Source organism: Pan paniscus, chromosome 19, assembly GCF_029289425.2.
Source record: "Pan paniscus chromosome 19, NHGRI_mPanPan1-v2.0_pri, whole genome shotgun sequence".
NCBI classification, from domain to species: domain Eukaryota; kingdom Metazoa; phylum Chordata; class Mammalia; order Primates; family Hominidae; genus Pan; species Pan paniscus.
The window spans coordinates 87,438,167-87,582,345 of NC_073268.2; positions in this window are offsets into that span (position 1 = coordinate 87,438,167).

A 144,179-nucleotide genomic window follows, 5' to 3' on the forward strand; every position below is an offset into this window, starting at 1 on the left:
ATTTGCATTAGAAAGATGCCTTAGTTGTTCTGAGGCTGCCATATTCTCCCTCAGACTATTGGATTTAAGATGAAGAGGTTTTGGGAAGGAAGCATCAAAGAATACACCCTGGTGAATAAAATAAGTCATCCCAGGACATTTAGAAAGCACTTAGCTTTTATACCAAGACTGATGGCAGGCTGTTACACTGCCTGGCTTGACGTCTCCTCCTAACTTATTGGGCTTATTTTATGTCCTTCTTGAAGGATCTCTTATTAGCATTATTTTATGTTATTGTATGGATGCATTATCAAGAACAAATTATGCTTATACATTCTCATTATCTCAAGATTAGAAAACATGTAATTTATAAGAATAAGATAAAACATGAAAATGACTTTATTTTGCATTTTTATATATTTAAAAAATTATGATGTAGACACATTTTGTGACTTAAAAATAATAATATATACGCAAAATGTCTCACTCATGCCCTAGCCACCTTTCTAAAATCTTCAACATTCTCACCCCATAGGAAGCCACATTTATTAGTTTCTAGTGTATCCTTATACTTCTTTTTAGACAAGGAGAAGGTAATACAAAGATATGCTTTTATTTCCTGGCTCTCTTATACAAATGATAACATACATTCCACACTGCATGCTTCTGTTTCCATCTAACAATATATCCTGGATATATACAGCAGAATGTACATCCTGTTTCTTTATTCCTTCTTATAGCCCCGGAGAATGTGTGGTACAATCTTTTATTCAGCCTGTTCCCAATAGATGCATCTTTGGGTGGGTTCTGGTTATTTGTAATTAAAATATGCATATATTTGGGTAAACATATAAGATAAATTCTCATAAGTAGTATTGCTGGGTCAGAGAAGCACATGAATTTTTAACTTAAATAAATAATACTGATCAGCCCCACTGGATAGACAGCTTTAAGTATTTGGGATACAAGTATAATTCATATCCCAAAATCTTCTGTGTTAGGGATTTTGGCAAAAAAAATTCATATGATCCATATGATATAACTTACACAGGGCTTATCATCAGAATCGTTTTGGAGGGATTTTAAAACACAGATTTCTGGCTCATCCCTGGAGGAGCTAAATCTTTCGGTGTGGAGTGGGGCTCAGGAATCTGTGTTTCTAACTCTTCCAGGTGATTTTGCTCAGGGTGGTTTGAAGATTTGCTTAAGTTTTAGGCATTCAGACTTTTGAGATAACAGTCTATATAGTACAAAACAAAATAAAATGAGCAACTTTCTGCAATGTTATGATACGTGATAGATTTAGATAAGTTAGCTTTTGAAATTATTAACTTTGATTTTATAATTTTCATATTTTGGAAAAAATATTTTTCCTACTATTGAATACTGTAACAATGTCTTCAGTAAAAAGTAAAATAGATTGTATAGACCTATCTTTTGGGGTTCATGTAGATACTAACTTTAAGTAGTTAACAATGTAGAACTGCAAAAGTCATAAAAGAAATGTGATCATAATAATCACAAATTATTGGTTTCTTGTTAAATGAATCTCAAAGTCCATGCGATATTTATGACTTAAAGTTACTATGACAAATACTAGCTTAGCCTTTGGATTATTTACATTTTAACCAAGAAAGAAAGGGTTCTTTTTTTTTTTTGAGAAATTTTCTAAGTATTTATTTTAATAAAACAAATAACTGGCTCAAAGCTTACAATAAGGGCACCTGAACATGTGGTGAGTTCCCATCCCACTCTTATAAAGTATTCTGGAATAGAAGAGCAATTGTCCCTCTATCAGGATTCTTATTTCTGGAAAGCTTAGGAACTTTCTGTCATTTTTCATTGAGAGTTGCTGACACTTTAAATATCAACAAATGGCAGACCTTGTCAGAGAGCCTACTATGTGTAAGATACTCAGACAATGAGATCTGACTTTGAGAAAGAATCAAATTATTATATTTCCTTCATCATGTTTTCATTCAAGTATAGCACTGCATAATAGCAACACTTGGTCTGAATGCAGAAAGCCAGGTAATCTTTCCAAGCAGGCATGTGGGGATACATTGGATGGAAACTTTTAAAATTCCATACCATTTGTTCAGGCAGAACCAATGATTTTAAAATGAACAGTGACAGATCAATTTTTAATGGTAACTCTATTATTTTTCTCTATTATGAACACTACTTTTTACCAGACCATGAAAATTATGTTGACATTTGAAAAGCATATGATTAATTGTAGCAGAACAAACATTTTGAGTGCTGCCTCCATTTAGGGAGGTGATAGCGGGCATGGGCCCTGATTATAACATATTGGCACAGTGTAACACTTGCCATTTTCTTTAATCCACTAAATGTTAAAGATCCTAGGTGTGCCACTGATGAATTGATATACATTTGAGGCACAATGGGTTGTGGAGATGCTATTCTGAAAACACAACCATTCATTAAACTAAAATCTAAATACATTTCAGAATTAAAACCATGCAGCCAAACAACTCTTGATTGCAACACAGGGCAAAATGGCCAAATGATATTTACAGCTTGTAACTTCCAGTATGTTCCTGATTTTACTGAAAGATGTGTGTTCAGCCATTACAAAGCAGTTGCTGTGTAGGAAAACTCATGTGAGAAATTTTAGTTTTAATTCAGCACAACCTTGCCATCTAAACTTTTTGTTTGTTTGTTTCATGGAGACAGAGAACTGTGGCCATAAAGAATGAGATATGTTTTCATAATATTAAATGGTCCAGATTAGACAGTTGAGAAGAGTCAGCTATGTAAAGATATCTCAGATTCGATACCTAATCCAAATGCCCCATTTTCTTTGATGTTATCATGATTTTTTAACTGGATGTTTTGGGGATACAATCTATAGCAGTGAGGCAGAGCACATTGAACCGACCCATGCAGGAATCAAACTTAAAATTATATTTTATTAGTGACATGCTCAAACCACCCAAATTAAATAATCTTGGATACACTAAGTTTGTAAAGTCCACATTCTACTCTGTTATTTCAGAAGAGAAAAAGGAAGTCTGGGATGATTATTTGACGGAAAGGGAAAGCTCTAAAGGAAAAAAAATCAAGTTAGAACCTGGATCAAGCTCAACCACCAAATTATCTGGCTAGATTAGGAACACTGTAGCTTCTCTGAGGCTGTCTTTTCACCAGAATCTAATGCATTTACAATGATATCCCACCCCCCACCCCCAACGTAGGCTGTATAATTGCACTGAGTATAAAAGAAGAGAGAATGATTGAGATAGTTCTTCAACATGGAAGGGAAGCCAAGCATAGTGGTACAGTTTTATGAGAGAAAAAAATACAGTTATGGATAAAATATATCTTTTCATCTATAGGCCCCAGATGAATGTATGTACATCTTTAGGAGTAAAAATTTTCTATAGGATAATGAACCACGTATACAAGGATAAGTCACCTAGTGCATGTAAGTTTTGGCCTTGTGCAATGACATCAATATGTGCTAATTCTAAAAGGACATTTAAAAAATTATTTCCATTGGTCATTGATGATTCACCTTTACCTTTCTGGTTTTCAGATCCTCCATAGATCAACAGGGGACAGAAAGGAAGCCTAGTGTGAAATAGGCTGGTTTTTCTAGGAAGTGAACTGCTAGGTTAATATAATCTGCCCAACAATAGGATTTCCAGGGAAAACAAAGAAAAATTATTTCTACTTTTATGTCTTATTACAAAAATCATACTTTATGGCCATGAATCATTATTTATATATTGTTGGCACTACTTTTGGTATAAACTGCTTCATTGTTACTCAAGTGGGGATTTACATATTCCTACTTATCTTTTTGTAGGGAATGAGATTTAAAATGGTGAGAACTATTGCAGCACAGTGACTAAACATGAAAAAATAAATGGAATTTAGGAAGTCAAGTTATTATTAAGATTTTATGTATTACATATATGTATATATTATTAAAGTTTTACATTTCTTGTGAACAACTGGAAAGCAATGTAATGTGTTTCTGTAAGAGGCAGCTGAAATCTGGAGAGATTAAATGAATCTGTACTTTTGACATCTGCCCTTGGGTTGTGTGGCTTTTGATAGTTCATGCCTACATAGTTTTCTTTCATTCCCTTTGCTTTGAAAACTTATATTTGTCTTTTATGTTTTGCATTCACTACAATGTGTCTGAATGTGTATTAGTTTTCAGTTACATTTTTGAAGTTGTGGTTTTTGAATCTGAGGAACACATCCAATTCTGGAAAATTCTGAGGCTTTTTTTTTTTTTAACATGGCTTATGGAGGACTTTTTTTTTCCCAATGTGTTTCATCATATATTAGAGTTCTTTAGTGGGACTTAGATTTTTCCCTTCCTCTTTTTTTTTTTTTTTTGAGACGGAGTCTCGCTCTGTCGCCCAGGCTGGAGTGCAGTGGCGCGATCTCGGCTCACTGCAAGCTCCGCCTCCCGGGTTCACGCCATTCTCCTGCCTCAGCCTCCCGAGTAGCTGGGACTACAGGCGCCCGCCACCACGCCCGGCTAATTTTTTGTATTTTTAGTAGAGACGGGGTTTCACCGTGTTAGCCAGGATGGTCTCGATCTCCTGACCTCGTGATCCACCTGCCTCGGCCTCCCAAAGTGCTGGGATTACAGGCGTGAGCCACCGCGCCCGGCCTTTTTTTTTTTAATTGTACTTTAAGTTCTAGGGTACATGTGCACAACATGCAGGTTTGTTACATATGTATACACGTGCCATGTTGGTTTGCTGCACCCATTAACTTGTCCCGCAAATCAAAACCCTCTTTTTTTTTCTTCCTGTCTTTTTTTCTTTCTCTTTATACTGAGACTTCCATGTGGGGTTGCTTTGTAGGAAAATTGTTCTAGAACAATTTGGGGCTCACTTCTGGGACACACCACAGTGATACCATCCCAGTGGCCACTGGCCCTGATAGTTTTACTGTAAATTTTCTGGATTTGGAGTTCGTGAAATATGAAAATAGTATTAATGTTAACTTTGAATTTGTAAAATCCTTTACATTTCTGATGGTGGTTCCATCAGAAGATTTTTTTTTCAGCCAGAGGTCTGGCAAATATATACAAGATTCTTCGTGTTGTAAATTGTTCCCCTACCACCACCTTCTTCTGAGGTTGCTGCCCTCCAAGGGTCCCAATATTATGTAGGGATTTCAATTTTAATCCACTGCATTATGCGGTCCCTGAATAGGTATCCTAACCCAAGTTCTGTGTTGTCAGGTGTGGTAATTGCCTCCTCAGGCTTCTGAAGCATCACATGCTTATCACACTGGTTTTCAGTTTCCTTTCAATCTCTATTTTACAAGTTTAGCCAAAGGAAAAAACTAAAAGCAATTTTGTCACATTTATCTGGAATTCTGGATGTTTATTAGATAGAATGAATAAGTACAGTAGGGGATATTTTAGATCATTGCAGTTTGCCGCTTTGTGCATACCATGTGTGATTTTTATAGCCCAACATCCCTGCCTTTAACTCAGACAATAAATAATGGTCCTCCTGGATCAAAACCTCTCTGAACCCATCGTGAGGAGGAATACATACCCTCAAGATCATTTGACAGCATACCTGAAGCAAACTCTTATAATCTGATTCGTTGAGTGTCAGCAACCTTTGGTTGGTTTAGCTACTCCCATGACTAGAGATAAAGAGTTGGACCAACGCAATGTTGTCTGTTCTCTTCCCAGTTTGAACCTTCAGAATGTTGTTATTTTTCTCTTCCTATAAGGTCAGGCTGCATGCTCTGCTCTTTTCCCCCATGCTTTTCACACATCCTCTCCCTGGAGAAATGTGAGAGGCAGTCTGGAAAAACATCAATGTTATGTATGTCAGGGCCTGCTTACACAGGATGCCAACAGATGGCAATATTTTATCATTATTACACAATCCAGAGACCCTTCATCTGTGGCCTCAGGGAACAAGACGAGTCGGCTCTTTGGTGTGACACATGTCACTGAAGCTTCACCCCCCATTAACTGTGCTGTTGTTTGTGATTGTTAAGCTGCGTGTCTCGCCATGTGTCACATTCTTGACTTGTACAAGGGCCCATTAGTAAGTAGCATCTGAGTACCATGAGTCATAGAAGGCCCCATTCTTGGAAAAATAAACACTGCACATTCAGCTGAGATTACAGCCACTGGCTGGTAGTGCTCTGGATGGTGTTTCATGTAAAAGGCTATTTCTGTGATTCACCAAGGCCTTTTCCCCTCTATCAATACACCAGAAATGCCCATTGCTGTTGTATAGCGCTTCCTGTTGACAAACACAAGCTGAGAGCTCACGAAGTGTCTGGGCTAGGTAGGATCTGGTTCATGACAATGGAAGAAGAGGGAACTAGGAGTAAACGCAAGCCAGATATTTCAAAACTATTAGAAAGCTTTATGAAATCAACTTCATAATTTCAAATAAAAGATGTGTTTTGTTTTTAGATATATTTTCCAGAGACTTGCTCCTTATTTTGCTGTCATTTCCTTCTGCCCCTCATTCTATTTTGCAAACAACTGTCTGTTCCTTGTTCTTATATCTTTCATGACTCCTCTCTTTTCTCTCCTCTCTTCACCACTCTTTTAGTCTTTCCACATCATCCCCTCTTCAGGCTCCCTTTGTCTTCCCAGTTTGCATCTCCAGACCGTGATTCGTAGAACTCCAGCTCAGGAATGGCATTCTGGTACTTCGGAGTTGGCACCAAAAGACAAGACAGTCTTGCCAACACCACCTACCCAAGCAACTGAATATAGAAAGAGAATTCCCTGCAGCCACCTCTAACCTAAGCATTGCCAACATTATAATTGTAAGTCGTCTAATGGTTAAAAACTGGCCTGAGACTAAAGAAAGTCAGGAAGATAAATGTTCCAGGTTGGGTTTTGGGAAAGTTTTGGGGTTTCTGAGTCTATGCAGCTTTTGAGTCTGTATTTCATTCCTTGATCCCCCTCAGCAATCTGGCTCATTCTCTGTTTGAGTTTCTCTTTTATAAGTTTTTTTTTTTTTTTTTTTTTTTTTTTTTTTTAAGAAGTGAAATTCTGGCATTTCTTCCAGGAAGGAAGGAGCAGGAGGGCTTTAGGCACTGCTGGGAGGCATGAAGATGAAGCTGCACGAACATCTTCACAGACCATCTACCCCACTCAACGTAGGGTCATGACCATGTAGTCAAACAACCAAGGGTCAGAGGGGAGAAAACAGATGGAGACCACAGGCTTGCAGAATCCACACCTTCTTTCAAAACCTGTCTCAGAAAACGGTTTTCTGTGAACGTAGATTTCTGAGGGTAGTGCTTCTATAAACACTCCACTCATTTCTCTGGCCTAGGAGAAGTGTTTTGTATGGGAGCCTTTGCCATCAAACAAGGTTTTATTAAATATCCCCCTTGTTGTTGTTATAATAATCCATGCTGATATAAACCATGCTTCATAAAATGCCACAATACACATTCACTGGGCAGCACCCCAGGGCAGCCTCCAAGCGAGGCTCCTCGGGCCATAAAACCGAGACCGCCAGAAACAGGGCTGCCATTTATTTCCCCGTAATGTTCTTTCTCTCTCTCTCTCTCTCTCTCTAGGCAGATTTTCCTCGTGTTGAAAGGGAACCTCTGGTCAAAAGTCAGCAAGCAAAGTTGTAGAAAGCTTTGATAGTCAGTGAAGTGAATCATGGCTACACATGGCAGTGGCATGCACCAATGGAGCCTCTTGCTGGGCAGACCTCCCTCTAAGAGCAACTTCTGGTCATCAGTCAAAGGGGCCCCCAACGCGCAGTGCACAGCCAATGGTTTCACCAGCTCCACGGTGCCGGGGTCCCAAGTTGCCCTTTTCCATAGGTATTGCTAAAGCAAATAGCAGACGCTATTTACTGGGTGTGATGCTTTCAATCACATTAATCTAGCCAGTAAAAAAATTTATGACCAATAAAAATTCCACCATGACATGGCTGATTGGAAGGGAGGCAGCGGGATGAAAATCCAAGCCACGCCTCTGCCTCTAGCTAGACTGTCACAAACCCTGGAAGGAAGTAGGAGTCGGGGAAGAGAAAGACAGAAAAATCTCTGGGGTTGTTAAAACTAACTCAAGGGTAGGTGGATAAAACTCTTAAATCGTTTTACTAAGTCCAAACACCGGAGGTGATTGACCGAACACCTACTTTGAAAAGCTACCTGGGAGCTGATAGATGTAGCTTTTGCTTCCACTAGAAAATCGCCCTGGGTTTCTTCTAGTCCTAGGATCACATAGGTGTTTGCTCATAAGAAAATAAATATTTTTAAATCCCATTAATTTATACAAGCACTAGAACGATGCCTGGGTGGGGACTCCTGTCTCGGATTTGAAGCCAGCAAAGAATGTAGCTTCACGTAGCTGTCTCTCTCCTGGTTGGCTTGTACGTGGTTTATACAGATCCACAAGGGCAGTGACTAAGCTCTGTTAAGACTTGTGAGTCATTCCTTCTTTTCCCCATCCATGGCGACCGTCCTCAGACTGCATGACTCTCAAGCACACACTCTCCTTACCTTCCATGGCTTCTCCCTTGAGTGGGCAGCTGATCCAATTATTTGTTAATGATCCCAGACCACACACAGCAATGAGGATGTTATTTTAATGAATTTATATTGGAAGTCCTGCCACTGGGAGTGAGTACCTGATTAGCTAATTGTGGTTAATACTTCAAGTAGCTTATCCAATATCCATTATCCCATTCTTTCTAAGTAATAGAACCCCAAATTTAATCCACGTGGCAATGTGCCCAGCCAGAAGACTTTATTTGCAAACTTTCTTATTGCTAAGAGTGGCTGGTAAGATGTAATTTGAAATTTGTATGTGGGATTTTTGAGAAAGACTCCTAAAAGAGGGAAAGATAGTCACCTTCTCAAACTTTCTTCTATTACCTGCCTAGAGGGATGACCCAATGGCTAGAACTCCTACAATCCCCTTGGAGTGTGAGGTGTGAAATGAGCATAAGGATGGAAGCCTCACTCTATAAAGATGAAAGAGCAGAAAGATCAAATGGGAGAAGCCATGCTTCTGATGCTTCTCTCATACAATGTGATCTCTAGTCTACCTACTGCTAGACTGCTTTTTTTTAAGAAGGAAAAAGAAGCTTCTGTTGTTTAAGCCACTACGATGTCAAGTCTCAGCACTAGATTCCTCATCAGAATCAAAACCATGGAGATCTAAAAGTTCTCTCCAGAAGCCATTTTTTACACCCCCCAAACTCAACAAATGAGTACTCAAATCTTCCAAACAGAATGACAATCTCACTTTAAATTTTTTTTTCTGGTGATAGGCAATTTCCTCCAAAAAGCAGCACTTTACACACATGTAAAGATATGCTTCAGATGTAAGATATGCTTTAAAATGTTTGCTGAAACATAACTGGAGTGCTAAACTGATCACTGGTTTTACAACCGGGAAGATCAAGCTTTTGAATCTGAAATATCTCTCGCTTACTAGCAACGCAACATTAGACAACTTACATAAACTTGATCCTCAATGACTGTGACTATAAAATGAGTTAACAATATCAGCCTGGTAAAGGTATTGACAAGAAGACAAAGCATATATTTAAAGTAGACATAACATACAAGATGCTTAAATTCCATTCTTTTCTGCCTTCCACTTCTTAGTTAGAAATTCTATACTTTGAATTTATTGGTTTTTGTTCTCTTAATTCCTCCATAAAAAGAAGTATAAAAATTCTGTCATAAGCATTTTGCCCACCATTTTATTGACTCATTCCTGTGTCCCCAGTTGTATATGACCACTTTTTCTCCAGTGTTTTCCTTTCTGTCTCACAAGTAAATGGAGACATCAGCATATAAAAAATAAAAAGCAGGCCAGGCATGGTGGCTCACACCTGTAATCTCAGCCCTCTGGGAGGCCAAGATGGGTGATCACCTGAGGTCAGGAGTTCAAGACCAGCATGGCAAACATGGTGAAACCCTGTCTCTGCTAAAAATACAAAAATTAGCCAGGTGTGGTGGTGGGCACCTGTAATCCTGGCTACTTGGGAGGCTGAGGCAGGAGAATCGCTTGAACCCGGGAGACAGAGGTTGCAGTGAGCCAAGATCACACCATTGCACTCCAGCCTGGGTGACAAGAGTGAAACTCTGTCCAAAAAAAAAAAAAAAAATTAAAAAGCAAAACAAATTAAACATATGCCCGCCTGCACTACCTATATATTTATTATTATATTTATTATATGTTATTTAATAAGAGGACAGGCCAAAGTTTAAGCCGGAATGATTAATTTCATCCTAAGGCCAACCACAGATTTTCCTTCCACAACTATTTTCTGAGTTAAGGCCTGGCATCCATTAAGGCCAAGGTACATGATAGTCTCTGCTGATTTTGATGGTAGTGTCACACTACCCAGAAATGATCAAGTGTTCATAGGGATGTCTCTGAAATCACAAGCCATTGCTAAATTAAGCAACACTATATTATTACTCACATGTAAAGAGCACAATTCAGCACTTAGTGGCAAAGGGTGAAAATGTGGTTTCAGATAGACACATATGCACATGTTCCCATGGACAAATGAATTGACTTCTCTTAACTGATTAATCAAGAATAGATACCTCATGGGGTTGTTGTGAAAATTAAATGAGTCAAGGTATGTAGAGAACATAGGATGATGGCTGACATATAGTAATCATTCCAAAATTGGTCTTTATCACCTTCATCTTCATCCTCAGTTAGGGCTTATCACTAATATGAGCTTTAGAACTTTTATCTATTCCTATCCCTGCTCCCCCAACACCCAATAGGAGTTTATTTTCAGGACTTAAAAACTTCATGAAAGTCCTTTGCTTCTTGCCTCTCTGGCAACTTCAAAATTATTTCTTTTAGAAAAAGGTAGGATAATGAGGCAATGAATTAGGGGTCACGAAAAATTTGTGTTAAATCTCTTTAAATGAGAATTTGTGAAACACCGTTTTAATACAGTTCGGTATTATTTTGTAAAGGGGTAAATTATTTTAGTAAACACAGTCGAATTTGAAACCCAATGCCACCAGCCACGATGTGATCTTGATTTGAGCCAGTTAATTAACTTTTCTGAATGCCTGCCTCTCATGTTTTTGGAAAATTGCATGAACTTATATATGTAAATTACCTAGGGAAGAGGCCATAACATTGCAGCCACACAAGAGGCATTTGCTCTTTCTCTAGGAATGTATTTATTTTCCTCTTCACTAGTAAGGTTTTTGTCCCTATCAGGAAAAGTTAAAGGGTCTTCCTGGTGAGTCAATCAGGAATCTGGTGTATTATGAAGGAAGGGACGGCGAGAAGCAAAGCAGCCAAGAGGCATTGAAGACATAAACAGTGAAGTATTCTACTTTGTTTATACTACCTTGCCAGTCCTCATGTTAGTTCCAGCCTGGCACCTTGCTGCTGTCTGGAGGTACTACTTGAAAAACCACACCCAGGCCTGGGATCCCATCACAAACCACCACCTCTTACAATAACAGTCCCCTTAGTCTTTGTATTTCTCAAACCTCTGACATAGAAAATAATCTGGGACAACGCCCCAAATTAACCTAAGTAGTCTATAATAAAGATTTTCTAACCACACCCAGGCCTGGGATCCCATCACAAACAACCGCCTCTTACAATAACAGTCCCCTTAGTCTTTGTATTTCTCAAACCTCTGACATAGAAAATAATCTGGGACAATGCTCCAAATTAACCTAAGTAGTCTATAATAAAGATTTTCAACCCTGCAATTTGGGACATTTGGAATCAAGATCCCCAACCTCCATGACATTACACCCCAGGTAATTTTGCAAATACTTAAATGTTATTTTTCAGAGCAATAAACTACATATTTAGGAAATTTCCTTTTTTTTTTTTTAAGTAGAATATAAAAGGATGTCAACCCAGTCTTCATGGAACGAAATTTCTAACTAAGAAAAAGAAATGGTACACAAATTTACAGCGGCCTGTTCACAACCTTCACACTCAGACATCATGAAGAAAGGAGGGGCCCTGATTGGTGCACGTGCTTTCAACTCTTCATCTGACCTAGAAACCCAAAAGGCATTTATGAGCTTGATATTAAGTCTTTTCTTTGGAGCCTTGACATCACTTAATGGGTGTTGCATAGAATTGACTGGCCATTAAGCAACTGAGAAAATTCCCTAAACTCATTTCTAGATGAGGTCTTTAGATTCAAATGCTCATTAGTACTTAAGACAATTGCCTTATTCTCACTGTTCAAGAATGTTGAATCAACTCTGATTATTGAGTGATGATAGAGGTGGTCTATCTAATTCTCAGAAAAGGAACACTGGCTTTTTTGTTTCTGTTTCTTGTTTTGTTTTGTTTTGTTTTCTCCAGCATAGCTTTGGCCAATTCTTTTTCCTCCACATTTTCAATGTAGCTAGAAACATCATGCAAAAAAAACCTTTCGTATTGTAAGTCAGCATGAGAGTCTCTTGGAAGTTGCCATTCCTCAAAGCCAATTCTGTGCTATTCAAGAGACAAAAAGTGAAAAATTCCGGGAGATGATGATCTCTCCTATGGTGAAAAATCTAAAAGACAGATGGCCATGCTATTAGAAAGCAGATAACAAAAATTATTTTGACTAGAAAGGCTTGGTAATCCCCAAATGGGGATTGCAACTTACCTGAGGTTCCCCATCACCACCGCACTTGCAGTTCATTCTCTATGAACCTCTCCAAATCCAACGGAAAGCAAAACGTCAACCATGTTGCCAGGCTTTACATGGTTTGGGGGTACAAATGACCACACATTACATGATTTCCATCTGAAATCATAGCTTGGTCTGCATGCACTGAAAGCTTTGCAAACCTCAGTGAAACTCTAGACTGCCCTGGCTTTGATATTGGGTTGGCTGCAGGGGTTTCCCACAGCTGTGGTAGTGATACCCAAGTGAATATTTTTATCCTCTAAGCAGGTCCTAGCTGGCCAGTACTTTCAGAAGTAGAAATGGAGGACACACGGGCACACACAAACACACAAAGGTGCAGGAGAGAAAGAGATGAAAGTTGTGAGATAATAGAAATTGTATTTTGATTCCTAAAAATATGATTTTCATTTACAGAAGTACAAAAATCTGAAAATTTGGATGAACACTAACTCATTGCTCTAAAATACCAATATTATAAGTGCTCTGGGATTTTCTGTAAAAATAAAAAAATAGCAGTTGCCTTTGCCATAGTCTGGATTTGTAACCATACATGGGCCTGAGTGCCAGTGAGTTGAGCTGAGGGTTATTTGCCATGAAAAATTAGACACAGGGGAAAAGACCCTGGCACTTCCCTTACTATTGGATAACAATTAATCTTCCAAAATGCTGACTTCTGTGTAGGCAACATGGTGGTATGTGCCAGGGAATGGATTTGGTTTGGAGAAGCTTCACTGCTCCCCAAAAGGCTATGCCAGGACTGTGCCTACAATCTCTCTTTATTCTCATTAGTATTAAAGCAAAGATCTCTGTTAATATAAAGAAACAAGGCCAAAGGGAAGAATAAAATGGAGGGTAAGAGAGCAAGTGTTCCCCATGCTTTTGACCTGTACCATTAAAAGTATTGAAGAAGCTCCTGCTTTAGCTCTGAGTCTGTATCGTGTTTATAATAACAAGCAGACATTATCTTTACTCTTAAAAGGTATCAGGGTATTTTCTCATATTTTTATAGCAGTCTTTTCTAAAGCAGAAGGCTATGGAAAGTGTTGATCACAAAAAAATACACGGATGGTTTAGTTGCCAGATAAATACAGGTGTCCTGTATTTGTGTTTGCTGAATCTGGCAACCCAAGGTAAGAAGTCATTTTTGAGTTAGGAGATATTTGGGGAAGCAATTGGAAAGAGAAGCATTGACTGAATTGGGACTCAGTCAATTGGACTAAGTCCCAAAGTTTTTTGTTTGTTTTAACATGTATATAATCCTTGCTTCTTCCATATTCTTCATCACCCTCTTGGGCCCATAGTAGACTCCCTGAAAATGCTAATTGATTGACTCATTTCTAGATAAAAGGGAAAGACCAAGACTAAGCCAAAGTAAATAAGGTTTCTAGTTTGAATGTTTTATTTCATGGACCAGATCTGGGCATACATTTACCATTTGGAACACATGCTTTTGAAATCGCAAAATATAATGCATTTTAAAACTCATATACCTTTTAAAGTCCCACCCTGCCAACTCTCAGGTTATTATTCATAATTATATCTTAATGGATTCCACAAATCAATTTTTTTCTTTTTCTTGGTTAATATTGCTGATACTTACAAATGAGTATCATTTACCTCCTTCCCCTCATCCCCCCGACACCTCCACAGCCTCTTATGGAGCCAAAGCCCAAAGCTGTAAATATAGAACACTACTGTTAGGAGTTCCCCTTCCCTCTCTTTTTCACCCCCCAGCATGTAATGGACTTCTCTTTTCAGTGTTAAAAGGATCAGTAAATCATTGGGTCACCTACTGATATGAAGGTCTTTCATTTGAAATCATTAGTTTTAGCAAATTGCAAAAGAAAAATACAAAAGAGCAAATAAATCAAGGAAAAATTACAACAGGTTTTTACTAAGTATGGGTGGAGTGGAAAAAGTGATCTTGGCTTAATTACCCACTCTTAGTCATAAGACGCAGGAAGCAGAGGTTTTAAAAAGTCCAATTGGGGCTGTGTGTTTTATATATACACACACACACACACACACACACACACACACACACGCACGCATATATTTTAAGGTGTTAATTTCCATCACATCACTCTGTGCTGGGTTACCATGTAAAAAACTGCCGAATCTTGACCTTCACGTGAAATGTTAAAATCACACTCTCTCTTGGAAGACTAAACTGTCATGAAATATTCTTTTCTGCAAAGTCATGGAGGAGTATCTCTGTACAGGTAACAGACACTTGAGATCTGGGTGTATATTGCCTGAAGAAAGAAAGGGCGTGTTTATCTGATAAGTGTGGATTTTCTTTATATCAGTATCATCTCCTTTTTGCTTCTATTTGTTGACTCACACCATTACCTAAGCTTTAAATGCCCTAATCCCTACAATCCCCATTCCTTTTATGGCTCAAGTCAATCTTTCTACCTATTATACCACTAAATTTCTCTTTCCCTAATTAAACAGGTACAGCACTTATAGTCAATACTATACACTTGGTTATACACTTTAACACTTGATTATTTAATCCCTTGCATTATTTTACCTTTTCTTATGCATGCATCTTTTCCTCAAAATTACTGAATATACCCTAAGGACTTAGACTTCTGTGGGTTTTTTGCTATCAGTAATCAACCATGCAGAATATAACATACTTGCAGAACAATGCCAACATATATTTCTTAGCAAACAGTGTTATTATATCAATCAACTTATTTTAAGGAAAGCAATTCACACATTAGAATGGAGAAAGAAAAAGTCTAAGAGGTTAAAGAGGGATGAGCAATGTGTCAATCAGGCTTCTCTAGAGAAACAGAACTAATATGTATACAGTATATGTTTGCATGTGTGTCTCTCTGTGTGTGTATCTGTATATATAAAGAGATTTATTTCTAAAGAAATGGCTTGCACCATTGTAGGGGCTGAAAAGTCAAAAATCTGTAGCGCAGGTTGGCAGGCTAGAAACTAAGATCAGCTTTGATGTTGCAGCCTTGAGTCTGAAATCAATAGAGCAGCTCAGCAGGCTGGAAAGTCAGGCAAGATTTCTGGTATTGTCTGGAAGCAAAACTCTTTCTCCAGGATTTCTCAGTTTTGTTCTGAAACCTTCAAATGATTAGATGAGACCCAGCCACATTATCAAGGGTCATTTTCTTTACTGAGTCAACTGATTGCAAATGTTAATCACATCTACATAACACTTTCACAGAAACATCTGAACTAATGTCTGAGTAAACAACTAGGCACCACAGTCTAGCCAAATTGACACAGGAAATTAACGATCACAGGCACTTTATCATTTGCTCAGATACAGCTACTGGTGCACTGTATCCATAACCCCAAAGCCAAGTCTCTGTTTCCTTGCAGGAGGCTGTTAATTAATAATATCTGTTGATGCATGTGATCACCATGACAACTTTTTTTAAATATTCTTGTTAGGTTAATTGTGAATAATTTTCAAGTCATATATCCTTGTTTAGAGAGAATGTTGGCATCTAATTGGGCCAGGAAGGAGAGCAATAGAACCCAGAAAGCACTCTTTAAAAATGGAGAGAATAGATCATCATTACGGAACAAGCATATGCTAAATATTCAGGCTACAATGCCACTGAATTGATGTTTTTTTGTTTGTTTGTTTTTCCCTGTGTGGTTCCTTCTCCATTTGAGGAGACATGCAGGAAAAACAACAACAACAACAAAATACAAAACAACAAAAGGCCGTCATTCCAGATCGACAGACAGAATTTCGCTGGAATTACTTTGGTATACACACAAAGCCTCATGGTTTAAGCACCTGATGGCCATGATGATGTGTTGTCATCCTTGGATCTCTAAACACTAGCACATTGCCATTGGCTGCAGGGTAAACTAAAGACACATGTGGTGAGGTGGGGAGACTTAAAATAAATTTGTGGGGAAATGGGGTTAGTTCAGCTGCTCCACAGTGTCCACACCTTCTGGGAGCTTGTTAGAAATGCAGATGCTCAGGTACCACTCCAGACCTACTGTAGCCAAATCCGCATTTTAATAAGTCCTCAGGTGATTGACATGCCCATTAAAAATTAAGAATGAATTAAATCATCCACGGTACCATCTGAGACAAGAAGAATTTATGGCACCATTTCTCCCTTTCAGTCGTCTGGGGCATTTTCTGTCTCCAAAATCAAAACTGAGTTGGACTAGCTCAGCTGTACTCTATTTGATCATCAATAGTGGATATAAAAGACTAATAGTGTTTAAACAGTGTCTAAACAGTGTTCCACCCTATTGATATCCTCCCGCCTCTTCTTTTATTCCCCTTTCCACGGGCAAATGGAGAGGACCCAAAGGGAATTCAAGTTTCTTAAGATTCAGACCAGTTTCCTGACCAGGGTGTGTGTGTGCGTGTGCGAGTGCATGTGTGTGTATGTGTGTACTTAAATCAGAGTCACTGTTAAATCAGCTAAGTCTCGGGGAAGACTCAGCTAGAATGAAGATTTGTGAATACAATACATTTGCACCCTATTATTTTAAGCACTGAAGAAAATTCCTGGAATGAGAATGAGATGTGGCTAATGCAGAGTGAATTTGGTGAATCTGCTAGCCATAAGCATCCATAATAAGCTCAGCAAGACTTATGGTTGCCACTTCAGGCAGTTGGCAACTGTAAGCCACAGGCAAAGAGGAAGGAAACAGAGAATGAGGAACAAAAGAATAAGATATGAGTAAAGTAGAAAAATAAAGGTAAAATAAAAGAATAAAATCAGAGGCAGTCTCATTTTGCATAATATTTGTCTAATATATAAAGAGAAAATTATATATATGTGTTTATATGTGTACGTGTGTGTATGTATATATATTAGTATATATATTATATGTATATGATATATAAAATATAAATATAAAGATTATATATTATTATATATATTATATATTCATTATATTTTTATATAATATATTTATATTACATATAAAATATAAATATTGAGCATTGACTTTGGATGATTTAGTTGACATGATAAATAAACATAAATAAGTTTAACTTTTATAGTCTGACATGGTATCTTTTCTCCCAGGGGTTTCTGGGCATATCTCAGCAAGAACAAAATACTGAGAGTTGTTTCTCTGTCTTTGCATTGAAAATAGTCACTTTAAAATTTTTCCTTGTAGATTCTGGATATTAGACCTTTGTCAGATGGGTAGATTGCAAAAATGTTCTCCCATTCTGTAGGTTGCCTGTTCACTTTGATGATAGTTTATTTTGCTGTGCAGAATGCCCATCAATAATAGACTGGATTAAAAAAATGTGGTACATATACACCATGGAATATTATGCAGCCATAAAAAATGAGATCATGTCCTTTGCAGGGACATGGATGAAGCTGGAAGCCATCATTCTCAGCAGATTAACACAGGAACAGAAAACCAAACACCGCATGTTCTCCCACATAAGTGGGAGTTGAACAATAAGAACACATGGACACAAGGAGGGGAACATCACACACCAGGGCCTGTCAGGAGGTGGGGGGCAAGGGAAGGGAGAGCATTAGGACAAATAGTTAATGCATACAGGGCTTAAAACCTGGATGACGGGTTGATAGGTGCAGCAAACCACCATGGCACATGTATACCTATGTAACAAACCTGCACATTCTGCACATGTATCCCGGGACTTAAAGTAAAATTTAAAAAATTTAAAAATAAATTTTCTATGTAAAAAAATGTATCTCTAGTTCAAATACTTAAGGACCTTATTTATAAATATGTTCTGTCACCTTCTTATATGATGTGTAAGACTCTCAACAAAGGTCAGACCAGTAGAAAAATTGTGAAAATCCACTGCATTAACTTATAACAATTTAAATCAAAATCTGCTATTGAAAATAAAACCAAAGAATCAGACAAAGCAAAGTTAATACTTGAGAGGATTTATAATGCTCATAGTTACATGAAAAAAATAATGTAGTCTACTGATTACAAATACCTTCCTATTCAAATCCTACAAAACTGAGGGTCGCAGATATAGTCACAGTAACAAGGATGTTACTTTTTCTGTTTCCAAATTTTTTTTAAAAAATATGACTTTAATCACACATTTCAAGTTTTTTAAAAATGTTCAACTGATTTTACAACTACGGTCTATGAAATACAGGTTCTGAACAATCTATACTATAATTACATACTATGGAGACAGTTTGGATGATTGTATTTTGTGTTTCAAATACAAATGTGTTATATACTGCATACAATTCCACTGTTAAAAAATAAAATGTGAAGAGTTTTGAAGATGAGAACAACTGGAAGAAAAGTACAATTTTAGGTAAATAAGACAATAGGAATTGACCACCTGGATTTGTTAAAGAAAATTGTATTTCGAAAGAACAGATGAAAGATAAAAAAGGCTAAGACAAAACCCCCAAATCTGAGTATTTAAAAAATTATAATATCAGAAAAGATTGAACTGAAAAAATTCAACTAGAAGTAGAAAATGAAATCAATCAATAGTCTTTTTGATGTTAATGGTGTGTTGTTATTTTTAGTTAACCATTTATTTAATGTAATTTATTTCAAACAGAGTAACTATATAAGGGTGCTACTTTTTCAAAAAATGAGGAATAACCTGTCAAAGTGTTATAGTCCCTTTATAGTGGAAAAAGACAAACAGGCAATTCAAATATGTAGAGAAATTCAATTTTATGAAAAATGAGTATCATATATAAGGTTGTGAAAGGTAAGGGCAGTTAGAGCCAAAAGAAAAACAACTTGTCAATTAAAAATTAAATATCCACTTCAGTGGAAAATACAGGATTCCTTCTATTGTGTATTCAGTATCTCGGAAAGATGGCCTCGACATTTTTTTTTTCTTTCCATACCCATAGAAATAATCTATTAAGCCCAAGTGAGTTATTCCATTTTCCTTTCTTTCAATGTATTTCAATATAATTTTTTCAAGATTTAATGAAAGAGCTGTACCCAGCCCTTCTCAAGAACGTCTGGCCAAACACAGCAGTAAATTATAAAATAATGCCCAGCATTCATAAAACAGTTCGCAAATTACTATTACAAAAATCCACTGATCAAATGAGCCTCCCAGATATGTTGTTTAAATCACCAAATATATATAGATATATCCTTAAGAAGCATATTCCAGCTTCTCAAAACTGTTTAGGATTTTCCTTAAAAATATCTCCTTTAAGTCAGATGGTAGCAGTATCCATATTCTGAAAAATTATTGCCAAATTAAAGAACAAATTATTAAATGCAGGCACTCCAAACCCAAACCAGAGAATGTTTTTATTTAGTATTTTTGGGCCTTTCTTTCAGAGGATCTTACATTCTGGTTTCCCCGGAATAGTCCCCATTTGTGCCTGATGTAACTGTTAATAGTACTGCCTTTCACTCTCCAAGAGTCTTAGTTTGGATAATAAAATATATGGTTACCCACCTTTAAGCAACGTATGAGGTATAGGTTAAGAATTCATGAAGTTTAGTCTTTTATTTTTATAAACCAATAACGTACTGAGTGAACTATTAAATATTATTAAATTTGGTATAGGGTATTCATTCATGTGTGTGTGTGTGTGTGTGTGCACGTGTGTATACAGACACACATAGGTATCAAATCCATAGCTTGTGAAATAAATATGCTTAAATAAGAAGTAATGAAGTTTATTCTGCCACAATCCTGCTGCTACTCACAGATAGATTTCTTCAAAGAAGTTATTTTGAGAGACTATACACGTACTCCAAAAATGCCATTTCTAGCACAACTCTAAGTGTGCTAGAGTTAGACTTGTGAACCACGTTATAAGACTTTCAAAAAAAAGTTTCATTGCTTGATAGCCACAATTATTTTCAATCGGAATTACCAGACTCAACATCAATTTTAAATTCAAATGGCCTTTATTTGGTTTAAGAAAACATAGCCTTGAGGCACATACGTCTTTATTTATTATGTTGAAACATAATTATTTGTTTACTGTTTGTTCCTTCTTTGAGCTCCGTGAGTACTTACGGGCAACTTTTCCTTATTCATCAGTATGTCTCTAAATATCTAGTATAGTACTTAGGACTTTTTAGACACATAGTAAATATTTGTTGAATCATAATATAAGCAAATGAATCAGTGAGTACTGATCTTTGAGTCTTTGCAGACAATTCCGAAAGTAGAGTTTTCACACTGGAATAAATAGTCGGTAATTGTTTTGAAGGGAACAATACTAATATGTAAATCCTGGTGTAATAAATTTTAAGTCATATTGACACTCAAGCTTAATAAATCCACATCTTATCCCGAACAACTACACCTTTTTTTCAGAAATGATTTCAGTTTTGTGCTAGAAATGGGCTAAAAGTGGGGAGCCCAGGGTTGGGCTGCCTGTTCGCTACTCAAAAGTTGATCCACAGAATGAGCCACATCAATGTGACCTGCGAGCTTGTTAGAAACAGGCCCCACTGCAGAACTATGGAATCCAAATCCACATATTACTAAGATCCCCTGGTAATTTATGCGCACAGAACGTTTGAGAAGCACTACTTACACTGTTTATGGTTTGAGTGTTTATAATATTCATGTCAAGAGACTACGAAGGACACAGAATGAAGTTAGGAAGGGGTATATTAAGAGATATAAATACCACAAAATGACTTTTTTGTCCCCTGGGGATTGTATGTTCTAGTGAGATAAACAGATAAGTTTTGTCTGTTTTAATCTGTCTGCTAAGGTTTGATTTAAACCATTAAACCTTAGCAGGCAGAATAAAATAGAGTAAAATTATAACTCTATACAAAATAAAGTTAGGGTTAGGAGAAGATAAAACCAACAACTCTCTACCTTGAACAAAGACAAAGAGATTAAAGTGAAGTATCAATCGTTGCTTTTGTGTTCACTAATACCTACGCATTTGTGTGTACCTTCTCTCTCACACACACATACACCCATACACTTCTGTCTCCTGCCTTCCTACAAGAGTTGATATGACTAAAATATGTATCATGGCTATCCTCCCAGTAGTTATGTTTTTCCTTATAATGTAGTGAAGCTTTAACTTCAATGCCCTCATTAGTAACCTGAACATCTTAAGACTATCCATAGGGAAATAAATCTTAAATGAAAATAACTGCTTTTGACATGCATTGACCTTGTTAACATTGCAGGTAAAACCTCACCAAAAAAATAAACGTCATGTTGCCAATGCAAGATTCGACACACAAAACACAGACTATGATGAGGTTCAGCTGTGGCTCTTTCTTGTGGAGATGTAATAACTAAGAGTGTTGCTGCACAACCGATGCACAGAAAAACAAGCTTATCAGGATGCCTCTTGGATACCAAAATGAGAATACATAATCCCCCAGGCCTAGAGTTTTCAAATTAATCAACAGATAATATTTCATTGACAAAATAGTCATACTTTCTCTGGTTGTACTTAGAAAACACTGTCTAAAATTTATTTTAGTCTACCAGACTGGTTACCCCAAAGTCTATACAATTTTAACAATAACATCTGATTGTAGCCTTATTTAAAATCACGTATGCTGAGAAAACTCCATTGAACCATTTGCAAAGATATTGATCCTAAAATATGCTTATTTCACATTCCATGCCTGTATCAAAACATCTCATGTACCCCAAAAATATATACACCTACTATGTACCCATTAAAAATTCTAAAAGATAATTTAATTTTTTTAAAAAATTTTTGAACCAGACAAATCTTGCATATAGACTTGGTTATAACATGTAACATATATTTCATATGACTGCAGAAAAAAAAATTCAATAAACACTTAGTCTCCGTTACCATGCTACATGAAAGGTTCTGCATTGTGTATTTGAAATCAACTGTGACATCTCTCCTGGAAGATTTTCCTGGACTCCCCTTCCCAGGAAGAGTCAATAATCCTATCTTGCGTGTTACCACCTTGTTTCTGTATGAGTAAGACAACTAGGCTAAGCCTACATTGTAAAAATAATTTCCATATATACTTCTGACAACCACTATACTATGAATTTGGCTTATTAAAAAACAAGCATTTGGCTTATTTTTGTTCTTTAGATTTTAGTACACTTTTCTGCATCAAAAGTGCTCAGAAATTTCAACTGAATTATTAATGATTTGTTGGACATATTTTAACACAAGGCAATTGGCTATTATGATATTTCATTTAAAAATTCTGGGCTAGTCTTCACTACGCTTCTCAGAAATGAAAAAGGTAGAGTCAAAATTAGCAGTAGAAGTTCACACGTAGGAAAATACTAGATTTGTGTTTCTCATCTTGACAAGTCTGTGTAATAATAAGTGTCATTTATGACCCATGCAGGTATGTTTTCCTTTTTTTTTTTTTTTTTTTTTTTTTACTTTACAAAGTTTAGTCTTCCTCTTAAAATAAACCTGACTCTTCTGATGGTAGCTAAATAGCAGTTTCTTCCAACTTCCGTGTTGGAATGTCAAATGTTTCATAAGCATTCGAAACCATTCTCTGTAAGAATAGTACAGTAGAGTTATATACCGAGCATCTTGCCATGATACTAAACTCCCAGAACAAGATGTGCACGATACTAAAGTACTTGCAAATGAAATCACAAGTTGACTGGAATTAGCTTCAACATGCTTCAGCAAAAATAAATTTGAAATATCATCGAAACACCCTTTTTATTCAAAACACTTTCACATTATTTTTCTGAAGTCTTTCTTAGAAATTTCAAGATAAATACAGAAGATAGTGCCCAATTTACGATAGTTCAACTTTTGATTTTTCGACTTTTCAATAGTTCTATTTTTCACTTTCATTATCGTATTCAATAGATTACATGAGATATTCAACACTTAACTATAAAATAGACTTTATGTTAGTTATTTTGCCCAACTGCAGGCTAATTCTGAGAAGGTTTAAGGTAGGCTAGGCTGAGCTATGGTGTTTGGTAGGTTAGGTGTATTAGATGCATTTTTGGCTTATGATATTTTCAACTTACGATGGGTTTATTGGAACAGAACCCCATCTTAAGTCAAGGACCATCTGGGCAAGACTCCTCAGGCCTATCTTCATGGCAGTAAATATTTAGATGAGTCTGTGCATTGGACACTGTTTGATGATGTGTTATCTTTTCAGTTATTATTGACATCAACTTTTAGTCCAATGACCCAATATGAGTATTCACACCTTAACCAATAATGTCAAACATATATAAACACATATAAGAAGATGTAAGAGTCTCTTCTGCAATGCAGAATAAAGGTGATGGAGGTTTCTACCTTTGTTTTCTTGTCCCCGTTCCTTCACTACGTAAGTCCCTGTGTAAATAATGCTATAAATATACTTTATGAAGAAATTAATCCATGTGCTTTGAACATTTGTGTCAGATTTGGCAAGGAGGAAATGCTCTTCAGAAGAGTCAATTATTCCTACCTGAACCACACCTTGAATTTGCCATGGAAGGCTGGCTTTCACTGTCTGGCTGCACATTTCTAATTACAAGAAATTAGAAATTTATTGCTTTTCCTCCTACTACTTATGAAGTTGATTTTAATTTTGCTTGTTTTTAAATAGTATATACTTCTTCCTTATAAATACTAATAGGTAGTCTAGGCATAGACTAGACAAACTTATACATGGATTAACCAGCAATGAAACAGCAAACCTGTGGTTATATGTCCACATGACCATTTCTCAAATGAAGTCTCCCTTTTTCTCTAAATGCCTTTAAAGATTTGAGTGTGCATAATTCATACCCAATTTATTTAATAATGGGAGATGCAGAGTTTTAATACATACATAAATACATTAGTCTAAAAATAAAGCCAGCAAACTTGTTTAAACATTATTTTAAAATATTGGCTTCCTCTCAATGAATGCCAATTCCAAAATGGCTTTATTATCCAGAAACTATGTGTTATTGCTAAATCTTACTCCAAACCAAATTATTTTATGAATGGATGAAAAAGTTATAAAACACAGACCTTTACCAATATTTGCTAAAGGATACACAATACCTTCTACCGTAAGAACACCAAAGGGAGCACCAGTAAGTTGTTTGAGAAAATCTGTTCCCTGGAAGAGTGGATGTTTCTTTGGATCAAGTGGACAAATAGACACAATGTACTCACAGCCTATCCCAATAAGAAGCATTAGAATATTTTCGTGACAACAAGCAAAAGTTATTACTAACACTGATTTTACTTTTGGCATCAAGACCTGGTCTCTACATGATACAGTTCTGTGCTTTAAAAAACTTACATGACTTATTATCCTTTTTTTGTTTTTTTGTAGAACTAACAGACTCAGATTATCCAACAGCAAATCATTTTCCAAATGTTAATTGCATTCTTTCAAGAAAGTGGAATGTTCCTGAATGTAATGTAATTGTATTTTTTCAGCCACTCCAACTAAAGCAATGGCTTACTTAGGTTGGCACCTGCGAGACCAAATTTTTTTTTTTTTTTTTACTTAAGTGAATTAGCAATTACGGATCAGGAAAGAACTATTAGGACCAACTGAGACCTGATGCCTAGGTGATGTTTTCCCAGGTTAGGTCTTATGTGGGCCAATGGAAAGAAACTAAATTATATCTACCTTTAGCCACCCCCATCCCTCAGCCCTCACTTATTTTATGAAGGTAATTAGTACTTTCAGTAATTGGACCTCACACGCTCTATAGATGTGATGAAGTCACAAGTTATGGGTATTGCTGCAGAATAGCTTAGAGCCTTAATGGTGAAATATTCCCCTGACAAGAATTATCAAATTCAATTGAATACTTGAGTTTCTGACCTAAAATATTTTTCCAGAGGACAAGGGAGCCCAGTGGTTGAAGTTTTTTAAAGGCTGTCTTCCAGGGCATGAAGTAGGGAGGAGAAGAATGACCAGTTAATAGGGAAAGAGAAACAGAAAATAGCCACCATACGCCATGACGCTCTTATCTACTATGAACCGGATTGAGTGTTCAAACTTTCCCGAGTTACAGTCAGTCCTAAACTCTTCTACAGGGATCACTGTAGACTTGCCCTGGCTTGTCTTACAGAAAAATATTCCCACAGACAGAATGACTGGGAGGGTTCAACGGCAGGTTACAGACTTTTAGTCAGCCGGAAACTGACAGTTGTCATATTAGATGGGTAAACATGGCTGATCTGATTTTAGGTTTTTTTTAAAAAATAATAACTATACTGATGCAAATCTTCTTTGGTTGCTTTTTCTCTGTTTTCTCTCATTTGTTTATTTATTTCTACTTATGGTAATATTTTAATCATCTAGAAAATAATGCAATAATCATATTTTACTCACTACCAAGATTTTATAAACATTAACCTTTCTGCCGTATTTGTTTCAGCTATCTCAAAAACATTTTTAAATGCTGTGGAGCACCAGAATTCTTCTTAGAATCATCTCTTCTCAATAGAGTAGACCCTCATTTCTAGGCAATTGTGCTTATTTAGGTTGTGCATATATATATATATATATATATATATATATATATACACACACACTTTTATATAGAGATTCTATATATATACACACAGAACACACACACACACACACACACACACACACAGAGTATACAAGTCTTCCAGGTTGGTTTTGTGCCAATTTTGTTTCCATTGCAATTATAGCATTTACCAGATACTATAAATACCTATTTACTTTTTTACATGTCTGCCTTCCTCATTAGACTTTGAACACATTTACAACAATTAGCACAGCACTTGGCATATAAATGCTCGTGGAATGGGTGAGAGAAGAAAGCATTTGGATTTTCAGCCTGGGATTCTGCATAGACAAGTCAGTGATCTTTTTTTTTTTTTTTTTAGACGGAGCCTCACTTTGTCACCTGGGCTGGGGTGCAGTTGCATGATCTCGACTCACTGCAACCTCTGCCTCCCAGGTTCAAGTGATTCTCCTGCCTCAGCCTTCTGAGTAGCTGGGACTACAGGCACGTGCCACCACGCCCAGCTATCTTTTTGTATTTTTTTTTAGTAGAGACAGGGTTGCACCATATTAGCCAGGATTGTCTTGATCTCCTGACCTTGTGATCTGCCCGCCTCAGCCTCCCAAAGTGCTGACATTATAGGCGTGAGCCACCAAGCCCAGCCCCAAGTCAGTGTTCTTAGATGTTTTGATTGGATGTGACACTTTCCTTCATTCATTCACATATCCAAATGTTGACTACAAGAGAAGATGTATTAAGTGCAGCCTTTGCCCTCAAGGAAAGTAAAGTCTGAAAGCTAGGCTCCAAATTCACTACTTTTTAGTTATGGCATGACCCAAAGTAAGTGACACTGAGTTTGGTTTGGAAGTACAATTAAGAGAGAGTACAGACACAGGAATTAAGGGAGAGGAGGAGATACCAAACCTATTGCTCTAAAATATAATAATCTCAGGTAAAGAAAAAACAAAACAAAACAAAACAAAAAGAGTAGTAGCAGAAGATGCAGAAAAGAAAGGGATGATTAGCATGAGGGTGAGGAACCCTCTGGGCGTTTCTCCCTCTGAGTGGCGGGAAGCTAAGCTGAACGTACTCCAAGGCAATGCTTCTCAAACTGGAAGGTGCATAAGAAAGAGCTGGAGCCTCAGTAAAACATCGGTTTTTCACTCATTAAATTTGGGGTGGGGCCTTGAGATCCCGAACTTTTTTAAAATTGATTAAAGTTTTATTTTAAGTTCACATACATGTGCAGTTTTGTTACATAGTTTTTGCTACATAGGTTAGTTTGTGTCATGGGGTTTGTTGTGCAGATTATTTCATCACCCAGGTATTAAGCCTAGTACCCATTGGTTATTTTTCTTGATCCTCTCCCTCCTCCCACCCTCCTCCACCCTCCAGTAGCCCTCCGTATGTGTTGTTTCCCTCTGTGTGTTCACGTGTCCTCATCATTTAGCTCCCACTTATAAGTGAGAACATGCGGTATTTTGTTTTCTGTTCCTGCAATAGTTTGCCAAGAAAAATGGCCTCCAGCACCATCTGTGTCCCTGGGACATGGAGATTCTAAATTTTTAACAAACTCCAGGTAATGTTGATGTTGCTGGGATCAGGCATTCAGCAGTCACCTGCTGAAGTTTAGCGCGCGCGCACACACACACACACACACACACACACACACACACACAAAACCTCATAAGCTTTCATTCTTTCAAGGACTGTGGTTTACTCTGTATCTTTTTGCTCTTTTTCCTGACTTCCTTTATTTTTAGCCTGACTTTTCTGAGGTTCAAACAGTCACTGATGTGTTCTGTGATATTAAAAACTTATGTCAATTCCTTTGATTAGTTGACAAATACTGGTTCTTATCATTTAATCAGTGGATCCTCCAAGCATTTATTGAGCTCCCGGGGAGTTACTGGTGTGGGTACAAGGCATTGTTGGGGACACAATAGAATTCTAAGGTATGAGCTCTACCTTCAAGGAACTAACTATGAACTTAAAGAGAAAGGACAGACATGCATAGCATATAGGTTATAACAAAATGTTTAAAATGAGGGGTTCAACCAGTTGCATTGAAGATCTTCAGAAGAAGAGGAAGCGAATAAATCTGAGACATCCAGGAAAAAGAATATCCTTCGATGGTGCCCTCTGGCTGTAGCTCTGCTAAAATATTACAGAAAACTCTGCTAGCTTGACCAACTAACTTTCTTTGAGAAGCTTGGATGGATTTTTTCCCCCTAATTGTTCTGAGAACATAAAAAAAAAAAGGATTTTAAAAGAATCATCAAAATAAAGCCATTGGATATCTTACTGGGCAACCGGAGAGAGAGGATGAAGTATAGCCACCAGACTTTCCCCCATTTGTGCACGTCTCTCAGCCACTGCAAGTGTGAACAAAAGGAAATTCTATTAAGCAGCTCCCTAGGATTGAGCTCCAGACACATAAGTAGCTCCTTGGTGTGTTCCTTTGGCCTGTCATACAATTAATTAGGCCACAGTTGTTTATTTTGAGACATTTAACTAGAGACCTTCTTGAGAGAGGCCTACCCTTGTGGTTTGTCCTGATCTTTCTCTAAGTGTGGGAACCTTTGTCTAATTGGATTGACTGTAAGTGTAATGATCATGGCGTGAGTTCTGTAAGCAGCACATAAACCATGGACATTCACATGGAAATGAGGTTAATTACACAGCATAGATGCATCTAATGATTGCACCTGCAGTGCCACAACAACCTCCCTTTAACTCAGTTTCACAAACAATTACAAAGAGCAGCTGCATTCGTTTCCACAGTTAGAGTTTAAAAATCTGTAATGATCCCCAACAGAATAGAGGTGCAGGGGGTGAGAGTGAGGAAGGAGAGGATTCTTCCGGTTCAGATGTCCGTCCCCAGCCACCTGCTGATTGTGCTAATCCCGGGAGCCTTGGGCACAGACATGGAGCCACAATAAGCTATTGCCAGTCCTGGTGTTTGGCTTCCCCCTCACCCCCCTTCTGGCTTAGAGTTTCTCATCTGTCAAGATTCATTAACATGGTGATGAAGATTTATGAAGGGCAAGGTCAGCAAAACTGCAGACTACAAGATCACTGTGAGTACCCAAATTGTATTAGTCAGGGCTCTCCAGAGAAACAGAGCCAGAAGGAAGTTTGTGTGTGTGTATGTATTATATATATGTATATATACAGATATATACATATATATATACACACACAGATATATATATATATATAAATATATGTATGTATACAGAAAGATTCATTATAAGGAATTTGCTCATGTGATTACAGAGGCTGACAAGTCCTAAGATCTGCAGGCAGCAGACTGGAGACTCGGGAGAACTGATGGTGTAGTTCCAGATCAAAGGCCAGCAGGCTCGAGACTGAGGAAGAGCCATTATTTCAACTGGAATCCCAAGGCAGGAAAAAACTAATGACCCAGCTTGAAGGCAGTCAGGTAGGAGGAATTCTCTCTTCTTTAGGGAAAGGTCCACTTTTTTGTTCTATTCAGGTCTTCCACTGATTGGATGAGACCCACCTACCTTAGGGAGGACAATCGGCCTTACTCAGTCTATCAATTTAATTGTTACACTTGTCCAAAAACAACTTCACAGAAAGACTCAGAAAAATGTTTGATCAGTTACCTGGGCTCCTCATAGACCAGTCAAGTTGACACATAAAATTAACCATCACAGAAACCAGTCCGCAAATCTCAGAAGGATTTCTTGGGAGCAGTGCTACTGAGGGAAGCTCAAAGGATTGTTTCTGATCCTTTCATCTACCATTCTCCATCACCAAATTGACGAAACTCTCTGTCTTATTTTTCTCCAATTTCTTTTTGTTCTCATCTTTATTTCTATTTTCCTTTCCACATGCCTGTCATTATCCCCATAGACACTGATAGGATTTAGCTGTGTCCCCATCCCAATCTCATCTTGAATTGTAGCTCCCATAATTCCCACGTGTTATGAGAGGGACCTGGTGGGAGATCATTGAATCATGGGGGCAGTTTCCCCAATACTGTTCTCGCGGTAGTGGGCACATCTCACGAGATCCGATGATTTTACAAGGGGTTTCCCCTTTCACTTGGCTCTCATTCTTTCTTGTGTGCTACCATGTAAGATATGCCTTTCCTTGTGAGGCCTCCCCAGCCACGTGGAACTGTGAGTCCATTAAACCTCTTTTTCTTTATAAATGACCCATTCTCAGGTATGTCTTTATCTAAAGCGTGAAAACGGACTACACAGACACATTTTAAAAATAGCAGGAGGATACTACACCACAACGGGTGCTGACTCCCACCCTTAAACATAACTAAGGCTTTGCATAGACAAACATAGCTAGCATGTCCCTTTCTGATGCGTATTTGGCTCTCAGAGTCAGGAAGCTCGGTGTTATGTCAGTGATGTTGGTTGTATAAACCATGGACACTCATGTCTACCTTCAAAACTGTTGGGCTTTTAGAAACATTGTATCACCCACGTAAAAATATTAGTCTCATTACTTTATAGTTGCAACTCGTTTTGGGATCCAAATGGTATTCCCCAACTGTAAAAGGTAATTGACTGCCGCCAAAGTCAAATCTGCCCTCAAATATTTAAACATTTAAGGAATGTGCTTCAGGCTCTAAGAGCAATTCTGAAAAAAAGGAGGTCCAAATGCTTATGAAAAATTGTATAAACTTTGAAAGGGACCAAGTCGAAGGTGAGAACAACCATGAGGGAGTGTACCTTTTTATATTTATTAAAATAACAAGATTTATTTACCTTTTAGTCCCATCTCATATTTCTTTTCATATCCTACTCTCCCTGAAAGACAAAAGGGACTCACGAACTAAGCACAACCATTAGTAGTCATCTACAAGACAGCCACAAATTATGTTTCTCTCTGCTCTGATCACTCCGGTCAACATTAAACTAGCTGCCGATGGATGAGAGACAGGAGGCGTGGAACTAAGTTTATCTCAGAGAAAAGACATCTAACCTCCACTGGTCATCTCTGTAGGTCTCCACACATCAAGCTCTGCTTAAGGAAGCTACACAAGACCTTTGCCCTTGTATGGGCGAGGAAGATGGGGTACAAGGGTCGGGGGCATTGTTCACGAAGGAAGGTAAGTGATAGTTTCCTGCTCACCCCTTCATTTTAGGGGTCAATCTCATACGTAGACGGCAAATGAAGTTTTTTCCAAGTCTGAAGTAAACAAACAGAGATGAGAGGTACCAGTGAACTTTTGTAAACAGACTAACTCCCTACTGCTTTGACTGTACGCATAACCTGATTTGATAAAATGCTGAAAAGAACACACTCTATCTTCCTTTTGCCTCTATCCAGAATAGACAAATTGGGTTGTTTTGAAAATGTTCATGCCTGGCCTTGTTACTCATAGCTTTACCTTCTCAGAGGTTAATGACAAAGTGATGTTCAGGCCAGTGAATCTGACCTCAAAATATGTTGCCATCATTAATAATGATTTGCAAAGAGTAGAACATCACAATTCGTGATGGAAGGCGTGATACAGGCACTTAGGTAAAGTGTACTCAGGGTGGAAAAACATAGACTTGACTAATTACTGGCAAACAGATGCTAGGAACTTGTCCATCTTTACTCACACAGTGGCACCCAACTGATTTCTGCCAAGCTGTGTGTTGTCCAAATTTGATCCCTGGTGATGCTAAAACACATAACACCTAAATACCTTCTGTTATCACTGGTGTCTCTAGAATCATGTTCCCTGAATGTATAAAAATCATTTCTACTCGAGACAACTTAAAAACCACATCGTAACTGGGACGTTTGGAATACAATACTTGCAGGAATGTAATATAGTTTTAGCACTTAAGGGAAACACGCACGTACTTTAAAAGGCCACCATTGGTTTAATCTGGATTTTCAAAAAACAGTTCATCCAAATAAGAGTTCTGTTTATACTTGGGGAGGCTCATTTGGCTTGTTCTGTTTTGCAAAGCACAGTGTTTCTGTAATATGTTTTGGTGGCATCATTTCAAATCAAAACAAGGAAAGGGGTTCTCAAAAATAAAACCAGAGGCCAGCCAAATACGGATTTGCTAAGTCAATTGGTTGTTTGCTTATTTATATTACACTTCTTTTTTCTCCCTCCTTTGGGAATCTGTATTAAAACACACAACACACACACATACACACACACACCAATCTAGGCAGAGATTAGAACAGAAAGGAGCACCATGTCCTCTGGTTCTGGCTTCTCTCTAAATTTGAAAAAAGAGGTTTTAATCTATCTATCTATCTATCTATCTATCTATCTATCTATCTATCTATATCTATGCATGATTTTTATAGTTCCAAATGAAAGTGGATAGATAGATGCTGGGTGAACATTTTAAGATGTAAAACAAAGATACTTTCACCAAGTCCCACCTGTTCAAACATGCGATCATTTTTTTTCCTTAGGGGAAAACCTCTGAAGCTGGTTTGCAATTGTTAAGCTAATCTGTAGCCTAAGGGAGAATAAAGTCACCAAAACCTTATAGAAATGAAGGAAATTACACAGAAATGCCCACTCCCAGATTTAACGTTCCACTTCCATGTGGTTTTGGAACACATGAGAAGTTTTAGTTGTACTTGGAAAGAAAAAAAAAACACACACACCAACAACATTTGGAAGAAACATTGCTGTAAATATAGAGATCCTCTCAGTAGTGGGGGATGCCACTTATTCAGGTTGGCAGTAGCTGTGTTTTATTTAAAATATTTTTTCACTTTACCAGACACTGGAAAAAAAAAAAAAAACCACACACACACAAAAGTGTATATCTCAGGCTGAGGATACCTGTAAGATGAGGATGTTCATGAAACATGTTCAAGTTCATTCATTTATCTATTTGACAATGATCTGTGGACCACCTACTATGTACCAAGTCTTGGATAACAGAAGTGGTCAAGGTAGATGATGCCCATCTGCTCTTAGAACTCACATTCTAGAAGGCGCTTGCGGAAAATAAATATATTAACATATAGGCAAGACAATCCCAGATAGTAATATATTTTATTAATAGAATGAAACAGAGCAATGTAATACAGGAGAGAGACTAACTGAGGAGTGTAAGTGGCTGTTTTAGATCAAGTGGCCAGAGAAGGTCTCCCTGAGGAGATAGCATTTGACCTGAGACCTAAGTGCAAGCAAGATGAAGCCACCCAAGCTAATAACCTGCCAAGTGTCTGCTTGACGTAGGTTTAATTTCTCATTGCCTAACCCAATTTAAATCTCTGTCTTGTCATTCCACCTCTTAATGGTCCAACAATCACATATCCTTCAACCTTATCCCCCACTCTGCTTCTTTAAAATTTCTCAGCTCCAATCCTAACTAGGGTTATTTGTTCATGGCCTTATGGTTTGCTTATAGAGATCTAACTCAATGAAAGCTCAATGGACTGTTTACTCCACCTCATTTTTTTTTTTTTTGAAATGGAGTGTTGCTCTGTTGCCAGGCTGGAATGCACTGGCGCAATCTCGGCTCACTACAACCTCCACCTCCCGAGTTCAAGCGATTCTCCTGCCTCAGCTTCCCGAGTACCTGGGACTACAGGCATGCACCACCATGCCCGGCTAATTTTTTGCATTTTAGTAGAGACAGGGTTTCACCATGTTGGCCAGATGGTCTCGATCTCCTGATGTCATGATCTGCCCGCCTCGGCCTCCTGAAGTGCTGGGATTATAGGTGTGAGCTACCACACCTGGCCCTGCTCCACCCCATTTTTTAATGTCCAAATTCTCCCATCCTTCAAGAATCTTTGTAAATGGCACCTTCTCCATGGAGCTTTTTCCAAAACCACTTCAGTAATGTCCCTTTCCTTGAATTCCCATCCCAATATGAATATAACTTTTTCATCTCATTTTGTAATTTCTTCTTCTCCTGGTACCCTAGTTATTTATGCATGACACCTGTTTCCCCTACTTGAGTGTAAACCCTTTGAGAACAGCTCTTTTTGTCTTAACCATTAGTATTTCTTCCAGTTCCTTACTGAAAGTATTCCCCAATCCTCTATAAACACCTATGGCATAACCAAAGAATGAAAGCTAATCTATAAACACAAAACAAAAAAAAAGGTGAGGGTTTTGGGTGTGTGTGTGTGTGTGTGTGTGTGTGTGTGTGTGTGTGTTTAATTATCATTATTGTATAATCACAGTTTAAAAGGAATCATTTTCTGCTTCCTTTTTATTATATTTGCCTTCTTCACTTAATGTTTGGGTCAATCAATTGGCATTCAGTGTTAATGTGGCCAAGTTTTCTGTTTGGTGCTGAAAATAACAACTTTGCCTGTGAGAGAGGAAATGATTTCCAGCCATAACTCCAGCCAGGTACTTACCAGGTGGTCTATTTCTACTCATGGAGGAGGTTGAAACACATATCCTATTTACCAAAGTCAAAAGCAGCATCTTTACAGGGAAATAACAACAATATGTGTCTTGGTTTGCTTGACTTCTCATTGATAACCTTGCTGAAGAAGATTCTTAAGTTATGTTCCCATTCATTATCTACATTTCTTAACATGATGTAAAGTCATAGAAAATAAAAACAAAAGGTACCTGAGGGATCTTTTTGAAGATGAATTTGAAGCTTGGAGAGATAAGATGATTAGCTCAGGGTTTCATCAATAGATCCAAGACTAGCAACCAAGACTCCCAACTCTAAACACAGCATGTTTTGATACCACATTGCCTTGTTCTCCACCATATAATAATTTTAAATGGGAAGAGTTTTCATTTTTTCTGTCATACTATCATTTAAGAATTTTAGACAAATTGCTTCTGGGGGAAAAACAATCCCTTAATTACTATAATATGCAAATAGAAAAAATCCTTAAAAAAATAAAACAAAAACCCTATTGATGAAGTGTCATACCAGTTGCATCATTTCTGGCTCTGGGCCACCCAAAACAGAGCAGGTAGGTAGTGTTTATCTCCTTATGTTTCAAAATAACTGACTTTCAGGAAGAACTGAAACTGAAATTGTTCCCAACATCACTCAAAGGGAACTGGGTGCAACGAGGCGCTATGGGAAAGTGAAAAGAAAGAAAGAAAGGAAAAATCCACATTGATGCATAGTATAGCCAGGAGTAGAACATTGATCTGGAGGACTTGCCTGTTCCAGCAATAACAAGAGTTGACATTTGTTACATGTTGATTACACGGTATTGTCTTTTGGAGGTTAAATCAATCAGAAATTTCCTGTACAGCTAATAAAATTGGAACCCATCTGTGGTTTGCCAAGTCACGTTAGACATTGTCTCAGGACACAGTAAGAATACTTGGGCTTTAATATGTTCTGGGCAGAAGAAATAAGAAACCACTTCTTTAACTGAGTTAGAGTTGTTAGTGCTGTCTTCTAGTAAAGTGTTCGATGTAATAAAAAGTATTATTATAACTCCCATTTATTGAAAGTGTATTGTGTAGCAGGTACTTTTCTAAACACTTCACTATAGAATCTTAGTTTCTTGAAACTAAACCTGATGCAGTAAGTGTTATTATCTCCATTTTAAAGAAGCAGAAACTAGATTTCAGAGAGGTTAATCAAGTTTCTGAGGTCACACAGCTAGTAAACACTGTATTTGGAACTTGAACTCAAATATCAAAATCCCAGCTTGTATCCAATAAACTCCAGTGTATGTAGTAAGTGTCCGCCTAATATATGATGATTCAACTGAACACTAGTAAGACTTATTTGAAAGGCAAAATCTTGTAGTATCCACTAAAAATGTTTACTTAGTTGGACTATTTTTTTTTATAAAAAAGTTCTTTTAAGGAGTAAAATTGTTTCGAATATTTAAACCAAGTACCTCCTAAAACATTTGGCTGTTTTCTATTTTGAAATAATTCTCAGGCAATGGATACCATGTGACAGATTAGATGAGCCTCAAGGATTTTAACTACATTTAACTCAGTGCTAAGACTAGTTTGAATAAAATAACCAGCAAATGAATAACTCACTTTAAGTTGATTCCTATTTATATCGGCTTTCAAGGACTATCACATGAAAACCAATTCAGAGCTTCACAGATTCATATTTTTAACGATTTTAAAATGCAACTCTTTCAAGAAGTTTCTGCTGATTCCTTGTACCAAAGGCTATGCTTCTTCACTGTTAGGTTATCCAGCCTCAGTGTATTCAGTTTGAACCACATTTATATTCACATTTGAGTTACTACTTTGGGAATGCATTTTATACAGGTAGATTTTGTGGGGTTTTTTTTTTTTTTTTTTGGTGGGTGGATAAGATTTTTCCCTCAATTTGCTTAAAACCCATTTCTAAACTTCATTCAATCTCAGATGTCATTGATTTGTTAAAACATATCATTAATTAATTTAGGACTAAAACTTTTTTTAAAGGCCAACAACCAATTTATTGAACAATGTTTCATAACCACTTGAACTATTAGACTTATTCCATTTCTACAGATGTTAAAATGTAAAAATTAAGTACATTCTAGAACCCATGAAATATATTTACATATTTTTTTCTGACACTTTAGGTACTGAATTCATATTTGGATTAGCTAACTGGTTACAGTGGGACTAGAAAATGTTTAATGCCTCTGGATTAAAAAAATTCTATACCACTTTAATCAATAAGCTGATTATGAAGGTGGAAATATGTGGCATGTTTTCAGAACATACAATTGTTTTTATTTTCCAAAAGTGAGGCTACAAAGGTTCTTGTCAGCTCTGTTCATTCTGCTGACTACCTCAGTTAAATAGCAGGTCAAATTGCCCAATAAACTTACAGAATTTTTGTCTTTACTTCATTTTATTTACTTATGTTTATTTTATATTTTCAAGGCTTCTAATGCTAATCAGGCCTTAGAAATCAGTGGAAATGCTCTATGAAATAATTGTCTCATAGCTACAAAAGCTAACTGTCCCATTTTGGTAAGATCAGCCAAATTAGTTTGCTTCCTTTTCACACCCTGGTGTCCTCAAGAAATTCTTGTAGAGGAGACATATTGACATATTGCCAACTCCTTCTCATATTTTGTAGATCTGGTCCCCCTATGAATCAGCCACAACTCACTTTCTTAAATTTCCTTAAGGCCCATACTGGCTTGGCCCATTTTGCCTTCCGTGTGAGAATTAGCTTCTAGCTATCCTAGTGCTGTAGAGGCCCTTTAATTGGCTGCCTGATAAATGACACACTGTATTCTTTTTATTGGGATAATTCCCAGGCAACTGATTGGATACAGAGAAATGACAGTTACTGGAGGATTGCTGGCTGGGCTGCAGTCTTGCTTATTAACCAACACAGGTGGGACTGGTATTTGTCAGCCTGAATTTCCTTCTGCATTTGTCTTTGTTACTGTAAGGCAGACCTCTGGCTCACATCAAGATGTTGAAAGTGAATTCTTACATATGTACTCAGCCCGAAATTTGACTTTCCTCTGAGGCCATGTCAATATGGTCAATAAAAAGGAGAGAATTCAGCAACTTATCTAAAGGACTCAATGCCCCAAAACTGGGAGTGGAGGAAAATTAAGTTTAGAACAATGAAGACAGACGATTTAATTATATAAGTTTTCAGATATCTAGGCATATGTAAATTCCAAGGTCAAAGCAACTTCTCTGGAGAATTGTGTCCCTACCCTAGACAATGCTGCAGAATTAGCCCCATCTTTATGTTTCCTTTAATGTCACGTGGGTGGAAAGAATGGTTTCTTCTTCCTATAAGGAAAGTAGAAATTGCTTACCTAGAGTGAGGGGGTTTGCCTGTCTACTTACAGAGATATTAAACCAAGCCCATTTTCCCCCTATTTCTTTTTTTCTTTTTTTTTTTTTTGAGACGAAGTCTTGCTCTGTTGCTCAGGCTGGAGTGCAGTGGCGCGATCTTGGCTCACTGCAACCTCCACCTCCCGGGTTCAACCAGTTCTCCTGCCTCAGCCTCCTGAATAGCTGAGATTACAGGCGTGTGTGTCGCCTGGCTAATTTTGTATTTTTAGTGAGACAGGGTTTCACCATGTTGGTCAGGCTGGTCTCGAACTCCTGACCTCGTGATCTGCCCGCCTCTGCCTCCCAAAGTTCTGGAATTACAGGCATGTGCCACCGCACCCAGCCCCCTATTTCTAAGCATGAAATAATTTGAAAGATTATATTGCTGTACATGATGCACCATTCTTAGACTTTTTTTCCAAGCCTATCATATGCAGTTTGCCTCCAGCAACTGACAACATCAGTTTTACATGCAGGCATGGACAGCTACAATTTGGCAGGAAGGTTCAAGTGACCTTTTCTATTTTTTTCCCATTGGAAGGGGGTCAACTTTGAGCTACATCTATAGTTCCCTTTAAACCATGCACACGTGTGGGTTGGCCTTGACAGGATCTGAGCCAGCCCAATGTAACATCTTCCATTAATGCACCTAACTACTCTGGGGTCTTCCTCCTGTTCTGTGTGTCATAATAACACACCATGCCTCCAGCACCTTGTCAAATGTTCTTTCCTAATTTAGAAGTGTTTTATCATTCCAGGGAGGCAAAAAATTATTGTGAGAACGAATGTTAAATTATACATTCAAGAAAACATATTCCTAAGGAAAACCAGGGAATGGGCCAAATTTGACTGAAGCCCACTCAAAAATATTTTTGTGCTTCAGTTACTCTTTCTTCCAACACTTAATTTTTTCCATTTCTCCAGAATGCCACTGATTTTATTTAACTAGTCAGAATTTTTAAATTGTAGCACCTTGTCTGGGCTGCTGTCTTTCAATGTTACTTAAGCTGCAAAATTCTTTCCTTGTTGCTTCTTTGTCTCATCTGACTCTCCCTCTAATCAGATTTCAAATTACTTTACAGCATAGAGGTAGAACAGCAATCTGATTAATTAATCTATTATGTTACATTAAAATGATAATTCATGAGTTGGATCATGTTATTTCTTTCTTTTTCTTTTTTCTTTTTCTTTTTTTTTTTTAAAGACAGAGTCTCATTCTGTAGCTCAGAGCTGGAGTGCAGTGGCATGATCTCAGCTCACTGCAACATCTGCCTCCTGGGCTCAAGAGATTCTGGTGTCTCAGCCTCCTGAGACTGAGCTGGGATTACAGGTGTTCACCACCATGCCCAGCTAATTTTTGTAGTTTTAGTGGAGACAGAGTTTTGCAATACTGGCTGGGCTGGTCTCTAACTCTTGACCTCAGGTGATCCACCCACCTTGGCCTCCTAAAGTGCTGGGATTACAGTCGTGAGCCACCACGCCCGGACAGCTCATGTTATTTCATTTCCTCATCTTTCTGAAATCATTTTATTTCCTCTATTCTATTTAATTTTTCCAGCCATCATAAATGTTAATTCAAATTTTCTTTTCCCTGACCCTCCCACCCACCCCAGCACACTGTGAGCTCCCACTTCCTGCTCTATTTTATCCTGTCACAAATTTGTTGTACTTTAATTAAGTGGTGCTACCAACTTTATACTTAATGCTCTTCTCTTTTACACGATTTTGTTCTCTCCAACTATTACAAATTATGTTATACCTTCTTGGAAGACAGAGGTTATGGTAGTTAGTAAGAGCATAAGAAAAAGAGAAAGACCAATGATCTAATGTTTTCTCTACTATTTACTGACTGTGTGATTCTGAATATATTTGTCTTTTCAGAATTGCTTTCACATTCTCTAAAAAATGGGAATAATAAAACACCTCTTAGGTGGTATAGTGAGTAACTACATAAGGCACTAAATAGAATTTCCTTAGTCTACAGCCTGACATGTACCCTGTGCAGTAAGTATGAACTCCCTTATAGTAGGTGGGTGCAAAAGTAATTGTGGTTTTTGCCTAACTATATGTTTTTATTCTCAGTACTTGCCTCTATACTTCACTTTCAGCAACCCATAACTCTTTGTTGATTGGCGTTGATGCAATCATCAGTTTATCCTATCTTTTGTCTCTCCCTAAAAATTGGTTTATCTTCAAAAGATAGCCTGATGCTCAGTAAGTCAGTCAAGCTCTTTATAGGGAAGCATGTGATATTAACTTGAGGAGCTGCTACAGACATTGCGTAGTATACAGAAGCAGATCAGCAGAGGTCACTGTATAAATCCTGCCAACCAAGGTAGAAATTCAGCCACCATAAACAGCTATTTTGGAATGGAAAGGCTAGAGAAACAGCATGCAGTTAAAAATTAATAGTGTGCTATAAACTTTTCCTTTAAATTATAAATTGATTTTGGATTTGATAGAGTTAGAGTCCCTGTAAGACATCTGATGAAACAGTTCTAAGTGTGAGCCAGTGGAGGCACACATCAGAGGCAGGAGGACTCTGTGGCTTCTCTCAACGCTCATGCATTCCCTCCTTTCCTATCTGCGGGGCTAGGAATGAGCATTATTTTTTTGTTTGGGGTAGTTGCACTTCGGTAGGTTTTTCTACAAGCTACCCCTAGAGGGTGCAATAACCCTCTCCCTCTTACCTTCTCAGCTAGAGACCAGGGGCATGTGTACTGTTGGAAAGTTAATCTGTTCAAAGTAACAGCCAGACCCAAGTGGCTCAAAATTTAATTGCAAATAATTGAGACCCAATTTTCAGCCGATTAGCCTTATAACTTGACACTTATAAAGTGCCTACTACGTGTACATCTTCTTCTGTTTGCACAATTTTCCAATTAGACATAATAAACATTAAATTGAGCTCCATTCCTCAATTATTAAAAGTTGACCTCTACATTTCTAGGTCAACTAGAATAGTAATTTTAAAATCTGATATTTTATTTATAAGAAGAGTGCTTTGTCTCATTTCCTACAAAAAAGAATGTTAAAAAAATGAACCCCTATTTAGTAAGTATAACTTTTAAATTTGAATGTAGAGTGTCCTAATTTACTGAAATAAATTTTTATATTACCACTTTATATATAGATTAAAATTGCATCTTTAATTTTTTTTACTCAGACATCGATTAGAAATATAGATGTTTCTTGTTGAATACTTATACTTACTAAAACTGAGTTTGAGGAAATGTCCTCTCTAAGCCTTAGTTTTCTTATTTATAAAATAGGAGATAATATTTGCACATCTGGCACATGGCTGCTCTAAGGGTGAAATGAGACCATCCATATGAAACACTTAGAACAATGCCTATCATATAGTAAGCACTCAATAAATACCAGCTATTAAGAAGGATACATAATTTTGTGTTACAATATTCTATAATCTTTAATAAATCACAGCTTTGTTACAAAGAGGCATATCACATAATTCTATCTAGTCATATCTGATACTATTCTAATAATTTAGATGTCATTTATTGACTATAGACATATATATGTAATGCACATAAAGAATGATTTGAGACACAAGTAAGAGTGGTTGCTGGTAGGAAAACACACACACACAAACACACAAATTTCACTTAGTCAATTTGAATTGTGTCAGTCAATGACTTAGAACTGGGAAATTGTAGAGCTTCTTACATTTCAGTAACACCAGTGCCAATCTGTTTGTGCCATTTTAAAATGTTTTGAGCAAAATGTATTTTGTATCTTGGCAATTATGTTATTTGAATCCAGAGTACCCACTCATAAAAGCATGATCAAGTAGGGCAATAAAGATTGGAAGGATAAAAGAGATTCGATATCCTACAAGTGTCCTCTTGCAATCCACCTTCCTTTTACAGAACTAAATTTGTCTTAGAGACACTGCCAATTATCTTTAAAAAAACTGTACTCCGCACCTATTGTCACCTTCTTCACTCAATAGAAAACAAGGGGCATCTGAATTAACAAAAGGGAAAGTCTGAAAAACTTCCAAACGGCTTCCTCAAATGTAGCACCTTTACCCTCAGAATGTGAAATTGACGGGTTAGGCACTGACTTAGGAATTTGCTTTTAGGTGCTGGAGATCGCCGTGACCAAATAAATCTTGCCTCACCTACTAACTGATGCTTAAAACTCCACTTTAGCAAACTCTTTCCTTTTCTTGCAGGTTTTTATCTGTGTGAGGAATATAGCTTCATGATATCATCATAACTTTATGATTTCAATCATTTAAAATCTAACACAACTGAAGAACTCGATGACTTATTAGTAAAATGGTAAGATAGAGTATTCAAAGGCACCGGTTCTCTGATAAAAAGAAGAGAGTTAGGCCAGGTGCGGATCACACCTGTAATCCCAGCACTTTGGAAGGCCAAGGCGGGCAGATGACTTGAGGTCAGAAGTTCGAGACCAGCCCCGCCAACAGGGTGAAACCATGTCTCTACTGAAAATATAGAAAAATTAGCTGGGTGTGGTGGCACACACATGTAATCTCAGCTACTCAGGAGGCTGAGGGAGGAGAACTGCTTGGACCTGAGCAACAAAGGGTGCAGTGAGCCAAAATCATGCCACTGCACTCCAGCCTGGGTGAGAGTGAGACTCTGCCAAAAAAAAAAAAATTAATTAATTAAAAATATATATAGAGAGAGAGAGAGAGGAAGAGAGTAAACCAGTCTAGAAAAAAGACCTCCAACTCAAAGCCAACATTATGAGGACATAATACCAATTCCTTTCAAGTTTTGTTAACTGTTCCTAGGTGAATGGGTGAGACTGCATGTCTGGTTTCTAATTGTGTCTGTGCAATTTTGCTTCCCAGATGATGGCTATGTAGGGTCTTGTTTGCTGGCTTGGTCTCCTTCTATTTTCAATCTGTACCATTGTTTTAGCTTCTGCAGTATAAATACATATCCAAAGGCACATGTGTGTATGCTGCCCCGCTTTTCTGTGGGTGTTTGGTGCAAGGCATACGTGATTTGTGGCTTTGGCGGCCTGATTTGGGTTTTGCCCTTGAGAAAAAACTCTGGTTCTGATGTGTGTATATAGCAAATGAAGCATACTAATGGCATAATTGGTACACGGTGGATCATGCTGTAACCCCGGATTGCACGGATACCTCAACAGTGAGCTGACTTAGGAACAGCACGTTGCACTTTGCCTTCCATAACCTCCCCGAGTGTGCCCTTCCAGGTGAGTTGCATGGAGCTGGGGGTTGTCCAGGTTCTTGACAGTAGGTTTTGTTTCAAGCAAATGTAATATGCTTACATAATAAACATTGTATGTGACACCTGAAATAAAATTGATTATCCTGGGGATTATCTTTGCCAGTCTCTGCCCCTTCCCAAGAGTACTGCTATATCAAAGCAAGGAGAGGCTTTGAAAGGTGTGAGAATATCCACTTCATCCATTCCATTGCATCAAAAGCCCCTTTGTCAGTTGGAATCGCTAGATAACATAGAACATTGTTCCACTTAAGCGTAAGCCAGAAAGTGACGTATGAAGGGTACTTTCAGATGTCCCGGTTAAAACATTAACTTGAGCTGAGATGAGTAGAGAGTCTTTTGGACCAAGGTATGAATATCTGGAAGGCAAAGAAATTTTTCCTGGACTATATTACACCAAAATAACTAGTTCCATATAGGAGAGGAATTCTAGTATCTTACAAGTGATGAGTGCATTTTGCATATCTTAGTCAACAGAGACTCTGGGTGAGAAAAGCAGGTGTTCTTCTAAGATATTTTGCTCCCAGAAAAACTGTCTTCCTGGGCACACTGGGAGGGCTTGCTCACTCTACAGGGCCCTGACAGTCTGATCCGATCAAATAGGGCACTGGAAAGAATTTGGCAAAACGTTATTCTGATGGATTGGTGTCATAATCCCATCACCTGTTTAGCAGTTAATTTCACTGTTCCAATCTTCCTAGTAATATTGCCTAAGGAATATGTTATTCCATTTCCCAAAGTCCTTATATTTTTCATTGTCACCTGGAAATCCACACATTAAAAACTGCTTAAATCGGCTGGGCGCGGTGGCTCATGCCTGTAATCCCAGCACTTTGGGAGGCCGAGGCCGGCAGATTACGAGGTCAGGAGATGGAGACCATCCTGGCTAACACGGTGAAACCCTGTCTCTACTAAAAATACAAAAAATTAGCCAGGCGCGGCGGCAGGCGCCTGTAGTCCCAGCTACTCGGGAGGCTGAGGCAGGAGAATGGCGTGAACCCGGGAGGCGGAGCTTGCAGTGAGCCAAGATCGCGCCACTGCACTCCAGCTTGGGTGACAGAGCGAGCAAGACTCCGTCTCAAAACAAACAAACAAAAAAAAAACAAAAACTGCTTAAATCCCAAGGGAAAACTGGCATTGAACTGAATGGTTTTCATTTTTCCAATTTATTTTTTTGGTCACTGCCTACAGAAGTTTTGAGTTTAAGTGAACATTGCCAAAAAAAATGTGCAGATGCTCAAATCTTTGCAGGATTTATAATATTATATAGGGACTGTTTTATAGCCCATTACACTAAAATGAGTTGGATTTATTACATGCCAAACAACAACAACAAAAATCACAAGTTGGAGAATAATTAACTGGAATGGACATTTATTTTATCCTTCTACTAGCAAAAAAAAAAAAAAAAAGATTGTAATTTCATGCTCCAGAAAAACTCATTCTTAAATTTTATATCTGAGTTTGCTTTGCCAAACTCATATTTTTTTAAATAAATGATAAAATGTACTCTTGAGGCCTCCATCCTACAAAGGACTTGAGAAGTGCGGTTAATATGAGTCTGCTGTTCATGTTTGTTCTTGTGTATTTTTGTAAGCTACAGAACAAAATGGGCTGGCCATTTTTTTTTAATGCCAATTATTACCTCCAATCTTTCTTTTTGTCCACTCTTTATCAAAATTCTCCTTCTGAGACAGGTTTTATGGTACACATTCCAAAGTAGACAACAAATAAGTTGTTGCACTTTAAGAGCTAGCATTTGAAAGAGCAGTATATAACATCCAGCTTCCAGACCGTATCCTTGGCCCCAAGCAGGAGGCAGAAAATTTTCCTGTGGTCTGAGCACTCATCTGAAAGGCTTGTGACACTGTGTGCTCCTAGTAAAAAGTAGCGGCTCCAGGCCGGGCGTGGTAGCTCACGCCTGTAATCCCAGCACTTTGGGAGGTGGAGGAGGGCAGATCTAAAAGTCAAGAGATTGAGACCATCCTGGACAACGTGGTAAAACCCCTTCTCTACTAAAAATACAAAAATTAGCTGGGCATGGTGGCATGCACCTGTAGTCCCAGCTACTCTGGAGGCTGAGGCAGTAGAATCACTTGAACCCAGGAGGAGAAGTTGCAGTGAGCTGAGATCATGCCACTGCACTCCAGCCTGGCGACAGAGTGAGACTCCATCTCAAAAAAAAAAAAAAAAAAGTTGCTGCTCCATTCTTCTTTCTCCTATCACAGCTCAATGATACCATTATAACGTCATGCTTCCCTTTAGGGATCATGTATTCTAAGAGCACCGATGGCTTATTATTACTCTTTCCATAGACCACACAGTTCCTCCCTGAAGGTTCTATCCACAGTTGCAATGCCCACAAACCCCATCACTATTGGAAAACTCTGAATCATCAAACACTCCTTACTATTATGTATCGAGAGTGCCTTTTTCTTAAGCAATAGTAAAAAGAAAAAAAAAATGCAAGTATTTTACAACGTTATTTTGTTAATAAGCCCAATTATGGTTAAATTCAAGATATAAGTGTCACAGAAGGAGGTGGTTGAAGCATCCCCCAAATGCACAACACACACCCGCCCCCCAACACACACGCACACAATGATACAGGGTGAATTTCTTCCAGCACTTTCCTTTTTTCATACATCTGGAATTCTCCTTACCATGAGTGGTAAACTTTCAGGAAAATTCAGAAACAGTATTTTAGTATTACATAATGAATTTTCAATTTTCCAGTTACAGATATTTTAACCACCTCCATTACTAATGCGTGGTCTGCAGGTATGTGTCAGGAAGTCGGTATCTCAGAGTAGCTGTCTTGTCTCAGAGTGACCCCAGACATGAAAAGCATTGGGAAAGGGGACACAGGTCTGAACTCTGGGCTTGAGATGTCATATCAGATATTATTTTCTGCTTACATTTTTATAGTAGAAGATTGATTATCATTTGCCCAGATTTTCTCTCTATCTATAAATTGGCAATGGCTTTTTTAGTTATACAATTCTATTTTACTAAGGAAAGCACCTAATAATTCTACTGAAAATAATTTAACCAAGATGTCACCATTTGTGAGCAAGCAAACTCTCCCTTTCTTCTATTCATTTAGTCAGTTAGTTTATTTAATTTCTTCCTCTCCTTGGAATAGAATATAAAAATTCAACATTGCTTATTTCCTACTAGGTGCTTGACTGTATATGAGGTTCAAGGAAACAGTCAGTATTAAAGGGGATTAAAGAATTGGGGCTGAAGGAAGCGGGGAAGATGTCTCTTCTCCCAGAAACAGAGTGGAAATAAGCCATCATTCTCAGCAAACTAACACAGGAACAGAAAACCAAACACTGCATGTTCTCACTTATAAGTGTGAATTGAACAATGAGAACACATGGACACAGGGAGGGGAACATCACACACTGGGGCCTTTCAGGGGGTGGGGGGAAAGGGAAGGGATAGCATTAGGACAAATACCTAATGCATATCGGGCTTAAAACCTAGATGACGAGTTGATAGGTGCAGCAAACCACCATGGCACATGTATACCTATGTAACAAACCTGTACGTTCTGCACATATAGCCCAGAACTTAAAGTAAAATTAAAAATAAAATAGTTTCAAAAAGAATATGCACATATCATATGTGCAAAGAATATTTGACCAAGCACTGAGAGTTGCTAATCACCTTCAACACCCCTGCCTCCTGGGTACTTGGTAAAGCTTAGTGAAATAACGTATTTATGTTGAAATAACTTTTGGTATCAAAAGAATAAGACATTGATTTGAGATAACATTTTGCTGAAAATACGTATGTACCTCTTTGGATGAAAATTACTGAAATAAAAAAAAAACTCTAACAAAATTAATACGAAGATTTTTTTTTCTTTTTTTTTTTTCAGACAGACTCTCGCTCTGTTGCCCAGGCTGGAGTGCAGTGGCGAGATCTCAGCTCACTGCAACCCCCGCCTCCCAGGTTTAAGCGATTCTCCTGCCCCAGCCCACTGATTAGCTGGAAATATACCAAGACTTTTTAAAATTCTTTTTGGCATTAATTATTGAGGAAACAGGATCAAGCTATTGTTTCTGCTGGCAACATATACACATCTTATGACTAGAGGTGAACTTAATCAATTCAGGTAACCAATATGTTAAAGATTTGTTACACAAACCTATGTCCTATGTAGAGATTGACTGCACAGTAGAGTTCAAAGAGCTGATCATATAGCTTCATCACAGACATGAAACAGGCCTGACGGCATGAAATACAATGTCACATAGTCCAGTCCTGAAACAGTAGTTGCCTGCTTCCCACGTGCAGGTTCAAGTTTCTGAGATAGAGTATAGTCTCAATGTTAAAATAACAATTGTAATGATTAACAACCTCTAGGTAGTGGTGTGGACGTCTTTCTACATACACATACAGGATATTAACCTTCACACTTCAAACCAGTCCAGCAAGCACAAACAATACATTGAGGGAAGGAGAATTATTGGGAAAATAGATCCGCATAGGAGGTTGGCAGCAGCCTCAGGGAAAATGGCTTGTTGTAAATACTAAGTCATGAATGCCACCGTTTCTGTATCATTATGCTCTATTTCTGGTGACCTCGACATAGTCTGAGAAAATGCTGACCAGAATAGGTGCTCGTAGGATGTAAGTCATAATGTGCTACAAGGTAGAAATTATGAACAAAATCATGCTTTTTCTGGTCATTTCTCAAGATGTTTGCACCCTACCCAGGTACGGTGGCTCACGCCTGTAATCCCAGAACTTTGGGAGGCTGAGGCAGGTGAATCACTTGAGCTCAGGAGTTCGAGACCAACCTGGCCAACGTGGTGAAACCCCATCTCTACTAAAAATACAAAAAAAAAAAAAATAGCTGGGCATAGTGGCGGGCGCCTGTAATCCCAGCTACTTGGGAGGCTGAGGCAGGAGAATTGCTGGAACCCAGGAGGCAGAGGTTGCAGTGAGCTGAGATTGCTCCATTGCGGTCCAGCCTGGGTGAGAAGAGTGAGACTCTGTCTCAAAAAAAAACCAAAAAAATACAAAAAAACAAAAAAAACCCCACCCTGGTCAGAGGTCTCTTAGTCTCCTTGGTTATTGTTGGGCTACATATAAAGAAAAATTTTCCCTTTAAAGTAACCCAACCTTTCTGAAAAGCCAACCCTCAAACTCATTCATATAATAAACATTATGCTGTTTAATCCTTTCTGGTATTTAATGCCTGAAATTTATTTACTTACTGAAAAGAGCAAACATAAAACAATCTAATTAACAATACCTGGTAAAATACTTTAAGGCTGGTGACGCTTTCCTTACCCTCCTTTTTTTTCTCTCATGATAGCAATTACAAATGAGCTTGAGACAGACCAAAGTTGTAATCATTTCTTGTTAGTTTATTTGTTTGTTCTGTCTTCAAATGGCAAATAAAACTGGAAAAATGCTTAAACTTAGATACTGTAAAGTTTTGCAGTTCATCCTATAGATCTTGCTATTTTATTTGGTTCTTTATTCTCAGAGGTGCCTTTCTCATGCAAAATGATCGATGGAAATGTGGCAATCTTGTATACACAGTGAATATGAGAGTGTGATTAGTTTTCATTAGAAGATCAATAGCTTCTTTAAATCTTCGAAACGTGTTTAGACTAGCCTACTTTATTAACTTGGCAATGGATTTTTTTTAGCAGTCTTGAAGTAAACACATGATTTTTATAGTCTAGCAAAATTATATTGGAAATGCAACCAGGAATACTTGAAGTGACATAAGCACAAAAGAGTATTATATTTAAAATCTTTATCAAATGTTTAACAAATCACTTAATAAAACTTCAGTATTTCAGCACACTGACAAATATATATTCCATACTAAAGCCTGTAACTATTAATAAGTAAAAACCAAATTGGCTGTGAGATTCCTAGGCATGAGTTTAACACAGGGTTTCTCAACCCAGGCACTAATAACAGTCTGAGGCAAATAATTCTGTTGTAAAGGTTGTCCTTGCACTTTAAGAAGTTTAGCAGCCAGCCTGGTCTCTACTCACTCATTGCCAATGGTGTCTCTTACTCCCACCCCGAGCTGTGGTAACCAAAAATGTCTCTAGTTGCAAAATATTCCCTCTGGGGCAAAAATCACTTGAAGCTGAGAACCACTGGTTCAGTATAATACAAAATAGGAGTTTTCATTTGCTTGTTTTTCTTAGTCTTTCATGATAGGTTTATAATTGTACCTAAGAAAGTATATGGGCTCTATCATTTCAAAATTACGGCGGTAAATATAAATGGCATTGAGTTTTTTTAACATGGGCTATTAGAATCAAATTGATAGAGAAAGTGCTAGATAAGGGCAGATACACAGTGGAAAAACCTTAAAGTAAGCTCAACACATTTTTAAGAAGGCTGGTGTTGAAGATCTTATCACACTTAGTAACAAATGTGAACTACAAATTCTAAACATTGGTTTTGATGGTAGACCTCGTGGTACCCAAGGATGGGCTGCCAACCTCTTATCGAAGCAAATTTTAAGGGTACAGAGGCAGAATTCAGGTGATACTGAAACAACACAAACCAAACAAAAGTGCTAGTTTGGTAATTAATGGCTTCTGAGGGTTGGCTTGTAGGGAAATGGAGCTTGGTAGAGGATTATGGAAAAAAGCTAAGAAGATGCCTGGTCATTTTGTACCCACTTGCTCATTAATAGGTAAATGAATTGAAGGCTGAGGGAAGAGAATCTCATGTTCTTCTTGCATGCTTGACATTGCAACCACATTTTATAAATGTAATGCTATTGAGGATGAATGTGATCTCCTGTTCTTTTCTGGCCCAATGCCCAGCACGATGTTCTGCATAGAATCCAGTGCTCAATAAATGTTCAGTAATTATGGTAAACAGGAGAACCTAACTAACAACAGCATAATTTCCCACTTGAAGAATTCTAGATAGTAAATGCAATGTCCATGACAGTTAATAAAGCAATGTTTCATCAAATCCATGTGCTACTGATATTCAGAGATAGGATATGATCTCATTACCAAAAACAAAAATTGAAATAAAGAGGAAGAGGCAGAGACAGTGCTCTAACTCCCCTCCTCATGATTTACTCTAAGGAGAACATATCACTAACTTTGCAACAGCCAAATATTACTAGACTTCATCTTCAACTTTCTGAGATAAGAAATATTCACTAAACTTTTTTTTCATGCTAATGGAAATGGGAAACAAAAAGGTAGGCTCACAGTACCTGCTATGGCAAGCTTGTATGCTTGCTAAAAGTTTTGGCTACTTGAAATTGGTTTATGTAAAACTAAAAATGGAGCCTATGGATTGCAGGTTGGGATCCTAGACTTGCCCAGTGGCTTCCCAGAATGTAAGCTAGACACTGAGAACCAAGAAGAAACAGCATACCTAGCAGATGTATTACTAAGCTGGAGTTACTTCTGATTGTTAATTAGAAAAGATAATTTACAAGCAAAACATGGAAGACTGCATAGAAAGAAATTTCACAGGATTTCATATGTGCTTCAAGAACCAATGGTTCTTGCAATTACCAAAATATCCCAAATCCATACTATGATCTAGAAGGTCTGCATTCTTCCACCTCTTTTCCCAAAAGCTTTCCACTCTTTTCACTATTCTTCAGCCGTTTCATCTTTCTTGCTACTTATCTTCCAGCTTCAAGACCCTGTGTTCACCATCTTTCTTCCTAGAAAGCTTCTGTCTTCAAATTTTCTACATCTAGTGCCCACTCATCATCATTCAGTGCTCTCCCAGCTCAAGTATTACTGCTCAAGGGAAATTTCTTCACCTTCTCTTTCTAGCTAACATTTTCACTAACTCTGATCAAAATTCCTTGTTGCTTACTTTCAACTCTATTATCTTGTTTTATTTTCTCCTAAAACATGTTATTTGACATTATTTTAATATTTACTTGTTTACATATTTATTGCTAACCTCCTTTTGCTGGAATGTAAGGTCTACAGAGTAAGAATTTTTTTTTCAATCTCATTGACCACTCAGAATTGTTTTTGATGCTACATGTTCTTGATCCTTAAAAGCAACTTGAAACCATAACTTTTGACTAGTGTGAAGAGAAGGAAAGATCTCTTATCTGTATTACTATTATTCCTCATTAAACTATTATCTGGGGCAACAACGAACAAGTAATATATGAAGAGAAAACTGTTTCTGATCAAGTAATACTAGTCTTGACTCATATAGATATAGCTTGAGTATTGCCCTCTCATGTTATGGCCTCAGGCCCAGGTGAGCCTCCCCAAAAGGCAACAGAACTATTACCCAGAGTTTTGATGAACAATGAAACTATTTTCACTTTTCTACAAGGGAAAGGGGCAATAGGGGAACTGAGTTTCAGTAACCTCTAAGCCACCATCATGAGAATTTGTGTAACCTACAAGAGGTCTCCCCTCCCTTCGCCCCTAAAAAATATGATTTAAGAAGTAGCTTCCCTTCACTTTGAACAGGAAGGACAACTAGGCAAAACCTAGCACATTTGAATCATTTTAGATGGTGAAGGGGAATAAAACAGTTGTGATACAATTAAAATGCGTTTGAAATTTTGACATTAAATATTTAAAAGTCAGTTCTAGAGGTACTTAATTTCATAGAAATAATCTGCTGTGTTGCAAAATTTTCAGAAGTGCTGCTAGTAAGCAGATGGGAGTATGAATTGAATCTCTAGCTGGGCCTCTGCAATTCACAAAGACCAATAGCAAAGTTTGTTGCAATTGCAGGCAGATAGCTGAGGAATTAGAAGGCCACATTGGCTTGTGAAAACAGACCACAACAATAAGAACTGTGATAAAAACTCTGAAAGAATCTTTATACTTCAAACTATATACTCTGAAATCAAGCACATTGCCTTCATGCCCAGACAAACATATCTTCAACAAAAGGGATTCTGGGGCTTGTGGGAGAAGAAGATAGTCAGTGAAAGAGAAATATATCAGAATGATGGTGTGGAATTGAAAGGGAAAACAATGTGAACAGCTGTAGGATCTGGCTTTACACAAGCAGCTGGAAGGGAGTGTAAGGATGTCTGAGAAGCTCTAGTATCTTCTAATCAGCCATGGGAGAGAGGGAGGCAAGAACGTTATACATTCTCTGTGTGAATGAAGGCTTAAGTCTTGATGAAAGCTTTGCCTCCATAAGAGCTTTCAACAAAAGATGAAGGGAAGCTAAGCAAACTGTTTGAAGACTCCAAGTTGAAATTTCAGTTGAATAATTTATTTCTCAGCAACATTTCATATTCAATTACTCTGTGTACAGCTAAATGATTGGGTTTAGGCCATTATACGAGTAATCAAAACTCTTCTTAGAACATTTTTCCTGACAGCTGTACTTCTCTACCAAAGGCTTCATCCCTAGAATATAGCAAATTAGTCAAATCAAATTAACAAGCATTTATTGAGTGACTCTAGCCCCCAAATTCCTGGAGAACTGAAGCCATCTCTCATTTTGTTTGTTAGTTTATTCTCACAGTAGGTAAGATGCAGTAGGCATTTATTACACAACTGTTGATTGAATGAACAAATGGATTAATTAATTTTCATTGCCAATCCATGTGCTTTCCAGATTTACATCTCCTTTAATTAGATGAATTTCCCTTTGTGGCTCCGGAGCTGTGACCACAGATACACATTAAAATTGAGGCAAGTCCATTTGGCAATTTCTCACTCTTTTTCAGTGGCATGTTTTTGCAGCTAAAAAGAAATTTAAAGGCGTCTGTCAAGAGCAGCGGCAATTGTTAGAGAACTTAGATGCACGGCATACCAAAAAGAAAAAAAAAAAAAAAGCACTTCTAAGAAAGCTCTGACCTGAAAATATGGATGGATTCGCTGACCTGGTATTAAATTAACTAATGAGAAGTTCATCGGCATCTGGGCCCAAGCTATGGGTTAGGAGGAGGAGCACAATCACTCACTTAATTAATTACTTAATTAACCTTTAAGACCAGAACTTTTGGTGGGATTCTCCTGAAATTTAAAGAACTTTATTATTGTTATTATTATTTTTCAAAATGAAACTGGCTCTCGGTATGTGGTTACTCAAAAAGAAAGGGAAAATTTTTAGGATAGCCATGGGTATTTTTAAAAATGGTGCCCATTAAAGGTCATAATATTGATGCAATTTTCCAGGGCTGGTTTCAGTTTTCCCACTGAGTGGTAATTGGGTCACTGGGCCAGTCCTTCTCTTGACTGACCAGTATGGTTTCACCAGATCTGCTTATAAAAATAGTCTTTTGTAGGAATTGTTAGTCACTATCAGCTTTTCCCTGAGTTAATTTGCCTTTCCTTCAAGGTGCCAAAAGCACCTCCCTGGAAACTTAAGTTTTCCATGTGTTCATAGAAGAAGGATACACTAATCCACCCTACCACAGTCTGAATTTTCTACAGTCCTGACTGAGCTGAACTAGCAGTAGATCATTTATTTTGTGGCCCTTGGACTCCAGAAGCAGCCAAAGGCTTGGCAAGCATTGTTTTTATGTGAACAGCCATCTCCTGGGAATAAGGAGATCTGCCTCCTGGTTGGTTGTTTCACTCCTGTTTTCTTTGATGAGTTATACTTCTTCACTTAAAGTTTAAAGAGCTCCTTTCTCAGGAGAGTTGCCTGAGGTCACACAGGAAGGTGACTGGGCCAGCTTCCAGTAAACAAATGGTTATTCCTGAGAACACAGTCTGCGTAGACTGAATCCAATTGAATTGAAATCACCCCCACAAAGTTTTGTAGTGTAACAAGTCAAGGTAACTAATATCACTCCCTGCCATACAAATTGGTTGAGTTGTGGCAGAGTGCAGAGATTAGAGGGTTAGATGCTCCTCCTTCACATTGCTGTTGGTTCCCAATGTTCATCCAAATCTAGAAAAAATTAAATCTTTAATAGAAGGAACACAGGACCATACACCAGGGGACCTGGATTTTAGGTATGTCTAGTTTACTCCATTCATAGCACAAAGACTTTTAAGTTCCTAACATACACTAAGTGTTGAAATATCCCTTAGTGCTCCATCATCACATATAAAATGGCCAGATGTAAAGAACAAATAATGCAGCTTTGCGAAATGGCTTTGCAAATTAAAACAGCAGTTCTCAAATTGGGGTCCATAGTGCCTAAGCCACTTTGAGTTGTCTGAGACATCAAAACGATACTTTATGATAACACAAACAGCGTTTGCCTTTCCCCTCTGTGTTAACATTTGTATTGATGGCACAAAAACAATACTGGCATCTTAAGTGTGAATCAAGTCAGTGGCATTAAAGATAGCCAATTTCATTTAAATCTTTAAGGAAGTAATAACAATCATTAATTTTATTAAATCTGGATTTGGCATTAGATGTATTTTTAAATAATCTACATGATAAAATGGGAGGCACTTATGAAGTACTCTGACTACCTAAAGAGAGGGAAAAATACAGCTGTACAATTCTCTGAGTTGTCAGCTTAACTAATCACTTTTTAAATATAAACATCATTTTTACTTGAAAGAAAAGCTAACAAATTATGATTATTCAGAGTTGGGTATTTGGCAGACAATTTTTCAAAAATGAATGAAGTGAACCTGTCACTTCAAGGAAAACAACTGGTAGCATTTGTTGTGCATGATGAAATATAAGCTTTCAAGCAAAAATGAGCATTTTGAAAAACTTGTTTCCATCACCATGGGCATGGTTTCCGAATATTTCAAGACTTTTTTGGCATGATTGGTGCTAAGATTAACAGAGGTGATTGTTTAATATAATGAAACCTGTCCATGTTCAGAAGACACACATAACTTAGTGAATTATTATTCTTCAAATAACTGATGCAGGATGTTACAAAATCATGCAAGGCTAAAAGACCCATCTGATAGATTTTTAATGTAACAGAGTACAAAAAGCCCACTGACACTATTTCACACTCCACATCCCAACTAAACTTTAAAGATAGTAACTTTGAGGGAGTTTTGGTATAACATCAAAGAAGAAATATCCAGAATCATCTGACAGAGTATTAAATTATTCTTCCCTTTACAAATTCACATATTTATACATCCATATTTTCTTTCTATAATTCAACCGAAACAAACTGTAGACACAGAAACATTTCAGAAGCAGACATGAGAATTCAGTTTTCTTCTTTTAAACTAGACATTAAAGTGGAAAATAATGCCATCTTCTCTTTTAAAAAAGTAGTCATTTTTCATTAAAAATATATTAGTCTTACATGTAAATATTTCTGTTGTAAGTGTATTAATAATTTTAAAAAATTACTCACTTTTAATTTCTAATGTAATACATATTATAGTAGACAGCACCTCAATAAACAAAAAGCCCTTGGGTCACAGTGGTTTTTCAGAGAGTAAGGGGGCTTGGAGGCCAAAATGTTTGAGAAACACTGCTTTAATATGATGTGTTTCTGCTTCTACTCCATGTTGGTGTTAATAACAGAACTTAAAGGAAGATACTGAAGGATCCAGATACTCTAATCTTTTCTGCTCTCTGGGATCTTCTGGAGGATATCTGTCCAGGTACTCAGAGCTGTTGCACTAGTTCATGATTTATCAGGTTCACCACTTAATCAGGTTTGGACCTCGTAATAAAAATTAGAATTATTGGTCATGTTTTCAAAATCTTGTATTAACTGATTTTCCCAGTTTCAAGTGGATTATCATCCCATTTTTTAAATCCAGTTTGTTTCTTCATAACAAATACATATTGTTTTGTAAAGGGCAAGGGATATTCACTGTAATCCATCAAAACCAAAGCCAGTTTACCTTGACAGCTACTGAGGTGATCACTTTTGTTAGGAGTGCTTTCTTCTACTTCTGAAAAGCTTTCCTCTTTGGAAGCCATCAAATTGTCCCCAAGCAATGATGTGTAAATCTTAAACATTAGAGCTTCAGGATGTTCTGAGAAGATTTATATTCACAGTGTTCCATGTTCAACAAGTGGAGGTTTAATTACAATTCAGTTATTAGAAACAAAATTGTTTTTGTACCTGGATCTATCTTATTGTGGGCAATTAGCTTAGAACCATAAATAGTAAGCTTAGTTGAAAAGTTAAACATTAACCACAGTGTGTCATTGCCTCACTCTAACTGTGTTGTGTTGCAGACCTACAAAGCACAAGACCCCATACCTAAGGGTGTCCATTTAATCCTTACAACATCTCCCCCTCTCCTAAAATAGGCAGTTATTTCAGTTTTGCAGATGGGAAAACAGAGGCTCATTCCATGAGAAATTTGCAGAGCCAAGACTAAAAATGGGATTTGTGTAACTTCAATTTTTTCTTTTCTTTTTTTTTTTTTTGAGACAGAGTCTTGTGGTGTTGCTCAGGCTTGAGTGCACTGGCTCACTGCAGCCTCCACCTCCTGGGCTTAAGCAGTCCTCCCACCTCAGCCTCCTGAGTAGCTGGCACTACAGGTGCACACCACCACGTATGTCTAATATTTGTAATTTTTGTAGAGACAAGGTTTTTCTATGTAGCCCACACTGGTCTGGAATTCCTGGGCTCAAGCAATCCACCTGCCTTGGCCTCCCAAAGTGCTGGGATTATAGGTGTGAGCCACCACACCTGGCTTTTGTGTGACTTCAAGTTGATAAGCTCTGTAGGTAACATGGCAAGGATAGATTAGAACAGGGAACTATTTCAGGTACTAAACCAGTTAGGAAATTATTGCATGTCCCAATGATGACATTTTCTTTCTTTCTTTCTTTCTCTTCTCTTGAAGAATGATTCAAAAGTTTTCCAACTGTTTGCCTGCTACAACTTCTTACACCCACAAAAAAAAATGGTCAATAGAGTTGACAGTATTTGTTCTGAATGACTCTCAGTTAAGGTGTTTCCTATGTAATACTGATATATCAATAACCCCTGAAACATAGCTAATCAAATAACGATAGGTGTTTGATTGAGAGCTGTAGTTTTGCATTTCAGAAATCAGCAATAGATGCATTTTCACTTGAATCTAATTAGGTGGACCAACTTTTATTTTTCTTACTAAAACCATCTCAATCTCCATGGTTTAGTTCTTTATTTTCTTCTTTGTTTCAAGATCATAAATGGAAGCATGAGGAGCCAAAACCCAAGGATGTGCTTGGACCTCCACTGAGAGGTGAACTCTGACCACTGGATCACTTTCTTCTAGAGGTAAAGAGTAGACGGCTGGGCACTGTGGCTCATGCCTGTAATCCCAGCACTTTGGGAGGCCCAGGCTAGTGGATCACTTGAGGTCAGGAGTTCGAGACCAGTCTGGCCAACATAGTGAAACCCCATCTCTACTAAAAATACAAAAAAATTTTAGCTGGGCATTGTGGCAGGCACCTGTAATCCCAGCTACTTGGGAGGCTGAGGCAGGAGAATCACTTTAACTCAGGAGGCAGAGGTTGCAGTGAGCCAAGATGGCACTACTGCACTCCAGCCTGGGCAACAGAACCAGACTCCGTCTCAAAAAAAAAAGGTCAAATTAAGTAATTTAATATGGGCCTAATCCTAGATGTAGAAAGTAGATTTTGATAGAATGAAAGATCTCATCCCTATTTTCATTCTTATAGTATAATCATATTTGAGTTTGTAATTCCATTCACTGAAAAAAAAAATCACGTGGCAAAAATGCCTATAGAAGAGAACACAAGCATTTCTGAGTTTAAAGCTCAGATTTCAAGATTTAGCAAATATTTCTGATCACACATAAAGTTGTCCATGGTTTCTGAAACGTGCTCATCTTGCTCTACTGCATAAGACTCTCCTAGATTTCCCTCTACCTTCAGGGTGAAGTTGCTACGTTTGCATCTTAGCCAACAGGCTATGTACCCCCACCAGTGTCTACTCTCCAGCCACAGGTCTCCTTGAGACTACGGTTGTCTCTTTCTTTCTAGCCATGATGATGCATTTGTAGTTGTGTAGATATATATTCCTCTGATAATGCTCATCCTACTTTCTTTTCTTGAGATGGTCTCCCTCCTCCCAGTTTTGTCTTTCTGGTGACATACACTGGTGTTTTTGAGACTCACCTCAAGTGCCACCTACTGATGGGTAAAACCAAGACTGGACCTCAGGAAAGCCCTTAATGGCTTTTATTTGTTTATTTATTTATTTGTTTTTTTCTGACAAACATCCTATGCTCACCCAGCCCCAAACTAAGAAGAGCACATTTCTTCTGGCCAGCTATTACTGTACTTAAACACTCTTCCCTCAGAGTCCTTCCAGTACTGGTATGTTTACATCCATGTTTCCCTCGTAAATTTATAAACCCCTTATTGACAGAGGCCCATTTTGATTTTTGTATCTTGGGCAAATATCAGAATGTTAGGGGTATATTACATACTTAATACATATCTGTTGAACGAATACATAGATTTCCTTTAGTTCAAAGGCTTTTTACTTCTGCTTAAATTTACAAAACACACATTAAATCAGTATCCTGACTGATTTAAGAAGGAAAAACAAATGCCAGCATGGATCGCAGAAATCCTAACCTGTGATCACTGAAGGAACTGATTTTTCAGGATTAGTTGATACTAATTGTATGGTTTGAAGGATACATGGGATTTAGAAACTAAATATTGTTATCTTGATTCGAGTCATATTTGAAACTGAGTCAACTTGTGCTTTTACTAGCACAGCTAATAAAGACAGCATTATTATAGTAACTCTATTTTCTGCACAAATGCAAACTTTTTTTGTATTTTAACTAAACTGTGTGATGTTTTATGCTTAAGAAGTTACCTAGTCCAATATTTGGGGGAAAAACAGATACTTGGCAAATATATCTTGAATTATTAATGAATAAATGAAAATAGAAGAAATTCAATTCACTTCTCTGATTTTACAGATGATAAAACTGAAGCCCAGGTAGTTGCAGAACAATGACAAATAATCAATCATCATGGCTCCTGGGTCGATATCTACTTTTCTGTATATATAATAGATATTATAAACTGTAAGGATTTTAGATGGATAGAGCACACAGTCACGGACATAAAACCTCATTGCAGGATAAGAACCACTGATCATAAACCCAATACGTACCTTACATTTTACTGTGTGCTATGGATAAAGACAAGAAATGAGTAAGCCAGAGTGTCCCATGAGGTGAGTACAGTCTCATAGAGGAAGTATTTATAGTTCAGTATGATGTATGAAGTGTTAGGGGGCACAAATGAGAAAGCAACTCCACCTGAGGTAAGAGAGGGGAGAAGGGAAGCTACAGGGAAGAGGTGACATTGGATATGTCTCCTGAAGTAGGCATGTTCCAATCTCAAGAGATGAGATATGACATTTCAGGCTGAAGACACAATTGCAGCTCATCAGAAGTGATAAACCCATATAACAAAGTGGTTCCCTCTGCAGTAACAGAACCAAAGCTGACCTTAGCTGCGGGACATTACTACCCAAATGAAGAAAAATGACAAGTTGCTTTTCAAGCCATCCCAGAGTGGGAAGCCAACATGCCAGGAGCTATAAAGAGCCTCAGAAGAATACGAGAAAAAGAAAAAGAGATGTACCCTTTCCTGTGGCGAAAGCACTACAAGCCAACACACCTTGGTTCCGCCAGATTGATTTTTGCATAGGTTGTCTTTGTAATTTTTTTGTATATTAATTTTTTTTGAGACAGTGTCTTGCTCTGTCGCCAAAGCTGGAGTGCAGTGGTACGATCTCCACTCACTGCAACCTCCGCCTCCTGGGTTCAAGTGATTCTCCTGTCTTAGCCTCCCAAGTAGCTGGGACTACAGGTGGGTGCCACCACGCCTGGCTAATATTTTGGCTTTGTATTTTTAGTAGAGATGGGGTTTCATCATGTTAGCAGGTGGTCTTGGTCTCCTGACCTTGTGATCTGCCTACCTTGGCCTCCCAAGTGCTGGGATTATAGGCATGAGCCACTGTACCTGGCCTGTATATTAATATTTTAATACACACCAAGTATGTTTTTTATTCCAAGGGATTAAAAAAGGTGATTTTAGTGATGTCAGTACATTCTGATGCCAAAATTTATGTTTCACTGCAGCCTTACACACATCACACTGATGTGGGTTGCTCTCTAGAATTGACAATATCTAATGTTAGAAGTTTAAATATCTTGAGTTAAGAAAGGCATCAAAGAATGATATTGTGTATTGACTCTAGGGAAGTAAACTCTTGGATTCCAATCTCACCGATGCCTCCATCTCTAGAACTCCATCCTTCACGAAAAGTGAGGGTTGCTAATAAACTGTCTCGATGAACACTTATTGAAAAAGAGTTCACCCCCCTGCTTCACCCCACCCTGCTCAGTTTCCTAATAACCACGAGGAAGTATGAGGTTACACAGTCTGAGGGATAGGAGGAGAAAACAATAGGTTAGGATTAAAATAAAGATTCAAATGGAAATTAAAATAAAGGGAACAGACATCTGAGACATGTAAGAAAATGACTTAGATTTCTGGAGGAAAGAGAGAGTTATTTAACAAAACACGCAGGAGATTAGCAAGAAGATTCCACAGGTTTTCCACTCATCATCATCATCATCATCATCATCATCATCATCATCATCAACATGGAGCACTGCACAGTGTTTCAAGCCTCATAAGTAGATTCCCAAAGCATCGGTCATGACCCACTACTTTTAGCTATGCAACCATTCAATTCCTTAGGCTTTCTAAGCCTCAATTTCCTCATCTATAAAATGGGGAAAATAATAGTACGTAACTCAACAGGTTTTAGGAGAATTAAATAAGATGATGCACATAAACTTTAGCATGATATATGCCCACAGAACAGACTCTCAGTAAATTCTAGTCATCATCAACACCATACAAAAAATTTAAAAACTCAAACCTGACTACCAATTTTGTGTAGTACTAGGCAATCCAAGGAGAGATTCATCATCTATCTCAGATCAGACATCTCGTGAACAGTCATTAAGTAGGTGGATGGATCTGAATGATGAACTGAACTGCTTTTTCATCATGTGGAAATTGCCTTTAGATAAACAGGGATGATTGCATGCCCCAAAGTGTTTCTTACATTTTCTACAAAATGCCAAAGAAAGGCACTTTTTTTTCTTAGTAAAACATTATAGCCTCAGTCACTTTGAGTAATTAAAGAGGTTGTTTTTGTTTTGTCCCCTCTACCTTGCTTGAATTAAAAAAAAAAAAAAAAAACTCTAATACACCATTCTTCTTGGGCAAACTCCAGCCAGACAGATATTTGCCATTCCATTATTGTTTTAAAGTGTTAGCCCCAGACACATAAGCATTGTTGGAATGCAATGGAAAAAAAAAGTTTTAAATCTCAAATGGGGTAATAAACTGCAGCCAGAAGCTAATTGTACTGAAACTTGAGCTTTTATAACATGTTACTACTGTAGTGGGACCACTCAGCACTACTTTGGTGGGGTTGTTGTGTAATTGGTAGTAGATTACGTTGCAGACATATTTTTTTTTAAAAAAAAGTCAAATCAGACATTTCTGCTTATTACTGTAGACCTCAGCATAATTCTCAAAGCAATCAATGCATTTCATCCATTAAACTATTGATGGGGGGTATTAATTCATATAATGTTTAACTACTCACTGTGGACGTTCTCTCTGCCAACTTTCTTCCACCCAAGAAGTCCTGAAATGTTGCTGCTCCTGTCAAAAGAAATGAATCATTAATAAGAACCAGCAAGGCCAGTGGCAAGCTAGAAGCTGGGCCATGATAAATACAGGCTTCACATTCTTTTAACTGAGTGCTGAACTGTATGTGTAAAAGGAGCAAACAGCCCAGTAGGGTTTTACTAAGAGTCTAAAAGCAATACAAGGAAGGGTACATCCATCAAATCTATTTATTGAATATTTAGGGGATCTGAGAATACTTTTTCAGATTATATATTTGTTAGACAGTCTAGAGTCAATAGGAATGAGGACTTGTAAGTAATACTCCAACCAAACTCTGCACCCACAGGAGGGCAGGGAAAATGACCATACTTGTGTGTCTAAGTCTTAAAGAAATTAGGTCAAGTCTAGGTGAGAGTAGGCCTACTCCCAAAAAAGTGTTGTGATAAAAATGGAAGAAATGCCTCCTTTTCCAAGTCCTCATCTTTGTGCTGTGTTCATTTATTTGTATTGTTATTTTTTTCTTTCTCTCTCCTTCTGCCCCTTTTTATATTGAGACCACCTGCTTTTATGGAACTACATATCTACTTGCGGCCACAAAATGAAGAAATGTGGATATCATAAAAGAGACTTACATGGTCACAAAATCATGAGTGTTGAAGTTAGATTTGAATCTAAAGCCTAGTTCCGCCACCTCTTCTTAAAAATTATTTTACCCCTTGAGTTTTAATGAATTACCTCATAAAATGAGGATAATAATACAGATGCTCTTCAACTTACGATGGGGTTCTGTCCTGATAAATGTACTGTAAGTTGAAAATATTTCAAGTCGAGAGTGCATTTAATATGCTTAACCTACCAAACACCACAGTTTAGCCTAGCCTAGCTTAAATGTGCTTAGAACACTTAAATTAGCCTATAATTGGGCAACCTCATGTAAAACAAAGCCTACTTTATAATAAAGTGTTGACTATCTCATGTGATGTATTGAATACTGTACTGAAACTGAAAAACAGAATGGTTGTAGGGTACTGAAAGTACAGTTTCTACTGGATGCAAATTGCATTCGCACCATTGTAAAGTCCAAAACTCTTAAGTCAGGGACCACCTGTACTGACCTCATGAAGATTTGATAAAGAATAAAAAATAATATATGAAATTCTGAGTTGAGTTACTGGCACAGAAGATGACAGTCCGTGTTGGGTAAGTTATGACTATGATAATGAAGAAGGAAATAAAGTTTACTTGTCAATTGGGATGGTCATTTTAGTGAACCAAAGTCCCAAAGCAGATTTGAGATCTAGATCACTAATCACTATCAACATCCTTAAAATTCACTCTGTCCTATATGTGTGTACTTTAGCTACCTGCTGGGCATTTCCTAGACTAATGTTTAAAAATGATGGAAGATGGCCAGGCGCTGTGGCTCACGCCTGTAATTCCAGCATTTTGGGAGGCCGAGGCGGGCGGATCATTTGCAGTCAAGAGTTCAAGACCAGCCTGGCCAACATGGTGAAACCCCATCTCCACTAAGAATACAAAAAAAAAAAAAAAAATTAGCTGGGTATGATGGTGCATGCCTGTAATCCCAGATACTTAGGAGACTGAGGCAGGAGAATTGCTTGAACCCGGGAGACAGAGGTTGCAGTGAGTCAAGATGACGCCACTGCACTCCAGCCTGGGCAACAGAGTGAGACTCTGTCCCAAATGAGGAAGAGGGGAGTAGGCTCGATCTAACGTCTAGCTGAGAAAGCCAATCCCATTTACGAAGCCTGGAAATAACGTTTGTAAACCGTAAATTATCACCATATTTTAACAGGGCTTAAAATATTCTGTCAAGCAGGCTAGAACAATTCCTTCCATCTAACTTTAAATATATTCCATAGTAAAGAAATATGCTGTGGTTAGACAAATGTAGCATTGAGCTTATTACTTTGTATATGTTTTCTCTGTTTGAAAACATAGTCCTTATCCTTAGACTTATATCTGAAGAATGTTTAGAATTTTATAAAACAAGACCATAATCTCGACTGATCTTCACTGTGATCCTGTGAGGTCCTTATTATTATTGTCATCACCAATTTACAGCTTAAGCTCAAAGTGGATTAAGCAACTTGCCCAGTGATCACATCATTGGTGTATTGCAGAAACACAACTACAACCATGATCTGCAGCTACTAAGTCCAGAAATATTTCACTAGAGGATTAGAAGTGGGTTTATACTTTCAGTGCTGAAGGCCACAGATCAACTTGAGTCAGCACCTTTTAATCCAAACCTCTTAGGGAAGTATATATTTACTCTGAAAATGTTTCATATATAAGTGTCTCCTGCTTTCGAGTATCTTTAGGCTCTAAACTATTTTTAAACAGACATAACTGATTTCTTAGGTAAGTATTGTTCATCACAAGGAAGACTGTACAAGTATTCCAAATATATTGTCATTCATTCGTTCATACAAAAATACCTAAAATAAGCCTTTACTATGTCCTAAACACTATTCTAGGTTCTATACACACCCAGTTAAAAAAAATAAAAATAAAAATCAGACAAAAGTCGCTGCTCTTTTGCAGCTCACAATCTAACTTAGGGGAAGATGAAATATATAAATAAGTACCATATACAATTTACTTAGTGGTATAAAGTTCTATAGAAGAAAACAAAGTGAGAAATAGAATTAGGGATTGCTGGAGTGCTACTTTAAATAGCGTTATTTGGGAAGACCTCGCTGATAAAACTATATATGACCAGAAACCTAGAAAAATAGCTAAGTAGAGTGACCTATTAGGAGGCTTCTGCAGTATTTTGGGTGAGAGATGATGATGGCTTGGAACAAAGGAGGGGTCAGTTTAGATAGAGAGAAGTGGTAGAATATAAATACATTTGGAAGACAGAGCCAACAGGATTCGTTAACAAATTAAATATGGAGTTTGAGAAAAAGGCAGAATATTTGGCCTAAACTCTGATAGGTGAGTGTGAACCTATTAAGGTAGTGAAGACAGAGATAGGACTAGGTTTGGGAGGGCAAGTTAGGTGTTCAGTATCAGACATACTACATTTTAGGTGTCAATTGGATACCCTATGGAAGAGTCTTATATGCAGGCAGATAATTCTGGAGTTTAGAGAAGAGGTCCTGGTTGGAGATTAAAAAAAACAGAGAATTGTCTGTGTATGCAACACATTTAAAGCCATGAAATTTAATGACTTCTAGGGAGTGAATAGATAAAGACAGGGCTCACAGATGGACCCTGGGACATTCATAAGGTTAGAAATTGGAAGGAAGTAGAGCAACCAGAAAAAAAGACTGAGATAAAGACCAGAAGCCTTTTGCTTAAATATGTAGAGGATATTTTTGAATCATAGATTATGTGTAGAACCCTTAAACTTTACCTCTGATCCTTAATTTTATTTATTCTTCTGTATCATGCCCTTTAAAAACAGTGACATAATTCCACATTCCCTTATCTTTACCTTTCTTTTTATTAATTAACTATTTATTTATTTTGAGACAGGGTCTCACTCTGTCATCAAGGCTGGAATGGAGTGGCATGATTTCAGCTCATTGCAACCTCCACTTCCTGGGCTCAAGCAATCCTCCCACCTCAACCTCCCAAGTAGATGGGACCATAGGTGCACGCCACCACACCCAACCAATTTTTTGTATTTTTGGTAAACACGGGGTTTTGCCATGTTGCCCAGGCTGGTCTCCAACTCCTGGGCTCAAGTGGTCCACCTACCTCGGCCTCACAAAGTGCTAGGATTACAGGCATGAGCCACCACGCCGCGCCTGACCTCTACCTTTCCTAAATGATCTCTCCTTTTGCCTGAAATCTCTTGATACTGTAATAAGAATTCCTTGAAGGCATGGAACAGATTTCATTGAGCTCTGTCTACTCCCCCCAGGTCCTACTCAAGGTGTTTGTAAGATGCATGAGAGTGTACAAATCAACTGCTTAAATTCAGAGATTACATCTGCATTATGACTTTATGAATCCTGCTCCTAACGTCAAATGTGAATGGAAAAAGTTTGCCAGTTCTTCAAAAAGCTAAAATTTTCATAAGACCCAGAAATTTTACTGCTAGGAATATATACTAAAGAATTGAATGCTGGCCCTCAAAAAATACTTGTATACAAATGTTTATACTGGTACTGTTCACAATAACCAAAGGTAGAAGATGCCAAAAAATCATAATGAGAAAAAGAAGAGTCTCTTCAATAAACAGTGCTGGGAAATTAGGTATCTACATGCAGAAGAATAACATTAGATTTTCATCTCACACCACCCACAAAACTCAACATAGATTAAAGCTTTAGATGTAAGATCTGAAACTATAAAACTACCAGATGAAAACAGGGGAAAAGCTTCATGACACTGGACTAGGCAATGGTTTTTTGGATATGACTCCAAAAGCACAGGCAACAAAAGCACAAATAGACAATGGAATTACACAAAACTAAAAAGCTTCTGCACAGCCAAAGAAACAACAGAATTAAGAGACAATCTTGAAGGGAAGAAAATATTTGCATACCATACATCTGATAAGAAGTTAATGCCCAAAACATACAAAGGAACTCAAGCAACTCAAGAAAACAACCCAATTAAAAACCAGATAAAGAACCTAAACAGACATTTTCCAAAAAAAGACAAATAACCAACAGGCATATGAAAAAAATACTCAACATCACTAATCATTAGGGAAAGGCAAATTAAAACTACAATGAGATAACACCTGACACATGTTAGAATGGCTGTTACCAAAAAGACAAATGGTAAGAAGTGTTAGCGAGGATGTGGAGAAAAGGGAACACTTGCACACTGTAGATGGTAATGTAAATTAGTGCAGCGATTATGGAAAACAGTATGGACATTTCTCAGTAAATTAAAAACAGAGCTACCATATGATTCAACAATCTCACTACTGGCTATACATTAAAAAATGAAATCAGTTTGTCAGAGAGATATCTGCATTGCCATGTTCATTACAGCATTATTTACAATGGCCAAGATATGGAACCAACCTAAATGACTGTCAGTAGATGAATGGGTAAAGAAAAAGTGCCATATACACAGTGGAATACTAGGCAGCCTTAAAAAAAAGAATTCCTGTCATTTATGACAACATGGATGAACCCAGAAGCCATTAAGTTGAGTGAAATAAGCCAGGCACAGAAAGACAGATACCACATGATCTAACTTATATATGAAACCTAAAAATGTTGTGAACTCATAGAAGCAGAGGATAGAATGGTGGTTATGAGGTGCTTGGAGGGTGGTGGTGGGAGGCATTGGGAAGACGTTGGTCAAAGGATACAAAATTTCAGTTAGAAAAGGGGGTAAGTTTAAGAGATCTATTGTACAACATGATGACTATAATTAATAGCAAAGTATTGTATAACTCTAAAGTTGCTAAAAGAGTAGATTTTAAGTGTGCCCACCACAAAAGAAATCTGAAGTATATGAATAATGGTTATGTGAATTAGCTTCATATAGTCATTCCACAATGTACACGTATGTCAAAACATCATGGTGTACACCATATGCACAATATTTGTCAATTTTAAAAAGATTAATTTAAAAGTTTTTGTATTATTCATATTCCACAAATGTAAAATTTTTTATTTAACATTTACAAAATATACATAACAATTAATTTTATGTAAAACATAAAAAATGCAAAATGTGTTTTAATGATTTAGCAATGGGGATAATACGCATGCATATGTACATAAACATATAGATATCATCTGTTAAACTACCTGTATATGCGTACCGTATATATGCCTATGTTTATATATATGTATATCATAAGCATATGTGTCATACATGCATATATACAGGTGTGCCTATATATGCACATGTATATATTTTTTAACACATTTATATGTGTATATGCATATTTACACATACATATATTGTATGCATATTCATATATATGAATGCCTATATCCCCATAAATATGTATACACATTTTTTTTGAACCATTTGAAAATAAGTTATAAACATATTACCCCTTTACTCATGTACATGGTATGCATTTCCTATAATCAGGGACATTCTATTGTAATACCAAGTACAATCATTAAAATCAGCATATTAGTATCAATAGTACTAAAACCTAATCTATACCTCTTTTCATATTTCATTACTTGTACTAATATGCTTTTTAGTAAAATAAGAAACATTGAGTTAAAACTTATGAAATGTAATAGAATGGGTAGCTGAAAATTTTTGAAGACTTTCTCTTGTATCTAGGTGGTTGTATTTTCAAACACTGAGATAATATATTATACAACATGCCTGGGGTGGATGAAGAATGGATTCAGGAATTAAATTCATTCAGTTACTTAATCCCAAATGTGGGTGCTTTTACATTGTGAGACTATTAATCACTCTAAGAATAGAAGGAGGGCCAAAAAAACGATTGTAAAGTCCTGAATATCTTTCAGCCTAAAAAGGGTTCTCTGTTTACTTTTTCTTTGATCATGAAAATCTACAAGCAACCATAAAATTTGACTGGAGTTATAATTATTTGAAACTTTCAGGGTGTCTCTAAAACACTTTATAATAGCCTCAAGTATCATAAGTTGATATTATTTCTACTTTTCCACTTACAATGAAAATAAGAATTGTGACTTTTATTCATCATTTCCACATGAAAAAACAGTAGAAAAAAATGGTGTGTTTATTCACCTTGAAAATGCCCAGCTGGGGTTTATTAACCACACTTCAGCTACTCATCTTTATGATGCTCAAATATAGATAAGATAAAATCACAAAGACCTCCCAGATGACAAGTCCAGCAAGGTCATTAGATCAGAGGGAAGCTGAGTATTCTGTGACTGTTTTATAGTCAACAACAAAGTATTTATGTTCAAGATGTAAGTTATTTGAGTATTTTAGCAAATTGAAACCTACAGCCAGTTTTACACCACCATCTATGATCTAATTGGCATATTCTCTCAATAGGGGGTACCAATACTGCAAACTCATGTTCACAAAAGCCTTATATAATGAGATTTTCTACAGACACACACACACACACACACACACACACACACACAGAGATATACATGCACAAATATATTCAATCCTTAAATAAGGCTTACTCATTATCTATCTATCTATCTATTTATCTATCTACCTATCTATCTATCTATGTGCCCATCTTTATAGTCTGCTCTAAGCAACAGAAATGAATCATACCCTTTGTAAAGACAGGGACCCAAAAGAGTGTACTGTGTCTTTCACCATATGGCACTCACAGTCTAGTTGGGATCACTGGACTGTAAAGAGAGAAACCACAAGCCAACATCAATAGTTCTTTAACACAGACTACATCTACGAAGTGCCAGTATCAGGCGGCGGCTTTCTGAACTGAGTGTCATGGGGTCATGAAGAAGAGCCTGGGTGAAACTGCCTGGATTTATCTAGAAAAGTGTCACAGAGAAGGGAATATCTGGACTGTGAAATCTTGATGGCTGAACAAGAGTATATTAGGGAAAAAGTATTGGGAGGGACATTTATAAACAGAAGAAAAAAAAAATATATATATACACACACACACACACTCAGAGATATACATACACACATCTGTATGTAAATATATAGATGTGTAGTATGTGTGTATGTAATATATAGGTAAAGGTGATGGTATAGGTACGAGATAATGGTGGCTAGTCCATACAAACAAAATACATTTTAGGGGTTCAGGAAAACTACAGGATCCAGAGTACAAGATAAATGAAATCAAATTCTTTCTGATTTCATGGCTTCCTCTGGGAAGCGGTGAGTAACAGCCACAACCCCTTCAAAAGGGAATTTTAAAGAATATTGGATGCATCAGCTGCCATACTCTGTATCACATCCCTCATTACACTGGTCAAAGTTGATTGTAAAACAAATGGACATCACACCCCAAAATGAATAAGCACTAAATGGGAAGGTGGTCCATTAATTGGCCTAGCAAAGCGAATTGACCCATCCTAGATGGTGATGGGTGAATCACTTTGAGTCTTTCAGCTTCTTTTTTGTTCTGCTGTCAGTCTCTCATCCCTCTGTACAGAGTCTGGTCAGAGACAAAACATAAACCAGAAGCGATGTGATGGAGAGATAAGAGTGATATATTTTATAGCAGACTATTAAAATAGTGAGTAAGCCTTATTTATTTAAGGATTGAATATATTTGTGCATGTATATCTGTGTGTGTGTGTGTGTGTGTGTTTGTGTAGAAAATCTCATTATAAAAGGCTTTTGTGAACATGTGTTTGCAGCACTGGTATCCCCTATTGAGAGAATATGCCAATTAGCTAAGAGTGATGTTAAAGCTATGGAGTGAGTATTTTCCTGGCTTTGTCACCCATGACTCCTCATTCAGCCCCTTCTACCCACACCTGAACATGCTGGGCCCGAACTTTCTTTGGACTCCACACTCGCTCTTCCCACTGCCTGCATGGTGAATTTCCTCCACTTCATCAGGTCTTTTTGGCAACGTTACCATCTCAGGGAATCCTCAGTGAAGTGAGACACCTCTTGTCATCCTGTCTAAAGTTCTACCCTTCGCAGATTTCGAAGTCCCCTTTCCTGCCCCCTTCATTTTTCCTTAGCTTGTATCACTATGGAACATGCCACATCTCATTCTCCATCCCTGTTTTGTTTTGCCTCTATTTTGCATTAGAAAGTAAGCTCTGTGGGTGCAGAATATGAATCTGCTGTGTTCATGGCTCTATTCTGTGTTCACTGTTCGTTGCCTAAATTAGGCCCAGGAATCTGGTTAGCACTTGGGCAAATTATTCATCATCCCTAACTCCCCCTGATGCTTTTTTTTTTTTTTTTTTTTTGAGACAGATTCTCACTCTGTCATTCAGGCTAGAGTGCAGTGGCATGATAACAGCTCACTGCAACCTCGAACTCCTGGGCTCAAGCAATCCTCCCGCCTCAGCCTCCCAAGTAGCTGGGACTATAGGCGTGTGCCACCATGCTGTCTAATTTAATTATTATTATTTTTGTAGACATGAGGTCCTGACATATTGTCCAGGCTGACCTCCAACTCCTGACCTCAAGTGATCCTCCTGCTTCAGTTTCTGAAAGTGCTGGGATTACCCGGACACACATTCATCTTCTACTCTTCTGCTTTGCTCTGTGCCCTGGGAGGTAGACTCCTTTGGACTGGATCCCTTGTCAAATGGGTTCTGGGTGCTTCCAGCCAATGGGAGGTACTGTGAAGTGAGTGTAGGGAGGGATGAGAGAGAGGTTGTGGTATTTCTCTGCCCCATCATTGCTTCCGTTCATCTCGAGCAGTAGCTGCATTCCTCCACAATTCCTGCCAGGTATTCTGTTCCTCTGGGGTTGCAGCTCTAACTTGGCTCGAATAAAAGCAATTCTTCCTTTAATTCCTTCCACCCTGGAGGTGTAATGGCTTCCTGCTGCTCCTAATCTCTAAGCACTGCATCCTCTCTAGATTTATACTTGTAACCCTATCTACATATCATTAAGTAGACCCTTCGTTAAAATCTCTTCATTTGTACCATCTGCAATGAGTTCTCTTTCCTGCCAGGACTCTGACTGATTAAAAAAAAAAAAAAAAACTCAATAAAGACTTGTTGAAAGCCTGCTGAATGAATGAAAAGTCTTGGCATCCTTTGGAAATTTGACTGATTGACTTTGGCACTGGAACAGCCATGGAAGAGACACTAAAGGAGGAAAGGCTAGAAGTCAGCACCAAGAAGATAACTCTGGTATGCCTTGCCAATCCTCGAATGTGTGTATATGTGTGTATGTAATGCAATAGCCACTGGTTAAGGAGTGATTAATTCAGTCCACCAGCAAACTACTTGTCTTCATTATGCCCATTGATTTGTCTTGTTATTTTGTGTTTAGGTTGAATACCTTTATTTTTTATTTGTACTTTTTTTTTTTTTTTTTGGCAGAGTCTCACTCTGTACCCAGGCTGGAGTGCACTGGAGCAATCATAGCTCACTGCAGCCTCGAGTTCCCAGGTTCAAGCAATCTTCCTGCCTCAGCCTCCCAAGAAGCTGGGAGTACAGATACATGCCACCGCGCCCAGCTAATTTTTTTTTTTTTTTTTTTTTGTAGAGACGGGGGTCTCACTCTATTACCCAGGCTGGTCTCGAACTCCTGGGCTCAAACGATCTTTCCATCTTGACCTCCCAAAACTCTGGGATTATAAGAATGAGCCACCATGCCCAGTGGTTGAATACTTTTCTGCTGGTAAAATATGGTGCTTGAAACAGATCAGAATGCCAGTATGATTATGCTTATATGTGAGGTGGTAGAGTAAGGAAAGCATTTAAATCATTGTTGAATTCTAACTTTCTACTGATTAACTTGCCTAGCTTTTCTGAGCTTACTCATCTAGAAAATTGACAGAAACTCCATGGAGAAGTTATAAATACACATAAAATATGACTTATGTAAAGTGCTTACCACGGCGCACGACATAGTATTTGCTCAATAAATGTTCATTTCTCTCCTGCTTTTCTCTCCTGTTTCGTTTTCTTTGTCTCTCTTCTTTCTTATTGAAGTTCCACAAATAAACTGGGATCAGAGTGATTTGCTTCTGCTAATTTTTTAAATTTCCTCAAATATGTAAAAAGTCTTTGCAATACTATTCTAGGTCAGGAAAAATAAGGGATTTATAACTTCAGGAATTTCAGCTATAACAGAAGTTTACAAGAAACAGAGGGAATCAGAGACAGACTCTGAATTGTCATTCTCCCAAGATGAGACCTCTGGAAAGGTATGCTCCACGCAGTGCAATCAACTTGGTATGCCTGATTGCTTGGCAAGTTAAGCAATATTCCACAGGCATTAGAGTTACATACCATGGGCTCAAAATGGAGCCCATTTCAAGATATCGAACAAGGGAAACGTGGCTGCTTTTCTTTGCCATAGGGGAAAATAGAGAGGCCATCTTGAGACATTATTGGTATAAAATTGTTACTTACAGCTTTTAAAATTTACCACTCTAGGTGCATGTTAAGACATACAGACATATTTTCACTCCAACATACACATTTCTTGTCTTCTTTTTTTTTCCTTTGGTTAGTTTATAAAGCAAAGAACATTCTATAGAGGTAGGGGAGCATTCCAGTTTTCTATTCCAAAAAATTTGACACACCACAGGATACAATAACAGATCTGGATGCATTTTCAAAGAAAATGCTGTATAGGAACATATAAAACCCACATGTCCTTTCACTGCAAGATAGTCTGCAACAAGATCATGGTATGTGTGCACTGAGTTGATTTTCTTGTGCTCCTCGTGTACTTTTTGGGCTAAAGCAAAGGGAATCATCCAACACTTTATAAAGCTGCAACGATCACCATCTATATTGCTAATGATAGCTGTCAAATGAGGCTGATGTGATTGTGGAGACAAAACCAGCTCTGAAGTGTAAAGACCAGAGGGGTGGCAATAAGATATTTAAATCACACACAAAACAAAACAAAAATATTAGCATGTCTCACATTAACACCTTTGCTTGGGTCTTGCAGAAATGTTTGCCACGCTTACCCAAACTTGTGTCTTTAAATCCTGCCCTATGCTGCCTTCATTTGTCAAATGCTCATATTGCGCTAGTCAGCATAATATTATCTTCTTCTTGAGCACTAATTCCTAACTCCAGGGAGAATCAATGTCTGTACAGATATATTGGAAGCCCCTCTAGCTTTTTATTGCACTCATCAATTTACATGACTCTATCATTTAACCAAACTGTAAGCCACGGGAAGGCAGGAACCATGCCAAGTTATTGCGACATCTTCCACCTCTACTAATGCCTTACATATAGTAGATGTTCAGAGAACTAATCTACCATGACTGAAACAAACACTCCACAGAGTTTTGGTTTTTGGCTTTTGTTTCTGTTTTTGTTTTCCAGTAGCAGGATGTTTGGATTCATGGAGACACTAGCTGGATTTAAGGTTGTGTTCTGTGAAATTTATCTCAGGAGCATACTCGGAGGGTTCAGTGCAAGCTTCAAATCAATGTTCGTCACATTCTTTAGAGGATCTCACTTCTGCGCAAAAGTGCTACACGTGAGGGTGCCAACAAAATTAATAAATTAGTGTCTCAGATTTTTGGAGTAGCTCTTGAGCAAATATATGACCTTTTTCTTAAGGGAAAAGCCCTACCTGCTGGTGGGGTTAAGAAATGGTCACAATGATAACCTACTTATTGTCTTTCTTGTCACTGTAGTTATCCCTGACTGGTGGGCAATATTTACTGATGCCCTGGCAGCCATATCTTCCTGTTAATATTCTGGCCGGGTGTGGTGGCTCATGCCATAATCCCAGCACTTGGGAGGCCGAGGCAGGCAGGTCACTTGAGATCAGGAGTTCGAGACCAGCCTGGCCAACAGGGCGAAACCCCGTCTCTACTAAAAACACAAAAAAGTAGCCAGGCGTGGTGGTGCACACCTGTAGTCAGTCCAAGCTACTCGGGAGGCTGAGGTAGAAGAATTCCTTGAACCTGGAAAGTGGAGGTTGCAGTGAGCCAAGATTACATCACCACACTCCAGCCTGGATGACAGAGCGAGATTCTGTACAAAAATAAATAAATAAAATATTCTATAAATTCAAAAATAAATTTGAAGACATAAGCCACATTATAATAATTAAAGTTGCTATGTTCTCACAAGGCCAAATTATCAAATCTTTTGGATTTTATTCCCTAAATGACTTTCAATCCATTACTTTCTTCTATATTGCTCCAAGGCCTAGTCACCAGTGCTTTTCACCTGGACAACTAGACACCCTCAGCAGGTCCCATCTCAATCTCTACTGCCTCTTCAATCCCCTTGTCCATACTTTAGATGGAATGATTTTTTTTTTTTTTTTTTGAGACAGGATTTCGCTCCTTAGCCCAGGCTGAAGTGCAGTGGCATAAGCTCGACCCACTGCAGCCTCGACTTCTTGGGCTCAGGTGATCCTCCCATCTCCCAAGTAGCTGGGACTCCAGGCACATGCCACCACATCCCACTAATTTTTTTAGAGATGAGGTCTCACTATGTTCAAGTTGGTTTCAAACTCCTGAACTCAAGTGATCCCCCTACTCCAGCCTCCCAAAGTGCTGGGATTACAGGCATGAGACCCCATACCTGGCCCAGAATGATCTTTTGAAATAAAGGTAAGTCTCATAATGTCACCTCACCTCTGCTCCTGTACCTACTTCATTTCATTTACTTTAAAATATTTAGTGGCTTTGTAGACCCCAATTCCTGACTCACTTTACAATGCTCTGTGTATATAATCTGCCTCCCAAGCCTTCTCTCCTGCCAAAACCCTCCTCATTTGCTGTGTTCTAGGCATACCAACTAATAGCTCCTAAACTTTCACATACATCATCATCATCGGGGAAGCTTAGCAAAACAGATTCCTGAGCCCTAGACCCCAGGCAGTCTCATTCAGTAAGTCTGGGATGGGACCTAAGAATTCGCAAAGGACAAGTCCCAGGTAATGCTGAGGCTGCTCCAGGGATTGCGCTGCTTTGGGAAATACATGGCTTCGACCTCTGCTAACTCTTTTTTCCAGAGAATCCTTTACAACCTGCCTGAGCAGGATCCAGATCCCTGCTTTATCCCATCATAGGTCACCATGTAAGTCTGACGCAGCTTCTATGACCGCCATAATCTTGCCTTTGTGTGATCATTTGGTTATCTCTACCCCCAGATGTCAGTATAAGTACCATAAGTAGCTCACTATGTTTAAATCAGATTCCCTTTATTGGGATCTTCTAAAGAATATTCATACAGGACAAAATAATTTTAAATATTGGGTAATTATGGAGAAGCCCATCTACACATCTTTCCCCAAAACTATTGTCATCAATCTTTAAGATCCATTACTTGTTCATTTGGCAAAATATCATGACCTGTTTCTCTATGCCCGCATAGCAGATGCCAGTCAATGTCCTGCTCACTCACATTCCTGTGTTCTTATTATTTCAGTGAATGCTGTCAACATCAAACTGCCAAATCCTGCTTCCCTTCTCTCCATGGGCCTTGGCTTTGTCTTGCACCCAAAGCACATTTTGCCACCTAACTGGTAGAAGTAATTGACTTTGATTATCATGAAGAAATAACATTATAAAATGGAACCAGGAGCACATATAGAACTCAGGACACTCACTGAACGTATCCTGCTGATTCCATGCCTGGCCATACTTTAGACAGAATGATTTTGTTGCATTCTTGCAATTGCAAGAATGTACGATTGCAGCAGTTACAGCTCGACAAGGGCAAAGCGACCAAAGGTTCAGACCTTTCGATCTCCCGTGGTAAAGGTCTGAGCCTTCTACTTGGCAGGCATCCTAGACTAGCGGAAATGGACAAGGATGAGGGATGTCTAGAATGGGTAGAAAAGAGAGAAGAAAAGGAATATTGATGGCAGCCTTGAAACCAACTGAAGCAGATAATGGTTTCTCTCACTATCCCTCCTGTTGTATGTTATTTAATCATTTAATAAACACTGTCTGTCCACCACCTTGAAAAATCAATACAGGATAGAATGAAATTAACACAGGGCATGCAGAGATCTGAGCAGGTGGATTTTAGTGGATGACTTTAGTGCCCCATCAACATCTCACCTTCCTTACCACTTCAGTGCAGCTGCCGGCACCTGCACTTCTTTGAGGGTTTTTCTTGCTGTAGAGACTGCTTTGCTGCCAGCATGGCAAACTGCAGTAGAGAATTAAAAACCCCTAGAAGCAGCTCTCAATGTAAGTGATTGGAGTTTGTCTATGATTTCCCTCGATGACCTCACCCTCCTTGGGGAGTGACTCTAAGTCATGTGGTTTTATTAATTTGATCTGAAACTCCGATTCCTAGAGTTTTCCCCATAGGATTAATCTCTGTGTACCCACACTTGTTACTGGCTTGGCAATGCACTCTTTCTTGGCTGCTTTCCCTTCCTTGTCTTTCTTCCTTACTCCCCCATGGATGTTTTCTTTCACCCTCCAAATAAAATAATTTTATTCAAATCTTTGAGTTAGTTTCTACTCCTGGGGAACCCAAACTTATGTAGTCTGGGGCTTGTCATCAGGTCATACTGTTGGCTGTTGCCCAGGAAATGGTGTAGATCTGGACTTTAGGTCAATGACCTTCCCAGAAAATATGGACAGAAAGACATAATACTCATAACTTTAGTGGCAGAAATCCACATCCCTACTCTCTTTCAAGGCCACCTGTGAATTGCGTTGCCAGGCTTCAGCAGGTGATTTTTGGGTTTCTGGCGTATTACCTAGATCCTTACGAGACACAATAGATTATAGAAAAGAGGGCCTGGCATGGTGGCTTATGCCTGTAATCCCAGCACTTTGGGAGGCTGAGGAGGGTGGATCACCTGAGGTCAGGAGTTTGAGACCAGGCTGGCCAAAATGGGAAAACCCAGTCTCTACTAAAAATACAAAAATTAGCTGGGTGTGGTGGCGGGCAACTGTAGTCCCAGCTACTCAGGAGGCTGAGGCAGGAGAATCGCTTTAACCTGGGAGTTGGAGGTTGCAGTGAGCCAATGTCATGCCACTGCACTCCAGCCTGGGTGACAGAGTGAGACTCCATCTCAAAAGAGAAAAGAAAAGAAAATAGTCATGCTCTTGTCAGGTGATTGCCTCACAATGCAGGTGGCAATGGGACAGAAAGCATTATTATTTTTTTTCCTTCTTAGATTTTTTTTTCAAATGCTGACTCTTTCTTAAAATTTCACAATGCAGTTTATGACATTCTCTAGTTGTAAATGTATTCTTTTGTTATTTTAAAGGACAATATGTATTGATACAGGAATTAGATCAATCAACTATAGCAATAAACTCAGTTTACATCATTTTCTTGGAGTTAAGATACATATTTCAGACCTTAAATCCTACAATCAGTATTAAGTGCTAAGGGTGTACACCTGACTCAAATTGAAACAATCCACTTTTCTCCTCCATAAATTCTGAGTTGGGATTTAAAAGAGTTTGTCAATGAAATGGGAAGCTCAACTGGGACACTGAAATGGAGAGCTTGCCTGAGAAGATTCTATTTAATTCTATGCATGTTCAAGAAAAGAAAGCTAGAAATCCTAGAAACCTGAGGAGGAGAAGAATAAACCCCAGCTGTAAGAGACACAGAAGGAAGAGACAGTGCAAGGAGAGCTTCGAAGAAAGTAATCTTGTCTTTAATAATTTCTTGGTACCAACTTTCAGCTTTTTTATGAGGTCCTGTTTTTCTTTCTTTTGGATCTATAGCTACTCCTGTACCTTAGAACAATTTTCCCTTTTTGGTGTTAAGATTACTTGAGGGATTTTTCAATGATTTAAAACCAGAACAGCCTTGGTGAAAAGAACTGCACTCTACTCCAAGTTCAAGAAGAATGAAGACCATCATTTTCTTGGTTTTCAGTGCACCTAACACAATACTTGGCACATAATAGACTCTCAATAAGCATTTGCCAGGAAAAAAAAAAGAATTAAAAATGTTAATTAGCTTCAGCAAAAGCACCAAGAAGCATGTGCACTTTTTATAATGTGGAAAGTCTTTCTACCAATAGAAAGCGGCTGACCTGGGTTCAGCCATGGACAGGGCTGGAATGCTCATGCATTAGGTTTATTTTAATCAGTAATTGCCCACTCATTTAATCCATCTGAAAAATAGTCTTAACCGCTGCTCAAATTATTGGTGTGTATTTCTCCAGGATATGTAGTGAGGTATTAATTCACCTTGAAACATTTAGGCCTCTTTATCACTCTCAGATGTTTAAAGTGGCTCAGCAGAAGAAAGGGATGAAGTGGAGTTTAGAATGGGTAAACCAGAGAAATGAGTTCTCAATCTCTGGCAAATCCAGCACTTCATCAAACCCTATGGGAAGAGCAGAGTGTTGTGGGTTGTTGTTTCTTGAAATGTTCATTAAGGAAAGACCAAACTTAGCAAATGCTGAAGTCCCTCTTGTAATGTTTTATGATTGTTATAGTATTTGGTAACTTCTGTTCCCCTCTGGCTGTGATGTGAGAGGTTCCTCCCACCACATCCCCCCCATGACAGCAATCTCTAGCTGTAAAATAGTAAGACCGTCAGCCAGCAATAATTTGCAATCCAAACAGACTTGACGCTCCCTGACATTTATTGAAACCTCAGACCCTGTGCACTGGTTTCAGTTTTCCTCCCTTCGCTCTGTTTTTACAGACAGACAAGTGCTTAGATTTAGGCTTAATAATGAGGAGAAATTTCTTCTTGGCCTACTCTTGCTTGTGTTGGCTGCACTGGGGCTTGCAACAGATGGGTGGTTGGAGTTAATTATACTAAATGGTGAGAACATTATTTGACCCCACTGGTTCAGCCCCAGAGGCTGTGTGCCTCCTCACAGACATAGGCAGATGGAATGCCTCACAGGCTGGGCAAAGGGCAGAAGCCATGGAGAGAGAGAGCTCTTCCCTTAAGAGCAGACAGACGTGAGTTTCACTCCTTGACATAGCTCAGAATCCTGGGCTCTTTTATACATATAAACCAGTAAAGTGCAAAGAAACACAAGGTGGTAACAAGGATTAGGAAAACACACTTTAACTGATGGGATGACTCTCCAAGGGACCAGCCATCTTCCAAAATGATAGGTTTCATCCTTGTTTCCAGGAAAGAATAATAGAAAAGCTTCACCACACAGGTGACTCTGACAAGCCCAAAAGGAATTCTTATCACATGTGTCATTGTAGGAGACTTGGTGACAACCATATTATAATTATATTTGAGAACCCAGTGGTAACTGCATATTATTTAACTCAGTACATAATATGTAGTGCCCTGTGAATAGTCTTGTCCTTGCTATTTTTAATGATGATGGTGACAATAAGAATACACCCACGTTCTCGTTTTTCTAGAGATAACCTGGCATTCATGAGTCTCAAGATGAAAAATTGACCAATATACCTAGGTACAGTGGAGATTTATTTATAAATAGTTTGTTGGTACATCACAACACAACTTCCAGTGTACTAAATTATATCTCATTCTAGAGTATAACAAGGCCAGGGAGATACAACATTAACTTGTTGACTTAATACAGACAGCAAGATTTCTGTTCCTAGATTTGTGCTTCACTGTTGTATGTCAATTCCATGCAGATAATTCAGTATGTCCTGGAAGTCTGTAGACAGTAATGGCTTATATGATCTGTCTGGCAATATTGACTCCATAAAATAGCATTGTGTACCACCATGTTTGCATTGTCAAATAATTTCTGCTCTGACACAGTTTATGAAACACACCAAGTTAATAGGAGAGGTAAGAGATGAGTAGCAGCCCCTAAGATGTTTCCCACTCTTATCTAAGAGGCAACAGTCTTTGTTGTTCTTTTTCCTTATTTTAACATCTTTCTTTCTGTACTATGGCGACTATCATCTTACCCTTGTTTATCCAGGGTCAAAAATGATCAATGAAAAATGAAGCCATATTATACCCCAACATACCAAAAATTTCTTGGTAATGTTTCAGAAAACAATGGCCAAGGATTAGATTTTACTTGGAGTAAGAGCCTAACTGCATCCCTTTCAAAGCAATTTGATTCATTTTGTTCAATAATCACACTCTATCACTCTATTTCTTCTCAACTAATACGTACTAAATTGTCATTACATTATATGAGCAAGCATACATTGTTAGTACAACTCATTTCCACCCATGTATAAACGACTCAAAGCGTATGTACCTTGTGAATCAGTAGCATCTTTCTCACAGAGGCAGAATATGATTGCAAGTGTTATGTTCATATCTTGAATGAGAAAGGATACAGAAATTACCCTGTGGTATTTAAACCTCATAAAACAAACACTGCCGTGCATAAAAGGAATTGGTTTTGCAAAATGTTTATACAAAACAAGTGTACAATGCATATTTTCCCCAGTAAAAGATAATTAAGTAGTAGGGTGTGCTTTTAAAGTACAGAGCCAATGACATTTAAGAGTTTAAATATTATATTATCACCTATATGAAAATATGGGGCAAATATAGACAGAAACTATACTTAAAAGACTTAAAAAATTTTTAAATTATACCTTAAGTTCTGGGGTACATATGCAGAATGTGCAGTTTTGTTACATAGGTATACGCATGCCATGGTGGTTTGCTGTACCCACCAACCCATCACCTACGTTAGTTATTTCTCCTAATGCTATCCCTCCCCTAGACCCCAACCCCTCAACAGGCCCTGGTGTGTCTTTCCCTCCCTGTGTCCTTGTGTTCTCATTGTTCAACTCCCACTTATGAGTGAGAACATGTGGTGTTTGGTTTTCTGTTCTTGTGTTAGTTTGCTGAGAAAAGTGGTTTCCAGCTTCATCCATGTCCCTGCAAAGGACATGAACTCATCTTTTTATGGCTGCATAGTATTCCATGGTGTATATGTGCCACATTTTCTTTATCTAGTCTATCACTGATGGACATTTGGATTGGTTCCAAGTCTTTGCTATTGTGAATAATGCCGCAATAAACATACATGTGCATGTATCTTTACAGTAGAATGATTTGTGGTGTTTACTGAGGTGACCGCTTTCAGAACTAAAATGATAGTAGCTGAATTATAGACTTTATTGCAACAGAATCTGTGAGATAGAAGCAGCGCATAAGAGAAGTTCAGGACTGAACAATAAGTAAGAAGTGAAGTTAGGCAACAAGAAGACAGGGGCAAAGATAAATAAAACAAATGCTATTTTAAGCCCAAGACAAGGATTTCAGAGAACAGTTGGAGACAGACACTTTTCTCAGTATTTACTAGGTGCATGCATGCATCTTTGGAGAAAGGATCTGTAACACTTCCTAAAAACTCAGTGCTAAATCTGACTGTTCAAGGTTTTTGTTACTGTTGTTGTTGTTTGCTTCATTTTAGTTTGTGTGCTTGTTTTTTTTTTATGTATTTTTATTTATTTATTTCATGAGAGGGACTCTCACTTTGTCACCCAGGCTAGAGGGCAGTGGTGCAGTCTCAGCTCACTGCAACCTCCATCTCTCAGGTTCAAGCAATTCTCCCGCCTCAGCTTCCCCAGTAGTTGGGGTTGCAGGCGTGTACCACCAAGCCTGGCTAATAGTTTTGTATTTTGAGTAGAGACAGAGTTTCACCATGTTGGCCAGGCTGGTCTCAAACTCCTGACTTTAGATGATCCACCCACTTTGGCCTTCCAAAGTGCTGGGATTACAGGTGTGAGGACCACGCCCAGCCACTTATTGTTTATTTCCCACAAGAAGTTGTAGGGGAGAGTTGTTCACAGTAGAGGAAGCAGTGTGAGAAAGGCTGTAAGCATGAAAGATCTCAGTCCCTTCAGGAAACATGAGTGTGACTGGAGTCTCTGGTGCAGGGCTGAGGGATAGACAGAGCCAGATATTAGAGACGTAAGGACCGTGCTGAGAACTTGCCATTTATTCTGTGTGCAGCAAAGAGGCATGGAGTAGTTTATGTAAGAACATAGCATGGTCACCTGGCGTTTTAGAGAGGTCACAAGAGCAACGTCATGAAGGATGGATTGATGGTGAAACGAGTCAGAGGGAACAGTCGGTGAGAACACAGATCTGTTTATAATAAGTCTGTTTTATAATAACATTGCACATTTTGATTTGCTTCTCTAGGGAGATATAGGTTATATAAGAACATAGATTAGAGTTTAGTAGAACGGAAGCTGATTCCTGGCTTTGATATTTATTAGCTGTAGGATACCTGGTCTTCATTCTAGATCGATAAGTATAGATCAGTATAGGCCTGATCTTCAGGCTTCCACCTCAGTTTAGACCCTCCTTCAAGGCCTGGCAATATACAAGGCCGTGAAGGAGGGTCTAAACTAAGGTGGACACCGCAGAGAAACACAGCAACTGGAAAAATTGGCAAGTTTTAACTGCTGAAAAATCACAGTGGAGGGAGAAAGGAAAAACCCACCATGATTTTCAGGTTTGTGACTTGAGTCAGAGTGGCTGGCAGCTTCATAAATGGAGATAAAATATACGCAAGAAGAAACAGATCCTAAGGAAAAACAGGTCTGTGTTAAGAGTTGGATAGAATGAGTTTGAAGTTCCTACAGTACTGAAGATCAGTATCATCCATCTAATAAACATCAAAGCCAGGAATCAGCCTCAGCTCTATTGAACCCTAACCTATGTTCTTCTTACATAACCTACATCTCCCTAGAGAAGTAAACCAAAATGTGCAACGTTATGATAAAACAGGTATGAGATAGATATGTAGAGAGGCAAGAGTTAATTGGATATATTCCGAGGCAGGCTATTATCAGTTTGTTTTTGCTATGTAAGAGCCTTTCTCTCATATTACAGAAATAGCTACACCTGTGAAATAACATCTTCACTAACAATTTGTAATCAAGGCAGATGGACTTAGACTCTCAGCCAGGTGTTGAAATTCTTTCCTTCGCCCAACACAGAGCTGAATGCAAGAAACAAAGATTCCTGAGGGTAACATGGATGAAAGTGATGTTAATAAAAAGCAATGGAAAGAGAAGGATGCACCCACCAGATTCAAGTATTCATTTATCTGGCTGAATTGCATTCTTAATACTGTCTCATTTTTAAGCAAATGGATTTTATCTTCTTAAAAATGATCTGTTGCAATGCAAACTTTCTTATCTTTTCAAAGATAAGATTTAATGAAGACATAGACTTCAACACTGGAAATTTAAATGAGTTTTAAATGAAGATGTAGACTTCAGCAGTAGAAGAAACATATTAGTTAGAATTTTCAGAAGCAAAATAGGCTGAAAGATTTATGATAGTACTTAGAAACACGAGCCTTCAGACTGCGTGCCCAAGCATGACCAAAGAGCAGGCAATAACAGATCTCATTAGACGCTGTTTATTTAATTTAACATTATCCTGTCAGGGATGGTTTCCCTGTTCGATAGAGCTCATTTTTTTTTTGATAGTTTAAGTAATGCTCAAATATACAAGAATATGTTCATAGTAAGAGAAGGCTACGCATGCAAATTCAGAAAATCATCAAATCATCCCCAAAACTATAGTTTTAGGTTTTCTGAATCTGTTCTCTTCTTTCCCAAGAGCTATGAAACAAGACTTACATACTGGCTCAGAAAGAACCCTAGAAAGGGAATCTACTTTGGAGGAGATTAAATCTCCTTATTATTTTTCCACCCTGGTATTTATTTTCTTTTTTCTCTTCAAATGCTACCACAACAAAATAATCTGTCTTTTTTTTCTTGTAGTACCTGATTAATGTTCCAAAGAATCACATGTTTGCATTTGAGGTTAAAGCAAACCTCTAGATAGAGCTGTAGAGAACATGATATGCCGATGTTAATAGTTTCCTATAGAAACAATTATTTTTGAATATTCAGGTGATAAAAATAAAAGATCACCTTAGAAGTGACACACTACATATATGCCCATTTAATTTTCTCCTACACAACTCCCATCTTCATCACAAAAAAATTTTAAAACTGCCACATTACTTAGGTTTATATATATTTAAAATAAAACTAACAACTCACTGAGAAAATATAATTTCACCTTGGTAAAGTATGAAATTTTATTAGACATTATTAAAGCTGCAATGGTCAAAACAAGGAATTAAATTTTCCTCTGTAATGTTGATATCTCCAGCATGAACGTGGAGGTAATAATACAAATCACTGGACTGAAAATATTGCTGATTAAAACTTCTGAGAACAAGGCTGGTAGATTGACAGTTTTCACAAACACCTTCACGTATTAAGACAATAAATTGCCATAATGTGTTTTGACGTTGATAATGTGATCTAAAATCTTTTCAGAAAAGATGTCTTCAGGGAACAAAGATTCACTATCCCTTTGTTCAGGTGGCTCAAAATAATTGCATCAGATTCAAGGCTCGGCTCGGGTATTAAGTTATCCTAAACTGGAGAACCAAAGTTTCTTAAACTGGGCCAGGCGCCGAGATTAAAAATTGTCAGTAGAGCATGGAAGGCGATCAGGAAAGCCTTGAGGACATTTAGACCATGCAGAAAAGGTCCATAGATTGACCTCATTTCAACACCATTGCTTATACATGTAGGTGAGACAGTAAGGTTTTAAAAATCTCCATTATTTTCTGGGAACTTTGAACCAAGGTTGCAGATGTCTGCTTACTCTTTCCAACTTCGTGGTATCCTCTGATGCCATTGACCTTCCAATCAAACAGCACTGAGACTTCCCACTTATTTCTGGCTCATCTTTGTTTCCATCCTCTATGTTTTATTAAAGTGCCAGGTACTAAATGCTTTAGGGTTGATGGACAGTACAGTGTCTGTCACAGCATTCAACTCTGCTATTGTAGCATGGAAGTAGCCACAGACAATATGTAAATAAATGAATATGACAGTGTTCCAATAAAACCGTATTTACAAAAACAGACAACAGGTAAATTTTGTCCAAGGGTCTGTACTATTGCCAACTGCTGAGCTAGAGCATCAACTTTTCCCATACCTGGTGTTATACCCCACCTAACCCCTCCCTACTTCCAACCTGTACCATTCCATTCCTTTAGCCCCTTTCAGTTTTTGATTCTCTTCAGTCAAAGCTTCCCCGATCATGCTGTCATAGGAAACTTCTTTAAGTGAAACTCACTTGTTTCACTTAAAGTGAGTTTCCCATTGGGAAAACCATACTATGAGTTTCAATTGTCTATAAACCTAAGTTTTCCAGTCCTTGCAGGATACAGTGTTAACCTGCTTTCATGCCTCAGGGCCCATACTTAGGGATGAGACCTGTTCTCCAAATTGTCCTGCTCCTTCTTGCAACTATTCATTTTCTTATACTTTCCTTTCTGCTTGGAATGGTCATCTCCCTATCTTCCAGGTCAAAATTCTATTTCTAGTAGAAAGCCTTCATTTCCTTATCAACTACTCACAACTTGCCCTTCTATTGTTTACAGGGGAGAGTTTAAGTTATAGGTATAGAGGAGACCACCAAAGAAATAGAGATTAAAAAAGAGTCAATAGCAGAATTCTGGAAATTATTTATACTCAGGGGACAAAAGACAGATCAGCGTAAGAGACAACAAAAAGCACTGGGAAAAACAGGAGAACTAAGGAAGCACTTCATGATAAATTAACATGCAGATAAATCATCAGGTGTTATATTTAAGTATGATTTCATTAAATAAATGTATCATAATATACTGAGTTTAAGATGTTCTTTTTTTTTTTTTTTTGAGATGAAATCTTGCTCTGTTGCCAGGCTGGAGTGCAGTGGCTCGACCTCTGCTCACTGCAACCTCCACCTCCTGGGTTCAAGTGATTCTCCTGCCTCAGCCTCCCAAGTAGCTGGGACTACAGGCACACACCACCATGCCCAGCTAATTTTTGTATTTTTAGTAGAGACGGGGTTTCACCATGTTGGCCAGGCTGGTCTCGATCTCCTGACCTCGTGACCCCCCCGCCTCAGCCTCCCAAAGTGCTGAGATTACAGGTGTTGAGCCACCGTGCCTGGCCAAGTTTAAGATACTCTTCAAAAAAAAAAAAATTACATCTATTTTATTAAAATAAAATCCAACCGGCTGGGCATGTTTTTTCTTACCTTGGACTTTTCCCTTACCAGTAAATTATAGATATATTTACAGATCAATGCATACAGATTTGATATGTTCTTTTAATAATTACAAAAGTCTTTACTTTAAAAAATCATAAAAATATCCAAATATTAGCAATTTAAGTTTTTTTAAATTTGTTACTGTTGTAAACAACAATGTGAATAAAAAGTCTATCTATGCAGCAAATTTTTGAATAATTACTTACTGACTTCCATGTGTCAGGCACTATACAGTCATGTATATATAATTGACAGTTCTTCTTAGTAAGCTGTTACCTGGAAATAACCCCTGAAGATGGGCTTTCCCTCCAATGCCTAAAGTTACAGTAACAATGGGACTATTTCACCACAGGTTTGACTCATGCTTAAGAACTCAGAGGTGAAGATACCAACAGACTTATCCTGTGGGAAAGTAAGGAAATTACAGTGTCGAGAAAAAGACCCAGGAGATTATTATCCTGATATGTTAATCTTCTGGTTTTGGATGCTCCAGGGCAGAATTAGAGGACACATGTATGTTCAACTGGTTTTCAGTTGTACTCAGTATTATTTGCAGAATATAAAAAGATAGCATCGTCTACATCAGAGAGAAAAATCTCAGCTCCACAGCTTTTTAAGGTGAAATGCTTCAGGAAATGAAACAGGACTGATTTGCATATGGATATTATTGATTTATCTTACAGATATGTCGATGCCTTGATTATCCTGGTGTTACACATTGCACAGTGCCAGTGATGGAGAAAAACCTTAGACATGAAAATCATTCCAATAATAGTGGAAAGCTTATCCAAATTAGAGAGATCACTAAACAGATCTCAGGTAAGAGAGGTCTAAAGTGAAAAGGCACAGAGAGAAATAAATTACAGCGAAAATGACAGCAGAAAGCTTCACAAATAGGAGGAATTCTCTTGACTTCTCTTTGGTGGCCACATTTGCCTTTTTTCTAGATTTGAAGTTTGACTGTAAATGGATGGCACTGAGAGCCAAAGTCTTCAGCTCTCTAAAGAATTTGAATAAAAAAGGATGAGTTCATGTCCTTTGTAGGGACATGGATGAAGATGGAAACCATCATTCTGAGCAAACTATCACAAGGACAGAAAACCAAACACTGCATATTCTCACTCATAGGTGGGAATCGAACAATGAGAACACTTGGACACAGGGTGGGGAACATCACTCACCGGAGCCTGTCGTGGGGTGGAGGGATGGGGGAGGGGTAGTATTAGGAGATACACCTAATGTAAATGACAAGTTAATGGATGCAGCAAACCAACATGGCACATGTATACATATATAACAAACCTGCACGTTGTGCACATGTACCCTAGGACTTAAAGTATAATTTAAAAAAGAATTTGAATAAGTATAATAAATGTAATTGTTAACACCTGAATTCAATCCCTTCAACTGTCACTAGAAGAAAAAATGCATAAAGACATGGGTGGAAATTCATTCTTTTAAGCTGAGAATGGCCCTATGTTCAAGTGGGAACACAAATAAAAGTTGCCTTGCTGTGGTAGCAGGTACAATCCAGAAATATTTTATATCAACGAGTGAAAATGATCAGCTGCAAGAGGGGTGCACGATACGGGTGATGGGTGTGAGGGCATGGCCACTTGAAGGGGCAGCATCTCCTCAGTCCTGGCAGATTGCTACCAGGGAAGCATGCAGGATCAGTGTGCCAGAACTGACACTCAGGGAAAGAGGAAATGCCAGATGTATAATAGATGATCTAAGACTTGGTAGCTACAAAAGACTTGGTAGCTAGTAGTCTGTTTATTTTTGCTAGAAATGAAGTTGTTTCATTAAGTCAGCTGAAATCAGGGGCTCTAACTTCCATGAGGAATTATTGGTATTTAGATGACTATATTACTTTATTTCCCCAAATCTAAGTTTTGTTTTTTGTTGTTGTTGTTTTTGTTTTTTGTTTGTTTGTTTGTTTTCTAAGACAGAGTCTTGCTCTGTTGCCGAGGCTGGAGTGCGATGACACAGTCTAAGCTCATTGCAACCTCCGCCTCCCAGGTTCAAGCAATTCCTCTGCCTCAGCCTACCGACTCGCTGGGATTACAGGTGCACACCACCACACCCGGCTAATTTTTGTATTTTTAGTAGAGACAGGGTTTCACCATGTTGGCCAGGCTGGTCTCAAACCCCTGACCTCATGATCCACCCACCTTGGCCTCCCAAAGGGCTGGGATTACAGACGTGAGCCACTGCGCCCAGCCACCAAATCAAAGTATTCCTATAAATTAAAACAGAAATATTTTTTAAAGAAGAGGAAAACTTCTAAAACCTCATGGGGCTGCAATAATTAACTGAATGAGAACGTCATATGTATTAGTCAGCTCAGACAATTAACAACATACCATAGACCAGGTGGCTTAAACAACAGAAACTTACTTTTTCACAATTCTGGAAGCCAAAATCTGAGATGAGGCTGCCTGCACAGTCAGGTTCTGTGGAGGGCTCTCTCTTCCTGGCTTGCAGTGGCCACCTTCTTGCTATGTGCTCACATGGCTTTTCTTCAGTACAGTGCAACAGAGAGACACAGAGAGAAATATCTCTTTTCCTCTTCCCATAAGGACACTAATCCTATTGGATTAAGATTTTGCCCTTATTGTCACATTTAAACTTCATTACCCTCTAAAAGCCTTGTGTCCAAATACAGTCCCATTAAATCAGGGATTGAATATATGAATTTAGGGTGGGGGGAGCAATTTAGTCCATAGAACCATGTGAGCATCAAAGACTCACTGGACTTACGTCCGTTTGTAAGTGTCTCCTGTTGTAGTGTATCTGAGTCATAGAGATGTCAGCTAAAGAACACAGATAATGGAGTATGTTGCATACAAAAACTGCAAAATAGCTGGTTCTCCATTTACTAATAGCTGGAAGAGGTCATTCAACTTCCTTTTGCAGAAAACAAATAGAAGATTGGAAAAAATTATTAAAAATTAACCTTATCAGGACACTGGAAAACACCCAAAGGACATGAAAACTGCTAGAGTATTGTAGAGAAAAGAAAGAAAGGAAGGAAGAAAAGAAAGAAAATAGCAAGAGAAGGGAAAAAAGGAAAGAAAGGAGGAAAGGAAGGAAGGAAAAGAAAAAAGGGAGAAAGAGAGGGAGCAAGAAAGGGAGGGAAGAAGGAAAGGAAGAAAGGAAAGAAGGAAGGAAGGAAGATAACAGCACAATAAACTTGTGAGCTTCTTGCTTAGGGTATCTTAGGGTATTTCTGTGAAAATTTCCCTGGCCAGAGGTGGTAAAGTTGGTTTTGGGTAGGTTTCAGAGCAAAGAAGAAACAAACAACCACATTAAAAAATGGACAAAGGACATGGACACTTCTTTAAATAAAGCATGCACATGGCCAATAAACATGAAAAAATGCTCATCACCGCTAATCATAAGAGAAACACAGATCAAAACCACAATGAGATACCATCTCATACCAGTCAGAATGGCTATTACTAAGAAGTCAAAAGAACAACAGATGCTGATGGGGCTGCAGAGGAAAGGGAATGCTTATACACTGTTGGTGGGAATGTAAATTAGTTCAGCCTGTAAAAGCCTTTCACTGTGGAAAGCAGTTTGCAGATTTCTCAAAGAACCGAAATCAGAGCTACCATTCAACTCAGCAATCCCATTCTGGGTATATATCCAAAAGAAAACAAATTGTTCTACCAAAAAGACACATGTACTCAAATGTTCATTGGAACACTATTCACAATAGCAAAAACATGGATTCAACCTAGGTGCCCATCAATGGTAGATTGGCTAAAGGAACTGTGACTACATCACAGAATACTACACAGCCACAAAAAGAATAAGATCATGTCTTTTGCAGCAATACGGATGGAGGTGGAGGCAACAATTCTAAGCAAATTAACACAGGAACAGAAAAGCAAATACTACATATTCTCACTTATAACCGGGAGCTAAGCATTGAGCACACATGGACATAAACACGGGAATAGCATACACTATTAGAGGGAGAAGGAAGACAGAGAGATATGGATTGAAAAACTACCTATTGGGTACGATGCTCACTATCTGGCTGCAATATACCCATGTATTAAACCTGCCCATGTACCCCCTGTATCTAAAATAAAAGTTGGGGAAAAAGAGAAAATTGATGAGGAGATTTTGGAAGCAAGAGAACCATAGAAAGGCTGATATAATTCATATGCATATGCAAACTACAAATGTGTATGGAGACACCAGAAAACCTGGCAAAATCAAATCCTGAGAAGCCTTGTAAACGTCTTATACTTTTGAAGATGCTCCTCAACTCCCCAACACAGCTTGGGTGGCAGAAAGCAAAGCTTTAGCAGCTGGAGGAGTTTGAGTATAGCCTCTGCACAAAATAGTGGCTGACCACTGAAGTATAAAGACACAGGGAGACTTCTAGAGAACCAAGCACTTAAAAAGACAAAACCGAAAAACGAGCATTGACTTCAGTGGTTGCATACCACAAGGAAGACTGAGCTTTTCAGTTTGTATTTATGCGTGTCTATCACTGACTAAATCATAAAAACACAACTCTCAAAGAGGGAAAAAACAGAATCCAGAGTCACTTCAATGCCTTATCTAAAGTGTCCAATTTTATTTTATTTATTATTTGAGACAGGGTCTCACTCTGTCACCCAGGCTGGAGTGCAGTGGCACGATCTCGGCTCACTGCAACCTCTGCCTCCCAGGTTCAAGCAATTCTCATGCCTCAGCCTCCAGAGCAGCTAAGATTACAAGCATGCACCAACATGCCCAGCTAATTTTTGTATATTTAGTAGGGACGGGGTTTCTTCATGTTGGCCAGGCTGGTCTCAAACCTCTGGCCTCAAGTGATCTCTGCCCACCTCAGACTCCCAAGTGCTGGGATTACAAGCGTGAACCACCATGCCTAGCCTAATGTCTACTTTTAAAGCAAAAATTACTAGACCAAGGGAAAAAAAAGAATCTATCAAAATTTGTGCTTAATAGTCCAGATATTGTATTTAGTAAAGACTTCAAAGCAGCTATTATAAATATTATAAATATGTCCAAATAGTTAAAAGATAATATACTATGAGTAAACAAGTAGGGATTATCAATAGAGAAGAATTTTCTTTTTAAAAATGGAAATTCTAGAACTTAAAAGTACAATAACTGAAGTTGAAAAGGAACTAGATAGGCTAACCAGTGTATCTGAGATGGCAGAAGAAAGAATCTGTGAGCGTGAAAAATAGACCAAGAAAAAAGCTCAAGTCTGAAAAAGAAAGATGAAAAACTTGAAGAAAACTATACAACACTTAGATATCTGTGGGGTCAATGTCAAGTGTCACAACATATGTTTAAGTGGGAGTGCCAGGAGGAGAGACGAACAAAGGGAAGAAAAGTTGTTAAAGAAATAATTGCTAAAATCTTCCCAAATTTGGTGAAAATGTATTATCCTTCATGTATGTGTAAGAAGTTTGACAAACCCAACAAGGAACACACAAAAAAACTATGACTAGACACATTATAATCAAAGTTAAAAGAAAAGAGAAAGATTTTGAGAGTAGCAAGAAAAAAACAACGAATTATATGTGGAGGATCTTTCAGCAGGAATGACGGAGTACTGAAAACACTGCTATGATACAAGAGCGGAAAGACAAAAAACCAAAAATCCAAAAAAAATGCAGACCGATAATTTAATATCTAACAAAACAACTCATCAGAAATGAAGGTAAACTAAAGACAGGTCCAAATAAAAATTTAATGTGTTGCTAGTTGCTCTGTGCTACAACATATACTGAAGAAAATCCTTCAGACTGAAGGGAAGTAATTCTAATCATATTCTGTATCCACAAGAAATGGTAAATATGTGTGTAAATACAAAATATTGATGTATATATACACACAATATTGATCTATATATATACTATGCTGTTTATATATACAACAATTTTTGCTTCTCTTAATTTCTCTAAAAGATATATGAATATTTAAAGGAAAAATTAAAATACACTATTATTTTGTTTCTAATGTTTATAGGTGTGATATATGAAAACAACAGTATAAACATGGGTTGAGTGTGCTATTTCAGTACAGATTTCTTATGTGTTCTGGAAATACTTCAGTGTTAACTTGAAACATGTTGGCATTAGTCAAAGATACATACTGCATACCATAAAATGACCACTAAAATAACAACATGAAGCAATATAGGTAAAAATCTAACAGGTGAATTAAAATGGCACACTAAAAAATTCTGTTTAACATAAAAAGTATTAAAAGGAGAAACAGAGGTAAACCAACTGACAAAAATAGAAAACAAATAGCAAAATGGCAGACCTAATTTAAAACATATCAATAATTATATTAAATGTCAACTATTTAAAAACTCCAATCAAATGAGACACTCATTCATTGCTAGGAAAAATGCAAAACAGTACAGAAATTTTGTAAACCTTTGGTGTTTAAATGTTAAGCATATCGGCCAGCTGCGGTTGCCTACGCCTATAATCTCAGCACTTCGGGAGGCCAAGGTGGGTGGATCACCTGAAGACAAGAGTTCGAGACCAGCTTGGCCAACACGATGAAAGCCTGTCTCTACTAAAAATATACAAAATTAGTCGAGTGTGGTGGTAGGGGCCTGTAATTCCAGCTACTTGGGAGGCTGAGTCAGGAGAATTGCTTGAACCTGGGAGGCGGAGGTTGCAGTGAGCCAAGATCGCACCACTGCACTCCAGCCTCAGCAACAAGGGCAAAACTCTGTCTCAAAAAGAAAAAAAAAAGAAAAGAAAAGAAAAGAAAAAAAAACATGTTAAGCATATCATGTAATTCAGCAATTTTACTTTCAGGTATCTTACACAATAGAACGGAACATTTATGTTCACACAAAGATTTGTCTGTAATGGTCATAGAAGCATTATTTCTAATAATAGCTCAAAACTGGAAGCATTGCAAAGATTCACCAACAGGTGAATGAATACACAAAATGTGGTATAGCCATACAGTGGAACAGAATTCAGTAAAAAGATACAAACTACTGATATAAGCAACACCATAGATGGAACTCAAAGCATTTTGCTAAATAAAAGAAACTGGACAGAAAAGGCTATTGTGTAATTCCATTTAGATAAAATTTAAATGTGGCAATAACAATGGTGACAGAAATCAGTGATTTGTCAGGACTAGTGTTGGTGGCAGAGACTGACTGCAAAAAAGGCATGAGGGAAATGTTGGGCATGGAAATAAATATTCTAAAACTAGATTTTGGCACTGTTTTCATGATGGTGGATTTAATAATACTGAAAGAGTTATACACTTAAATGGGGTGAATTTCATTTTATATAAATTATATCTCAATAAAGTCTCAAAGAAAGCAGACTGAATTACAAAGTTATTAAGATTCCTGATGTGTATGTGTCTGTGTGTGTATGTGTGTGAAGCGATGCTTTATTCCACTTCTGAATTACTGGACTTTTGCTTATACTAATGAAATGCTGCCTTAGTAATTATTTTCTTACCTGGTTCCTAAGTAGCTTAAAATCATGCAATGCGTTAGAGGAGATTAGATGGCTACCAGTTAGCATTCATGACTGATCATGAGCACAATGCTTGCTCACCTCATTGGCCACATGGTGTGAGAGCGTAGCTTTGTGGCCTGTATTTAAACATTTCTGATATACAAAGATTAAATTTCTGATATAGAAAGATTGAAATATGAGGAAGGAAGTCACCATTATAGTCCATATTTCTTCATGGAGAAACATGAATGGAACTTAGCCAGGGGCCTTATCATTACTATTATTCTTAATTGCAGTGGTGGTTGTGAAGGCATTTGTTGATGTTGATGGCGACACTGGTAGTGACTTGGGTAATGGCAGTAGTAGTGGTAGCAAGCCTGGGAACCATGGGATCATTTGTGTAAAAGGACAAACAAACCAAGATAGAAATATTTTGCAGGTATATTCTCTATTCCCTTTAGATGTAGTAAGGCAGGAGTGATCTTGGCACTCTCGCTGGCTTTTCTCACAACACAAATGGAAAAGGTTAGTTCATTTGGCACCTCAGTACAGCTCTCCTTTCCATCTCCTTTACTGCACAGAAGCCTATTCTAATGTACGCAGCTTCTTTAGTAAACCAGCTCATTGTGTGTTGACATTTTACTTTTGCGTACAGCAAGAAGGTCATGAAAAGGAAACACCATTCTGGCCATGCCCCTGCTTAATCCTTAAAATTCTCACTGGAAAATACTGCATCAACATGCTTCATCGTGGGCTTGTGGCATTTTGTTGTGTTTTATTTTGTTTTGTAGCTAGAACAATGCTTTTTTTGGTTTGGGCACCGTATTGCCTGGGGAAGAAAGGGAAATGTCTGTTATTGCTTGCTAAACATCTACCATGTAACCAGCCAAACCGCAGGAGCTAATCTCAAACCAGGGAGTTGACTTCTCAAGGAAGGAGTCCTGTGGTTTACATTCCTTTGACTATAACCTCTTGAGTCGCCACGTTTTTCCACCTAATTTTTCTATATGTACTTCAATATGTAGATTTTGTGCTATTGCAATCTGTGTGGTGTTTTATTTGAATTTTTTTAAGAGCAGAAATAACCAACAGTTTATATTCTTCTGTCTGTAGTGTCAAGATTAGAATCAGGTCACACAATTTCAAGGTCTATTTAATAAGTTGTTTTGCCTCTTTCTCAATGTAATTTTTACTAAACTCATCTGAAAAGTAGCATTCATTCCTATATTCATTCTTCCATTACAACTTTTAAAATACCTTCTATGGACCCTTTTTAATGCACTAGGAAAATAAAGGGAAGATATATAAGGTCTGATTTTTACCCCTAAAGACCTTATAGTCTGGTACAGATTCTGTTCATTAGTGTACCTGAAGCAAATAGAATGTTTAAATGAGGTAACTGAAAAGAGTTTAAGGAAGACACTATTTATAATGTATTCATGAAAACCAAAAGGGGATAATAAGCATCTCATATCTGGTAAGATCAAAGAGCCACTACCACTAGTAAATGTGAAGGAGCATAGGTCGTAAATACATCACAAATAAAGAGACTTGTGGCTCTAGAAAGAAAATGCTGCAAAAGGAACCATGTCCTAAGGTTGGAAATACAGCCATTGCAAACATGTGACCAGCAGATGGGAAGATGGGGAACTAACTATCTCACTTGTACTCTCCTCCCCCATTTTTTTCAGTGCCTCCAATTGGTCATTCTAGCTGGAAGCAAGGGGCATGGGAGCTTGAATGATGTAATCCATAAAAGTGAGCTTCCTAACATACAGGGAAAGAACAAGAAAAATGTGGAGTAAATCTAAAGAAAACAAAGAGAAAACAGAATACAGACAAATTTGGCAATGACATCTCATCAATAAATTTGCTTTGGGAAAGGATTAAAATAGTTAGTTCCATTTAATCTAATTAATTGATCCATTTAGCTATGATTTCTTTATTAGTAGAAAACAGATACCAAGTAATAGCTACAAATTTGTAAAACCAGAGATAGAAGGAGGCTTATGATTGAACCCTATTACTTTAATCATTTCCATACAGCGTGACACATTGCACAGCTGTTCCTTTATTTCAAGCTCGATATATAGTTCATCTTAATTTTATGAGACAAATACTAAACATACAGGAAAAGAGTATGGAAAGAGAAAGGAGGGGAAAAGTAGAAAGGAAGTCAAAATGAGATAGTGTGAGAGTGAAGACAGAGAAGAGAGAAAGAGATAGAGGGAAAGATGGAAATGTAAATGAAAGGCAATGGAAGAGAAATACATTGTGCTGTTGTGAATAATTTTGAATAACCCTAATCATATCAAAAAAAGGTCATTTTACATTGAGAAATCTCAAGTTCTGGCAAGCAGCAGATCCTTGCAGCTCCCTGACTCCTCTGATTTTTTTTATATGTTAAATTAATCTGAGTTTTCTTTCGTGCTTTTTTCTCTTCTTGTTATATACAGTGTCATCAAAAAACGTGCTTCAAATATCACCTCAGTGCTTATAAATCCCATTTCTGTATGTTAGTTTTAACTTTTATTTTCTCTCAAGATTAAGGTCCATATAACCAAGGAATTATCACATATTTCCACTGGGATGTCAAATTCAGTTTGTGTAAAATCAGACCTGACTTTAGTACCAAACCTTTTATCCAGCATAGAAACTCAGCAATATCAGTGAATATCCTTTCATCCTCACCTCCAAATACAATCAGATGTTAATTCCCTCAGGTTCTTCTGGGTTCAGATTTCTCTTGCCTTCTAGCATTTGAAAATACTCTTTCCACTTCTTCATCCTTTCTATCTTCCCTACCTCTTTTTCAACTTGTATTCTTACCAAGGTAACCCTAACTCGAAACTCTAGGGTTCAACCTAAATCTTCTATACTTTTTCAAACCTGATTCAGATGCCCCTCTGATGTAATCTTAACCTAGCATCTTAACATCCTCTTTTTATAACATTTTCATAAATATTTTCTAGTCTTGTGTAGATTAAATCTATAGGAGAGACAGGGCTATATTTATTTTGTTCACTCTAGCATTCTTAGTCCCTAGCATTAAGTCTATGTGACAGCAGATCTTCAGTAAGTATTACTTGATGAATGGATGATATTTTTAATGATTTAGTTACTGTATCCAAACTTAGAATCCAGTTTCTGATATACAAATGGTTTTCCTAATTTAAGTGTCTCTACAAAATAAGTTCTTTCTAAGTTCTTCTTTCGATAGAAATCAGACTTTACTGAATTCTGAATTAATGTTTGGCACATTAGATTGAATGGAATCAGAAACATGTTGCTCTTCCCATTGCAAGACACAGAGATAAACATTCATATGATATAGTTCTGCTTATCAAAGTTAGGTCTTCCCAGATACTAGAGTGATTCATAGCTAAATCATTCAAAGGCAAGATAATATTGGTCTTTATTTTGGAACCAGCATCTCATCTTAAAATTTGATGGTGGGGCTGCTAATAGAATGGTATTCTGATTATAGAGTCTTCAATTTGTTTGGAAGGCACTCCAGCTGACCTATTTTACTTGTACTCTGGGTTATTCAGAAGTGCAAAGAAAATTAAAAATCCCTCTTGACTTCTGGAAGAGCAAAACTTATCTTCTGAATTAATGCATTTTAGAATTGGACTGCAGCTCAGCAGTATTGGGCACTTGGACTAATAAGCTTACTCTGTACAATCACTTGGAGAATAAAGTACAGCTGAACCACGCACTGTATTAACAAGCTAGAACTTGGGTTAAATTTGACTATTGATTCATTCTTTGGCATCATCACCTTTATGAGTCTTTGCCTCTCTTTAACCTTAGCTGAAGCCACAAACATTGTCTGATCTTGCTGACACCTGGGATGCACTCAGAATGATGAATGTGGAAGCTTTGTGGAGGCAATAAAGTCGCAACACCCATAATCTAAAACTGGCTCAAGGAATCACCATGAATCAACCAAAGATCTGATGAGCATAAGGCCAGCTAGCAGCCTAAACATTTGACATCTATTGCCTTTCCTAAAGAATTGAAAGCTGCCTGCTCAAATGAGAGAAGAGGGTAGAAAGGACACTTAAGCCTTGAATATAAAAGGCATTTTTAAAGTTTTTGGTTTTTTGGCGGTAGTGGTTGGAAAAAGGCAAAATATACTTCAGCCCCTCTGATATTTACATTATTTTCAATGTCTTCTTAAGGAGATATTTAAGATATGTATTAGTCAATATAGATTGGGTAACTATTGGAAGAAAGTGTAGTAGGAAAGGTTTACAAAAAAATATTAAATATGCCCTCAGTCTCCTGATTTCAGTCTTTGGTCATTATCTGTCCACATCTGGTCAAAATTTAGGGTTGAAACAACACTTGAGAATGATAAGCTAAAGCTATGGTACCAACTGCCTACCTAGTCAAGGGATGTGTCAGAATCATCCGGAGACTCTTCATAGTCCTCATTCCTGAATCCTCTGCCCCCAAAGCATTGATTCAGTATATCTGGAGTGGGGTTCAGAAAACTCAGTTTAGAACTCCTTCTAGAAACCTAATTTAAGAATATGTCTATTTTTTATATTCTAAATTCCATAAGCCTTTGTTTAAAATCAGAAAATTAAAAAATAAACTAAAAATAATTGTATGTTGCTTTAGATTGTATAAAATTGTCTTGTTGTATTATTTTTACTAATATATATGTTTGTATGTATATATCTGCCCATCTTGTTTTTCTGTAGCATGTAGTTATTCCTATGTTCTTCATTGGTTTAGTGCTACAAAGCAGTGTCTCTCTTCTGGAGGGCTATAGGATATGCAACTAGTACATGCTATTTAATGCTTCCTTTTTGTTTTATCTGACAAGGTAATAAAATTTAAGCTCAGGAGCAATCATTTCTTTATTTGGGGGATGGCCATGTATCCATTACTTTTCAGTAATTGGCTTACTGTTAGGATTCCATTGTACATCTGTTTTAAATTGCACACCGTTCACACCTTTTTTGAATGTAAATGTGACATTAATTATAAATGCATGAAATATGGGTAATGGTGAATCAGCCAGTATAAGAGAAAGTTGGGACAGGGAGCCAATTCAGTCATTTCAATGCCAGACTAAATCGATTTGCTATTTGGATAGTATCTCAAAACTAGTAAATAATAGAAAAATTTTTATAGCTTAACTTTCACCAAATTCTCTGCCTTCCCGGATGCCTTTAATAAGTAAACGACACAGATTTGAGGGTCTATCCTATGTAACCCTAAGGGTCTCCAGGGCCTTTCAAAAAATTCTTGAGGGTCCCTAAAAATTGCTTATATGTTGTAGTCCCAGCTATTCAGGAGGCTGAGGCAGGAGAATGGCGTGAACCCGGGAGGCGGAGCTTGCAGTGAGCCGAGATGGCGCCATTGCACTCCAGCCTGGGCGACAGAGCAAGACTCCATCTCAAAAAAAAAAAAAAAATTGCTTATATGTAAATTATTCCAATGAAAGCTCTACTTTCCATTGTTAAACGAAATAATTAACATCACAATAAGAAACATCATGTTTTCATCACTCCAGTGATTTAGTGAGTAGATACTTGAGTATGTACACATTTGAGTGATTAAAAAGCCTCTCACACTCCAGCCTGGGCAACAGAGTGAGACGCCCTACCAAAAAAAAAAAAAAAAAAAAAAAAAAATAGCCTCTCCAAAGTTCTCTCCATACTGAAGGACAAGCTTCACTCAAATTCCAGTATCGATCCTTTAAGCCACTGCTAGAAAAATGTAAAATAAATAAGTAAATAAGGCCGGGCGCGGTGGCTCACGCCTGTAATCCCAGCACTTTGGGAGGCCAAGGAGGGTGGATCACGAGGTCAGGAGATCGAGACCATCTTGGCTAACACGGTGAAACCCCATCTCTACTAAAAATACAAAAAATTAGCCGGGCGTGGTGGCGGGCGCCTGTAGTCCCAGCTACTCAGGAGGCTGAGGAAGAATGGCGTGAACCCAAGAGGTGGAGCTTGCAGTGAGCTGAGATCTCGCCACTGCACTCCAGCATGGGCGACAGACTGAGACTCCGTCTCAAAAAAAAAAGAAAAAGAAAAAAAAAAGTAAGTAAAATTAAAAGAAAACAAATAGCATTGTTTCTTTCTTTTTTTTTTTTTTTCATTAATTAAGGTTTAAAAAATACCAGGGTCAAGTCTTAAAAAACTCCATCACAGCCTTAAAAGTAAGTTCTGCAGACTCTTCACCTTATCCCAAACCATGGCCATCACTCTAACTCAAACTTGTCTAGGCGTGCACATTGGCAAAGAAAGCTCTGCTCATGGGCACCCTTTGGCAAAGACTTTTATTTAACGGAAGATTTTAACCCACAACTGAGGTCTTATGAACAGGAATGTCAATTTTTAACTCCAAATATTATTTATTAACTGGTTACACTACTACATATGGAACTTTGAGTGCTTTTATAGAGAGTCTGGGAGGTAATTTGAAAGAGCTCTTTTTATAAAGTCTTTGAGTAATGCAAGAAACTCAATTCAGTGCTATCATGAAACCTGTGTGTGGAGTAATGTGGGAGTGAGAGTGGAGTCTTCTCACTTGAGGACCAGGCGATTTGCTGGTTGCGCACTGGAATACTCAGAGATTACAGTTGCATTTGAGTGTGTGTATACCGCCAGCTCATCAGCAGTACCTTGAGCTGCATGGTGCTCTCAAGCAATGATTACATTGTTGCATTGGAGAGGCTGATCTAGCAGAAGCATCAGCACTAGTGGTAGATAGTTTCCCAGAGGTGGCTTTTGAACCTTGGATCAACTTCAGAAAAAAGTGCAGAAGGGTCCATGGTTATGGGGCCATGTTGATGGGTTGGGCCGTGATGAGGCTTAGCAAGTCCCAGATGCCTGGGTTGTACACACCTCAAAGGGACTGGGTCGATGGAGGACCTCCCAGGGTGATCTAACTTGAAATATATAAGATCATTCATCCTCCAAAGTCAATGAGATCACCCCTACGGATTCCTGGAAAGAATTAAAGAGAATTTGCTGGAGATTTGAATAGGGCTTTGCAGGGAACCACAGGTCGCATAGTATGTAGGAGGGCATACATGATTTCTATGTAAATGCAACCCAATCTGTATCTCTAAGCTAGTGTGGTCTGAAGAAACAAAGGTTACATAATCTGTACTGGCTCTGGCAAAGTCGTAGTCATTGTTTTTTTAGATAGTCTCGTAGAAAAGACTGCTGGAACTGGTTAATGGGTAAATGCAGTTAAACCTAGTTGAAAAGTTATCTCTTAAGAGTACTGATTAAGAACTTAATAATATTCTGTAAGGAATTTTCTAATAATCTCTCCCGGGGCTCTGCTCCTGGTTCTGCCTTTTCAACAGCTGTGTTATTAATTTGGATGAACTAAATATATATATTGTATGTGTACATATATACATATATGCACATACATATACATGCACACACATGCATGCTTATGCATATATACACATACATGTATACAGACATATATACATACACAAATAGATGTTTATATGTTTGCCATAATTACTTAATTTGCTGATGAGAGAAATCTGGAAGGGACATTTAACACCATAACTGACCCCAAGATATTTAACGAAGTCCACTAACTTAGAATGATGAACCAAAACCTAAAAAAGAAAGTTACATGGAAAGAAATGCAAAGTAGATTTTTAATCAATTACACAATTATAATATAATAGAAAGTGCACTGTGGGAAGAAGCTGGTTTCCAGCCCTTGCCTTGTCATTAAGTCCAATTAGACAAGTTAGGCCTTGAGATAGGATGTAAATCCCTTTATCTATAATATGACTAGGGTTTGAGCAGATCATTTCTGAAATCCCTTAAGACTCTAAATTATGAGTGTGAGGGTTGTCTGGCTGTGTTTATTGTTAGAAAAGGCACATGGCTTGGATTCAATAGATGGAAGTACAAGGTCTATTGTTTAATAGTTGTATATATTTGAGCAAGCTATTTAAAGTCTCTGAGCCTCAGTTTTCTCATCTGTTGGATAAAAATTATAACTACTTACTAGGAGTTTGAGGAAGCATAAAGGGAGACAATACATACGAAGTATGAGGAGAGAGTGCAGCACATAGTTGAAATTAATATATATAATGTATTCTCTTAATTCAGCCTTGTTTTAAAATTTTTTAAAGGTTTAGAAGAAATTTCCATCATTCAGAAATCTAAGTGAACAAATAATGTAATATTTACTGCCAAAAATTCAAGCATGCATTATTGTTCACAGTTCATAAGAGTTATTTGCTAAGAGTGATGTCTCCAAATAGGGTGCTCCTATTTTAAGATAAGCTATAACAAATTAGGGCTTATTAAAAAGAACATCATATGGAGAGAAAAGAGAGTTTTGGGAAGCTATTTCACATAAATAGTCATTGAAAAAATGCAATGTATCATGAGAGACATGCAGGTTGTAAAGGGACATTGAAAGTTCTATAAAAATTATTTTTGACATTTGGTCATCAATGACATCAAGTCAGGTATAGTCTGGTTATATGCTGCCTCTGAGAACCAGGTAGAACCAAGTAATAGAACTGACATAGAGGCTGATATCAATTCATTATGAAATGAACATTGCATCAACTAGACAGATCTGACATTGAAAAGATGACCTCATGACTCAGGGACATCCCCATCACTATGGGCCTCAAAAAGTTGTAGATGACCTTTAATTAACATGGTAGAAAGAATCTTGCATTGGCTTAGAGGTTGAACCACATGATATTTAGATTTCCTTGTAACTTTGAGACTCTATAATTCCAAGAAGGAAGTGGGTTGACAAGGCTTACATTCTGAAAACCAGTTTCATCAGAACTGCTGTGTTGTGACCTGAAATATGAAGGCGTTTTTCACAAACAATAAGACAGCCTTCTTCCCAGCACAAGAATTTCCCCTGAGGAATTCTCTGATGTTGGCACCTCTTGAAATAGTGCTTTGGCAACATACGTGAGCCTGCGGCAAATATATCTAGACTCCATCTGGTTTGCTTCCTCTTCATCACCCTAACACTTTTCCTATAGCCAACACACACTACTTGGCTTTATTAATTAGTTAGAGTTACTGTGTATTTATCCAAATTTTCAACTCCTTGATCTTCCTTCTCTCATCTATTATTTTACTCTGCTAAAGTGCTCACCTAGTGTGGGTTCAGTCATTTAAATTTTTGGCTCTGGCTTCAACCACAGATGTTGGGTTATGTTTTATTGTCACGTCTTTAAGAATGACAGAGGAATGTACAGGGGGCTGAGAAACTTGGAGAGTAAAATACACACCCTAAGGTCTTTGTTTCTATTATCAAAGCTGAAGACTTAAGCCTTTGGGAAAATTGAAACTTTATACTCTGGGCAGTGCTATATTCTTTTGCTCAGAGACTGGCCTCTATTTCCCATCCGTGCACACCTTGGGGCTTCCTACAATATGAAGTATTTGAACCTTGCCTTATTTTTAGAAATCTTAGTATAGTGAGCAGTCTTCTGAGATGGCTCCAAATAATCCCAACCTCCTAATATTCACACTCTTTCTATTCCTTTCATTTTTAGTGTGGGAGGGACCTGGTAACTTGCATCTAATGAGGAGAATATGGCAAAAAGGATAGGAGAACATGGCAAAAAGGATAGGAGAACATGGCAAAAAGGATAGGATGTTACAAAAGCATATAGGCGCTTTCTTTCTCTCTCTCTCTCTCACTGGCTTTGATGAAACAAGCTTCCAGGTTTGAGACATCCACATGGCATAGAACTGAGGATACTGTCAAAAAAGCCTAAGGCCTTTAGTCCAACAACCCACAAAGAACTGAATCAACAAACTGTGACCTCAGAAGTGGATTATTTTTGAGTTTATCCTTGAGATGAGACCATAGCTCCGGTTGACAACTGGATTACAACCCATGACAGACCCTGAAGCACAGAACCCATTTACTTTGTGCCTGGATTCCTGACATATAAGAGCCATGAGATAATAAGCATGTGTTGTTTTAAGTGACTAAGTTTTCGACTGATGAGCTATACAGAAATAGATAACTAATATACTTGCTATAGTAGACAAAAACCCAAGGCTGGAATATAAATAATTTAGGTACCAATTATTCACATTACTACAGAATTAACTCTAGGATTCCTTTTAATCTAAGTGCCTTTAAGAAATTAAGTCTTGTGTATCTTTGACTATTAAAAGTAGAAAAATATAGAGTTAAAAGAAAACACTCATTGTTACTTAAAAATTAACAAGAAGTTACAATAAGGCATCTTATGACCTTTGGGTGTTATCGGTCAGGGATTCACTAGAGAAATCGAACAAGTAGGAAGTATATAACAAGGGACTTATTGCAAAGAATTGGCGTACACAATTATAGACAAGCTAGATAAATCTGAAATCCACAGAGCAGGCCAACAAAGAAGGACAGGCTGGAACTGTCAGGTGAAAACGGAAGCTTCAGTCCACTGGGAAAATTTCTTATTCTCCTGGGAAATCTCAGCTGTGCAGTTAAGACCATTCAACTGATTTAATCAGGTCTACCTAGATTAATCTAAAACAATCTCCCTTACTTTAAGACAGCTGATTATGGACTTTAATTATGTCTACAAAATATCTTCACAGCAACAGCTAAATTAGGGTTTGGTTGAATAACTGGAGACTATTATAATACTGAATATCATATCATGTAAATCGAAGTGGACATATACAACTGGCCATCAATCATTTAAATCAAAGGAAAATAAATGTGAAATTTATTTGAAATTTGAAATGCTCATAGCATTCTAGTAACCATTTGCAATGAAAATTAAAGCCAATATTTTGTTTTCATCTTCATGGAGAAACTTACACAGTTGAAAAGTAAATATAAGACAGTTCTATAACTAGTTTAAAAATGTGTTTCTTTCTCAGATCTTTATTTTATTCAGAACCTTGAGAGCCACATTTGAATTAACTCCAATGATACAAAACTATTCAAATATTCAACACAAGTTATTTTCTCAATTTTTATTTACATAGTAAAATACTAAGTAAATGTTATAATCATGTTTTTAATGTAATTATTTTATGGATAAAGAAAGAAAACTGTGGTTGAAACTTTGTCCAATTATCAAAAACACTAATCAATTTTTCTTTGACTTGTTTACTGGATCCTAAAACTTGTTTTTTAATATCTAGCAATTGAGCCATCTCAGGGGTAAATGGTAGGATAAAGATTCTCTTCTACATGTCTAGTCACTAAAGACACTATTACAATAAGTGATCTGGGCCAAAAAAGCATAAATTGTGGGTTATTTACCTATTGTAACCAAAAATTAAGATCATTTTATATATTCTATATGCACTTATCTATCTATCAAATATTTACTAAATGCCAGGCAGGGGTTTAGTTCCTGGAGATAGAGCAATCCCTACCTTTATTTTAATCTAAAAACAAATGAGATTTGAATGAAAAAAATAAAAATAATGATAGAGATGATCAGTAGATGGCATCAAGTGAAGTAAATCTGATTTGTTTGGATCCCTGTTCTTTTAAGGAAACATCTTAAAAGATAGCATGAGGACAAATTATATCAGGCATTTACACTCCCTGAGAGTAAAAGCTACAAAAAAAGCGGCTGGAAATCTCAGAGGGGACATTTGGAACATCAGCAATGAAAGATATACAGCAAAAATTTATAAATATCTGGGTAAACATAATAGACTATTCTTCTTTTGAGTTATTTGAAACTGTTAGATGCTTGAATGCAACATCTGCCTGCAAGTTCTGGAATCTCTTAAGGTCAGTTACTTCTGCATTGTGTGGTGGACTTTATGTTCCTGCAGAAATAGCCTTGAGAAGTCTGGGATTCTCACTGGCAACTATGTTGCACCAAGTACTAGAAGCAGCTGAGAAACATATCCAGATACATGGTTTTGGGGGCATTTTGAGATACTTTTGTTATTAAAGAGACCTTGGCTCATCTCAGAATTTATAAAGAACTTATCAGAGAGATTAGAATTCCACGGAGTTCCACAGTGTGATGTGTGGCTTCTACATTGTGTAGGAGGCGGGTGTATTATACTCACATTTTTCTCCCTTTTCCTCCTCCTTTATTTTCCAACTCAAATACTTGATAAAACAACTAGTTTATGTGATACAATGTGACCTACTAATTTTGGGCTACCTGCAGATTCTTCAAAATGTTTGAAGCCAAGCCATGTTGTTTACTTTAAATAAGATATTGATATAAAAATATAAATCAATAAAATAAAATATATTCTCGGTACCAAAGAAAATCTGAAATAAAATAGAAAAAAAATCTATTTTCTTATAATCAAATTTGAAGCATTAAAGTAATATATGTCCATTTCTCAATGACCTTCAAGCACGCATTCATTTTTCTAACATATTCCCTCCATCTCCTCCTTAAAAATATAGGAGCCTAAACCAAGAACATTACAAAGAAGTTTACATATCAGACAAGATGTTGGACATGGTCACCTTTCCAGGATGCTTGGTGCTTTTCATACTGAGAATAGGAAACAAACCCATTTCCAATGTTCTCAACCATTCTCTGTGGTTTCTTTGCTGGCTATCAGCTGCATTTGTACCACAACCACTTGAAAATCAACCAATCAATCTCTCTCTTTATTTCTCTCTCTCTCTCTTTCTCTCATCCTCAAGATAACTACAGTCTTTACATGGTCTTTACACTTAGTGTTTGACCAAATATGTCAAGCTAAAGGTATAAAAACTGACTTAACCCAGCTAGGCTGAGACCACATTCCCACCCAAATATTTGGTGGCTGGCAGCTTTTGAACAGGACTCCTGAACTTGTCCTTGAAAACCAGTGTAATATGAATTACTGTGTTGATGGCAATGTGTGCACAAACTCTCTGCCTTTTTGTTCCACTCTCCCCTACCCCATTAATCTCAATAGAAACATTTGTCCTTTATCCTAATGTTGTGTTATATATGGTGTGTGATATATTCTTATTTTGTGTTATTACAAGATCTTTAAAAAGATAAAAAACAGAAGCCTCCGAATTTGTTCTTTAAAATATACTAATAAAAGAAAAACTTCAGCTGAATTAAATTTAAAGAAGTTTAATTAAGCAACGAATGATTCGCAAATCAGGCAGCCTTCCCAGCCAGGGTAGGCTCAGGGACTCCAGCACAGCCACGTGGCTGAAGAGGATTCACGGACTAACAAAGAAAGTGAGCTACACGATATGGAAGTGAGGTACAGAAACAGCCAGATTGGTTACAGCTCGGCATTTGCCTTATTTGAGCATGATTCGAACAGTTGGCTACAGTTGATTGGCCAAAACTTGGTGACAGGCACAAGCGTAGGCTGCGGTCTTTTTACACCTCCACTTGTTATGTTAACGATGTACAGAAAAACCTTTAGGGCCAACCTTAAAGTATGTAAGGAGGCAGCTTTAGGCTAAACTTGATTTAACAATACCAATACTCTCTCGTCATATCTCCTCATTTTATATCCAACTTCAATTAGACAAGGAGTCAGCTATTACACGTAGAACCAAACAATTTAGGGGCACATATACCTACTCACATACATACACACACACACACACACGCTACTATGAAGAGCTTTTCTGTACTTATGTTTATATTTTTATTAATTTTTTTGAGACAGAGTCTCACTCTATTGCTCAGGCTGGAGTACAGTGGCGTAATCTCGGCTCACCACAACCTCCGCCTCCTGGGTTCAAACGATTCTCCTGCCTCAGCCTCTCAAGTGGCTGGGACTACAGGCACATGCCACCTTGCCCAGCAAATTTTTGTATTTTTAGTAGAAAAGAGGTTTCTCCATGTTGACCAGGCTGGTCTTGAACTCCTGACCTTAAGCAATCTGCCCACCTCGGCCTCCCAAAGTGCTGAGATTACAGATGTGAGCCACTGCACCTGGCTGAATGAAGGGGTTTTAGAGGTAAAAGTAGCAAAAAACAAATTTGGGGTATGTGATGTGATCGATACAAATTATTGTCACTTTCCTGCTTTATTCTCACCTACACAGATAAGGAGTTTCATCCCTCACTTCGAGGGGAATTTCTCCATTTAAATGTTTGATCTATCCTCTCTTGTAATGCTGGGAACCTTCTTATAATGCTGGTTCCTCTCTATCTCTTGTGTTTTTAAGCTTTTGTTTTTACTTGGTTTCTTCTTCAAAAGCTGTGATCATGATTAGCTCTCGATCTAGGTTTAAAAAAAAAAAAAAAAAGCATGGAGGTTCCTCCAAAAATTAAAAACAGAACTACCATATAATTTAGCAATCTCACTTCTGGGTATGTATCTGAAGAAAATGAAATCGATAGCTTAAAGTGGTATCTGTGCTCCACATTCATTGCAACAGTATTTGCAATAGCGAACACATGACTAAATTGCGGCATATATATCTATACATAGCTGTGGATAGCTATACAGATTTGAAATATTATTCAGCCTTCAAAAAGAAGGAAACACTACCATGTGCAACAACATGGATAAACCTCAAAGGCATTATGTTCAGGGAAATATATTAGCCAGAGAAAGACAATTATTGTATGACTTATATGTGGAATCTGCAAAAGTTGAACTCAGGGAAACAGGCAGTACAATTTGAGTGGTTGTTGCCAGGAGTTGGAAGGAGTCATGAGATGTTGGTCAAAGGGTGTAAACCTTCAGTTATGAGATAAACAAGTTCTGGTGATCTAATATACAGTATGGTGAATAAAGTTAACAATATTATATATTTGAAATTTGTTAAGACAGTAGATCTTAAATATTCTACACACAAATTATATGAGGTGATGGATAGGTTAAATAACAGGTTTGTGGTAATCATTTTACAATGCATACATGTATCAAAACACCATGTTGCACACAGTAAATATGTTCAATTTTTATTTGTCAATTATACCTCAATCAAGCTGGGTTGGGGGGCAAGAAAAAAGAAAATATTGACTGATTCTGAGTCCTTTCTACTCAGACTTCTTTAGTCTTCTCTTTACAGCCTAAATTCCTAAGAATAGGTGACATTCACAAGGGCTTAATTCCTTAGCTCCCAGTCTTTGCTGTATTTTATTTTGTTTGTTTATTTATTTATTTTTCTTTTTTGAGACAGAGTCTCGCTCTGTCCCCCAGGCAGGAGTGCAACGGTGCAATCTCGGCTCACTGCAACCTCCGCCACCCAGGTTCAAACAATTCTCCTGTCTCAGCCTCCCGAGTAGCTGGGATTACAGGTGCACACCACCATGCCCAGCTAATTTTTTGTATTTTTAGTAGAGACGGGGTTTCACCATGCTGGCCAGGCTGGTCTCGAACTCCTGACCTCGTGATCCACCCGCCTCAGCCTCCCAAAGTGCTGGGATTACAGGCATGAGCCGCCATTCCCAGCCATTATTTTTTATATTGATAAATATTTTAAGCATACAGAAAAATGTAGTGGATGACATAACATATGCTCGTGTACTGCCCACAGCTTGCTCACATCCTCATCTGTATTCCTTTTTTTTCAGTCTTTACAAAAAGACAGAATATTGCAGATACAGTTAAACACCCTCATACTTCCCTCTTTTTAATGAGTGTCTATTTCAGTTCTTGCCTTCAGAAAATTGAACTACCAGGAAGGAATACTACTTATCTTCTTTTTGAAAGTTCCCCAGGAGATGAAAAGTTAACCTGGCACAAACTGATTACTCTGCATAGTATAATAAAAACGAAGCTTTTCTATTTGGTGTTAGAACTCATATAATGGTTTTCAGTTCCTTATATATACATAATTATATATAATATATATAATATATATTATATACTATATATTGTACATAATATATATTATATACTATATAGTATATAATATATAATATACTATATATTGTATATAATATATAATATACTATATATTGTATATAATATACTATATATTGTATACAATATATACTATATATTGTATATAATATATTGTGTATATATTATATATAATATATAATGTGTATATTATATATTATATACTATATATTATATATAACATATTATATACTATATATTATATATAACATATATTATATACTATACATTATATATTGTGTATCATATATTATATATAACATATATTATATACTATATATCATATATATTATATATAACATATATACAATGTATATTATATAATATATAACATATGTTATATACTATATATTATATATAACATATGTTATATACTATATATTACATATATTATATACTATATATTATATATAACATATATTATATACAATATATATTATATATATTATATATATATATATTTGATAGTTGATACATCTTCCTGAGTATGTATTCTTCAGGCTCAGGAATAGCACTCCATAACAGCTTAGGAGATCCAAATGCGCTACCCGTTCTCTGTCCTGCTCCTGGGGGGGACCAGGTAGCCCCTGGAGTTCCAAGGCTGGTGGTAAAATCACCCAGTTTGTGGCTCTTTGTTAGTGGTCCTGGGAAGTTAATATACCAATCCTAAAAATCTGTATTTTCTCTCTATGCCTAAAATGTCCCCCACTATAGAGGCTGTCATATGGGCTCCAGATTCGATGACTTTAAGGAATTAACTTTTTTTACATGATCTAAAAATCTAAGCTTCCTCAAGTCCAGGATGTCTGTCTGTTTTGTTCATTGCTTTACCCCTATTTCTTGGTATAAAATGCAAATGGAGTTAGCAATAGGTGAATGAAGTAGATGTCCTTAGGCACATATGATAACAAATTGATTCCTATGAGCTGTTGTTTTTCAGCATGACGGTAGCTAAGAGGTGAACAATCAGGGTGAGTAAACTTTGGAGAGGAGAAAAGGGCAGGAGTCATTTCTTAGAGTCACAATTTCTTAGACTTGGAAGAACTTTGTAACTAATAAATGAATATTTTTAAATGCATCCCTAAGAGCTGGTCATCACCTTTCTACTTTAATAGCTCTGAACTGGAAATTGAGTCTCAGTCCTACTGCTAGCTTCTGTATCTTTAGATAAGTCTAGACTGCCATTTCTTCACCTGTTAATTAGGAACGTGGACTCAGTGATTTTTTTGTAGCTCATGATCTTGCGGTCCACAAAGACCTCTGGAATAAAGTAGCACTCATGAAAAAGGAATACCAAATGGAATTTAACTCACTCTGAAGTGTTGTCTAGAGGTTGACCATATAGGCCTACTTCAGACTTAGTTTGCATTTCAAGAACACATTATTTTGAATGATAAAGTCAGATTGTTTTTCAATAAACAAAAACATTTTGTATTAAACATCAACTGCGGCTAATCCACACAGCAGATAAAACACACACAGGTCAGTAAGAGAGTCAAGCCATTGACAAAGAAAAACAAAACTATAAGGACCCACTTTCTTCTCTTGTCCAAGGTGAAAATGAAGATTAAAATGGAATGAAAAAATCCTGGAAGCAGCCATCACCATCTAGAATACACTCAGGGTTTTGAGTTTATTTGGCATTTGCTACTGTTTTCCATACAATCACCACCCAAGAAGGGGGGTGTCTCTAAATAAAGGAAATGCTGAGTGATGAAAAATAATGGAAATTCTAATAAAATCCGGAAGTTAAATTCTCCCAGTCGTGTTCCTCCAGCTAATCCCTCATAGTCATCCTTTTGTTTCTAGAAATGGCATTAAAGCCACCCAGTGGGGGAGAGGGGAAAACTCTACAGACCGCTTTTCATTGTGGGCCCTAAAACCTCATCCCCAAATGTAGGTTTTGAGACTCTGCCCAGCACAGCTTTGCAAGTTTTGCCATGAAGTCCTAATTGCTAAGTAGGTGTGTGTTCACTATTACTCCATAAAGGGAAGAAAGAAGAAAAACAAGTGAAAGAAGAGAAAGTAAAAGACAGCATATATCATTTTGTCAGAGAAATGACATATTCTAGGTGCTTCACTAGGCTGAAGATGATTACTCCTGTATATAAACTGATCATTTCTTTCTTAAGAAGTATGTAACCCTCTTGGTGTCTCTAGGACATTCTGTTAAAACGTTATCCCCTTCCCAACTTATAGCCTACCATCACCTATGTAAATAAGATGCTGTATTAGTCTGTTCTCATGCTGCTGATAAAGACATACCTGAGACTGAAAAAGAGGTTTAATTGACTCATACTTCCACATGGCTAGGGAGGCCTCACAATCATGATGGAAGGTGAAAGGCACATCTCACATGACGGCAGACAAGACAAAATGAGAACCAAGCAAAAGGGGGTTTCCTTTATAAAACCATCAGATCTTGTGAGATTTATTCACTACCATGAGAACAGTATAAGGGGAAACCTTCCCCATGATTCAATTATCTCCCACCAGGTTCCTCCCACAACACATGGGAATTATGGGAGCTACAATTCAAAAGGAGATTTGAGTGGGAACGCAGCCAAACTATATCAGATGCTTTTTTACTGCTCAATGGTATTTGCCAAAGGCACAGTTTTCAAAATCACCTTGACATTTCACGTGACATGGCTGCTTCACCTCCGCTTACAAATAAGTTTTGTTTCTAATCAGAACTACTGATTACAGATCGAGATTGTGTTAAACTTACGGTGATCACAAACAAACAAAATGTTGGGGCCCTTCCCTGAAGAGTTAACGGTATCTCTTGGAAAGAAAAACTAACAGATATGTTGGGACCAAAATATACACAGAATTGAAAAAAAACACACACATAAAAGAAGTTTTATATTCGTAATGGATCTAGTATACTAAGTAGCATAATAAATAACTCACTTTAAACCTGAATTTTTTTCTAGGTAATACGCCTTAAATACCATGTATTACTTTCACTTATACCAAGGTTTCAAAATCTCATCACTGCCAACATTTGTACCAGATAATACTTTGTTGTGGGAGCTGCTCCGTGCGTTGCAGAATGTTTAACAGCATAAATGGACTCTATCTGGTAGATGCCAGTTGCACTGTTGCTGCATTTATAACAAACAAAAATGCCTCCAGACATTGCCAAATGTCCCCTGAGAGGGGGGACAGTCTCATCTCCAGTAGAGAATCATTGATTATAGAGTGATTATAAAGAGTGTGATTTTTTTTTTCCTTTAGAGGATAGGGGAATCTAACCAATGAGGTTATTCCTAAGTGTCTCATATCTAGATGAAAATGAAATTATATTCCATCAACTCAAAGAGGAGCTGGGAGGGAAGTAGGATAGGAGGTAGAAGTATCCACATTCTACCACTTTCTAACTGTGTTTTTGGGGGGCAAGTTATTTAATCCCTCTAAGCTACTGTTCCTATGAAACAGCTGTGAAATAAAAATAATAATAGAAATCAGCTCCAAAGGTTGCTGTATGTAAAACACTTAGCAAATGCTTAATACTCTGCAAGCACTTTGCAAATGATAATATTACTATTGTGACCTTTCTTGAGCCAAATAACCACCGTCACCTGCATCCTGTACTTAGGAGTCTGCAGAACTATTTTAGCATGCTTTACTCAACATGGGTTTGTCTCTATGGGAATAAACATTTTAATTTCTCCATTTACTTTGTTTCAAAGAATAACTTCCAGACTAGTTACAAATGTTTGCTTATATGGTAAGATTAAAAGCGTAAGAATGGCAGGGAGTGGTGGCTCATGCCTATAAACCCAGCACTTTGAGAGGATGAGGTGGGTGGATCCCTTGAGCCCAGGAGTTTGAGACCAGCCTTGGCAACATGGCAAAACCAAGTTTCTACAAAAAATACAACAAAATTAGCTAGGTGTGATGGTGCACACCTACAGTCCCAGCTATTCGGGAGGCTGAGGCTGAAAGATCGCCTGAGCCCAGGAGGTCAAGGCTGTGGTGGGTTGAGATTGCACTGCTGCACTGCTGCACTCCAGCCTGGGTGACAGAGTGGGACCCTGCCTCAAAAGATAAATAAATTAATCAAAAGTGTAAGAACTATCATGTGTAATTTTCCTAGAGGAAAATGCAATTTTTAAATCCCACTGGAGGATCCAGGATATCCTCGTCACTTTTGGCAAAGAAATAACTGTCCCCGCTGTAAGTAGGTCTATTTCCATTCACTCAGCTATATCAGGTCCTCTGTTGGAAACAAAGAACCCACAAGAGAGGGGGAAGAGAGTGCTTTACATAAGGACTGGTGGAAAAGTAGAGACAGGATCTCTGAGAGAGCAGAGGGGGTGGTGGTGTTGGGCCACACACAACCTATTCCCTGTAGGGGTACAGGTGGGGACAATGAAGCAGTTGGGCAGTTTCTGGTGGTGGTGGCGATGCCACTGCTGCTGGGATCGTTCTCCTGGAGGTAGAAACGTTGTCTCTGAAACTCTGTCTTTGAGAGAGGTATAGCCTTTAAAGAGGGCCTTCATAAGGCAAGCAGTGATGTTATCAGCACCTATGGATGTTCACAGTTCCAGTTCCTGTAGGCACCCCCAAGGTCTCCTCATATTGTAGCAGTCCTGAGATAGGGGACAGGGCAGGGAAGGCAGCAGTTTCCCTGGGTGGCCCCAAGGGTTGGGAGACCCCAGGTCAAGTGGCTGGTAGATTGTAATGACTTGCTTGGAATCATCTTGCCTACACCATCTGGTAGGCCCATTGTACCAACAAGAAAGTGAAAGTTGTGAATAACTACTGAGTTGGCAAATACAGCTTGACTTAGGCGAGAGTCCTTCTGTTCTTATTCAGAAACTCCATAAAAGACAGATTAGGTTGGACAGCAAACTGGACAGCTAAAAATATATAGAGGTAGACAAGCAGTTCTATAGATCCTGGGCGGGGAGTGAGGAGAAAGTCCCCTGATCATTTGTGACTTAACCCTTGGAACTTCCTGAAATGTAGGAAACAGCAGTTCATGTAAATTCTATAAATAGTTGTATAAGCAAAGTTTTTCTTCTGATGAAGAAAAAAATTAAAACATTCTCTGGAGAAAACATGATCTTTTCTCCATGTTTTAGTTGTCAGTTTTGACAAGAACGATACAAGCTAATTAAATTTCTGTTAATTTATTTTGTCTGATTCAGTGACTGCCTGTCATACAAATCCCTCAATAAGTAAGATTTCTCTCTGCTATAAACTTTCTCCTCTTTCTCTGAAATGCCATTAGATAAACGCACGAAAAGTGGACCTATTTTACTCAAATAAACACTAAAAGCACTTAAACTCAATCCGCCCTCAATACTTCAACTCCTCATGTCTGCTTTGGAGGGAACCTAACTCTTTCCAGCTTATAAATCTCCAATTGAGACCATTACCCTTTATGAAAGAAAAGTCTTTATGTAGATAAAATACAAAGATGAAGTTGAGAATTGATGGCAGATGAAACAGAGGAATATGTCGCATTCCTGTTTGCCTTGACATTCACAAGGACTATTTTCTCATATTATTCCTCTTTGAAATAAAATTTGAGATTGACACTGTGTCATCTCTTCAATCTTAGTTATCTAGAGTGACTGAAGTCTTTATCTACTTGTCAAGAGTGATAAGATGAAGTTGCATTATCATACATGAACAGAGCTTGATGTTTGAATAGATATCAACATACTTGACAATAGTGGTTGTCTATTTAAATTTTCTTTTCTGCACCATTTTCATCGAAGGCTCAATCCTTCCTCATTTTTTGAGACTTAGCCCAAACGTCACCTCTACTACAAATTCTGCTCTGTCTTCACCCTACTCCTATTGTCATGATCACCCTAGACGAATATTTTCTGTGTTAGGTCATTTGTGCATCTCTATAAAGAAGTACCTGAGGCTGGGTAATTTATAGAGAAAAGAGATTTAATTGACTCATGATTCTGCAGGCTGTACCAGTATGGTTCCAGCATCTCCTTCTGGTGAAGGCCTCAGGAACCTTACAATCATGGCGGAAGGTGAAGCGGGAGCAGGCACATTACATGGTGACAGCAGGGCCAAGAGAGAAGAGGGAAAGGTGCCATACATTTAAACACCCAGATTTCACAAGAATTCATTGACAATTGTGAGGACAGCACCAGGTCATTCATGAGAGCTCTGCACCCATGAGCAAAACACCTCCCACCAAGCCCCGCCTCCAACACTGGGGCTTTCATTTCAACATGAGATTTGGAAAGGACAAACATCCAAACTGTATCAACATTGTACTTAGCTTTTATCAGTCTGCATGGTATTTTTTGTTTGTCTGCATGTCTGTTAGCTTACTATAACCTCTTGGAAGTATGTCCTGAAATCCCTCACTGAGAGGATAAGGAGAACAAAAGAAGGGGCAGGGAGTAGAGCAAAGAGAGGAGACATGTAGGAAGAAAGATGGAAAGGAGAGAAGGGATCTTTTTCCTAATGTAGCTGCTGATCTATCCTTTAGACAAGAGAAAATCTCACATTGATGTGTTCTTAGCTTCCTGGGGCTCATACATCATTTTGTTCATATTCATTATCACTAAGCAGAACACTCATATTTTAGCTGTATGTATTCACAAGACCTTACTCAGAGTGGACAATATTCAGAATCAACCTTTAGAATCTCAACAGAGTTTTATATTGGGTTTGGTTCCTGTTGCTGTTCTTTTGTATATTCAAAGCAAAAATTATTGATTATACATATGTTGATATGCTAATATTGATAATGATATCTAATACACTGAACACTTGTTTGTTCCAAGCACTTTGCCTGTACAAACTGACTTAATCATCAGAACAACCTTGTGGATAGGTACTATTGTCATCCCCATTTTAGGGATGAGAAAACTGAAGAAGAAAGATCTAAAATAAATTACCTGTGGTCATAAAATTAGTAAGTGGCAAAGCCCAGATTTAAACCAGAGGAGAAAGAGCCCATGCTCTGAACAGCCTAGTGACCAATTGCATGACTATTAGAAGTGCCTTCAAAAGAGTCAGTCAACAAGCATTTTATTTGCTGACATTTGATAAATCAGTTTTGTTTTGAATGTATGGACATGGCTCAAAGTAAAATTTCAACAATTGATCCTCTAAGCACTCTCCTTTCTGTGCTCTCACAATAGAAATATTCTTTTGTCAACCTTATAGTTTTTGGTGGACATCTGTGCCTTTTTTTTAAGACTCTAAGCCTCATGGGAATTTATTCATGATCACATACTTCACAACTGTTTTTGCTGAATAAAATAAAATGGCTTAAGATAGAGTTAAATGCTCCTTTCTCACTACTGCTCATCAGAAATACAACTATTAACTCCTATATGCATTTGTCTGATTCTATCCCATGTTCAGGGATTTAATATAAACTTTAAGTTTTATCATTACTACAGACCTCTTTTTGAATTTCATATAGGGTTGAAAACTTTGTGATGAGTTTTCTTGGTTTTTGGAAATGCCTTTTAAAAAACTGGATTGAGAATTTTAATCGAGGGAGGCAAGCAGGGGCCATGATGCCCAGACTACCAACTGAATTCCTTAGAAACAGTTAAGAATTTCCTTTGTTTGGCATTAGTCATTTTGAAGGAACTTCACATTCAAAGAACCTTTTAATACCAGCACAGGAGTTTTGTTATGTTGTCTTGCATAATGTGGTCACTTCTGCATAAAAGCATCTGTATTTTTTAATTCTTCTTGGCAGCAGAAGATTCAGGTACGTGACTTTACACTCATAGACGCTCTGGCTCATTAACTGTTCCCTCCCCCTTGCCCCCCACTTCTTTTCTCTCTTCTCTGTAACTGGAATTCACTCACAGAACATGCTGCACTCTTCCTCAACTCAAACTGAGTATCCAGGGGCAAGAAATTGAAGAGCAGTCCGTTACTAAAGAGATAGTGCCACAGATTTGCTGAGTCACCTCGTGATATTAATTGATTTTCTAGTGCTCCAGTAAGCTCAATCTCAAGTGCATACCAAGTGAAATGCATGACTATTAGGTGATGTTCCCTTTAAGTTTCTCTTATTTTATATCACTTTAAGTCTAGAGTGGTTATTGGATATTTTCCGGTTCAAGATTGGTATTCCTAAGAGTTTTGCAATGGATAAAAAGCGGCTATGTGCATAACCATTGAATGAGCATACCTACCTCTCTAAAAGTAGATTTGGGTTACTGCATAGCTGCCATGTGACCAAAAACAGCACCAGGGAAGAGAACAAGTTGGCACGTGGAAGAGGGTAGCAAACATATAGTAGATTGCCAGCCCTGCATTACTACTTGATACATGAGAAGATGGAGGTGACATCCACACCTCGCCAGAAAGGCAGTCAGTCATCTGCTCCCCTCTTCCAAAGAGGGTCAGGCCCATTACTTTATGACATACACTTCCAGAGGAACATGAATGTTAATAGCTTTCCCTATAACGAAGCTCCTTTCCAGCAGCAGAAAGTACGTAGAGGGAGGTGAGCTCTGAAATACAAGGAGGCTTCAAGTAGAGTTTAGAACTAAAGTCTGTCTGATTTAAGTCACTAGGTTATCCAAATTCAGGGAAAATGACTATTACATTACACTTATAATCTTCATTTCCTCTCTGACCTTGAATATACCTTCGCGTTTTCTAAACCTGCCCAGGGAGAAGTTAATGTCCATTCCAGACCAGAAAGACCAGGGCTTTTACATGTTTTAGCCGAAAGCTAGTAATGTGGTAGCTTTGCCCAACCAAGCAGTGATTTCTGTAGTTTGATGGGAGAGGAAAAATGGCCCCGTCTCCTTGGAGAGGATGCAAGGATGAGTTCTCAGTCTGGGGACATAATGGATCATAGCCCAGGTTCACAGTCTTCTAATCCCCCCACCTGAATGGCCTTAAATGTTCAGTAAATTAGGCTCCAATGTGATTAGTCACTTCATAAGTGGCCTTTTTGGGGAAAATTTGCCAGGACAACTGTTGAGTGATGTCTCAATTTATGGCTCAAGGGGGACAAGGCATCTCTGGTAATGCCATTAAGTGGAGAAAGATGAATGTAAATGTACCATTTTCTCCTTTCAGTGGTAACTTTAAAATGTTTTTAAATATTTTTGGCCCCATCATCATGGCATTACTGCTGCCCATGGAGGAAGAGATGGGGGCTCCAAAGGAAAAGAGGAAAACACTTAAATGGAGCTCCTCAGATTTCTCCACTTTTACAGCACAAAATATTTTTTCTCCTTACTATTGCATGACGAAAAAAAAGTCATAATGTTCTGCTCTCAAAGCTTGGATTCTTCAGTTCAGGCTGTTAAAGATTTAATACACTTTCTGCAGTAAGGAATAGGAGTGAATGCCTGTACAAGTTGCAAGGCACAACCCATGATGGCATTGACAAAGCAACATCGTGGCCCTCATGTCTCTGTTTGCTGCAACAGAGCTGAGGTCTGTAGGTGCTCAAGGACACAGATCAGTGAGGGCTGCTGAGTCCTCAAGCAAGATTAAATTGTTAAGAATACCTAACGTGGGCCCGTTTTAATACCTTTCCTTTCATCTGGGCTCTTAATTCCTCACCTAGGATACAAATAAGAACTGAGCCACAGAATGTGAGGTGGGATCTAAAAATAGACTAGGCCTACTCATTCAATAATACCCTAAAGGTTATGGATTTTTGTTACAGACAAAAACAAACTTCTTTCCTCACAGTGAGGGGAAGGAAGGAAGGAATGAAGGAAAGAAGGAAGGAAGGGAGAGAGGGAGGGAGGGAAGGAGGGGAAAGGGAAGGAGGGGGAAGGAAAGAGAGGGGAAGGGAAGGGAGGGGAAGGGAAGGGAAGAGTGAAGGGAAAAGAAAAAATTTGCCAAGCATGCCCAGACTAATTAGAGGAGGGCAATGGCTTCCTTGGACACACTCTGTCTAGATGTGAAATCGCAGAGTTCCTCTGGTCACTTCCATGCCTACTTTATGGATCACAAAAATCACTCCCAATGGAGGCAGTTTTCACCTTGGTAGTGTAAGGGCCTTGGTTTGTGGAGGTTCCCAACTCCTCAGCTCCAATAACAGTGGATGGAGCCTCTTCTTTGGGTCAGGTTGGCTCCTCTTCACCAAGTGACAGCACATCAAGTCTGCCACTGTACCCTGCCAAGTCTGACATGGTGATGATGTGCAGAATAATCGTTATGAAGGGCTCTATGTACAAGACATGCATGTAAACCATTGCCATGCCTATTTAATAATAATAATGACTATCATTTATGATTTTATTTTAAAAATGCATCACATAACACCCATTTTAAAGACACAGTGAGGAGGATTTTTGTTGTTGTAGTAAGTCATAAAACAATGTACGTTAATAAAAGGTCCCTATGTGATGGAGAGGGTAGCTTTGTGTTTGTGAACCAGGTCTATACCTATGAGCAGTAACTTGAAGCAGGAATAAAAAACTATCTGCTGCCTTACCTAGTTCAAGAAGATCCACTTTATTTCATTGTGTGTATTTGTTTGCATAGGTTAGGAGGGAGGGGATAGAAGATTTACAATTGCTACACCTAACACCCACATTTGTCCTTTATAAATAATCAATTATTAATGTTTAATCTAATCATCTCACCATTAAAAAACCTTTTATGATTTTGAGCTTCAAATGGTCCCTTGTTAGCGCAATTCCATGGTAACAGATTCAGGACACATACAGTAAAGATGGAAGAAACTGGCAAGAAGGATCCAAAGCTTGGCACAGGCACAGGAAGCTGTCCTGGCTAGAGGAAACAGGAGACCAGCATTTGGTGCTGGACCCGAGAAGACGGGATGCTGCAAGTGTAAGAAATGCATGCCGTGGGCTGGGCACGGTGGCTCACACCTGTAATCCCAGCACTTTGGGAGGCCCCGGCAGGCAGATCACCTGAGGTCAGGAGTTTGAGACCAGCCTGGCCAACATGGTGAAACTCCATCTCTACTAAAAATACAAAAATTAGCTGGGCGTGGTGGTGGGCACCTGTAATCCCAGCTACTTGGGAGGCTGAGGCAGGAGAATTGCTTGAACCCAGGAGGCAGAGGTTGCAGTGAGCCGAGATTGTGCCATCGCACTCCATCCTGGGTGATAGAGCGAGACTCCATCCCCAAAAAAAAAAAAAAAAAAAGAAAGAGAAAGAAAAAGAAACGCATGCCATGAATAAACTTCACACGTTAATTAACTCAGATTTTGCCTCCTGTTATTCAGATCTTGGTCTTTCCAGATTATAGAGAAAATCTGATATATTTCTCACTTGCTCCTCGCTTTCTATGAGATGGGCAGTGAGGATATTATCCCATTATTCCATTTACACCAAGGAAACTGATGCAAAGTGACAGGCCCAAAGTCACACAGCTTGTAAGTCATAATGCCAGGACATAGACCCAGTGTCTGGACAGTTCAGAGATGAGTGGGTTTTTTTTGTTTTTGTTTGTTTTTAAAAAAAGCAGTCCACTCTTAGAACCTTCTAGTTGATACTGCCCAAGACATCAAACTGAAATTCTTCGTTCAGAGTCCATGGTCCTTTTGGTGATGTATGCATGAGTTTCTCAAGGGACTCATGACTCCTCCTCAAAATGTCACATGAAAGTTTGTGGTAGGAGTACGTTTGCCTCCATCTGCAGGATAAGCCTTCACCCTTCACTGAACAGACTGGAATCCCACTGTATTACGATTCTGCTATAAAGAACTGCCTGAGACTGGGTAATATATAAAGAAAAGAGGTTTAATTGACTCACAGTTCAGCATGGCTGAGGAGGCCTTGGGAAACTTACAATCATGGCAGAAGGTGAAGCAGGCACCTTCTTCACAAGGCAGCAGGAAGGTGTGAGTGCAAGCAAGGGAAATGCCAGATGCTTATAAAACCATTAGATCTCGTGAGACTCACGCACTATCACGAGAACAACATGGTGAAAACTACCCCCATGATCCAATCACCTCCTACTGGGTCCTTTCAGCAACATGTGGGGATTATGGAGATTACAATTCAAGATGAGATTTTGGTGGGGACACAGCCAAATCATATCACCCACTGATGTTTTAGAATATGCTGGAAATGTGGGAAGATGCTGCTACGCTCAATCCCTGCCATTTTTCCACCCAAAAATTCCTAAAGAAGACTCATATGACCAGAAGAAAACAGGGCAGCACTTAGGTTTGTTCTTTATCTATGTCAAAACAATCTCACACATGCCTCGGGAACTCAGAATCGACACTGACGCTTTCCTTTATTCCATGTATGGAAGATTACATGGATTACATGAATAGATGAGAAGGAAAGTGGTGGCTTTGGTTTTTAACATAATAAGAAGTCTGCAGGAAGATGTTTTTCTCACTTAAATATTGAATTCTTGGACAAAATGGGTATTGGACTTCACAAGAGTTTTAGAGTTTGAGACAGGTTGAGGAGGGGCAGGGAGGTGAACTGAGGCAGTGGGCAAAGAGATCATCGACAGGATGCAGACGATGTTTATCTTTCAACCACCAAGGGCACACAGTGGCCAGGTCTGGCACGGGTTGGTGAGCTGCAGTTCCCCTTTTGTGCCTCTGCCAAACCACCTTAATCCTGAGGTGTAGAACATTTGCTGCCTTAGCCCGGGCCTCCCCAGAGCTCAGCTGCTGGGCAGGAATGCTTCCTTTCCTAGGTCGGGCTGTCCAGACAGGGTCCTTCAGGGGCCTGGTCTGTCTGTCAGACTCTTTTCCATCCTCAGTCACCAGGGTACAGACTCACGAACAAAAATACTCCACTAGTGCTTTGGTTTTCCTGTGACCCTGCAGTCCAGGAAAAAGGATGTCTAGCACGAAATTTTTCTGTGTTCAAGATGCAATGTGGTCTAGTGGGAACGCTTCGGGGCTGAAAATTTGGAGCCTTGTCTCCAAAATCAAACTTTAGAACTAGTTCTGTGACCTTGGGCACATAATATGAACTAGTAATTAAAGAGGAGCTCAACTGATCTAGCTGCCTGATCTTGTGAAATCTTCATATATAGAGAGAAAATAGAGAGATGAAATCATAAATGAACAGAAAACTAAGAGCTACATTTGTAGCTAGCTCTGGCACATGCACTAGATGGTCTAGAATGTATTTTGTGTCCTGACTTCACCCCTGGCTTCATCTTATCTTCCAAGCTTTATATTCCATTTCAATATGATTTTTTCCACTTTTTATATTGCTATGGCTATGCATATTTTCAAAGCTGTCTTAAATAACTTTTGAAAACATGCATAGCAGAAAGGAAGAAAAAAAAACGAAGACAGAAAAGCTAGATGCCATTCAGCAATAACTGCCATCATTTCATTATTATCTCACTGAAATCCCAGCCAATATTTTCCTTTTCTAAATATTTGTTACCTAATTCATGGCTTCTGCTGTACCCCAAATCCTTCCATCATCATGAATGGCAAGGACAACCCCTTTTACATTCTGGCTTCTCAAATGCTTGATCTTTTTATCTCCATTGACCCACAATTCCCGGAATTTTTGCATCTCTGAAATTGTAAATTCAGACAGATCCTTTCTATGGACTAAACCTCTGTATATTACAGGCAAGAAAAGATGACTCAAGCTGGTTTAAACTCTAAAGGGATTTATTGGTTTATGAAATAGGAAAGCCCATAAGTATGATGGACTTAAGGTTGGATTGATTCAGTGACTCGATATGGTCTTCTTGGACTGAGTTTCTTTCCCTCTCTGCTCCCTGCTTTCCACAGTAGCATCTTCTAGGTGTCAAATCCCATCTTTTTCTGGGATTCTCCCACGATACCAGGGAGGAGAGTGCAAACCTTTCCCCAAAAACCCTCCAGAAAAGGCTGCCTTCATTGTCACCAATGCAAATTGGGTCACACTTTTGTTGTTGTTGTTGTTGTTGTTGTTGTTGTTGTTTGAGATGGAGTCTTGCTCTGTCGCCCAGGCTGGAGTGCAGTGGCACGATCTCGGCTCATTGCAAGCTCCGCCTCCCGGGTTCACACCATTCTCCTGCCTCAGCCTCCCAAGCAGCTGGGACCACAGGCGCCTGCCACCATGTCTGGCTAATTTTTTGTATTTTTAGTAGAGTCAGGGTTTCACCGTGTTAGCCAGGATGGTCTCGATCTCCTGACCTCAAGATCCGCCCGCCTCAGCCTCCCAAAGTGCTGGGATTACAGGCGTGAGCAACCGCACCCAGCCAAACTGGGTCACATTTTTACCCCAGAACTAGGAATGTTGCATCATGATTGGACTGCTGTGCATTGATTAGCAGAGGTCTAAGACACCCATCTAAAGCCCTGGATCCAGGAATAGAATTCATGCTACCTACCATGTACAGGCTGCTTAAGGGAGGTGTAGATACCAAAACAAAGGCTGAGATAGTTAAAAAGAGGAGGGGGAAAAATGCTGGACAGTTCACAACAATGCCTATGCATCAGTTTCTCAACACAGTCTCCCATTCTTCTACCTCCCTCATGAAGTAACTCTAATATACTAGCTATGTGTCTTCACCAGTATCTTTAATCTTAAGACATTCAATATGGTAACCACCAGCCACATGTGCCTATTAAGGTTTAAATCAATTAAAAATAAGTAGAATTTAAAGTTCCATTTCTCAATCTCACTGGACACATTTTAAGTGCTCAATAGTAACCTGTGGATAGTAGCACCATATTCAGTGACACAGATTGACAGCATTTCTATCATTAAAGAACATTCCATTGGACACTAGTGCTCTTCAATCCACTCACCCAAGCCTGGAACCTAGGTATTACCTTGATATCTTCTCACAAAATTCTGGCCATTTTACTGTCTAAAAAGCTCCTGAATATTCTCAGTCTCTGCTACAAAAAGCTCCTGAATATTCTCAGTCTCTGCTACTCTTCATTTAGTGAAGTTTCAAATCATCTGTAACCCAGATTACTAAATTAGTCTAATTTTCTCAAAATGCAGCCACAATGCCCTTTTTAAAATGACTGTTTCCTAAGTAAAGTCATTTGTCCACTCCTCTTAGGATAAACCCTAAGATGGAAAATGACTTACAATGCTCTTCATTATCCAGACATTTCTCAGTTTTGTAACCTCCATTTGTTCCCACTTTCCCCATGTCCTAGTTTGAATTATAGGAAGAAGCACACAGTATGGAAGTTAAGAGTGTGGATTCTGGCACCCATGACTTGGGTTCAAATCCCAGTTCTCTTTTTATTGTTTTCTTCCTCTGTAAAATTCAGGTAATAATAGTTTCTATTCTAGAAGGTTCATTTGAAGACGCATTGAAGTACTAGTATAATGAATGGCATACATTAGATGTCTAATAAACATTTTTCAGATTAATAAATGAACTATAACCAGGCACAGTGGCTCACTGTAATCCTAGTATGTTGGGAGGCTGAGGTGGGCAGACTGCTTGAGCCCAGGAGTTTCAAACCAACCTAGGCAACATGTCAAAACCCCATCTCTACAAAAAAATACAAAAACAAAAACAAAAAAACAAAAACTAGCTGGACATAGTGGTGTGACTGTGGTTCCAGATACTTAGCGGGATGAAGTAGAAGGATCGTCTGAGCCTGAGAGGTTGAGGCTGCAGTAAGCTGTGATCACACCACTGCACTCCAGCCTGGGCAATAGTGTGAGACCCTGTCAAAAAAAAAGAAAAAGAAAAAAAGAAAAGAAACAAAAGAACTACAGTTTTTAAAATACAATATCCAAATAACAATGCTGTATAATCTAAATCTCTTATGCGTTTAGTGTAATAAAGTATAGTACTGATATATGAAAAGAGCATATATTGGCCATGCTTTAGAAGGTGGTACTTTTGGGCAACAGAATATTCTAGCTCATACCAAATGAATACTGTTCATTGAACTGTATTAGTTCATTTTCACACTACTGATAAAGACATACCCAAGACTGGGCAATTTACAAAAGAATGAGGTTTATGAGACTTATAGTTCCACGTGGCTGGGGAGGCCTCACGATCATGGCAGAAGGTGAAAGACACATCTCACATGGAGGCAGACAAGAGAAGAGAGCGTGTGCACAAAAACTCCCACTTTTAAAACCATCAGATCCAATGAGACTCATTCACTATCATGAGAAAAACGCAGGAAAGACCTGTACCTCTAATTCAATCACCTCCCACTGGGTTCCTCCTACAACACTTGGGAATTGTGGGAGTTATAATTCAAGATGAGATTTGGGTGGGGACACAGCCAAACCATATCATAAAGTAAACAATACATGTACAAAAAGCCCATTTATTACAACTGAAGTAAATATAGTATAAATGCAACACAATACAAATAATACTGTGAACAAAACATGACTCCTTCCTGATGCCTTCTTCTTAGTGGGGGGAAAAAAAGAAAATAAAATATGCAAATAAAGATGTAATAAATGTCAGAAAATAATAAGTTCCATGAAAAACAGTTTAAGACATAACAAATTGGTGACACAAAGAGTAGTGGGTGAGCAGGGTGCTGTTGTGAACAGACAGCTAAGGAGGAAAGCCTATTTGAGAAGGTGACACCTGAACTGGGGACCAAATGGAGGGAGCAAGCCCTGCAAATGTATGAGAGCAGAGCACTCCAGGAAGAAGGCAGAGAGTGTGCAAGCCCGAGTTAGAATGGGTTTTGTTTAGGAAATCTATGCAGCTCTATAGAAATGAGCATGGGGAGCTGTGAAAGAAGTGGGGTCAGAGGAGTCGTCAGGACCCAGATTATACAGGACTTTTTAAGTCATGGGAAAGACTGCATTTTATTCCAATTCCTGTAGAAAGGCATAGAGCTCTCTAACCATGCCTCAGGAGAAAACAACCACAACAACTTGTCAACTGTTGTTTTCTGTGGCTTTTATTACTTGTTAATCAATGTTTAGCAACCCATTCAACAGTAAAGCAATTTCAGATGAATTGACTGATCACGTCTGTGACTATTTAAACTGGTTTGTATGTGAACAACCAGAGTCTACACTTGAACTAGCTACCATAGAATGTGGATCCCAAATCAATCCACCCAGTGGAATGCACTCAGAGCATAGCATTACAATCATGCTATCTTCCTCTGAAGTTGTATTAATATTTTTCCATGGAGAAACAGTGAGTGGATTTGTCATAGCATAATTCCCCCCAGAAAAGCCACAGTGGTTTCACGAGGTGGTAAAAGGGATGAGGAACTCACATCTTTTTTGTGAATCTCAGTTTTTGTTCGGTATCTTTGTTTTGTGTCAGTTAACATCACATTTTCTTCTTTGAACATATGGTGTCAATAAGGTTAACATATAAAGATGTCAAGAAATGCAAATTAAGTTTAGTACAAAAATTGAATGTCAGCTGCAGGATTTTTCTTGTAAACAAAAAATAAAGTATCCCAATGAGCAGCAGTGTTTGAACTCTGAATTTTTGGTAAAACTCTCTTGCTCATCATCAATGAGGAAACATACTTTTGAATAAAGATAAAAAGAACATCAGTGACATCACCTCTACAGATTTTTTTTTTGTAACCAATTTTAAGAAACTGCACAGCTCTGCACTTCTAACTTCATCATATTCCAGGTAGCCTGTGCTATAGCACTAGCTATCAAGGTAGAGAGACATAATAAAATAAAAGCAGAGCTCAACCAGTACTTAAAATTACTGATTGAATGCCCTATTAACTTGCAGGGATTACATTATGTTTTCAAAAAGTTGTTTTGTATCTTGAGAGAAAAGAAATGCATACTAGTTTTCATGTCAATTACAGGGACTTAATTGGTTTGAAGCAAAGCATATAATTTACCAAGACACGTTGAAAGAATCACAAAGCCAACCTCAAAAGTAAGGCTGCAACTGGTACCCAGCCAACCTGGCCTTTCCTCGGCCTCTAAAAAAGAAAGAGAATTGTACTTGTAAATGTTTTTATGTATAATATTTACATTTAGATCAGAAAGGAACAAATGGGCAACTCGGCCCCAAATGTGTACAACATGTGGGCAGATGTCAGCTTATGGGGTCACTTGAATGGCATTTTATGGCAGAGGACACACGATGCAGCTTGTTTCAGTCCGTTTGAGCAGCATGTCAGTTCCATCACTCTTTGCTCTTGGGCATATGGTGAGACGTCATTAACCTGGGCGACCGACAGACCCATGAAAGTGGAACCATATGTGTTGTACCAAGGAAAAATTTATTTTGCTCACCATTCTACTGCAAATATAAATGTATAATCTCTGCCAATGATTCCTTTACATATTAAATAATATGTTAATGTGCTGGTACATGTACTTCCATTAATATAGTATTTAGGTATCCAAACTAAGCCCTGGTCAGAGATAGACCCCCTGAGTTTGAACCAGGGAACTCAGAGATGAAATAATGGGGCAGATGGACCAAAGAGCCCCAGGTGCATCTTTCATCAGCATGTTTAACTAATGCAAAGCAATGAAGGCAAAGTTCTTGGTCTGTCATCACAGGGGTCATATGGACCAGGACCTTTGATACTTGACACCATCTGGAGCTACTCTTAGCTACCATTAAACGGGGCTATTTAATGAGTAGAGTTCGAATATGCTAGCTGAACTTTCACGTTATTCTTTTCTCATTTAATTTCATACAGGCTTCTATTTCCATATGCATTTATGAAAGTTATCATGGTATAATGAATTCTTCTGTTGTTACACTTGAATCTCTTTCTTTCTCCTGAGTTTAATGAATTGTTTTATCCGACTGAGGTACATTTGCAGAAACTATTTAAATGCTTAAGTGTTTCTTATGAAACGTTGTACTTTGTAAGGTTTCTGAACCTTACAAATTATATTTGTGAAGATGTTTTGGGATTCTCTAGAAAGTTGGGTACTTATTTTAGGGCAGTCAGACTTTTAGGGCTGTAAGCTTGCCATATGTTGTTTGAGTGTTTGGTAATCAAGTCAGATTCACATGACATAAGATCAGAAGATCAGAGATGGCTCATTGTTTCAAATGATTCAAATGGCATCTTTTAAGTTAAGGTGAAGTCATTTAATTTCATCTGTATTTATTGATTGAATCCTTGTCTAGAAATTTTTTCCACAGGTTTTACCAAGTATTCATAATAGCAAATATCATGTGCCTCTTCTCCAAACCAAAGCTATATGAGACACAAACGCTAAATTGAGAATGAGTTTGGAAGAAACTACAAGGGTGTTTTTGTACAAACATCATTTTTGTGTTTTTTAGATTATTTTTTATTCTAAAGGCAATGTTCTCTCCATCACACAGGATCCACAAATTGGCCCTCCACATAAAGATTATTTAGCAAACATATGAGCTGTGTCTCAGTATAACTCTATACAATGCGTGTTCGTATATATTGATGTTTAATATTGTTTGTGTTATAGTTCAGTGGGTTATAAAATAAGGCAACAGAGCCCTCATCCATGGTAAATTTTTCTAACAACCATGAGTTCATCTTCTTTTGAAAATGACAATTTCCACGCATAATCCTAAACAGCTTTTGCTAAATTTCAAAAAATCAAACAGCTGTATATTGCTGGGATTTCATTTTCCACCCCTATAAAAAGATAAAGACTAGACACAGGAGAATGTATATTTTATGTTCCTGTTTATATGAAATATCCCAAGTAGCAAATGGCTAGAGACAGAAAGCAGATTTGTAGTTGCCTAGGGCTAAGAGTAGGGATAGAGACTGTCTATAAACAGGCATAAGGTTTCTTTTTAGGATGTTGAATATGTTCTAAAATTAGATTGGGGTAATGGTTATACAACTATGTTAATATACTAAAATTTATTAAATCATGCAGATAAAACAGGTGAGTTTATTGTATTAAAATTATATCACAATAAAGTTGTTAAAAATTTTTAAAGATGAAGTTTTGAAAGTTTTCTCTCCTCTCTCAAAATATTGCATTGACATATTTTTTCTGATCGACTATTTTAACACACAATCTATTTTAATATTTGAAGACACTATATTCTCTGCAATTATGTACCTTGTTTACTTTGTCTATATAAGTAATAATAATTTATTTAAGAATACATTGCTTTGCTATTGCCATGAAACAAATTACCAGCCCAGTGGCTTAAAATAAGATTAAGTTTTGATGCCTGATGCATCTATGGATCATTTAGGGTCTGTTCATGAAAACTGTGCTCAGCTGCAGTGAATCTTCTGCCCTTGAAGCAAGTGGCAGTCAAGGTAGTTCTTCCCTGGGTATTGGAAGAGTTGGAAGAGACTGGATAGAAACAGGCAAGGTAACTTAAGGCTCCACTTGGATAAGGTGCCCTGTCATATCACCTCTTTCTATTTGCCAGTGCAAGGAACATAACTGGATCCACCCTCAAGGAATGGAGAAATATACTCCACTACTCTTTTTGTGGGAGGAAGTGAAAAGTCAAATACTGAGTGGCATGGATGCTAGATAAATTGTGGGCATCCGTGGAGTATTTCATAAGGGAAAAGGATGCAGCATAATCTAATAGTCACTAGAGTCAATATGAAGGCTTGGTTCAGTTGATTCACTCTAAGACTCCAACGGACTTTTCTTCTTTTGTTGGAGAAAAAAAAAATTCCCGTTTATAAAATGGGAATAAATATCTTCACTTTTCAGTTTTCATTGCCCAGGAAGAAATCAGCAAATGTGTTACTGCTACAGAGGAGTCACTGTGCTTCCTGGCAGGGAGGAAAAGTGTGTCAGCAAAATAACAAAATAAAGAAAAAGTATTTGTGTTTGTAGTTCACATCTTCCTTCTTGGCTAGTCATAATGCTATTATCAACCTGCTAGGTAACAGAAATTTGGATTCTTTGAGTACGAGTGCTCACAGCAGTTAGAAACCTCATTTTCCTCTTTAAAGAGTTAAAGTGTCCTGGTAAATATACCTTCTAGTTCTTTACTGTTTTCTAAAACATTGAGGTATTTCCCCAGAGTGCAAGGGAACACCAGTCCAAAAGAAATATATCGGTTAGGGTCTGCCCATTATGCAGGAGTCTAGGAACAAGAGAGGGGACCAGGTTACATTTTAATGCTTTTATTTTCTTAATATTTTGGTGATTCATGCTTCCCAGGGTGCCAGGTGCTTCCCAAGGATACAGCAGCCTTGGCCTTGAAATGGGTCATTTTCACATCACAGATCCATTTTTTCCTGATTTCTGCCTTTGTCTCCTAAATTGTCCCTGTGGCATTTTCTTAATTATTTCTAGAAGTTTCATCTTCAAAAATCAGATGGCATCCATCACGTTCATCCTTTCCCGATCCCTGTTCCTGATCTGATGATGCGGCTGAAGGATCTGATGCTGGTCCGTAGTGGGGCCCCTCTCTCTGCCACACGCTGCTGCCTTTCCTGGTGACTGCTGCTGCACTTCCGCTCTAAGTAGTGTATTGCAGCTCCTGAGGGGCTGGCATAGTCCACTGCTCTCTGTAGCCACATCTTGCTTTATGTAAAAATGAAAGGAGGTTTTTCATCCCTTTGTGTGTAAGTGTGTTACCTGGAAACCAAAACAGTGCTACTTCTGCTTCAATTATGTGACCTATTTTCAGTGAATGATCTCTTTTGATTTTTTGCACTTCAGTTCTCTGCTTAGGATGTAAACATGTCATGAGCTCAAGATATTTTCAGTTTTAACAAATGCCAGCAAGTTATTCTTCAACGTGCCGTATCAATCCACACCCCACCAGCACTGATGAAAAAAACACTAGCACTAATGTGCCTTGACATCTGGGGTCTTAAACAACCTGATTTGGTGAAGGAGCCTCTGAGTCCAAGAGCACAAGAAGTGGGAAAAGAGAGGGTCTTAGCTCTTAGCCCTTGGAGTTTCTCTTAGCCAGTTTTCTTAGGATTCTCCAGAGGAACAGAACCAATGGGATGTGTGTACATATAGAAAGAGATTTTCTAAAAGAGATTGGCTCATGTGATTATGGCAGCTGGCATGGATATAAGGAAGAATTGCATGCTAGATGCCCAAGGCAGAGCTGAGGTTTCACGTCAAGTCCTAAAGCTATCTGCTGGCAGAATTCCCTCTTGCTTGTGGGAGGTCAGTTTTTGCTCTATTTAGGCCTTCAGCTGATTGAATGAGTCCCCCTCACATTATGAAGATCAACCTGTTTTACTCAAAGTGCACTGAATCAAATGTTAATGTCATCTCAAAACCACCCTCAAAGAAACATCTGAAATGATATTTCATCAACTATATGGACACCATGATGCACTCAAGTTGATATATAAAATTGACCTTCATACCAGGTATGGCTCCAGTGAATTTCTTATGCCCATCAGGAGCAGAAGAGAAGTAGGAAAAAACACCACAACTAAAGGGGACTCATGACCTGGAGGTTGATACTCAGCAGTGACTTGAGTGGGTGGTCAATAGAGGACTAGCTAAAATGACATTCTTCTGGACAGATGCCAGCATGGATCAAGGACAACCCCCAATATCCCTCATCATCTTGGCAATATGGAAGCCCATCCATGGTTTACTGTAATTCAAGGGTAAAGCTTGTTAGAGAAACCCTGACTTTATTGAGATGACCTTTCTCCCAATGGAAGTAAATATGGATCAACACAGAATTACTAAACTTGGCACTAAATCAGAGCTTTTTAAAAAAAGTGATCCAAGTTACGCTGGAATCATAGGAACAGAGTGGCTTTTCCTGCCCCGATTTTAGTGATAACTTCATGGTCTAACCTGGTCAAGTTATTCTGTCTAGGTAATATTTGACTTCTCCTTTCGTAGAAGGATTCTACGTGCCAGACTGCCAATTGCAGTTTTACCGGCTTTATGTGAATGGGGATATCACCTACCCAACAGCAGAGCTGGTCTAATAATACTGAATATGTATTCACAGAATATCTTATTACATGTCTGGCTGTTGTTTTTGCTATTTGACCATGGCCCAGATTGGTCAGAGATTTATTAAGACTTCCAAAGCAGCTGTCCAGGGGCCCCAAAGGAAGGTGTGAAGATTAGCAGCCTTGAGTTGGGGTTGTTAGAGGATGTTCTTAATTAATAGTGACAAGGGATTGCTGGCCCCATCGCCATTCTAGGCGTTGTTGAACCACACAAACTGACACTGGTTTATTTTTGTTTGCATTATTGAGTAAACTCTCAAAACTCAGTAGAATTAAGTCCTTCCTTCCTTAATTCAGCAGAACCTAGAAGCCTCAGTTCTCTCACATTTGCCACTGGGATATCTGGAAGTAAATTGCTTCTGGGGTTGTGGATGGTGGGGGACCTGTCTTGTTCATTCCAAGGGTTCTTTAATCTTTGTTCCTTATGATAGTGTTCTCTACTCCACTTTTGTCCTTCTTCTCTTTTTTATATCTTAATCTTAACAGTAGCACCTTCTGGGCCTAAGTGTGACATTAAAGCTAAGCCAGTTTTAAGTTTCTGCCTTAGAATCTACTTTCATATCAGCAATGGCACCGCACATAGGGTGTTCCATGTCATGGTCTCCTTTTGGGAATCCTGAAGGTGTTACAATAAGACATGAACTAATAAAGAATTATCAACCCCAAATCAAATATTCATTAAAAACAAACAACTAAAATCTCTCTTGATACAGCTTTGCCATTAATTCCCAGCTACTTTCTGTCTTTCATTAGCGTATGGTATATTTTGAAATATATATACGGCTTATCCATTTATTATACATATATTTATTCCTTCATTTATGAAATTTGTGGAGAAATTAAATTCAATCTTTTAAAAATATTTACTAAAGCATTCACTGTGGACTACAATAGAGCTTAGAGAGAACAAAGTGTGTCTTGAGTGTTAAGTATCTTATAAATGACTCCTTTGATTTGCTATTACTAGTTTAGTGTTTTCTAATAGAATTTAAACAACCACCATGATAACTTCATGCATCTTGAACCTTTAGGCTAATGCCTGGTTCTTTCTTAAAACAGCTAGTGAGATAGGGCCTTGATTACTAAACCCATTTTAGTAGTCAGAGAACTTAAATTAGACAAGTTGTCACTTATCCAAGATATTTACCCATACTGCTATGGGAAAATCTTCTTGTATTTATAACAGAGTTTCGTTCAATAAGAGAGTGGTTTGCGAATAAGGTGGCCAGATTCAGCAAATTAAAACACAGAACAACAGTTGAATTTGCATTTCAGATAAACAATAATTTTCTTTAATATAAATATATCCTACCCAATTCACAAACCACAGTCCACAAAATTCAGGTGGCCTCTAAAGGCCATTTCTAGGCTTCCTTGGTGGGAGGAGGAGGGAGGGTGAGCAAGGCTCAGGATTTCCTCATCCTTTTCTCTATTTAATCAGAAAGATTATAAGTGTCTATAAAGACTTTCTTTGATAAAAGTTCTGTGTCATAAAAAGAGGGAGGATTTTAAAACATTTTTCTAATGCTAGAAGGCTTTTTGTCCCTATTGTGTGATAAGAGATTTGATATGAAACAAATAAGGACCTCAATGGGGTGGGCATATAAATTTGCTGAGAATTGAATGCGACCTACATTATATAATTTTAAAGTAATTACCTCAATTTCTGCTGATTTGAAACGAATTTTAAAAATTCAGTTGTAACCAGAAAGAATATATTTTACACATTTAAATGTTCAACTGTTTAGGTAGAAACAAACTTTTTTATAAACAACTCTATTCAAATCAATCAGGAAATATGCCCATATGCAAACACAGCTATGTGATATGTATGTCACATGCATTTAAAGATATATATGTATGGCTGGACACGGTGACTCATGCCTGTAATCCCAGCACTTTGGGAGGCTGAGGCGGGCAGATCACGAGGTCAGGAGATTAAGACCATCCTAGCTAACACGGTGAAACCCCGTCTCTACTAAAAACACAAAAATTAGCCGAGTGTGGCACCTGTAGTCCCAGCTACTGGGGAGACTGAGGCAGGAGAATTGCTTGAATCTGGGAGCCAGAGGCTGCAGTGAGCCAAAATCACACCACTGCACTACAGCCTAGGCAACAGAGCAAGACTCCGTTGTACATAATATAGAATATACCTAAAGAAAAATAAATAATACATAAACGTGTCATATACTTCATATATAAACAAGGCCATTCATTCAGGAAAATCTAGTTATAAGTGAATGAAAAAAACAACTACACAACAGAACCCTCAAAACAACAAAACATAAGTTGCCTACAGTTGTAAAACTAAATCAATTTGGATTCACCTACTGTAAATTAGCGGCAGAAACCAATAAAACCTATTCGCTTCTAAAGATTTTAAAAATTATTTTTAATTCTTAGAAAAATAGAAGTAGCAAAGACTTTTTCTAAAATCAGAGCACATTAACCTGGTGGTTTTAGTGGAGAAAACATCGCTATAGGTTTGAGGTTTGGGCTCATCAGCTTGGTTTATGTACCAATTGTAACACTTTTAAAAAAATGGACCCATCTCAACATGTAAAATTTATGCTTTGGTAACTGTTCGTATAACCATGGCAGCACCAATTTATCCATTTTCATGAAATTATACCTTTCCAGTTAGAGTAGGAAACAGAAGTAAAAAGATAGTGATGACTATATTTCATATCAAGCATTAGGGGCAAACATGGCATGTCTGTGCTTATATTTGCACTAATATATACAGGTATTTATGAGAAAAAAAGATTCAAAAAGAAAAAGCATAGAGGAAAAAGACTAAGAATGGTGCCGTCCATCACAAAGAAGCATCTGTCTCCAGATGTGATGCTGTATATCATATTTGGTCTCTTCCCAGCACAGGGTCTGGGCAGCTGCATTCCTGAGGCTGAGATCCTAGGTTCCTGAAGTATCTGTTCTAATTCGTGATTCTAGGAAAACAACATTTTGCTGTAGGCACAAAAATATCCCTGCACACAGTTCATAAAACATCTCCTTAAGGGGCACTGGAAAGGGAGAGGAAAGCAGGCGTGGGGAAGCACCAGGCAGGAATGAATGGTCCCTTAGAATAGAGGAAACGTGGCTGGTGCCAAGTCCTGCCGGCGGCCACCTCCAAGCACCTCTGGGCAACTTTCAGTGAAGTGCTCTGGGTAAATATTCGAGCACCTCTCCTCCTCAGAACTTTGATCAATACACTGCTCATTGGCAAATTTTTCTATAGCAATGAGTGTGCCAGATCTTTCACATCTCCCTATGACTTTCCTGTAAAGGGAAAGGATCGGATGATCTTCTCAGTACCTGCCTGTGCTTATGTTCCAAATAAGGGAAAATGGTTATTAGTTTTCCTCCATTATTGTCCTTGGTCAATCAGGGAATCAGAGACTTAACGCTATGTTTTCCACATTCTGTGGATCTATCAAGGAGAGAAGCATCAGATGGCACTGCATACAGACAGACCAGGAATTGTTTCCTCCCAGGAAAGAAATTACCTGAATTCACAACTGACACCCACATATGTTGAGCTTATGTGTGTATGAGTGTGTCTGTGTGTATGTGTGTGTATGTGTGCATGTTAGGGTATTTTTCATTTGAATAGCATTGAATATATATATATATTACATATATACTGCATATATGCATATATATATATATATATATACTGCATACATATATATAGTACTGCATATGTATTGGCCAAATATATATATAGATTTATGATCTCTGAGTTTTCTCTAGATGTCTAGAACTTAGACTGCAGGAATGATTCACGCTCTAAATTGTGAATTTGAAAGGCCTAAAGTAAAGTGAGCTTCACCTCTGCACTGTGTTGGTCCTGTTTCCTTCTAACAGATACAAAAGTAGAAGACATTGCTGCCTCTAGAGTATGTTTCAAGAAGTCCTCAAAGGCTAGTGTAGGCAAAATAACATATTTTAAATGTTGTATGAGATATGGAAAACTCTATTACTGCAAACATTTGGTTTGATTCTGTGCCTGTTCAACACATTGCCCATTTCTAAATGGTACCTCCCTCCAGAACTACCCACTGCTGAATAACTCTCCATGAAGCCCTCCCATAGTGGGGGTTCATAAAGGGAATTGGGCATAAAGAACCGGAAATAAATAGTTTTACTGTAAAGGGGAAAATTTGAGAAATTTTGCTTGGGATTCCATGATTTCACATTCAATCAGTTTTCTATTGCTGTTAGTAGGAGCAGAACTTAATGTTAATAAGTATAATTATATCATACATAGAGCACTTTATCATTTACAATATTTGATGAATCCTCTTTTTACAAAGAAGAAAATTGGAGCAGAGAGAAGGTACAGGAAGGTACTGGTTTTTGTTATCCTCTCGTGGTACCATTAGCAACCCAGATTAATGTGTTTTCTTTGTCAATTTTTTCAGTGGTGCAGATCTGGGACCTGAATGGCATCTTGGCCTATCAAGGAATGCACATAGCCTGATAAAAACATGGTCCCTCTTAAGAACCACTCAGTCTTTCATTCATGGAAGGGGCAGTGGGAGGATCACTAGGTAACCTCCATGATGTAAACTCAGGTTTCAAAAGCTACTCAGGCAGAGAAGCAAACTTACGTCTCAACTCAGACTGATGTGGATTCACTCTACAACTCCAAATATATGAGGTCGAAGGACATAATGATACCATGCCATATCTGACCTCTGCTCAGATACTACGTTCCACTTCCTGTTGAATACTAGGCAATGGGCTAGGTGTTTAAGGATAGTTACAACATTGGAACACTTTACTATTCTAGGCATTTTTCATATCATATATTTTCATTTTGGGATTTAAAGCCTACTCCAGGAAAAGTTGAGATTATTCTCTTTTTCATAAGCCACAGAAGGTTCAATTCAAATATTGCCAAGTTTTATCAGGTAGTTGAAACAAGTAGCTGAGAGATGTACCAGCATTGTTATTTTAAGAAATTAAACACTGATATGGAAAAGATTTGATGGAATCACATCAAAGCATTAATAGTGACCAAGTCTGGATAGTAAATGTATAGATTATTTTTATAATGAAAATTTTCCACCATGTCCCAAAAGCAGACAGACTAGTCTAAAGACCTGCCATGTACCCATTACCTTACGGGAAATATTTTATCTTCTGATTTATTCTTTTTAACGCTCATGTTTTCCAAACAAACATTACTTTTTAATAATCAGAAAATAAGAATGATAAACAGTTCAGAAAATTAGATGAAAGTTAACATGTTTTTCTTACTCTAAGAAGGCTCTCCTTTATATAAAGACACCAATGAAAAGTCAATATGATTGGCCCATCCCCAGTTCTTTCCATCAGAAGATTAGTCTCATAAATTTACAAAATGAGAATTGGCAGAGTGGGAAAAAACTGTGGGCTGCAGTTCTCTGCCTCCCTTCTGGTTCTGGAAGGGCCAGAATTTGACAAGCCCAATATACTATTAGACAAACAGCACAAGTCCCACCACCCCCATTCAGAAGCTCACCTCTGGGCTTTGTATACAAAATTGAAGTTTGGGATTTGGATCCATGCATGTGTATCTGGAAAAGTGAGTGTGAAACACCTATCTTGAGCCCTCCACCCACAGGCAAAATGGGACATGAATCCTAACTGTATTCCTTTTAAAAGACACTTAATTTAGAAATGTGCAATATGTTGAACAGGCACAGAACCAAACCAAATGTTTGCAGTCATAGAAATTTCCATATGCTGTACAACATTTAAAATATGTTATTTGCCTACACTGGCCTTCAACAGCGAGACCTTTCTCTTGGGCTAAAATGACAACCTCTATCCAGCGGCCAGTACTAACACTGATGTTACAAACTGGATGCTGTGTGCCCTCTTGGCTTCCAAGCAAGGTGCCTCCCTCCAGAACTACCCATCGCTTAACAACTCCCCATGAAGCTCTCCCATAGTGGGGTTTCATAAAGGGAATTGGGCATAAAGAACTGGAAAGAAACAGTTTTACAGTGGAGAACTGTAAAGGGGAAACTTTGGAAAGTTTTGCTTGGGATTCCATGATTTCACATTCAATCTGTTTTCTATTGCTGTTAGTAGTACTAGAACTTAGTATAATTGTATCATAGATAGAGTGCTTTATCATTTACAATATTACATGAATTCTCTTTTTACAAATAAGAAAATTGGAGCAGAGAGAAGGTACAGGAGTTTCCCAGCATCACACAGCTAGCTGCACGAAACAAACAAAAAAAACTACTAGAAGACACTCAGCACCCACTTGTCTTCTAGATATTAACAAAACAAAGCAAACAAGAACTGACTGTTGATCCAAAGCATTATCTGGCCCGAGAGAGAGAGACAGACACACACACACACACACACACACACACACACACACACAGAGAGAGAGAGAGAGAGAAACAAGATTTAAGGCAAATCATGGCATGAGCAGAGTCCCATTGACAATTGCTGCCTAAAACATCCTTCCTCATACCCCATGAAGCTGCTGTAGATATCAGTCACCTTAGTCCTCTTGACTCAGTGCTAACCAGTGTGTCTTTCTTAAGCCCCTGACATTTGTAGTTCATTCATTCAGGGGCCTCCTCCCAAGCAAATTCTCCTCTCTGCACCCCAGCCTGCCTGTTGCTTTACTCTGCCACCTGAGGATTAAGCTCCCGCCCTCCTTTGCTTTCCTCAGTGCTAAATTCTTCAGGCTTTTTAAGGTGCCATTGGACAAATCTGCATTAAAATATGAGGGAAAAAATTAATAGAAACATCCAGTCCTACTTTCCAGAACACCAGCTGCACATTTAAAAATTTTTATTGAAGAATAATACACATACAGAAAAAAGTGAACATATCAAAAGTATACAGTGCTATGAATGTCAAAGTGAACACACCTGTGTAACCAGCAGGACCAAGAAACTGAACATTCCCAACTTTCCAGGTGTGCTCCTCATGCCTCCTTCCAGTCATGACCGCCCAACCAAGGATGCTCTCTATCCTGACTTCTAATAGCATAGGTTAGCTGTGCCTAGTTAGGACTTTATACAAATAGAATCATAAACTATATCTTTTTGTGTCTGCCTTCTTTCACTGAACATTGTTTTTGTGTGATTCATTTGTAGTATTGTGTGGCATTGTAGATATTTTTCCCTTATTGCTCTATAGTGTCTAATTCTGTGAATATACCACAATGTGATATTTAACCATTCTGCAACTGACATGGCATTTAGTTTGTTTCCAGTTCTTGGCAACTTCAATTAGTGTTGCATTCTAGTGAATGCTTTTGGTGAATATATGGTGCATCTTTCTTATGAGTATAAACTTGGGAGTAGACTGCCTGGGTCATAGGTATGCATACATTCAGGTTTATTAGACACTGCCCGATACACTTTGGATATTTGTCCCCTCCAAATCTCATGCTGAAATGGGATCTCTAGTGTTGGAGGTGGGTCTTTCTGAAAGGTGTTTGGGTTATGAATGGCTTAGTGCCCTCCCTGCAATAATGAGTGAGTTCTCACTCTATTAGTCATGAGAGCTAGTTGTTTAAGAGTCTGGCACCCTCCTCCTCTCTCTCTTGCTCCCTTTCTTGCCATGGAACACACCTGCTTCCCCTTCACCTTCTGCCCTGAGTCAAAGCTTCCTGAGGCCTCACCAGAAGTTGAGCAGATGCTAGGGCCATGCTGTTTACACAGCATGCAGAACCGTGAGCCAAATAAACCTCTTTTCTTTGTAAATTACCCAGCCTCAGGTATTCCTTTATAGCAACACAAAGCTAGTTAACAAACTGCTAAATCATTTTCAAAGTGGCTTAATCAACTTACTATCCTACCAGCTTATATGAAAGTTTGGTTGGGCCGGGCATGGTGCCTCATGCCTGTAATCCCAGCATTTTGGGAGGCCAATGCAGGTGGATCACCTGAGGTCAGCATGACCAACATGCTGAAACCCCATCTCTACTAAAAATACAAAATTACCTGGGCATGGTGGCAGATGCCTTTAATCCCAACTACTTGGGAGGCTGAGACAAGAAAATCACTTGAACCCGGGAGGCAGAAGTTGCAGTGAGCCAAGATTGCGCCACTGCACTCCAGCCTGGGTGACAAGAGCAAAACCCCATCTCAAAAAAAAAAAACAAAGAAAAAGAAATTTTGGTTGGCTGCATAGCTTGCTAAGTCTTACTATTTCCCTTCCTTTTCATTTTATCACTTTTGCTATGTATGCAGTGCTATCACATTGTGGTTTTAATTTGCATTTGCAGATGTGAATTTTAAGAGATGTTTGTAGGCATACTTATGGTAATTCAGCAGTCCTTTCCCAAGAAATATATTACAAAAACGGAATTGTAGGTATTCTTGATCAATATTGCCATTATCCTCAATAATGGCACTATTGACATTTTGGGTTAAATAGTCCTTTGTTGTGAAGGATTGTCCTGTGTCTTTTACGATGGTTGGCAGCACAACCTGCAGTTGTGACAACCAAAAGTGTCTCCAAACATGGCTAAACGTCTGTGAGAAAGGAGGGACTCATCCTTGGTTAAGAATCACTGGTCTAGATCCATTTGGTACATTCCTGGAGATGTGTCAGTCTCTATAAGGTCTTAGAGATAACACAAGAAGCAGGGATGTCTACATAGAACTAGTTCCACAAAAACAGCAGTGTGCAGCCCAGGATGGCAAGGGAAGGAAGTCCGTTAGGACCTCTGTATATGTCCCATGACTCAGGAGGCAGAAGTTTATTTGCAACACTTTAAGAATGTGTGGGTGCAGCGCACCAGCATGGCACATGTATACATATGTAACTAACCTGCACAATGTGCACATGTACCCTAAAACTTAAAGTATAATAATAAAAAAAGAAAATTTAAAAAAAAAAAAAAGAATGTGTGGTCGCCCTTTCACCACCACCACCAAGATTCTTCTGCATGCTATCCAACCCACCTTGAAGGGAAACACAGTCATTCAGAAAGATTCTAGCCAGCCAGAACCTGCCCACTAGTGGGAAGCTAAATAGTTGGTTAGATGTAATTTGTTTTTAAATTTGCAATATAAAAGAAAAGACAAGTTGCCAGGATATACTTCTCTTATTTACATAGCTTAAAGCAAATATACTTTGAAGCCAATTTTTTTTTTTAATCATCAAGGATGTGTGTGTGTGTGTGTGTGCGTGTGTGTAACAAGAGGAGCAAATAGGTAATAAAGCCTTGAGGTAAACCAAGATGAGTGTTGAGTCTGGCTGTATATTAAAAACTTTGTCAGGCTGGGCGCGGTGGCTCACGCCTGTAATCCCAGCACTTTGGGAGGCCGAGGCGGGCAGATCACGAGGTCAGGAGATCGAGACCATCCTGGCTAACACGGAGAAACCCTGTCTCTACTAAAAAAAAAAAAATACAAAAAAAAATTAGCTGGGCGTAGTGGCGGGCACCTGTAGTCCCAGCTACTCAGGAGGCTGAGGCAGGAGAATGGTGTGAACCCGGGAGGCGGAGCTTGCAGGGAGCCAAGACCATGCCACTGTACTCCAGCCTGGGTGACAGAGCAAGACTCTGTCTCAAAAAATAAATAAAAATAAATAAAAAATAAAATAAAAACATTGTCTAACATTGTTTACAAGTGTACTGAGGTCTCTAGAACCGAAGCCTTAGACTTAAATCCTGGCTCTGCCACATAATGTTGGGTCATTTAATTTTATTTAATCTGCTTGTGCTCCAGTTTCCTCATCTGTAAAATACAGTTTATAAAATCTAAACTATCTCATAAAGTTCTTTGGAGATGAATAAGTTAACTGTCATAAAGTAACAATTCTGTGGAATTGGTATTATTACTTTGCCTCACTAAAAAAGGAACTGTGTTCCAAAAGGTGAAGTACGTTGCCTAATATCACATACTTAATTTTAGTAGGGTTAAATCTAAAACCCAGTTTCTGCAGGATTTTTATTAGACAAGAGGCTTCAGGTGTAATGCATAGGGCTTGTGGCCATCTCTGCTGCAGACCCCTGAGTCTTGCAGGAAATCCATAATATAAAACCCCTACCCTGCTCCCAAACTACAAAAACCCCAAATACCTCAACCCTGTTTTAAATTTTGTTTTAAACTTTAAGTTTTTCAATGATAGGAGATTTTTTAAAAATCTGTATCAATTTTAGTAACCACTTTTTCTTAAATAAGCAGTGCAGATAAACCATGTCAAAAAATCTACTAAGAAAAATCAAGATTGACCTAATGGAAATGAAAAGACAGACCAAATTCAATGTATTAAACATTTCCTTCTTCCATACTCCCTCAGAGTTTACTGTTGTGGTTGTTATTACTTAGGTTAATCAAGCTCCCTAAAAACACAATTTCTGCAGGCAGGTTTTTTGGGTGTAATTTTGGCAGAGTGGCATGGTGACAGTGGAATGAGGATGGTAGGATTTGAAAGTAACTGAGGAAAAAGAGGTGGCAGTGACATTCGTAAATGTGATTTTATTCCTTGCAAATTTTGCAAGACAAGTGGAATCTTTGGATGATTTTTGAAAACTATTTGCAAGACATAATTATATTCCTATGGAAAGTATTTGAGTTGGGCCAACCTTCCACTGCAGAAAATTATGGGAGAAAATCAGTGGGCCTTTGTGCTCAATAAAGGCTGACAATAAGGCCTTATAAATCAATTAAAGTCAGATTTATACACCTAAAGCCCCAGATCATTCTGCAGACTTCCTAGGGCAATTCAGCTTTGTTATCCGTGGACTTGGCCACACCAATTGTCCCTTGCTTAACACTAAATCTCAGCTGTCTGAAAAATGAAATTAAACATGTAGAGGCTTTTACACTGAAACTCTTTGGAAAACCATGACAACTCTCCCCAAATTAGGAATCCCATTAGGGTCAGAAAGAGCTTTTGCTAACACCAGGACTTCGGAGCTTGGGTTCTTAATCCGGGTCTCTGCGTTTTAGAACCCTGTTGTTTGTTTCCATGAAGGCTTTACTAGTTTTATAAGAATAAGGCCAACAATTGGTCACATGCAGCACAGAAGAGAATCCAAGCACAACCTGTGAGAGCAAGGCAACCCTACAAGCTTAGGACCTGCGGCAGATGCCAAGGTCTTAGGTCAGCCCTCTGTGTGAAGAGACACCTTCTGTCTTCTGAACTAGTGTTCATATTTTCTATTACCCATAACTGACCCAATGGCTCTGAAACTTTTCTACAAACCTGTCACTGTGCCTATAGTCCCTCTAGCCAACACATTTTAGCAAGCCACCGTTCCTGAAGGAAATATGCTCAAGTTAGAGGGGAGGCCAGGCACGGTGGCTCACACCTATAATCCCAGCACTTTGAGAGTCCGAGGCGAGCAGATCACTTGAGGTCAGGAGATTGAGACCAGGGCCAACATGATGAAACCCCATCTCTACTGAAAAATACAAAAATTAGCTGGGTGTGGTGGTGCATGCCTGTAATCCCAGCTATTTGGGAGGCTGAGGCACTGAGGCACGAGACTGAGGCACGAGGCTGAGGCACTCCAGCCTAGGTGACAGAGGGAGACTCTGTCTCCAAAAAAAAAAAAAAGTTAGAGACATAGCTAAGACCTCCAACCTCTCAGCATTATAAAAGAGAGAAAAACAAAAGGAGGGGCAAATTCAAATAGCTCGTTCCTTCTTCGCCCTCACCTGACCACTCACAATGCAAGATGGCACCAGTCACTAAGCACAAGCTACAAGTGGCCAGATCTGACTAGCCAGAATGGAAGTGGCCACAACCCCAGGAGCTCTGGTGCTGTGTTGAGCACTTTGGAAAAGTTGTGGTAACTCTCTCAGACCCACCATCCCTGAGGCAGAAACTTATCTCCTGGATTAGTACAATGGCTCCAGACCCTGTCTACGCATGAGGATCACCTGGAAAGCTAAAAATCTAAGCCCCTATGCTACCACCAATACCAATGAAGTCTCTGAGGGTGGGACCTAAGGAATATGTTTTTGAATTTTATTGTTGTTGTTTATAATTTCCCTAGGAAATTCTGACTGTGAGCACCCTTTGGTGTGTGTACCACCCACAGAAACACTGA